The 140,437-nt window shown below is 34.8% G+C and overlaps 17 protein-coding genes, 1 long non-coding RNA gene, 1 other non-coding gene and 3 pseudogenes across 28 annotated transcripts; 11 read left to right on the top strand and 11 right to left on the bottom strand.

Moving 5' to 3' along the window:
• The first annotated feature begins 7,455 nt into the window (after positions 1–7,455).
• TRNAF-GAA (transfer RNA phenylalanine (anticodon GAA)) lies at positions 7,456–7,528 on the top strand. The gene has a single exon. It is a non-coding gene; the product is annotated as a tRNA-Phe (tRNA).
• A 557-nt stretch (positions 7,529–8,085) lies between these two features.
• LOC129891288 (serine/threonine-protein kinase D6PKL2-like) lies at positions 8,086–13,203 on the bottom strand. 4 transcript variants are annotated; one of them, XM_055966592.1, is made up of 4 exons: positions 13,015–13,203; positions 12,655–12,697; positions 11,183–12,253; positions 8,086–9,186 (listed from the first exon to the last, which is right to left on the bottom strand). In XM_055966592.1, exons 3-4 carry the CDS (start codon positions 12,118–12,120, stop codon positions 8,310–8,312), a joined length of 1,815 nt encoding a protein of 604 aa, XP_055822567.1. In that variant the 5' UTR covers positions 12,121–12,253; positions 12,655–12,697; positions 13,015–13,203; the 3' UTR covers positions 8,086–8,309. The 4 variants fall into 4 exon arrangements, with proteins under 4 accessions (XP_055822567.1, XP_055822568.1, XP_055822569.1 ...); XM_055966593.1 differs by lacking the exon at positions 12,655–12,697; XM_055966594.1 differs by lacking the exons at positions 12,655–12,697; positions 13,015–13,203 and adding an exon at positions 12,856–12,935.
• A 2,454-nt stretch (positions 13,204–15,657) lies between these two features.
• On the bottom strand, positions 15,658–18,731 carry LOC129893137 (uncharacterized; annotated as a pseudogene).
• Positions 18,732–19,447: 716 nt separating this feature from the next.
• LOC129893136 (pentatricopeptide repeat-containing protein At5g66520-like) lies at positions 19,448–21,507 on the bottom strand. The gene has a single exon (XM_055968631.1). The coding sequence runs from the start codon at positions 21,408–21,410 to the stop codon at positions 19,506–19,508; it is 1,905 nt and encodes a 634-aa protein (XP_055824606.1). The 5' UTR covers positions 21,411–21,507; the 3' UTR covers positions 19,448–19,505.
• Positions 21,508–22,141: 634 nt separating this feature from the next.
• Positions 22,142–25,195, bottom strand: LOC129893201 (uncharacterized). 3 transcript variants are annotated; one of them, XM_055968693.1, is made up of 3 exons: positions 25,087–25,195; positions 22,952–23,265; positions 22,142–22,387 (listed from the first exon to the last, which is right to left on the bottom strand). In XM_055968693.1, exons 2-3 carry the CDS (start codon positions 23,226–23,228, stop codon positions 22,308–22,310), a joined length of 357 nt encoding a protein of 118 aa, XP_055824668.1. In that variant the 5' UTR covers positions 23,229–23,265; positions 25,087–25,195; the 3' UTR covers positions 22,142–22,307. The 3 variants fall into 3 exon arrangements, with proteins under 3 accessions (XP_055824668.1, XP_055824667.1, XP_055824669.1); XM_055968692.1 differs by having other exon boundaries at positions 25,025–25,194; XM_055968694.1 differs by having other exon boundaries at positions 25,082–25,191.
• A 1,079-nt stretch (positions 25,196–26,274) lies between these two features.
• Positions 26,275–32,191, top strand: LOC129893317 (GBF-interacting protein 1-like). The gene is made up of 8 exons (XM_055968826.1): positions 26,275–26,528; positions 27,288–27,331; positions 27,477–27,603; positions 27,965–28,651; positions 29,094–29,394; positions 29,727–29,985; positions 30,899–31,369; positions 31,522–32,191. Exons 1-8 carry the CDS (start codon positions 26,363–26,365, stop codon positions 31,828–31,830), a joined length of 2,364 nt encoding a protein of 787 aa, XP_055824801.1. The 5' UTR covers positions 26,275–26,362; the 3' UTR covers positions 31,831–32,191.
• Positions 32,192–32,485: 294 nt separating this feature from the next.
• LOC129893381 (uncharacterized) lies at positions 32,486–35,647 on the bottom strand. The gene is made up of 6 exons (XM_055968896.1): positions 35,327–35,647; positions 34,523–34,957; positions 34,061–34,284; positions 33,775–33,921; positions 33,153–33,377; positions 32,486–33,060 (listed from the first exon to the last, which is right to left on the bottom strand). The coding sequence occupies exons 1-6, from the start codon at positions 35,588–35,590 to the stop codon at positions 32,799–32,801; spliced, it is 1,557 nt and encodes a 518-aa protein (XP_055824871.1). The 5' UTR covers positions 35,591–35,647; the 3' UTR covers positions 32,486–32,798.
• Positions 35,648–36,455: 808 nt separating this feature from the next.
• Positions 36,456–40,804, top strand: LOC129892322 (ABC transporter G family member 26). 3 transcript variants are annotated; one of them, XM_055967891.1, is made up of 10 exons: positions 36,456–36,735; positions 36,999–37,282; positions 37,420–37,575; positions 37,700–37,883; positions 38,231–38,509; positions 38,616–38,891; positions 38,964–39,022; positions 39,107–39,248; positions 39,337–39,444; positions 40,424–40,804. In XM_055967891.1, exons 1-10 carry the CDS (start codon positions 36,523–36,525, stop codon positions 40,691–40,693), a joined length of 1,971 nt encoding a protein of 656 aa, XP_055823866.1. In that variant the 5' UTR covers positions 36,456–36,522; the 3' UTR covers positions 40,694–40,804. The 3 variants fall into 3 exon arrangements, with proteins under 3 accessions (XP_055823866.1, XP_055823865.1, XP_055823867.1); XM_055967890.1 differs by having other exon boundaries at positions 38,964–39,248; XM_055967892.1 differs by lacking the exon at positions 36,456–36,735 and adding an exon at positions 36,765–36,889 and having other exon boundaries at positions 38,964–39,248.
• Positions 40,805–47,178: 6,374 nt separating this feature from the next.
• On the top strand, positions 47,179–50,851 carry LOC129892045 (uncharacterized). Its single transcript, XM_055967579.1, has 2 exons — positions 47,179–49,438; positions 50,480–50,851. The coding sequence occupies exons 1-2, from the start codon at positions 47,594–47,596 to the stop codon at positions 50,567–50,569; spliced, it is 1,935 nt and encodes a 644-aa protein (XP_055823554.1). The 5' UTR covers positions 47,179–47,593; the 3' UTR covers positions 50,570–50,851.
• Positions 50,852–51,259: 408 nt separating this feature from the next.
• On the bottom strand, positions 51,260–54,618 carry LOC129893394 (uncharacterized; annotated as a pseudogene).
• A 2,126-nt stretch (positions 54,619–56,744) lies between these two features.
• Positions 56,745–60,232, top strand: LOC129893461 (E3 ubiquitin-protein ligase At1g12760-like). The gene is made up of 3 exons (XM_055968998.1): positions 56,745–58,450; positions 58,565–58,916; positions 59,761–60,232. The coding sequence occupies exons 1-3, from the start codon at positions 57,969–57,971 to the stop codon at positions 59,905–59,907; spliced, it is 981 nt and encodes a 326-aa protein (XP_055824973.1). The 5' UTR covers positions 56,745–57,968; the 3' UTR covers positions 59,908–60,232.
• A 5,243-nt stretch (positions 60,233–65,475) lies between these two features.
• On the bottom strand, positions 65,476–67,641 carry LOC129892086 (uncharacterized). Its single transcript, XM_055967630.1, has one exon. The coding sequence runs from the start codon at positions 67,610–67,612 to the stop codon at positions 65,777–65,779; it is 1,836 nt and encodes a 611-aa protein (XP_055823605.1). The 5' UTR covers positions 67,613–67,641; the 3' UTR covers positions 65,476–65,776.
• A 121-nt stretch (positions 67,642–67,762) lies between these two features.
• Positions 67,763–71,754, top strand: LOC129891772 (pentatricopeptide repeat-containing protein At2g25580-like; annotated as a pseudogene).
• An 849-nt stretch (positions 71,755–72,603) lies between these two features.
• LOC129892004 (pentatricopeptide repeat-containing protein At2g18940, chloroplastic) lies at positions 72,604–77,308 on the bottom strand. Its single transcript, XM_055967523.1, has 2 exons — positions 76,137–77,308; positions 72,604–74,084 (listed from the first exon to the last, which is right to left on the bottom strand). Exons 1-2 carry the CDS (start codon positions 77,190–77,192, stop codon positions 73,032–73,034), a joined length of 2,109 nt encoding a protein of 702 aa, XP_055823498.1. The 5' UTR covers positions 77,193–77,308; the 3' UTR covers positions 72,604–73,031.
• A 10,919-nt stretch (positions 77,309–88,227) lies between these two features.
• On the top strand, positions 88,228–93,729 carry LOC129893124 (calcineurin B-like protein 3). Its single transcript, XM_055968618.1, has 10 exons — positions 88,228–88,362; positions 89,131–89,212; positions 89,315–89,448; positions 89,969–90,051; positions 90,186–90,245; positions 91,875–91,983; positions 92,070–92,122; positions 92,792–92,872; positions 93,245–93,357; positions 93,451–93,729. Exons 3-10 carry the CDS (start codon positions 89,346–89,348, stop codon positions 93,506–93,508), a joined length of 660 nt encoding a protein of 219 aa, XP_055824593.1. The 5' UTR covers positions 88,228–88,362; positions 89,131–89,212; positions 89,315–89,345; the 3' UTR covers positions 93,509–93,729.
• Positions 93,730–94,429: 700 nt separating this feature from the next.
• LOC129892354 (heat shock cognate protein 80) lies at positions 94,430–98,599 on the bottom strand. Its single transcript, XM_055967930.1, has 3 exons — positions 98,382–98,599; positions 96,558–96,699; positions 94,430–96,448 (listed from the first exon to the last, which is right to left on the bottom strand). Exons 1-3 carry the CDS (start codon positions 98,502–98,504, stop codon positions 94,614–94,616), a joined length of 2,100 nt encoding a protein of 699 aa, XP_055823905.1. The 5' UTR covers positions 98,505–98,599; the 3' UTR covers positions 94,430–94,613.
• A 1,324-nt stretch (positions 98,600–99,923) lies between these two features.
• Positions 99,924–103,774, top strand: LOC129893158 (protein transport protein SFT2-like). Its single transcript, XM_055968653.1, has 4 exons — positions 99,924–100,360; positions 102,768–103,035; positions 103,129–103,233; positions 103,412–103,774. Exons 1-4 carry the CDS (start codon positions 100,143–100,145, stop codon positions 103,520–103,522), a joined length of 702 nt encoding a protein of 233 aa, XP_055824628.1. The 5' UTR covers positions 99,924–100,142; the 3' UTR covers positions 103,523–103,774.
• A 7,535-nt stretch (positions 103,775–111,309) lies between these two features.
• On the top strand, positions 111,310–115,164 carry LOC129892632 (LRR receptor-like serine/threonine-protein kinase RGI3). Its single transcript, XM_055968215.1, has 2 exons — positions 111,310–114,268; positions 114,524–115,164. Exons 1-2 carry the CDS (start codon positions 111,469–111,471, stop codon positions 114,988–114,990), a joined length of 3,267 nt encoding a protein of 1,088 aa, XP_055824190.1. The 5' UTR covers positions 111,310–111,468; the 3' UTR covers positions 114,991–115,164.
• A 1,051-nt stretch (positions 115,165–116,215) lies between these two features.
• Positions 116,216–120,568, bottom strand: LOC129893232 (uncharacterized). The gene is made up of 6 exons (XM_055968732.1): positions 120,430–120,568; positions 118,638–118,921; positions 118,441–118,549; positions 118,005–118,097; positions 117,620–117,707; positions 116,216–117,050 (listed from the first exon to the last, which is right to left on the bottom strand). Exons 1-6 carry the CDS (start codon positions 120,492–120,494, stop codon positions 116,760–116,762), a joined length of 930 nt encoding a protein of 309 aa, XP_055824707.1. The 5' UTR covers positions 120,495–120,568; the 3' UTR covers positions 116,216–116,759.
• A 1,988-nt stretch (positions 120,569–122,556) lies between these two features.
• LOC129891376 (annexin D5-like) lies at positions 122,557–126,631 on the top strand. The gene is made up of 6 exons (XM_055966715.1): positions 122,557–122,701; positions 123,697–123,842; positions 124,250–124,468; positions 125,367–125,582; positions 125,655–125,744; positions 126,190–126,631. The coding sequence occupies exons 1-6, from the start codon at positions 122,626–122,628 to the stop codon at positions 126,391–126,393; spliced, it is 951 nt and encodes a 316-aa protein (XP_055822690.1). The 5' UTR covers positions 122,557–122,625; the 3' UTR covers positions 126,394–126,631.
• Positions 126,632–127,111: 480 nt separating this feature from the next.
• LOC129891375 (kinesin-like protein KIN-14F) lies at positions 127,112–135,695 on the bottom strand. The gene is made up of 18 exons (XM_055966714.1): positions 135,444–135,695; positions 134,820–135,010; positions 132,964–133,127; positions 132,469–132,609; positions 132,004–132,363; positions 131,386–131,454; positions 131,065–131,277; positions 130,847–130,928; positions 130,637–130,732; positions 130,384–130,563; positions 130,056–130,162; positions 129,753–129,931; positions 129,476–129,640; positions 129,144–129,397; positions 128,744–128,907; positions 128,488–128,655; positions 127,694–128,403; positions 127,112–127,618 (listed from the first exon to the last, which is right to left on the bottom strand). Exons 2-18 carry the CDS (start codon positions 134,989–134,991, stop codon positions 127,369–127,371), a joined length of 3,474 nt encoding a protein of 1,157 aa, XP_055822689.1. The 5' UTR covers positions 134,992–135,010; positions 135,444–135,695; the 3' UTR covers positions 127,112–127,368.
• LOC129891377 (uncharacterized) lies at positions 128,324–133,313 on the top strand. Of its 3 annotated transcripts, XR_008767191.1 has the most exons (7): positions 128,324–128,422; positions 128,506–128,694; positions 128,773–128,926; positions 129,472–129,596; positions 131,109–131,283; positions 131,355–132,620; positions 133,007–133,313. It is a non-coding gene; the product is annotated as an uncharacterized LOC129891377 (long non-coding RNA). The 3 variants fall into 3 exon arrangements; XR_008767190.1 differs by having other exon boundaries at positions 131,112–132,620; XR_008767189.1 differs by having other exon boundaries at positions 131,109–132,620.
• Positions 135,696–140,437: the final 4,742 nt, after the last annotated feature.

The raw sequence follows: 140,437 nt of genomic DNA, 5'->3' as shown, positions 1-140,437 counted from the left end.
ATTCATGTGAATCATGATTCGATGGTCTGACAAATCCCTGTATCATTTTTGAAGGTGATTTGATCGCATCAATTTGCTTGATAGGGAATGTTAACTTACTACTCTGCAACTCAGAGGGTGGGATCTTGACTTTGTTTGTCTTTGGGACATAGTGAGAAACAGGAATCATTTTCTTACTTGAAGATGCCTCACTTATCTTAGGTCCTTTACTCATATTTGAAAGCGTTTTATCCTTTTCAATCATGACCCTCGCATTAGCAGGTGCTACATCAACCCTTTTTGTGATATCAGCAGGTATCACGTTATCAACTTTAACTTCTTTTGAAATATGATTCTTTAAGTAGAATTTTGCATCAGCAAAGTGCGCCTCCGTCTCGGTGAAAGGTTCATCGTCAGCAACTACTTTCTTTTGAACCCCATCTTTAAAGTATTTGAAACATTGATGGTAGGTGGACGGTACTACTTTGTTCTCATGTATCCATGGTCTTCCTAACAAGATGTTATACGAGGTCTTTGAGTCAATAACATGCATCCATGCACTCGAACGCATATCCCCCATCATTATATCTAATTTGACAGCCCCAATGGCTCTCTGCCCCCCTTGGTTAAAACCTTGAATCATCAGACGACTTTCAGACAGTTCATTTATCGGTATTCCAAGTTCTTTCACAGTACGAATAGGGAGAATATTGACCCCAGATCCATCATCCACCATGATCCTATTTACTTTATGTCCACGCACAAAACCTACCATATATAAAGGACGATTATGTAACACTTCACCCAATAAAAGATCATCATTAGTGAATGTAAACTTTGCATCACAAGTGTCCACTTCTTCAGAGTGAGGCTTTATAGGGACTTCATGTGATTGAGGTAATGATGGTGATGAGCTTTCTACCATCGTCTCTTCTCTATCAATGTTACAACACGAGGCCTTGGTGTCACGATGAGAAATCTTTTCACGAAACCAACTTGGCAAGAATTCCTCTAATGTCACCGGAGGGCGTTGCTTTTGATAGTAATTTCCCTCGACTCTTGACTTCTTCACATTCTTCTTTACCCTTTGAGTTTTAGGGGTAGGTGGATGGCACCGCTTTGTTCTTATCTTTGCTCTAGTCACTTGCTTATTTGGTTCTCTTTGCAAGCTCATTTTACGACGTCTTCGTCGTGTCACTAAAATCCATCCTTCATCATCAGTATAAGCACCGCAAGATTGGTTTTCCTCTAGAGATTTATCTTCCCATATTACTTCATTCATCAAAGGAACAAGCGATGATACGTTAACATTTATTGGTTTGAAGTCACCAAATTTAATCATCTTTGATGGTGATGTGGCTAGGTCATCACCACTATCATGTATTTCGACAAAGTTGCAAAGAACTATGGGGTCAAGTGAACCAAAAGTGACAGAGACTTGATTTGAACTCTCCTTCTCATCTTCAAGCAATATCTTTCCTTCACGGGCCAAGTCCATAATCTTTTCTTTAAAGATAAAACACTTTTCAATAGGATGGCCCATCAAACGGTGATATTTGCAGTAATTTGGATCATTAGTCCTCCCAGCCTCATCTGGACGCTTCATTTCAGGTAGCTCAAATAGTTTTAACGCCAGAAGCTCTTCGAAAATTGCTGTAACATCTGAGTCCAAGAAAGGATACTCTTTTGCCTGCATTTCCTTCAAAGTCAGCTTTCTACCAGCGTTATTCTGAAAAGTTGTGGTCTTCATCCTTTGATTCTTGCTTAGATTTGTAGCCACTTTCAAAGGTACGGCATTAACACTCATCGACTTCTTGTTTCCAAACTTAGGTGCCGATTTTCCCCCTTTCTTTACCTCTATTTTGTCTTTTCCCTTGCGAGGCCCATAAATAATTGGTCCTTCAATCCCGCTTGCAGACATGCTCAACTCCATATCATGAGCGCGTGTGGATAGTTCCTCAAACGATTTGGGTTTAATACCTTGTAGGATATAACGAAGTCCCCAACGCATTCCTTGAATACACATTTCTATTCCGGAAGTTTCACTAAGCCTATCCTTACAATTGAGGCTTGCATTTCTCCATCGGTTGATGAACTCAATGACGGGTTCATCTTCCCATTGACGTGTATTTGTGAGTTCAACCATGCTCACAGTACGCCTTGTGCTATAGAAGCGATTAAGAAATTCATGCTCAAGTTGTTCCCAACTATCAATAGAGCCTGCCTCGAGATCCGTATACCAGTCAAAAGCATTTCCTTGTAAGGAGCGCACAAACTGCTTGACCAGATAATCTCCATATGTTCCAGCGTTATTGCAGGTTTCAACAAAATGGGCAATGTGTTGTTTTGGATTTCCCTTTCCATCAAATTGTTGAAATTTTGGAGGTTGATAACCTGCAGGCATCTTCAAAACATCGATTCTTAAAGTGTATGGCTTTGCATATGTGAATGATGACTTTGAAGACACGTCATACTTATCTTTGATAGTTCCCATAATAAAGTCCTTCAGTTGATGAATGGGAATTCCTCCTCAGGAGATACTTGCAGCTCATCCCCCAAATTTATTTGCTTTGTAACTGAATCTCCCTTTTCTTGTATCATCGGACGTTTTCCAGGTGCATGACTTGAGTCCCCCTCCATGACATTCTCAACTCTGTCCGTCAACTTGACAATTCGATTATCCTGATCTTGCACATATTTTGTTAGACCTTCAATTGCCTTCGTCAAACTCGCCAATTGTTCTTCAACAGTTGAGGTGTTAGTCATCATCGCTTGGATGGCTGTTATGGATGATGGAGCAAAGCATGGATTTTCCCTCAAACTGAAATTTGTCTGAAATAAGTTACGTGGAGTGACTGAGGCATATCTAGTGATCAAGACATCATCTTCATCTTGAATAGTGCAATTCCTCGTGTTAAAAGGACTAAGTCGAGCCAACGTCTTTTCAACAATATCAGCTATATTCTCTCCTTCTTCCAATTCATTCGAAAAGAATCTTGCCCCCTTTGAAGATGGAAGATCAAAAATAGGAACTGATGCGGACGGCACTTGAAGTGCTTGTTGTCCTAGCAAGTTTGCTCTGTTCCTAGTGATGGGTCCCAAACTTCCCATAGTAGCATCCAGTATGTTCTCCACCTCAGAGGAAAACTTGGAATCAGTAGCCTTAGCAATAATAATCCTGGAGTCAAACTTCTTAGATGCCATTTAAGTGTTCTTGAAGTTTGATGATCGATGTGAAGAGATGAGAGGTAGAGATGGTCCCACTGGGCGTGCCAAAATTTGTAAACAACAAATTTTCGAGCCGAGAAAAATAAATAATCAAGACCGGAAAATTGGAGTAACAAAGTGTAATATTTGATTTCAAAATATGATGCGGTTACAATCTCTATAATAATCCTCTGATTCTTCAAATAATATGAAACACGTTGAACTTGAATTTGATTTAGAGTCAAGGGCTTGAATAGCTTGATCTTGAATCTTCGTTTTCGAATTTGGATTTGAATTATTCGTCACGAACACTTGTATGGTTATGACGAACAGTAAAGATGAACAAGTAACTTGATCTTGATCTTCTTCTTCGTTCTTGATCTTGAACTTGAATTTGATTGCTTGAACTTTGTAGCTTTGTAGAGAATTTGCGGTCTTTGATCCACGAGCTCTCTTCTTGCTTCCTGTTCTTTCAAAAAAAAACCTCTCAGAATAATGAGGACCCCTATTTATAGTTGTAGGGAGTGGTATAAGGGTGTGATTTGATTGGTTGGTTTGAACTGACCAATCAGATTTCTTTGTTGAAGAGTTTTAATTTGATTGGTCAGAACATGTCACATGGACACGTGGCATTATTTTAGTGGCTCATTTAATTTGACTTAGATTGCCACATAACTCTGACATGTGGCATGATTTTAGTGGCTTATTTAATTTGACTTGGATTGCCACCTAACTTTGGCACATGACATAATTCTAGTGGCTTATTTAATTTGACTTGGATTGCCACCTAACTTTGGCACATGACATAATTCTAGTGGCTTATTTAATTTGACTTGGATTGCCACCTAACTTTGACATGTGGCATGATTTTGGGCCTCTAAGATGAGATGATATTGGGCTTAACAAAGTGGAGTCATCTTTATAGCCCAAATCAATGGATTTAGGTTTTTAATTAAATCCACATTTATTGGGCTTAAATAATCGACCAAATTTTATTAATCCAAAATATTTATTTGGACTAATATATCTTGAATTTAATATAAATTGAACCATTCTACAAATTTATATTTAATAAATTGTAAATGATTACATGATTCACACATGAATCTAATTGATAGGTTTATGTGAACTCATAAGTTTTTATTCAAACTCCGTGTATATATTATACTTCTATTGAATTGAATAACTTAATATTATCAGTATAAAAATACTTTATAAATTTTAAATCTTAAATTCATCTCTTTCATCCACACCTTATTGATCAATGCACATAATTGGAGCCAACAATAATTAATATGCAACAAATCTCACCATGCATAAACAATATTGTACATTTGTTAATCATGTAGTGTGAGTTGAAGTTGTAAGGCTGTCCAAACAATTGGAATATTTTTCTTTATGGTATATAATTATGAATAATATATAATTAATTGAAAATTAAAACAAAAAAAACAAAAAACTATGGATATATGAATTTTTGTCCTTTGGATGTGTTAATTATTATATTATGCACAGATACATAATATTTTATAATATGATTGTTACTTTAATTTCTCCAAATAGAAGATGCTTATGAATTACTATATGCTCCACGTTTTTAATATAGTAACATCATGAGGTGACATGTATTTGTAATGATCCATTCGATCGTTTTGAGTACTAGAACTTTTTATTTCATAAAAGACTTATTCCGTAAATTGTTAATGGGTATTTGGACTAGTCGATAACTACGGTTATTTAGTTGAGGGGTAAACTTAGATAACTTACTTAATTGGTGGGTTATAGTGTTAATTTATTTAATATCATATACCACTTTATCTATTAAGATAAGTTAATGAAATTTATCACTTAAATACATAAGGGTTTTAGAAAAGAAAAGAAAAGAAAAAGGAAGAAAAATTTACCTGCGCCGTGAGAGCACGCCGCATTCAGGTAAAGTTACAAATTGATGTTTCTATAACTATTTCTTTACTTAGTGATGGTCAAGTTATACATTAATGATAATATAAATATATGTTATATGTAAGGAAAAAAAATTAAAATCAGTTGATTGCAAGATTAGTGGTAGAATTGGTGACTGCATAATGATATAGGATATGGCATATAATCATTATCAATAGGGTACGGTTCTATGTGTTGTTTGCGTAGTTACAGTTATTGGACGTATTTTGTAGTTTCGATTTATCATATTCTACTCTAATATTTTAGCATATTGAGGTATGTAATTAAATAGTAGGTGTATTGTATTATATGAATACCATTAAGTTTATGTTATTTAGAGGAATTAAGACTTAACTCTAGGCTTGAGATTTTAAGAAATTGATTATAGAATTGAATGAGTTGTTGGGTCTAGGTTAAACATATAAATAATATTGGTGTCTACGAACTAGTTACTTATAAATATTATATATTTGATAGATTGGAAACGGTCTGAGGCATTGAAGAAAGGAAGGACATTGGTGGATTAACTTGCTTTACTTCGGTTCTTCGGTTGAGGTAGGTTATGATTTTATTCTATATCATAAGATAGACTCTTAATAGTGGTTGATAGTCATTGAGTAATGTGTGAAGTTTACTATGCATTTAATTGTTGTGGTTTGGATGATTGGTATGTTGTTGTGATTGGTCTGAAATCCCAAGACCGTGGAATCCATAATCTTGAACTTGCCCTATCAAAAATGGTGCCTTGAATAAAGAAGACTTGATGAAATATTGTTAATAAAGTGGAATGTGATAACAAAGAATGATAAATTAATTACATTTGGATCGGGTGTCACGTTAGGACACGATATTATTGGATCGGGTGTCACGTTCTGACACGGTATATTGGATCGGGTGTCACGAGCCGACACGATGTTAATGGATCGGGTGTCACACTCCGACATGGTAATATTAAAGTAAAACATATTAAAACGATTTAATACTACCAATCTCAAATAACTCATTTCCCAAAAGACCGTGGTGTGGAGGCTTGGATCCTCATGTATACTTTTGATATTGTTGATTGATTGTGTAATGGTTCATTGTGTTGTTACTTGATCTTGAGCTTGTTGGTTGCCAAATGTTAAGTGCTACGGTTGATTTTCCGCTATTACTTTATGCATATTGATTTCTATTTTGAGTCGGCCGATGATACTTACCCAGTACATGTTGTCCTGTACTGGCCCTTACTTGTATTTTTTTCCTTTGTTTATTTTGTGGAGTGCAGCGAGTGTTCCATCGACTTCGACTCGACCTCACCTCTAGTCAGTCTCCAGTTCATCAGATTGCACAGTGAGCTATCCTTCTAGCTCGTGATGGATCCTCTCGGTCACGACATAGTGTCCTTAGTTTTCGGACACGTTATGTTAATTGTTTATTCTGGTATTTGATATTTTCAGACTTAGTTTTAGAATTTAGATGTCCTTTATGTGATGACTTTTAGATTTTGGGAAACGTTAGGTAATAGATTTTAGTGGCTTTTGTTATGTCTTACTTTAATGAGGTTTGAGCTTCCGCATTATTATCGTGGTTTAAAAGTTAAATCGTTAATGTAAGTTAGGGTTTGTACCGTTGATTCTTCAACCTAGGAGGTTAAGTGTGGGTGTCCCTCATAACCCATTTTGGATCGTGACAGTATCAATCCAATTGCATTTGCATGGACACATTTTGGAAACAAAATTATTCATATTTTATTGTTTGATTGTGGAAACAATCACCAAAGAAAGATATAGAATCAATGCTCTTCCTCCATGAAGTCCCAATAACTCCACTCCCCAATAAAATAAAATAATAATCATCCTTTCGCATGATTATTAGTTCATAATGTATAATAATCACAAATTTGAATCTTAGAAGTATTTATTATTTCATCAACATTTTTATTAGAGTAGGTTGTCTCTAAATCAAACTTTTTGGGATGCAGATTTTTTGTGAACACGAAATGCTTTATACATTAAATTACTTTTTTTTTACCTATTAAAATAGGAAGTAGTAATTTAGAAAATAAGATGGTTATCTTCTATTATCTTCTATGACACATTGAAATTTAGTAATAGTTTATATAAGTCAAGATAGACTTCCTACGCCATTCTTTTTTGGGTATAAGTATTTTCTGGACCTTGAGTGAATACGAAATCTTTGTGGATCAAATTGAATGTTTACTTTATATTTGTCAGTGTAAGCTACTAACATCATGTTCCCTTGGGTGGTTATATGTTTTAGATCCTAGTATAAATGTTATTCTATGAGTATTTATAATTATTTTCTTTATAAGTTAAATATCAATATGCGGGGATAGCTCAGTTGGGAGAGCGTCAGACTGAAGATCTGAAGGTCACGTGTTCGATCCACGTTCACCGCACTAAATATTTTTTTAAAAAATTTTGCTCTCTTATTTTCGTTGTTGTTTTGTTTCAATAAGCAGGCAAAGTCTAGTTGGAATTAAAATTTGCCTCTTTAATCTAGAGCAATAATAAAATTATTTCCACATAATTTATAAGTCATGAATTCGAGTCACAGGATCAGTTATTGATACTTGCATCAGAATAGGCTATTTCGAGGTAGTTTTTTTGAATTTTACATAAACACAAGATACTTTGTATATTAGATTGTCATTTATAGTTCACAATCGATAGAGAAGGTGGATGGCTATTGAAATTTGAATTGAGTTATATCACGGTTCATATTGTGCATCTTGATTATTGGTTTATCTCCTCGAAAGCATGTGGGGGGAGAGTTTCAAACACTACAAGTCAAGAGGCTTATGATCTAGTGATATCGATAGATCTCTTACACGCTATAAGTGTTAATTTATGTCTCCCCTACTTGGTTTCTCCGTGTAGATAACTCGAATAAATACTTTAGATACAACTACCTCATACATGAAAAAGAATTGTGGAACCAAAAGAGAACAAAAAATCCAAATAAACTAACAAATTCACATCATCGATTGGTAGCATCAAACTTGTAGTGTTTTGCCATACAACAATTTTTTCAACTGTTCAATTACAACTCAAACAATAATATGATCATCAAACCTTCACATAACATCTTCCAATTGTTGTACAGCCTTCGTATGTTTCATTTAGTGAAGAGGAACAGCCAATCGGCTCGACGAAAAAAAAAAGATTTAAAATAATAGATTAAAAGAAATCAAATTCAAGATAGTTGTCTGAATTCTTCTGGTATGGAACAGTTCCAGCTACAGTTTTCTCACTGGTTGATGCTGCTGGTGGAACTGAAATTCTCTCGAATTCCACGGGCCTCGGGATCTCAGGAGGGCTCGCGCAACGAATCAAAGCCCAATTTACGCCTTCAAAGAAGGGATGCTGCTTGATTTCTGTGGCTCCTCTTTTGTATGCCAATCGATGTTGTGGCTCCTTCACGAGCAAGCCTCGGATAAGATCCCTTGCAGAGAAACTGACCACTGGAGATTCTGGAAATCGTAGGGGCTGACCAACAACGTTGAAAAGAGTTTGTCGATTTCCTAATCCCTTGAAAGGTGTTTTGCCAAATAGTAACTCGTATAGAAAGATACCAAACGTCCACCAGTCCACTGCACTCCCATGTCCTTCGCCTTTGATTATCTCGGGTGCTAAATACTCGTGAGTCCCGACAAATGACATTGACCGCGCTCCAGTAGGCTCAGCAATAAGCTCTGGTAATGGGCTAACTTGGTTACCTATTTCATTTTTAGTTTTCTTTTCTTTCTTTGACTTGCTGGAAAAGAGGCGAGGCCCGAAACATGTTGTAGGAACAGCACAAGATGGCTGAATACACGAGGGCTCAATGCATGCTGGCTGCACACAATAAGCTGAATTCTTGCGCAGCGGCTCACCTTCAAGAGATGATGATTTGACAAGCGTTGGACTGACAGCACAGCGAAGGGAGAGATCAAAATCAGACAGCATTATGTGTCCATCTTCTCTGACAAGCACATTTTCTGGCTTGAGATCACGGTAGACAATGCCAAGCATGTGGAGGTATTCCAGAGAAAGGAGCACTTCTGCTACGTAGAACCTATACAATACAACACAAACGAATTAATAAACTGCAGCCACGAACACAAACTTTTTGTTCATGAGTTTAAATTAAGCAAAGGCAGAAAGCAGAAATGAAAATCCTGGTAATTTCTTCCTGCTTACTTCATTGGAGTTTTAGCACTCACCAGAAGGCTTATATCTATTCAACTCAAGAGAAAAATACACAAATATTCCTGATACTTCATATATTCCGAAAACCTGCCACATCCCATTCAAATCATGTCAAGAAACATTTATGAATACTAATTTAAAACTTTCTTCATATGCACAGTATCTTAGACCCCTCCCACCAGCACAGCAAGGCTTGAACATATAAGAAGAAACCACCTAGTATTTTTGTTTCTGCTTGGTTTTGAACCGGAGACCACATAGTTCTCAACCCACTTCATTGAGCATTAGGACACACTCTTGGGTGCAAGGTGGGAAAATTTATTGCAAAGAAGAGAGAACTGCCAACAAAACTGAAGAGCTGGTTACGACTTTCATTATTCCAGTAACTTGGGAGACGGGAGCCGAAATCATCAAACAAAGAAGAGGCCAGAAAGGTAACCCCGCCCCCTCAAAAAAAAGAAGTTATTACTGAATGGTAGTGATTTAGTTCAATAGTGACAAAACTTCTTTGTGGATCATCTTTATCAATTTTCCTTTGTTTGGGTTACAACATTTTCTTTTCCTTTTATTCAAGGGGAGGGGAAGGCGAGACTTGCCTCAGATCTGGTTATTTAAATGCTTCTGTCTTTACTAACTAGCAGAATTTGACTTATGCACACATTGAGAATACAGTTGGATAGGTTATTATAAGAGTTTGTTAGATATATCAAATAAATAGTCGAACGGCCAGAAAGATTTTAAGATGTGATACACAATTGAAACTAATGTTTTTGATAAAGTAAATATTTCCATTACAACTATTAACTTCATCAAATAAAAAACTTCCATTACATTAAAGAGGTCAATGTTTTGCAAATGACTAAAAAGAAAGTAGGTCACAGGAATGAGTCAAAGTGAGCTTTGTCTGTCTTTCAATGCTCCAACACCAACCAACAAGTCAATAATGTTTCTTAAATATTTTAAATCAGGTGGATGACTACTAAAATGAAGGATACAAACAAACGACGACATACCCCAATTACAAGACCACACAACAAACAGTAATCTTAATGACTACAGAAATATGTTATGTGCCTGCAGGCACCAAAACCTTGATGTAAAATAAACAGCATTACCATGTGCAATCAAAATAGTGGTCACACTAACTTGCATCAAAATAGGAAATAAGTTGATGGACATGCAACAGGCAACAGAGAACAAAAACAGCTTCTTATAGATCCAGCACAGGAGAGGAATATAAACCAGTTCAAACATCCACTTGACTTAATAAGAAAAACACGAGTAAATGATACCTATGGAAAAAAAAACAACCAAGCAAATGATCCCAAAAGTAGCTCGAGCACACTCATTTTATGAATTTAAGATGTGGGATCTAAACAACTGAGCAAAGAAAAAAGTTTAGAATATCAAATAACCAGCTTTTTGAACAAACATATATCTAGATGAGGCCATCGTGCAATGAAAATGTCCAAAAGTAAATGATATAAGTGGTTAGTACATGCAATCCAACCGCTTTAGGGACTTGAAAGAATTCAATTCAATTTCTCTAGTCAACAACAAGATGAAGATATAACCCCCAAGAAATCATATGCCATTTAAAGACATTTATATCCTTTGATTGCTATTAGTCTATCTGTCGGATCAATTATTTTTTTATGAAGAAATAATGGATGGTGTTGGATTAATTATGTCTACAGCCATAACAAAAACATATCTAGACCTAACAGTTAAAAGATATAGCCAATGTCATAAATTGTGGAAATAATACTCAAGACTGAAAGCAACAAAAGATGCAACCTTTTTTTAAAAGAAAGCAGAGCACACTATCTTAACACGGTAAGGTCAGAGATCAAGTATCATACTTCACAGCTTGTTCTGAAAAATGCTTCCCTGGTTGTCTTTGTCTGAGTGTGTGCAGGTCTCCTCCTGGGCAGAACTCCATCACTAGACATGAAAACTTTTCTGTTTCAAAATGGCTATATAATGTTGGGAGAAATGGATGGTCCAGGGATTGCAATATCTCTCTTTCTGTCTGAGCACGAAGCAATTTCTTACGACTAGCTAACGACGCCTTATCCATAACTTTCATGGCAAAATAACACTTTGTTCCACACAACTCAGATAGATACACACTTCCAATATCACCACTTCCCAATTTCTTCAGCAACCGAAAGTGCCTCAAATCCAATGCCCCATCTTTACTCCGGATAGCTTGGATGGCTTCCCATCTTGAGTCATTAGCTTTATGAGGTTTGTTGACACTGCTGCTCAAGCTGCTAGAAGTACTCTCCTCACTTACGTCAGTTCCTGTGCTACCCCTACAGATGCTGCTCTTACCACTCTCAAGAAAATCTGCCCGATCGCTAATTTTGGCACTTCCGCTTGTTTTTGCAATACTGCTAGCCCCATCACTAACTTTGGCTGATGCTGAGCTGTCCTTGATAGAACTTTTCCTTTCCTGATCAGCTGTGCCTTGTGAGCCTTTTGCCTCAGCAGGCATAGAACCTACTCCGCTAGCTGAATGTTTTGAATTGCCCAAATACAAGCTTGAATTGAATTTATCAGCAAATGAGTTGGAAGATCCCTTAGGTTGACTACTTTGTGACTTTTGGCTGACTGTTGATTCTACCACAAGCTGTTTCGATACAACTTCTCGTTCTTTAGAAGTTGCAATCTCTAATTTGTTACTTTTCGAAACTTGGGAAGGTACAGACCTGCGTGAACTCCGTTCTTCTGTCTGATTTCCAGTTGTCTTGTTCAGCTTTTCGGCTGAACTCTTGGAAGAAGGTGTCGAAGCCATTTACACGAATATTGATACCTAAATGCACTATGCTCACCAAACCCATTACTCAGACTCCAAGTTCAAGTCATTAACCCCCTTCTCATTAGAAAAACACATCAACATAAGCAGCTCCATCAACAACAGAAAGTTCCTAAATTGAAACAAGAAAACCATAAAAACACAGCCCACCGCGCAATCACAGTCAAATGTTCCTAAATTGAAACAAGAAAATCATAAAAACATAGCCCAACGCGCAATCACAGTTAAAAGTTCCTAACTTGAAGCAATAGAACCATAAAACACAACCCATGTCACTATTTCAAGAGACAAAAAGAAACAGAACTTGAAATCATTGAGCAAGGCAAAAATGGAAAGAAAAAAAGATCTGAACACAAGAAGGGGTTGGCATGCTATAGCCACCCAGAGTCCACAAGGTCAAAAATCAACATTCATTTAGTAGGCTAATCCAACAAAAATTAAGCAGCAGGCAGCAAATCATTATTACTTGGTAACAATTAAAGGTCCAAGACACCTAATGTCTTAAACATTTACCTCAAAAAATGACCAAATTCCTTTTTTGCCAGGACACAAGAACCTAATAACAAGGCAAAACATTAAAATGCAGACATTAAAGAGCGCTCAAAGAGCCATCAAACACCACGTAGAAGAATATAAGAACAACCCCACATAGCTGGAAAAAAGAAACAGAAGAAGGGTCAATGAAAGCACACAGATCTTGTGTAAAAGACCCACCTTTTTTTTTCTTTTTTTCCCAAGAAAACCCTACCAAAGGAAAATCGTTAAACCCCAGAAAGACCCATATGCTAAAAACAAAGAAGGCCTAAAAAACCCACCCAGCAAATCACTGGACCAGTTCAAAAGTACTAAAAAAAGCAGCCTAAAAAATAGTACCTGAAGTCACAAAGATGAGAACTTTGAGGGTTTTTTTGTTCAGCAATAGACAGAAAAAAAGCAATCTTTATACTGTTAGATAAAGAAAAGATATAAAAGAGAGGGGGGGACCTAATTGTGAGGAGAGAAAAAGGTTTGGGAGTGAAGAAAATGAGTTGGGTTGGGTGATTCTTGACAATTGGGGCTAAATCTAATGTACCAAATTAGTAGTCTCTATTAACAAATTGAGAACATGGGGGGTCAAAGCTAAAGTAAAGCTTTTCACGTTCAATTATTTCATTGTATTTTGTCCCAAACACAAGTGTCTGAATCAACAAACATAAGGGCCACCACCCCTCTCCAACCTGTCTATCATGCTTTCTTTTATTGTGTTATTCCAATTAAAAAACACCAAAATTAGAGATCATGAATCTCCACAAAACTCTAATAACAAAGAGTTATTGGTATTATTACTACTATTTTTCTCATCTTTCCACATATTTTTTGAGTTCAGAGTCTATTAAAAATGATTTATTTCTGCCTTATAAAAATTGGAGTAAGATATGCATATATCAGATTCTACTTGTAAAATTATTCTAAGTTGGTTGCTGTTGTCATTTTTTTCCGTATCAACTACATATAAGGGGTTAATTCAGTGGTGAGCCATTGTGGTTGAATGCGAGTTAAATTTAGTGTTAGTCAGATTTTTAGTTTATGAAATTTGGACTGCATAAAGTTTTGCTTATTGAGTTCTGAATAGACTATCTATACATGTTTGATGAATTTTTAATAATAAAAAAAAATTAAACTTAAATTATACTGAACTTGTAACTACCATTATCGCTCTACCTAGTATTAAATTGATATGAAGTTATAGTAGGACCTTTCAAACGCACCATAATCTTTGCAAATAATTATAGCAAAATTAGGTAACAATTTTCTTAAACGAGTAGAGTTGGACTCTTTCGTGTTTAATTCCTTGTTCGAGTGAATAGACAAAACATAAATTGATAAAGTTTTCTTCAAGAAGTAGTGATGATCCCTTTTTGGTATTCACCATTTATTTATTTGGATGTTAAAACAAGACAAGTGTCAAGAAAATCTAAAATTGATCTTATCTCGAGGGGCTTTATAAATTTATAATTTGAGTAATGATAGATAATTTTCACCTAACGGGTTAGGTTAACTTACAACAAGTAGATAAATTTTCATAACTAGTCAAATTGACATGACAAGGTATATTCTTTTTATAATTATCAGTATATTCTACTTAAATTAGTATAATTTTATATCATACATATATTATCACGATTTTTTTTCTACACAATCCAACCTTGACTTTGCACTGACTCTCCGCTCCATATAACATCTCACCCCACGTGGTAGGGTGTTTTCCAGGCTAATTTTCATATTTTTTTTCCAACTCTTTTCATGCGCGCTTGGTCCACTAGCCACTAGCCACTAGCCACTAGCCACACCATATTGTGGTTCTTGGCTTGTGAAATGGTGCCTTTCACAGAGTTGTTAGCAGTCAAATCAATTATGGTCCAAATTAGGTGAAAAAATTAAGAAATGAGATCTAATTTTTGGTAGCAAATTTATAAGTGAAAATGATTTATTGTTGTGGATCATAGCAATTGTATTTATTATGTCACCTCATAACAGTCTGGATTCTGATCTAAAAGAGAACAAACAAATAAATATTTGTATATAAAATTAAGAAAGAAAAAAAAAGAGTCACGGGTTTACTCTTAATTTCCATGTGAAAGGGGAATAATGTCAAAATTTTCCTTTCTTCCTAATTTTTTTAAAAAGCAAATTATGTTATATTTAATCATTGAGTCTGGCCAATAATTAGATATACTGAAATGTACTTAGTATTAAAAAAGAAAAAAGAAAAAAAAGGTAGAACATAGCTAAAGAGTTGTAAATTGATGTTGGTTTGACTTCATTAAATTGTTACGACTAAAATATTACATATTTCAAGAAATTATCGATTTAGAATATATTATTTATTAAAATTTTAGTAATTTTTTTATACGAAATAGTTACAGAATCTCCTTACTCCATGATGTTTACATAAAGTTCATCTTTAAGAAAGTCCTCGAGAGGATTTACTTCGTGCTCTACTTGACTTTTGATGTTACATTATTTAAATTAGAAAACAAAATATTCCTATACTATGTATCAAAAACACTACTTATATTATCCATCCGCCATTGTTTAGTAGGTGGACGAATACTCTTATGATTAAGGTAATTGAAGGTCAATATTAAGAAGCGTGAGAAAATTTTAAAGGACAGATAATACGAACGAAAAAGAGCATGATTATTTGATATTATAGGTGGGCACCTGAATTTGAGGTACTCCACAACTATACAAGGGAGGACATAACGTGATTTGGTCAAATTGGTCTGACCTTTGCCACTTTCAAAGCCATTGTTTATTTGACCAATTGAGTAGTTAATTGAGGAATGGTGCATTCACTATTTAACATTACAAACACCTAGACATTGTTGACCACAACTATTTTTTTTTGCAACAAAGGATTTTTTATTTTTTTCAATAATTGACCAAATATTTCTAAAAAAGAAAACCTGCAAGATTTTAGAGTGGTTCAACAACAAATCTCATAAGTGGGATCAACGGATGATAGAGTAGGTAGAGAAGTTGATTCTACAAGATACTCGATAGAACAAACAGTGAAAAAGAGTCAAAGCGACAAACAAAAACAACAAGCTCAAATGAACTAATGAGTTTTCATATGCAAGATTGGCTACCCATAGTCCTTACAAGAACAAAAGTCATCTTTATAACAATGAAACTTATTACTATCGCGCACAACTAATTCTCACTTGACAATTTCTGATATTACTTTTGAAAGCAGCATGACAGTCTTCACAAATGCGAAGATTCTTCATTATTCTGATCGTCTTTCCTGGTTAGGTGTTCATTGAACCAAAAACAAGGGATAATTTTATCCAACAAAGGATGCATCTATGAAATTGCTACCCTAAAGAGATATGAATGGAAGTTGTTCTAGGCTATTTGTGATATCAGCTCCCAGTTTTGTTGAATCATCTGAAACCACCTTCGGCGTGATACCAGTACTGCAAACAACATGTAAGCTGAGAAAATGTGTATAAGAGATGGACTCAACGTGATACATATTCTGCAAATAAGCAAGAATGCAGAGATGGATCAAAAACTTTGCAGATAAGTCCTAAATGTTTGAATGTTTTATGGAACCATTCACATTTCCACAAGAATTTATCAGACTCATTCATATAAAAATATATCAAGTTTTTGGCAAAACCAAAGCCACCACAATGTCCAGTAACATCATAGATGCAAACCTCCATCAACAATCCGACAATAACAACACAGGGACCACCAACATCCCGAACCTAATCCTACATAGATGTATATCCAGCCACAGCTCCATCAGTTAAAGTTGTTTGACCTGGATTACACAATTTTACATCCAGTACAACCACTCAAGTAAAGACAAAAGACAGTGAGTAGTGCAGCTTCTGAAATCTTAAATTCTATCAAGATGAGCCAACTAATGATCTGAGTCCTAAATTCGATTAGCCATTGCAGCAACAAGGTTTCATTCCCCATGGAAAAACTATTTCTCGGATTCATCAACAAAGAAAAAAAGAATATTTAGATCCTAACCAAATTGCTGGAAAGGAAACATCCATTAAGAAGTTGAAAAAAGATAAATTGAGGAACAGGTTGCAACATGAAGCTTTGTAGCTGTGTCATTTCCATTGGTTCTTTCATTTCTTAGACATACGGACTTTCCAAGGTTCAACGTGCTATGACATGGCAATTTTTGTACCATAAACTACACAGCATAAATGGATCCATCATTTACCACGATGTCACTCAAGCAAATGGAAAGGAAACAATGAAACCTTACCAACTTTTAATGCTGATAAACATCAGGAAGTCGTAAACCCACACTTGCAACAGATTTGCCCAGCACTTTTGTCATCTCATTTGATCTATCCACTGCAATGTTGTAAGAAAATAACAAGTCCTACAAAAACAAAGAAAGTCACATTTGTAAGATGCAATTAATATCACAATTCAAGATAACAAGAACATAAGACCCAAAGAAACATGATTGGAGAGAGTTCACCGCGCAAAAATGTTATAGTTGAGAAAGGAAGACTTCCCATGACTCCCTTGAAATTGTTTCAACTTATGGTCAAGTCATAAAGATAAGACCACTGGTTACGGTTATACATTACGCTTATCAGAAAAAAACCTTTCGTAATATGATCGAATATACAACATTAATAATGACACAATAACAAAACCTTAATCTAACCAATTGGTATAGCCTCTATGTATCCCTTTTTATCCTTAACAAAATCCACATTGATTCCAAGAAATTACCGAGAATTTTCCTCCATATTATTTTCAGTCTACCTCATTCCTTCCACTCTCTCCTGATTACGATGACTTATAATCTTATCTGATATTGTGTGATTACACATACATCTAGACATCGACATTTTTGTGAGCTCTAATCTTTCAAGTGCATTAGACCTTAAACGCTGAACATTCAATCCCATAACATTAATGTCCTCACTACCTTCTGTGATACTTACAATTCACTCGGCTATACGCCTTAACTAAGTAAATTAAAACATTATTAACAGACTAGAGATTTCCTATTTATACTTCTGATGTCCAAATCTATCTAATTCTTTTAAAAAGCCTCTCAAACTAACTTTTAATTACTTTTTAACAAATGTTTTCATGTATTCTTCCATTAATAACACTACTTCCCCACTTTGTAGAACTACACTGGATATGTTGCTATATATTTTTCCATTACTAACACTATAATAAAGATCTATAATTAACTTTGTATAATTCATCTTAGTCAAGAAGCAAAAGCTCCCACTGTACATGGGATCTGGGGAAGAGTCAGACCACAAAGGTCTACTATGCAGTCTTACCCTCCATTTTTAAGAGGTTGTTTCCATACTCAAACCTTGACCTCCTAGTAACATGACAACAATTTTGCTAGTTACACTGAAGCTACCCTTCCAAATAAGATAAATGACACGACCAGGCGCTGAGCGGTTCATCTGAAGCCCCTTCAAAGAAAACTACACTATTTATACACGGTGGATATACAGTAGTGAAGCCCCTTTGGCTTCTTCATATTTTGAAACCCATTACAGAAAATACTAAATCCGCTACTGGACGCGACCACACCAAGTAGGTGGTTACATAAAATGAGACATTTCATAACAATCAAAACCAACATTGTACTTAAAATAACAAACTGATAGAATGCATCAGGTAAAAAGAAAAAGAGGGGCTACAACTTAACAAAAAATGGGGATAATTAATTAAAGAGATGAAGCTACCTTATGATAATGGATATTGTTGAGAAGGATAAGTTTGAGCAAGATTAATTCTTTGCTGAGTAAAAGAAGAGTCTTTGGGGTATTCAAGAATCAAGATTTCTGCTTTTCTTGAATTCTTCCCTGATGAAATCAGTGAAATGAACCTTGTGTTCTTCCTTTCCTATATGTTTTTTCACTGATTTAAGTAGATTTCTATACACTATTAGAGTACCTATTAGACCTTCAGAAGAACCCATTTCTGCAAAATACAATTGAACAGATATTGTGAAAAATCAAAACTTCGTAAATCGAATACTGGGGAAAATAAGAGGAAGAAATCATTGAATACATTTTAATGTAGTTTTCGAAGATTCAAAGACGGGGAGAAAATGACAAAAATGGTCTCCATGTTTGAGGATATGTTCAAAATAGTCCTTTTAAGTATGTATTTGAACAATCGTGGTCCTTTTTTAAGTTTATCTAAAAGTTAATAGTTTTAGTTTCCATCAAATATTTATCCAATTTTGTCTACTAAATTTGACGTGAACAATGAAAAAAAGAAGGAAATTAACGGGAACTCACATTTAGAGATGAAATTTTGTAGTTTCTGTTATTTTTTAAATTTATTTATAGAGTCTGGTGAAATTTTTGAGGTATAATTTCAACTGTTTCTAAAGAATTACCTCAAAAGGAACGCTAGCTATATGCTTAACACATCCAATTCTATCGAAGTTTTCTTGGAAATGATTTTCAATGCCGAAGCTTATGCTCTCTTTCTGTGTGGGATGATACCGAGGAGAGAGGGGAATGCATTGAGGCGGTGAGCAAGACAACTACATTTTGGCTTGTCTTTCTCTATCAGGCCCCATTCAGGGTTTTTGTCAAGTACCTCTCGCTTCTCAGAAAAGAAATCCATAAAGTCCTTGATAGGATTGACAGCATCCCCCTCAAAGCACAATTCAGAGACAGAATCTCGAATGACATATTTTAGGATTTGATTGGACTTTCTTGGTGTATATGGTTAAATCTTTTTTTTGCAATTGTTCCTGTGAAATCTAACAGAAACAGAGTTAGGGAAATATTTGAATCAAGAAACATATATTACAGTATACAAAAGGTGTCCAAGTGCAAGACGTGCTACCAATAGTCTTTACAAGAACAAAATCCATCTTTAAAACAATGAAACCTATTCCTATCACGCACAATTATCTCTCGCTTGATAATTTCTGATATTACTTTGAAAGCAGCATGACAATCTTCACAAACGCGAAGATTCTTCATTATTCTGATTGTCTCTCCTGGTTTTGTGTTCATCAAACTGAAAACAAGAGCCAATTTCTCACTATGGCGATACAAATGTTTTTCTTTCTCATTCTCTTCTATGTCTAGTAGAATCACTGAAGTATTTGGTACATATCCTTTGGACTTCATTTGTTCTAGCAGTTTGTTCCATCTTTTAAAGATCTCCTCAGCCTGAGGATGGTTATCATCTCCAGCCACAAATTCGTGTGTTGCTCCTGCTATAGTAATAGAACTCCAACCTGGACTTTTCTTTACTCCACGATCTTTCATCAACTTCCTCACCCTTGCTACATCTTCCCAACGCTTAGCTTCTGCATATATATTTGACATAATAATGTAATATCCATCGTTAAGAGGATCCAGTATACCTAAGTGCCTGATAGCTTCCTCAGCCATTTCCAAATCCTTTTGAAGTCTACATCCACCAAGAAACGAACCCCATACAACAGCATTCGGTTTTATAGGCATGCTCGTGATGAGCTCATATGCATCTTGAAGAAGTCCTGCTCGACTCAAGAGATCAACCATGCAACCATAATGCTCAATTTGGGGGGAAATGTTATAGTCTCTACTCATGCTGGTAAAAAAATTTCGCCCTTTGTTGATCAACCCCATATGGCTACAAGCGTGCAAGATTCCAAGAAACGTTACCTCATTAGGCTTCATTCCCATTTTGATCATCTCGTTAAAGAGTTCTAATGCTTCATCCGCCTGCCCATGGATAGCTAAACCCTGGATCATGGCTGACCATGATACAATTGTTCGTTCCTTCATTTCTTCGAAAACAGCTTTTGCAGCCTCTAAGCAGCCACACTTAATGTACATGTCAATCAGAGTGTTACAAATGTGAACATTTCTCCTGAACCCGCTCTTATTTGAATACTCATGGATCCTCTTGCCCAATTCAAGTGCACCCAAGTCAGCACAAGCTGCAAGAACAGCCACCACAGTCACTTCATTCGACCTCAAGCCGGTCTCTTCCATTTCTAGAAAAAGCCTAATAGCCTCTTTAGCCTTCCCGCAATGCACGAAACCAGTAATCATAGCAGTCCAAGACCTTAAATTTCTCTCAGGCATTTTCCCAAACAAGTCAAACGCCCCATCAACATCACCCTTTTTCGCTAATTGGGTAATCATTATATTCCAAGACACAACATCTCGTTGAGGCATTTTATCGAACAGAAGGAGGGAATCATCCATTGCTCCACACGTAGCATACAAATGAAGAAGTGCGTTTAGCAAAACTAAATTCGATTGAAACCCAAGTTTCTCTACATACGCATGAACAATTCTCCCACACGAAAGATCCCGTAAACCCACACAAGCCTTGAGAACAAAAGAGCAAGTGAAACAGTCAAGACTCACATTGTAACTACGCATTTGATGAAACAAGAAAATTGCATCAATTACAGAAGGACCTTCAGCAAGATTTCTCAAACAGCTATTCCATATAGAAACTTCTTGCTGGTCAAGAGAGTTGAAAATCTGTTGAGCGAAGGGGAAGTTGGGAGTAAGTGCACAAATGGAAGCGACCCGAGAAAGTGGGAGTAGTGAAAGAGGTTTATTGGTTTTGATGAGAAAGGCAACAGCTTGTTTGAGCTCGAATGGAGAGGTGAAATGGTGGACAAGGGTAGTATTGGGGATTTGTGAAGTGGGTGTTTGTACATTGTTGTTGTGATCAATGGAAGCTTTGAGTTTTGGGGAATAAAGTGGAGATGCCAAGCAAACAGAATGCAGCATTGCCTTAGCTTCAATGTTAGCTGCTAATGACGCATCAGCCTATATAGTTGTATTTTTTTTGTTGTTGATGTTGGTGTTTGGGGTACGCCGATTGTGGTGGTGGTGGTTGTGGGGGGGGGGGGGTCTCATTGGTGTTCCGGTACTTACATTGGGGTTCAACTAAATTCCGCATCATCATATATACTTCTTTTGTATATTCAATGTTGCCTGTATCCCAATCATATTTGTAATGATAAAAAATGACGGGATAACTCTTATCTGACGTGGATACTGATATTTTGTCCAAATCAGCATGATTGAGGGTCACACGTAGCTATAGAGATGTCTAAAATGCTTGTTTAATCGAGTTGAAGTATCTAAATGAAACTTCATGAAGTACAAGAGTCGGGATGATAAACCAAAATAGACACAAAAATCTCCAAGGTCATTCCGCCTAAATGGTTCACCAAATCTTATCCTATGTCCACATCTTATCCTATGATTGTTACTTTATATGTAAATCAAGTTTGAAATATCCACTCTCAAATTCGGAAGTTCTAAAGTATCAAACCATATAGTTTGCACATCGAAACATCAAGAACCACAAAACGTAAACTGCTTCCGGAAGTTGGTCCTTCATACTGTAGAAACTGATGTATTGAATACAACATTGGGGGAGGGGGGGGGTGCATACAAAAATTACATAATGAACCAAATTTCAATCGACACGCAAGGGACTAGGACAAAATAAATGTTGCAAACTCATCAAACTCGAACTCATTATGAAAACCAGTAATTACATTCAGAAGTTAATTGAAGTGCAAAGGACAAAATGCGTGTTAGAAATAAAAACTATCACAAAACTCATTACAGAAACTATTATAACTACATTCAGAGTTTACATGAAATGTGAAGACCTCAATAGTCAGGGATTGCAGTAAATCGATAACCTTGAGCACCTCTCCAAGAGTAATATGCAATCCGCGTCTCATAAAAACCTGCAAGTAATCATCGAGGTCAAAGTTGATCGTTGGAAGTTGCCTAATCAATTAATAAATGAAAAAGTGAATATGAACTTTAAATAGATAACTTATTACGCAACCAGAAGCGTAGTCAGTATTAGACTCAAGACTGTCTAAACAAAACGGGGCAAATATGACTTTAAGTAGAATCTATTGTCTATTGCAGAAGTTTACAACATGTAATGGACATCCCAAAAGATCAATCACATATGACCAGTTTCAAGTGCAGACCTACAATCACCTTGATATGTGCTTCTAGAGACTACGGAGAGGACAGATATGATAACAAGTAGCTCAACCATTTACTATCTCACCTATTTATTATGCTGCAAATTCAATGTAAGTTACCTTGTTAACACAAACTGGCAATCACGCTGTCAAATAAATGGTGCAGATGCAAAGTGATTCTGGATTTAATGAACTACTACACTCTCCTCGAGGATATCTTGAACAATTATTAATGAACTACTACATTATGGACAAAAATGTTGCAGTTTAAGCATCCAAAGCAATATAAACTGATGTATGTTTTTGACTTACCAGGGAGAAAAGTGAGGAATCCAAGTCCAAGGAGACCATAAGCCTGGGAACTCTCTCCTTCCATATGACCAGATAAGATGAAGTAGGATAGTAAGAGAAGCAGACATCCCAAAAAGAGCAGAAAAAGAGCAAGGGCAATGGATTTCCAGGGGATTCTATCTAACGATTTTGGTGAATAATCAAATCTAGGGTCAGCTCGCTTGCCAGAATTTCCATAATAGTCATCATCTTCATCCACAGCGAGACGACTGTAATTAATATTCCGCCTAGAAGCCATACAGTAGAATTCCCAGTCTTTGAATTGGAATAGATGTCTGCAAATTTCTTCAGATGGTCACTCTGAATAAGGCAGCTCAAACGAACACCAACCAAATATGAACACAAGGATTTGACTACCAGAATATATCATAAGTTGGCAAGGGTAGAGTTTAAAAATTATATACCATCTTTGGTCTAGAAGGAAAACTGCAAAGATTAGTTCGATAAACACATATAACAAAAAGGCGAAACACTACAACTACAGTCTACATTAAATACCTTCGGCGATCAGTATATCCCAAAGCTCAATAAACAAACCAAAATATTAAATGTCTTCGGCCAGACCCTCTTTCTGAAGCATCATCAAATTGAGGATTTAGTGAGACCTTTACATGGCTTCTACTTGGCGCTTATAATTTGAAAAGTAAATGAGATTATTAGAACTCATCGACCATTTTGTAAAGCTCTCCAGGTGGCAAATTCTTATAAATTTGCTACTCAAAGCACTAAATTATGCTGGTATCACACCAAATCTATCATAGACAGCCTGTTTCTGACTTGTATCATAAGGAAAACTTTTCAAATAACAAAGTCCTGATCTCCTTGCTTTTTTTTTGTGCAAATTGGCTGGAAAGGCAAAGACGGCCTTCTAACAGTGAAGAATTGCCCCTTATTAACTTTGAGGCACTGGTCAAGAGAAGACTTTTTTTCTTTAGAGAAAAAAAAGAAAAACGGTGTCAATGAGAAAAACATGTTCAAGAGAACATTTTTATTTGGTAAGATGTCTATCAAAATTAACGTGGTGAAATCATATGCCCTCCAGAGGAACTCTATATGTATAGTCGACTGTCTCAGTTGACACTATCGCTTTACCTATGTTTCGGAAGACTTTTTCCAAAAAATCAACAGCATTTGCATCCCCTTGACCCTATAGTGATAGAATTTTACTTAACAAAGAACAGAACCACAGGAGAGTCATCTTTGCTCAAGTGTGACTATAGACGACTGACTTTGGAAGCGGAACAGAACCTATTTCTGCTATTCCAGATTCTTGTTGAAAGTAGCAAAATCAAGGTTGATGATAAATTCAGCAAAGTTTCCATGTGTTCTACCTTTGCACAGTCTCGGTCGTGTGTGTTAATGTGTAGATCAAGGTAAGGGAAAGGTTTGCATTCATCCTATAATCGTGCTTCAAATTCTTCTTTTCTTTTAAGCTGAATCTCTATCAGAAACAACTTCTCTACCACATAAAGGTAGGGGCAATGTCTTCATACATCCTACCTTCCCCGGATCCCACTTGTGGAATTGCACCACCGGATATGTTGTAGTTGCTGTTTGGACTATCAAATGTTTCATAATTCTTAAATGGCTTTTTAATCAGGTCAATTCTTTGAGTGTTCTCTAAGGAACATCAAAATCAAACAATCAGAAATTCTAGATGTCATTTCTTTCTATCAAGTAAAAAACCAATCTTTTTCTATCCATAAAGGCCAAACCCAAGGGCGGCTCAACCCTAAAGCCACTAAATGCCCCAAAAATAAGGGCCTCCAAAGAAGCAAAAATCCCCCAAATTCAGTTCCCTCAAATAATAAAACATACCGAAGATGCACAAAAAGGAAATAAATTCGACGGATTAAACGAAGAACCAAAAGAACTGAGCAGACAAAAGATGAAGGAGATACATAATGACAGCGCGCGCATGTCGGACTCTTCAACATGTATGCGGCATCGAAAGAGCCCGGCGTAACTTAGATAATCATTCAAAAACACATAAATGAATAAAACATTCTGCTAATTCGAAAACTTCACACTAACCTTGAAGAGAAAGAAAACACAAATTCTTCAAACAAGGTGACCAGAATACCGACGGACCTTACCGGCGACGATTACAGTAGATCCGAGAAATCGCGCCCAATTTTGACTGGATACTGCAATTTCTCTTTGTTCCTTATAATTTTCCTGTCGTTTCTACTTTCTACTATATATAATTACTCAATTTCAAATTTATCTCAAATTTAATAATTTATCTATATAAAATTTATCGTAAATTATAGTACTACTAAATATGTATTCGTGTCTTGTTTGATTACTTAGTACTCCAAACATTCCTTGGATTGTTTGGGGTAAGGGATAATAAAATAGTTTTAAAATAAAAAAATAATTAGGGGAAAAATTTTGGTATTTTGTTTGATCGATAAGTTTGGATAACCTATTTCACTGTTTATATTACGGTGATGGAATAACTTATCTCACCTTATCTCATGATATCTAATATCAGAATAATTAATTATGGATAACTTGTTCCTAATCAAACAATCCCCATATCATGATGAAAATACGGTATAAATTAGGGATGTTTATTGAATGGTTCGGTTCGATTTTAAATATTATTGAGTTATCGATTTATAGATATGTTAAATTGTTGATATATCAGTTATTAATTATTGACGGTTCAATTATTGATTTACAATTCATTTTAAAATATCTAATTATTAAATATTTCTAGTATAAGTGTGTATTTTTAAATCAAACACTTACAAGTAGATTATCGAGAACATGAACTTAGATAGGAGGGTGAGAAGGACATATAATAGTGTTGTCGTGCTTAGAATGGTTGATGTTTGCCAGTGTACTAGTTGTATTATTATAGTTCTTATTTTTTTTTTTGATATTCATCATTATTTATTATTGTTTCCATTACTCTATTTTAATATGTTATGTATCGTGTTTCAATTATTTCACTATTTTGCTTTTTTCTGTCAGAATTTTCAATGTTTTTTTATGATTTGGTATATTTTCTTCTTTGTATCTGAAATTGCTACAACTAAGTCGAGGGTCTTTCGAAAATAATCTCTCTGCCTCCACAAAATTGCGATAAATTATGCATACATTCTATCTTCCCCAAATTCCACTTATAAAATTTCACTGAATATGTTATTGTTGTACTTAAAAGCATAGGCGGAGCTACTCTAAAAAAATCATTTATTTTGAGACGGAGAAAATAATATTTAAATATTATTATACATGAAGAAAAATATATTATCTTAAAGTGAGTTGCAATCATTTTTGTTCCTCTAAATGATTTCAATGTGCATGCTCCTATTTGGGTACATGTGAATCTAATTCCGTAATCTCTTCCTTCTCTTTGACACCATGAGCACCGGCGCTTCGAGAATTATAATTCCGATCAATGTTCGGAAAACGATCGACGATATAAAGGAGATCGCCGCCGGCAAGCACACCGATGAAGACATCTACGCAATGCTCAAGGAATGCAATATGGATCCCAATGAAACCGCTCAGAAGCTTTTATATCTCGGTATTTGTTATCTTTAGTCACCAATTTATATAATTATTTAGTTTGTTTAGCGATACTATACGATAAAAATTAAGTAACGTTATAATAGTAGCAAAGAAGTTTGATTTGATGTTTGTACGTTGACATCCATTTTGAATTGATGCTTTACGTTCACCGAATTTAGGTTTATAAGGATAAAAATAGGACTTTTTTTTTTTTTATATATTATAGCTATTGTGTTTAGGCCAGCTTGCAGGCAATTCGATTAATTTAATGAAATATTTTTCATCTCCCACCTACCAACAACAGGTAGGATTGTAGCAATATGTACTAGGTAACTTTGTCCACGGCTAGACAGGAAGAATCATTTTATGTTTTTGTGTCTAATTTTTTGAATATCTGGTCAATTTTGCGAATTGTGGTTTCACAGGTAGACTCTTGGTACTGCTGGAAGAATAAGAAGCAAATACTTCTAATTGCTTTTGTTTCTTCCCTTTTTGTGCTTTAGAGTAGGGTTCGTCTATGCTTAGAACTCTCCTGTCAGTGTATATTTATAAGGAAACTAAGAGTATATTTTGTTCTAACATTCTTGAAATTCCTTTTGGTTGTTGATTCCATATTTACCTCCATTACTCCATGGATGCCTATCTAGTTACGTAGTTTTGCAATTTCTGTGGCACATATTTTCTAAGTTTCATAATCCGTCATGAATTCATATAATTGCTGAGCCTATTACATTATTCTTTTCTTCACTTAAGCAAAAACTACCTAATTCTGCAGATACTTTTCATGAGGTCAAAAGGAAACGAGACAGAAAGAAAGCAGTAAGCATTTCTCTTAGTGATTATGTTGAGTCAAATAGGATTATTCAAGAGGACACACTAGTAATATGGGAATAGCCATTAGAGATTTTATAACAAAATTTCACTTAGCTTGATCATTCATTGTTCCACCATCTGTTTATCACAGAAAGGCAGCAGCCAAACTTCTGACGATTACAGGTGGATGTCAGGCATGCAAAGAAGGGCTAGGGATGGTCGTGAGATAATTTCTGCAAATTACATCACTGATAGTAAAAATGGGACTTCAACCCGGGGTAGGAGTTACTGTCATAATGTGGTCATGATCTTTATCGATTAACTCTCCTACTTTTCGATTATCCAGAATGCTGTGTATTTTGTTTTACCCTTTTGAGTCTTTGAGCATACAATTCAAGAATAATTGAGTAACTTTCATGAGCACAGAAAAGAGTCGTCCTCCTTTATAGTTGTATGCTGGCTGGTCCAGTCCTTCCTTCATGTGCAATATTTTGATATATGCAGAGTCTGTTATCACTTATACGACATGGCATCTGTTGGAATTTGGAAGAGTGTTTCATATATTTTGATAGAGGGAAATGTACTTTCTGTATATATGGCTTGCAGTGTGAACTTAACCCCTTTCTTTATTGTCAATAGATGCAAGTGGCAGAAGATACATTAAGAAAGAAAATGGAGTCAATAGTTCGAAGGGTAGAATTTCTAAGGCCTCCATGCCAGCTGCACGTAAAACAGAAGATGCTGATATACGTCCTAGCAAGGAATTTGCTGTTGAGGTTGCTGCAGATGATCGTAGTCATGTCAGTAGAGTTACTTCATTTGTTAATGTAAATAAGTTGGCAAAAGTTTCAACTGTACCTCCTAATTTAATAAATCATCATCTGAACTTGGATCCTGGCCCCACTCCTACCCCCACCCCCACCTTTGCACCTGGAACCAGATTTAAAGATAAAGTTTTCATATCGATACCTAATGAGCTTGTGAAAAGCACAACTTCAGCATCAGTTTCTGGTATCTACTCTTCTTCATCTGATCCTGTACTAGTGCCAGCCTTGAACCCACGAAATCTAGGAACAGTTGGTACAATAAAACGTGAGATAGGTAGCCAGCGCACTGCTACCGACTCCACTGTGTCTCCTGCGAATGAAGGAAGACTAGATGCTTGTCAAGATGCTCCCCAAAATACTCATGCAGTCATTAGAACTGTCAAGTACACAAATACAACAGGGCCAAAAGAATCCCGGGGAGTTTCAGTCACTGCTATACAACCAGTTGCAATTAATCATGAAAGTCAGCAGTCCAAACAAGTTAAAGGTCATTCAGGAGGTAGCATTTCGATTATATTGACTGTCCTTTATTTCATTTTTATCTTTTCTGAATCTGAATTTAAGGGGGATACAACCTCCTTCAATTAAGTAATGTGGATGGATTTCGTGTGTTTATTTAAGTTGCTCAATGTCAAAGGCCCGAGTATTATGTTAATGGGTTTTTTCAGATATACATGAGAGACATAGCTGGCTCTAGCTTACAAGTCCACTTCACTGCCATCAAGTCATTATGTGGATAACTGCTAACTGGCTTTATCGTCTGTTGAATCATTGAATTTGGTTTGGATTTCTAGAAAAACCAGAAATTAATAAGATAGCTATCGTGAGTTTACCCATTTGTTGCTTTTGAGGAGGAGAGAAAGGAAAACTAATGTGATTCAGACTTTCTTCTTTTACTTTTACTTTCTTGGTAATCTCACTTCATTATAATCTTGATGCAGAATTTCCATTTCAGGCAGCAGCTGTTGCAAAGGGAGACAATATACCATCAATTTCTAAACCAAATTCTTCCGGGGAACAAGCAGTTCCACAGCTTGACATGAAGTTAGAGAAGTTAAATGTCTCTGCCCGTTGTCAGTCTGTTATTTTTCCGAATCATCTACAAGTACCTGAATCTTTTAGGAGCGGATTGACTTTCGGTAGTTTGGATCCTCAATTGGATCCAAGCATAAGCTATGGCAAAGAGTCGATGCTTGTGGAGACTGTTCCAGCTAATGATAGTACTTCCATGGAACCTGGGAGGTAGGTAACAGAGTGGCATGTCATGCTTTTGTATTCATTTGTGATTTTGTATATCTAAATGTATCTCTACTGAAGCATTATTGCTGATTTTTTGTTGTCTGGGAGCTTCTCAATATATTTTTGCAATCATGTATAACGTTTTGATGGAGATTCCATGACCGATTGCCTCTGGACTGTCAAGTTTTCTTTTTATAATGGTAGCTTATAACACAAGGATGACCATGTCATTATGCTTATCCTGGTCTGGTCTGTAAGACAGTAACTGTTTATTGGGTAATCTTTTCTTTATATTTCATACTTGACCTCTCATCACCATATAAAACGAACTGCAGCTACCAAGATGCATCTTCAGCAGCTCAGAGAGGTGATTATCCTGACAATCTGCCGTCGCACCAACATGGATCTGAAAATATATCACCTTTTGAAGTATCTGGTGCTTCTCCTGTGCATGATCCATCAAAGCCGGAGAAATGTTCACCTTCTGCAGGCTCACAATTGCCACTTCTCCAGACTACTCCTGATTATAACTTGGGTTTTGTATCACCCATGCTAGGGCCACATCTTGTGTGTATTGAGGGACCAGAGCAGAAGGCATGTCATTGTGTCCCTAAAATATCTCTACTTCACATTTTTCATTTGAAAGTATTTTTATTTTTTTTGCCCTTGCACCAGTCTGTGCTGTCAACTGCCTCTTACATAAAACAATGCTAACTATGCAAATAATTTGAATGGGAAGATCTTGTAGTATTGGCAATTGAAGGATTAACTTAAGATAGGACAAATTTGACATAATTTCTTGGCTCACTTGTGGATTAGTTGCTTATTTGGTATTTCTTTCTACAATATCTGATCTGAACCGTGAAATACTCAAAGTAGACATCATCTACTGAGTGGTGGTGCTTCATTTGTGTTGGCCAACAGTTCACTAAAACTATATCATGTGTATGTCCAGGGTAAAACACTTAATCAGTGCTTTCCTTTATAACGAACAAAGAGATGGTTATGAACGTGACATTCTTAATGCATTAAGTTTCCATAAGCAGAATGATCATTGGCAAACCGGAGAGTTTTGAAACAAACCAGTCTTTCTGACCAATTACCTCTGTTAAAGCAGACAAGAACTGGCTTGCAAATAATTCTTTTTATTTCTCACTCCCCCAATTTCTTCTCCCCAAGGATCCCAACCAAGATACATGTATATATGGGGAACAATGTTGAACCTTACCATCTTTCTTTTGCTGGAGATTCTTGTGACATTACTTGTAGAAGAATGTTTGACTCTTCTTAAAGTTGAAGCTATTTGACATATCGAATTAACTTTTGTCTATTTGGTCCCTGTTGGCTCTTGTCAACTTTTTATTTCTGCAGTTCCTTTGAAGTTTTGAAATGTTCAATTATGTGCCTTATCTTCCTTCCCTACTCACATCACCCACTCTCTCGTCTCTTTTTTGTGTCTGTTATTTGTGGTCTGACTAAGTTTTTATAAATATATGGCCTGCTGCAGGGTGGGAATTCTCAAACTCCTTCAACATTGGGCTCTAATCATCCTGTGGCTCAACCCATGGGCCTTGGACAGAGTTCTGTCAGCGTTCCTCCACATTTGTTTCCTTTAGTCCGCCAACCATATCCTCCTAATTATATGCCGTATAACCCTTACATTCCCCACCTTTACATGCCACAGAGTGCCCACGAGTTTTTGGGCCCGAGTGGATTCCCTCAGCAACTTTCTGCTGCCAACTTTTATATGTCACCATCAGTTAGTGCTGCTGGTGTCAAATTACCACTTCCATCTCTATACAAACCAGCAGCTATTGCTGGAAACTTGAACCACTTTGGTGTCCCTACTGGCTACAGTTCGTATGGGTCCTCAACTATCTCATACAGTGGAACTCCAGCTCTAGTTTGTTCTGCTAGCAATGAAAATATCACTACACCCGATCTGAAAGAAAAGAATGTCTATTCCACGCAAAAGCAGGTTTGGTTTTTCTTCCTCGTTTTCCTTTTCTAACTAATCTCCTTTCTACTTTTGGTTGATTTGAATGTGGCATATTAGGTGAATCTATCATAAAGCATGTATCGGTTTCTGTCCAATTCTGATATTAGATATCACCTAATCTTTTCGTGCAGAATGAAGATTCCCATTACAGAAACTCTGCACTTGGACGTGATCAATCAATGCTTCAGACCAATTATTTTTACAACATCCCTCAGGATCAGCATGTTGCTGTTGTGCCAGCACATTCTTCCAATAGCTCTTTTCCTGGAATTAATGCATCTCAGACAATAGTTACACAATCTAATGTTCAACCCCTAGCCCAGCAACCTCAAACTGTTGCCAGATCAGGTGATTCTGGCCTTCCTACATCTGGTGCTTTTCAACAACCCCAAGCTAATATTCATTGGAATAACAAATTGCTGAATAGAGAAAACGTCTAAGATATCAATTGTTTCCATTGCCCCTCTAGCTTGTATATCAACTTTTGACAGCAAAAAGATACTATTACATCTTCAAAGGCTTGACATTTGCCCATTGGTCACCATAAAGATAACACTAGCTATTCCTCCTTTTCCTCTCCAAATTAATCATGGTTGTAATTATCCTTAAATGTGTTGATTTTTTTGTTCCAACAAAGTTTTAGTACAATATCCTATGATGTGTTACAATATCTTGCGTCCCCAAGGCTGGGCACGTTCGGATTCATTATCCACCAAGTTTGATTCCATTAGCTTTGAGGATTTCTTGGTAATCAAATAATGATGATAATAGATAAAGAACTTGTTTGGGGTAGCAGATTTGAACAAACTTTCGTACCAAGAAGGAAAAGAGAGAGACCAATGCAGCTTATTGCATGGTAGTCTGAAGTTGATTTTGTTGTGTTGTCATTATCTACAGTCTTTGATGTCAACTTTGATTTGAAAGTTGGTCATTTGCCATTTCTTTTGCTTCTTTTATGTTGAAGTAGGTGTAAGCTGACATTCCACCAAATAGCTACGATGGCAACACACATACTTTGCATACCATGAATCTGAACTTAACAGGACACATCCTCCAAGTAGTATATTACATCATTTTCAACAAATTTAATATTTCACCCAGGAAACCAAGTAAGAAAAAGATCCAAGAAACAAGGATCCCCCTGCATTTAAAAAATAACAGTGACTAAACACCCGAGTTTGCTTCAAGGCAAACAATTCCAATTATAGTAGTTGCGAGAACATGCAGATTTTAATGTGACAGATCGGAAATCCTGAGTACAACAAGAGCAAGTCTCAATATCATCAAGACATTGCAGCATATTGATAGGTAGATCAGTGTGTGTGTGTGTTACTAGAACATTACAGCATAAAATGAGACCAAAGAGTTCATAACATTCATCTTAAATAATCAATCAACTCCGACTGCTCTACCCTACACTTCGTGATGAGTCTTTGGACAATTTCTTTTCAAGAAGATCATTTTCCCTCCTGATGGTATCAAGATCTGCTTTCAGCTTGTCAATATCAACAGTTCGCGATGCCATAGTTGCAAGTTTGCCTTCATAATCAGTCACTTCTCGTCGGGTTCTATCCGTTGCAAGAAGATTTTCAGCTATTTGTTCAAAGCTGTCATGGATGTTAGTCAGTATCCTGTAAGCTTGTCGTCCCACTTGGTCCTTTTTCGCCTCCCTTGTAAAAACATCAGAAGATTTACATTTTAACAATCTACACTATCACTAAGATGTCAAACTCGTGGTCACCAGCATATCAAAAGATTTTACCTGAAAACCGTCTCATCCACCACTGCATGAGTTCGATTCAGCCGTTCTTGGACAGAGTTGCTCTCCAACTGAAGCTCCCTTGTTTCTTTTAATATTCTTTCTATGTCAACATCCTGCTTCCGGCTGTTTTTGGTGATCTCTTCAACACGCTGAATGTAGGTTCTCCTAAGTTGCAATTTGGGCTGCTTCTCAGCCTTGGCTGAGAGTACAATGAGTTCGTCCTCTCTGCAGAGTGATCGATAGCAAACATTCAGACAAAGCTACCAAGTTCATTCAATTTCTCTACATGCTTAGAAAAATGAGTTGCTCTGTAACCAAAACAACATTTTTCAAGGTATATGAACAAGGCTTTAAGTGGCATTAAAAGCTCTGATATACAAATAAACCCACACTACTTGACCTCTTTTCATAATGAGTAATGAAAATTATTAAATGTCAAAGAATCCAACCGATAAAAACCAACAATGCTGTATATTTAATTGGTTTACCAAGAATGCTGTATAGTAATTTAATCATGTCATGCCATTTTCTCATTAACTCTTCTATCAATTTGTTCTTAGTCCAACTATGTAATCTAATAAACTGACGGATATTCTGCATGACATAATTGAAGATGACATACCTTCTTTTCTTTTCAGCTAATATAAGCTCAAGTTTCAACTCAATCTCTTCCACCTTTTTATATTTTACGTATGCCTCTGGTTCTGTTGCTCTTAACTTCTCCTCCAGAGAATCCTTCTTCTGCTCAAGGGCCTTGCTTTTATCAATCCTGTAAGAGATTTCAACAAGGCTTTACAATTAATATTATCTAAGTTTCAATAGGAAAATTATAAAGTAAAAATGTTTAAAACATGGAAACATGAATGAGACTTGAGAATCCTCAATAAAGCAATAGATCATTATCCTACCAGTGACTCTTCATTTCAACAATTTTCCCCCTTTTCACTTCCAACTGATCGTTTAGCTGATTCATATAGAAGTCACTGGAATGTCTGTGATCAGAAGACATTTCCACTGCTGCTTTCAACAAATCAAGATTTTCCTTTAGTTTTTGTAATTCGATAGAACTTGAGACTGACTTCTCCACACGCATTTCCTTTTGATCTTGTGACGTTTCTGTCTTGCAGTTCATCTGCAATATGGTGCGAATTTAGAAGAAAAGACAACATATTGTATGCTTTCTGAAAGCCTAAATGCCTAACCGCAAAATCAAATAGTATCATTGTTTGTTCCCTACTTACATTATCTTCATATATGCTCTAATTGTAAATTATCAGCTTGTTTTACTTCATTGGACAGTTACCTCAAAGCCTAAAAGTACCACAATTCACTAAGTAAAGATGTGGTGCAATCCACTAACTATTAAGTACCTGAGGCAAATGCATGCATGGTGAAGTTAATTGCTGTCTATACTCAAAATTATGATCATCATCCCTCAAAGAACTCCTCTTCGCGCCCTCCACAACCAAATCTAGGACGTCTTGTTCACCACTTGATATCTTATTGCTAGAGTCAGCTCCACCTTCTATAGGTATATCAACACCATTATAAAACTCTTCCGTCTTATTCGGAATAAGATCAGATTCCTTTGACGCCTCTGGTGTTTGTGTCATCATCAACGGATCACCCTGTCTCTCCGAAAGCTCCTTACGTGGCAACAGTCCTGCATCATCAAGCCTTTCTTCTGGAGTCTTGAGGCCTCTTTTAGATTCTCCGACTACATCTTTTCGAGCTTCAACATCAGATAGCCTCCCAACCAAGAACCGAATCAACTCGTACAAGTCCTCTTCCGATGGGTAAAGGAACTGCCTAAGCAATAAACACAAATGCTTTCTCTAAGCACACACAAATCTAACAAACACATGAAGAAATCTAGAATTAATGCAAATCAATATCAATTAATTCCGCATTGAGCTGCATCATCTACTACAAACTCATATAATTTGACACAGAAAAAAAAAACCAGAACTTCAACAAAATAAAAAGTTAAAGATCAATCTGGAAGTAGAAAAGCAAAAAAGGAATCATATTCCATTTCATCTAAACTAATAGTAAGAAACTCGGTTTCGTTTGCGAAATCAGATCCGAAGCTTGCAGAACGCTGCAAAACAACGACGTATTCGGCATAGATCAAAAGAAGAAGAAGACAATGGAGAGGTGTATGTAAGTAAAACCTTGTGAAAGCTGATATCTCCGACGAAACCTAGGGATTTAAAAGCGGAGGCAAGCTCCGAGCAGAGCTTTGAGCGGTCGGCAACTGAATTCTCCGGCAAGGAAGCAGGAAACGAGGAGTTTTGGTGGTCAATGAGGTGCAATGACTGGGAGGAGATGGAGAATAACGTTGCCGGAGTGAGATCTTTCACCGATGAGACGCCGGGAGGAATCTTCACGCCGGAGCTGGCGATGGAGTTCAGTAGAATATCTTGCGATTCTTCCATTTTTCTCTGAAGATTTTGACAGGGCTTTAGATCCCTTTATTGTTTAAATTTGTTATATCTGTTATTTATTTAAATTCCATCATATACATTATTTCTCTTTCTCATTATTCATATATACTTACTTATTGTTGTTATTTATGTTATTATTATTATTTTATTTTTTAATAATCTTATTGGTTGTTTTATTAATCTAATAACTCAATATATTCACAAGGTAAAATTGGTGATAAATTTGGAGTCCAGATCAGCAATCACACATTTCGATTAATTCCACAGGATATCTTTCACTTTTCACCTGCAACAGATACAAATATTAGATAATTCTGATCATCACGATTAAAAGACAGATGAGAAGAAATACCTAATATTTTTTTTTTCAATTTTTATGAGTAAGTGTGTATAAATCTAATATATACATATAAGAATATTCAGACAATATGATACAATTAGTAACAACCATCCAAACAAGTTGGTAGAGCTAGAGGAAATAACTTATTTAGTACAATATTTACATATTCCCTTTCATTTGGCATCCTAAATATTATTGTTTTTATAATTGAAATAGTTTATTTTTTCCTACAATATTTACCTATCTATATTATTTCATGTAGAAATTCCCTTATCTTAATGATACAATATTTTGTTTTTAAGTTGTTTATATTTCATTCCTTAGAATTTTTCTGATAATTAATAATAATAATAATAACAACAGGTGAAGAGCAGCAAGGTTGTGCCAAAACTAGAAATTAACAACAAAAGTATATCTAGTAGGTTTCAACAGAAAGCATGTGTTTCAACAAGTTTCAAGATTTAGGCAAAATTCTAGTTTTGTTCCTCAACTTATCTAACCATATATAGTAGTCATGAACTTTTTTCAACACAATTAGACAAGATACAAATTAACTCAACTTTTTTTTCTTTTTCATGATACAATGGAGCATGAAGCACAAGATGAAATCGAGGACTTGTCGTTGTCCCCTCCCACTGTTGGCTCGATGCAGATTGCTGGAAGCAATGGTTTTGGCCATAACATAGAGTTCATGTCTCAGGCTTATCTTAGAAACAGAAGTTCCGAAATTGATATAGAAGTTGAACATGATACGTCTATAGCTCATATAGATCAACCTCTTTCCATATTCCTCAAGGTAATTCTTCTTCTTAACTCTCCTTCTTTGTTTTTTTTTAATCTACAGAGTTTCTTTTAGAAATGGAGTTCAAACAAGGCGCGACAGAATGAGCAAGTTGGTAGGAAAAAGATGTTAAACGTGGCAGGGCAGGACATGTCAAACTAGTGGCCTGGTGAAGGCTTCACCCACTCTGATCTGCCCCGCCCCATTTGGCATCACTAAATTTCATGATATATGCTCACGAGTCGTGGCTTCTGTAATGTGAATGGTTTTGTATGCAGTTTGCAAATGTGGAGTACAAAGTGAAGATTAACCAAGCGTTCTCCAACAATCCTGTCAAGGCAGTTGTCTCAAAGGTAGCTTCTCAGTTTGAACATGATAATTACAAACAAATACTCAAGGGTATAACGGGAAGCATTAGTCCGGGTGAAATTCTTGCCTTAATGGGACCTTCGGGCAGTGGAAAAACGACTTTGTTAAAGATATTGGGTGGAAGATTGCATGAAAATGTCAAAGGAACCGTCACTTACAATGACATTCCATATAATCCAGCTCTTAAACGAAGGTGGTACCTATCCATCAATAAAAAAAAATTGCCTCCTTTTATTTTGTTAGTCTTAAACCAAAGAGTAGACACAAGTTTTTCTTTCAGTGTACATGGATTTGTATTAACTTTAGTTTGCAATATGTGCTAATGTCTAGGGTGGGTTTCGTGACACAAGATGATGTGCTTTTTCCACAATTGACGGTTGAGGAAACTTTAGTTTTTGCTGCATTCTTAAGACTTCCAAGCAAGATGAGTCGGCGTCAGAAGTATGAAAGAGTAGAAGTGATTATTAAGGAATTAGGCCTTGAAAGGTACGTGTGTTACCCTTTCTGCCTTTCATAAACTTCGGTACTCACTAAAAGCAACTATCTAAAGCAGCCAAAAGAAAATTAACATGATCTTGCAACTGTTCACTCGTGAATTTCACTAGTGTAGATGTCGTCACACGAGAATAGGTGGAGGACTTGTTAAAGGTGTTTCCGGTGGAGAAAGAAAAAGAGCTAGCATAGGTCATGAAATCCTTGTTGATCCTTCTCTCCTCTTGCTCGATGAACCAACTTCAGGCCTTGATTCGACCTCTGCAAATAGACTACTTCAGGTCCTTCAAGAGCTTGCTAAGGTAAACACTTCAACCATATTTTCACTCTTTGCTATTCCCTCCGTTTCATGCTTTCCTTTGTAGTCCATTTCAAAAAGAATGTCAGTTTCTTTTCTTGCAACTCTTTAATTCTAACTTTCCACGTGACATGTTTAAGACCACAAGATTAACTGGCATTTTAATACATTATACGTATCTTTAGCTTAAGATCACAAGATTCAAAAGTCATACTTTTTTAAATTCTGTGTCAAGTCAAACCAGACAAAAAAATTGAAACGGAAGGAGTACATAGTTCCATCTTTTAAGATGGATTCATTCTCTCTACTTGGGCCCAAGTTGGCGAAATACTAATACATTTTGTTCATCAGATGGGAAAGACAATCATAACAACAATTCACCAGCCTTCAAGCAGGATTTTCCACATGTTTGAAAAAATTCTGTTGATAGCAGAAGGTTATCCAGTTTACTATGGTAAGGCCAGGGATTCGACGGAGTACTTCTCGTCTCTAGGTTTCATCCCGGAAATTGCCATGAATCCAGCAGAGTTCTTGCTGGATTTAGCAACGGGACAAGTAAATGATATCAGTGTTCCTGATGATCTGTATCCACCTCAATTGACAACCGAACGAGAGAAGATTGTCATCAGAGTATGATTCTCATTTCTACTTGTTCTGATTTTACGCCTTTCGTTTAGTTTACTTGAAAGCTCTTTATGGGACATACTTTCACAGAAATTGTGTCTATGAACATTAGTATCTGCAACACAAGTACAAAGTCCTGTTGGAATCGAAAGAGAATCATCAAGGGTCAAAAGCACCAGAGCATCTTCAAATGGCTGTTACAGTAAAGAAAGATTGGACTATATCTTGGTGGGAACAATTCAGGGTACTGTCAAAGCGAACGTACAGGGAGAGATGCAGAGACTATTTTGACAAGCTCCGGTTAGTTCAATCTATTGGAGTTGCATTACTGCTTGGGCTTCTTTGGTGGAAATCCTCAACTGCAACAGAAGCTCAACTCCGTGATCAGGCAAAATCCTAATTTTACATTTTTCTCTCCTTATAGTATTTTCAAGAAAGTTAATCTATACCTTCATTGCAGATTGGTTTAATGTTCTACATCTGTATCTTCTGGACTTCCTCATCAATTTTCGGTGCAGTGTATGTTTTCCCATTCGAGAAAATGTATTTGGTGAAGGAAAGGAAAGCAGACATGTATAGACTAAGTGTCTATTATATCTGCAGCACATTGTGTGACATGGTAGCACACGTTTTGTACCCGACGTTTTTCATGTGCATTGTGTATTTCATGGCTGGCTTCAAGAGGACTGTCCAATGCTTCTTTCTAACGTTGGCTGCAACTGTATTAATTGCGATAACCAGCCAGGTAAGTCCCTTTTTTTTTGCGAACCAAAAAAACTGTACTCATTTTTTGGAAAATATGAATGGACATGTTCTGTTTTTTTTGGTTATAGGGAGCTGGAGAGCTTTTTGGAGCTGCAGTTATGAGCATTAGAAGGGCAGGGATGGTTGCTTCACTGATATTGATGTTGTTTCTTCTCACTGGAGGTTACTATGTTCAGGTATCCAAATTAGAAAATAGCTATGTTGCTCGAACCCTTCAAAAATGTAGTTGCACCTGTGTCCGATTCTTCAAAATGCACTACTTTTGGAGCATCCAACACACACCAGTTGACATTTTTAAAGAGTCCGAACAATAGTACTTATAACATTTTCATTCATGCTCAGAAAAGTTGAAACCAAGAATCCTACTCAAGTTAAACTTGATGATACTTCTTTCCTCATATGTCAATAACAAATGAAGTCCAGCAAAGTGAAGCATCAACATTTTCCAAAACCATGTCTCCTTTGATAAATAGTTTTGCAAACAACTAGTAATAGCTACTACGTATTAAATTTGGTGAGTTCAACCTTTATTTCTTACCGTTGAATCCATTGTACTTTTGATACGTCTGTAATAGCTTGTGTCCCAAAAAAGAACGTGAACACCTAGGTTGAAAAGGATTTTCTTTCATTAACATACAATGAAGATGCATAGCTTCTCTGAATGTCCTTAGATATGAGGTTACGGAGAACACGAATTAGGGTAGAAGGTTAGTAGGTAGTAGAGTGTTGTCTCCTTTGCTAGTAGTTGTAGTATTTCTCTGGTAGCTTTTTGTCCTTCAATTTATGTTACTATTAACTATCTTTTGTACTTCGATTATCGCACTATTTTGTTGTTGTTACTGTTATTGTTTTCAGAATACTTATCATACTTTCTATAATATTTTGCCATGACTTCCATTTATTTCTTTTTCGATATGCTTTGATATGTTTTTCCTTGAGTCGAGGGTCTATCGGAAACAAACTCTCCGCCTTCGAAGGTAAGGGTAAGGTCCGCGTGCATTCTATCCTCCCTATACCCCACTTGTAGTATTACGCTAAGTATGTTGTTGTTGTATAATCAATCGAATGTTGGTTTCTTTCTGCATTTTGAATACCGTTAGTAAAAATTCTGACTTCGTCACTGACCGAGACTTACTCTTCTTTTTTTTTTTGCAGCATATACCAAAATTCATGAGGTGGCTAAAGTACTTATCATTCATGTACTATGGATTTAGGCTATTGTTGAAAGTGCAATATTCAGGAGATGATTTATATGATTGTGAAAGCAAAGGAGGTTGTAGAACTCTTCAAACTTCTCCTTCATTTGACACTGTTAGTTTAAATGGTGGATTAAAAGAAGTTTGGGTTTTATTAGCAATGGCTCTTGTTTATAGATTCTTAGCTTATATTTGCCTACGCAGAAAAATTAATAGTTGTAATCTTTGAAACTAAAAAAAAAATATTGCTGATTTTTATTTTTTTAATGTGGATGAAAAATGTGAAGGGATCACAAATGAGATTTAATTTCTAGTATTTAATTTATTTACGTTCACATGACTTTTTGGTATTGAATTGTCAACGTTTTGAAAAGTAATCATTTTGATTTTCTCAATCTTTTCTTGTGGGATGAAGCTAAAATAAATAAATAAATAAATAAAAGGATCTTGACTTCTTATTTCAATTACTAGTTCCTCCTCCCACGAAGAAAGGAGGTTCTCTTTATGGATATTAATAATATGTTAATTATATTTGTTAAGCGTAAACTTTTTTTAAAGATCATTTGATTTGAAGACAAGAAAATATAATCTCTATATATTTAACTAGAAGTCTCGAAACCAAAATTTAGAATACGGACTCATTTTTGTTATAGAGCATTTTATCCCTAATATGACTTCTTGGTGTTGATCCAAATTCAATCGAACATTAATAGAGTACTGAACATCGAGGGGGAAAGAGAAAAAATAAAAATTAAAGAGTGCATCTATAAAAACACTCTTTCATTTCTTAATCAAAAGTCTCACATTCAAATTATAGAATATGAAACATTGTTATTGAAAAATATTTTACTTTCTAATATGAAATGTCTCGATATTGATATAAACACATAACGTGAAGATTGATAATCAAGTAAAACGTTGAAGTATTGAGAGCTCAACAATATACATGTGGCAGCCAAAGGTTTCTCATTTTCATCTTTCAACTGTGAGTTGTATGTTGTAAGAAATTGAAGTTTCTTACTGCGCACCTTCTCTTATACTGCTATTTTCTGTCTATTTTGGGACTATTACTATCATGCAAGGAAAAAAATAGAAATTGCTTCATGGATTACCTAAGCTTTTTAAAAAAATCATGATGTTGATTATTGAAATTTCTTAAATTGCTACTGATTTAGGTGCTTCCTCACCAAATATGTCATTTAGTTGGCTAAGTCATACCTTGAAGGTCTTGTAAAATGTCGTCATTCTAAGATCAAATCCTTTTTATTGCAACCAATTTGATGATGCAACTATCAAGAAAGGAACATATGATATGAGAAAAGGAAGATACATCTATGAAGAATAAACAGGATGAAGAAAAGGTTATGCTGGAGAAAGTTGGAAAAAATTCCATATCTTGTTCCACTAACCAAATTGAGAAAGAACAATGAGCTTATTTGCATAGCGAAAAAGATTGACTGCCTCCATTATGTTGTTGCTAGCAAATGACACTATTTGGTAGATTTAGACAAGTAAAAACTAACTCTTTCCAACGATCGAGACCACAGAATAATCAAGTTCATAAGCAAGGCACAGGAACTAAGAGAGAAATCACTTCAGAAATTATATATAATAGTATTCAAGTACCCCAAGAACTATACTTCCTACAAAGTGCAAATTTTATTTTTATATTGACTACACTTTAAAATTAGCAAAATAGGGAGGAATATAATGCTAAAAATTAGTCTTCCCGCGAACTGATAAAATTCATTCACCAATATCAACAAACAAAAGGTACCAAGATAAAAGAAATATTCAACTCCTTGGATCTGAGATAAGGAGTTGATTTCTCATATGATCACTCGAATCAACTAATAGTTATTATTTTAAAAAGTCACCTTTTTTGTTGGACAAAATTGAAATTTTAAAAAATGTGGCTTTGTGAGATAATGACTACTCATTAGTTAAGTGACCATATGAGAAATTAACCAAAAAAAAAACAGACATCAGCAACTGTTTGCCGAAGCACAAATACCAATTTTATTATAGAAATATAACATTAAAAATCTAGTAGCAACACATATACCTAACCTCTACAACTCATGAATTAAGAATTCTCACAACAACAAGGTCTACTCGACACGAATTCCGCGTTAATGAAACTTTTCACAGGAATCTTTCACAAAATTTCCAATCTCATTCTAACTAAGGATTCTTGTGGTTCCGGAGGATCCAACTATAGGAGAACTAGGAACGGAGGGCTCCCCTCCCCCCTTCCGCCCGACTCTTTGGTCTTAAGAACGCTGGTATTGTAATTATATAGACTATGATTCCATACCAGAAATTTTTTAAAATTCCTTTTCGGTTTTGGAGTTCTCAACAACAAATACCTACCCCTCTATTAGAATAGAAGCTCATATCATTGGTCCCGATAAACCCCAATTTAATGCCTCGTCTCTCCCAATAATGCATATGCCTTCAACTCGTTCCGATGACTTAAGCCTCTTTCTTCTTCTTATAGGGTGTTTAAAGAGCGTGACTCTTTAGTTTAATTAAGTTCTAATTTGGAAAATGAAAAGGACCCATTTGATTCAATTCATGAATTAGCCCACAGGCTTCCGCTCTTCTTTCTCAAGCGTTGAACATAGCAATTTTAAAAAACTTTAGAAGTTCAATCGTATCTCAAATACTTCATCAAGAACAAAATTACAGCACAGTGCACTATAATATGCAAAAGGTTAAGAATGTAGATGTCAACCAAACTAAACTTTAAATTAATTTACTGAATTGCCTAAAAAAAAGTAACACATAGATGAAAATAAATGAAGATTACTCATCTCAGATAGAGCTTGAGAGGAATGAAATCTCAAGAGAAGCAGCAATGTTGAAGTCAATTTTTGTGTGGAGTTGAAGGGACTGCTATGAAAGTTTTAGATCAGAAAAAGGAGAAAAGTAGAAAAAGCAGTACATATTTCTATGGCAGTAGTACACGAGGCTAATTACTAGAAAATCAAAACTATTGAGAACATACCTTTAAAGTTGGGGCTTTGAAGCAAACATTTGATGATATGGAAAATCAGTTAAATTGTTTGCCAAAGTGTGATCAATTTGCGCACTAGGTTTCTAGTTTTAGGAGGTTCAAATCATTGGAAACGACATTTCTCAAATTATTCCCAACTCATTAGGCCCTTGGCTCATTTAAGTTGATAATATCATAATTGTGCTTCACCTAACATATGAAATCCAACCACTCCAACCTTTTTTGCTTCAGTTGTATGTTGATTTTCAAAAACATTATTCACAACTGCCCAAATTAATGGGTCATTTGTGCCATCGTAAGTAGGAAAATTCATCTTTGCATACTTTGCTACTGTCGAATATGAATTACCACTTGTTGGATGATTCTGATAGGCCAGTTGAATAGGCGTATTGCTTCTAGTAAATCTACCTGTCGTCGGGCTCGACTCAGTTCCATAGGTTGCAGATTTTATGAAGCCAATTCAGACCACATAGTTCAAATGACAGCAATTTATATCAATAATACTCATCGCTAATCAACTTAAGTAAGGAAACTAAGAAGAGAGCTCACTACATACACTGCAGTTTGTGAAAAATATTGTAGGAGTACAACCTATGGCTATGAGCAACAACTCTTTGTATTTTTACATACATTATCCAGAATGATGCATTATTGATAATACAACATAACACGCAGTGAAATACATATGTAGTTTCACTTCAACTCTATCAAGCATGAAATTTTCTCACCTTTTAATCTTTAAAAATATGCAAAATTCTCGATCAAAAATGGAATTTTAATGTCAAGCATAAATTATGATTAAAGATAGCATGATTCACATAAGTAATAACTTTCCGCGAACATCATAGTATGCTATATTAGCTCAAGTTCTGAAGCAGTCATCTTACAGGTCACATAGTGAAATATTTGTGGCTCTTTAATAACCATGTTCATCAGATTGTATTGTTCCAATATGATTGTGCCAAATCCATCTGCAATAATCAGAAATTTTACATGTGTTCATTGTGAAAGAAAACATCAACTAACATCGAAATAATTTACTAATCTGCATACATTTAGTGAGAAAGTCGAACAACTTAGACAATCCACAACAAAATTGATATTGGACTTAGCTTCTTCAAGATATATTGTACAAATTCTTTAGTTAAATCTGCATATAGATCTTCCACAAATATAATCAAATCTGAGCTATATATTATGACAGATATATACAGTTGTTGGATTTATATGAAGTCATTAAAATTAATGCAGTAAGAATTTTACCTCATTGCTCTCGGACAGTCAATAAGACGAAGTTGGAAAATGAAAGATCATATCCACCAATGCTATTTTTCAAATTACAACTGAAAACAAAGTCGATCATCTATTATAGCTTAATTCGAACTTGTCGTGAGATGAAAAATTATGGATGGAATGAAAGAAAAATCAAATATAAAATTATTAAATAAACAGAAACACGACTCACACCTATAAAAGAATGAACCTCATTTTCCTTTGCAGCTATCTAACATGCAAAATTGTTTTTTAATTGAGGCTGTTTTCTGCTTTTTTCGAATGAAAGGAAAAGGCTTGAGCATTTTAAAAGGCTACTGAAGAGATTGATGGACCATTGACACACACATAGTAAGAGTAATGTAGTGATACAGAGATGCAAAGAAACATTTTTCGGTATATATACTTATAGGCATCTTCATGTCATTCCCACTTACATACCCTTCAATTTAATAGACTTTTGACAAGCTCTCCACAGGGTTTTTTGAAACTCAAGTCTCTGCCAATGAACACTACAGACTTGACCTCAAAGTAATGATGATTGATGTGGCCGAACAAATTATAGCACAGTTATTAAAAGCTTCATTAAATTAAAAAATTCAAACTATTAAATCAATCACTAATTTTTCAAAAAATTATAGGTCAAATAAGCAAATCCAACCCAGATGGAAAATAATATAATAAGAGCTGACATCGAAAATAAATGACAGTGTTTTTATTGATCAATACAATGAAAGAAAACTTGTATAAGACATAGTGTTAGTGTGGACATTTTACCATTTAATTAAATTGTAATTTTAACAATTGTCCATTGATGAAATTTAATGTCATCTTTTTTTTCATTAGTGCATAAAAATACCTTTCATTATCATTTTTAGTTAGTGTAAGATTATGCATTCCATTATGTATTTTTAATCTAATTATCACTAATAAGTAGTGCACTAAATCATAATAGTGCACTAAATGATGATAATGATGACATTTCATTATTTTTTCATCTTTGTATGATTTTCTCTCCTATAAATAAAGAAGTCTTCTTTGTTTTGAAATGTAAGATAAGGGAATAAAACATTGAGTGTATTAAGTTTGTCAAAAAAAAGAGTTCTTATTAGTTGAAGGGAGGTGTTCTTTTTGTGGAGCTTTAAACTCAACTCTTGTCCAGAGTTTCTTGAGTTACATTTTTGTGATAAGGCTGTTATATCCCGAAGGGGAAAAGTCAAGAGGAATATTGCTGGACTGGTGAAAAGATTTGCTGCAGTGGACTTGAATCTCCTTATAGAGAGCGAGATATCCGCATCTCAGCTAAGAAAAGAATTTATTTTCTTCATTTTATTTTTCAATTGTAATTTGTAATCTTGTAATTTCATCAACACATAGTATAAGTGAACTTACCCATTTCTTGTTAGAAAGAGAAATAGATTATATGATAAAGCTCAGAGCTAATGAAAAAAATAGAAGCGTTTAAGATCACTGGGGAAGCACTTATCGGAGCCGAAAAGACAAAACAAACAGACGCAGAAACAGGTGAAAAGTACCACACCACCAAAAATTGACTATTTGTGGTCTTATCGAAATCTGATTTGGGAGAAATCAACTGATATATCCTTGGCTCGTAGGAATTAGAAGAGACACATAATTAACATAAAAATTCACCTATTTAATTAAAGGAAAAACCCATGAAACATGAATTCAGGGCATGCAACAAACTACAACGGAAGCATTAAATAAACAGTAAAATTACAACAAACTACAATGAAATTGAGTTTATTTCTCTTGAAATATTTAGCTAAATGAAAAGTTTCTTAGAATTTACCTTTAGGGGTTGTTTGTTTGTGGTATTAGTGTCATTGATCCCAACAACAAAAAAAATCATAAAATAATATTTAGCTTATCTTTAGTTTAATACCATGAAATTCAAAAATTTTCTTTATTTTCTCAAACTTAGTGTCAAGTCAAAATCAACAATAACATACCCACTGAAATCTCACAAAGTGGGGGTCGGAAGAAGTAGATATACGCAGGTCTTACCACTACTTCTTTGATATAGAAAGACCTTCTGCTAAAGCAAATCAAAGTAGTCGTTGAAAAAACGGATATTGGAGAGGAACGTGATAACTAATATTAAAACAGTGCAGGATATATATGCAAAAAACCGTAACAACAAGAAGAAGATGCAATCACCTAAACACAATAAACCACAAATGATACCATATACCAAAAGTCAAATACTACATGTGTCAAGTCAAAACAAGTCAAACAAATAAAAACGAAAGCAGTATTAAACAATTTAAAATGACAAAAATAACCTTATATGATGAATTGAACAAAGGGCAAAGCTGTCATTGTAAAGGAAACAGTAATGGTCAATGCGCTCAAAAACTAAGTGGTCCTCAAATCATTGAGATGTTTTGGTATCAGTTGAAGTTGTGGATACTAATAAAGGCATCATTCATATTGAATCCATGAAGCAGTAAACAATAAGTCCTCCAAAATAATTCCCATTAGAGAATTCACAAATCTTACAAATTCTTCTTGTGTCAGCGTAGTCCAAAAATACCCTCAACCCTGCAAATTCCCTTCAAACATCTTGTAAAACTTAAAAGGCACCATTAATGGTGAATCAAGAAAGTCAATCTTAATAATTTTCCCATTTTGAAGAACCACAGTCAAAAAGATTGAATCTTTGAGTTTTCTGAGGAAAAAAAACAATCTTTTGTTGAGTCAATCTTAAGAATTTTCCCATTTTGAAGAACCACAGTCATAAAGATTGAATCTTTGAGTTTTCTGAGGGGGAAAAAAACAATCTTTTGTTCTTCTGCTCTTGAGGGGCAGAGATTAATGGAGCTAATACCTTATTCAGACCCAAAATCTGAATCAAGCTGTGGTAATCCACCTTGGGAAGATATGTTTCGATCAGCTTCAATGAGGAAACCAGAAGAACCAAAACTCCAGAACCAGGTTCCTTCAGAGGCACAGTCAAGAAAGGAAAATGACCCAAATCAAGATTCAATGTCTGCTGACCCTCAGATGCGTTTAGCCCTTTATATAGCTATGGCTCATGCTGGTCTTGTATTCACATTTTTCATTATTTATGGAGTTGGTAAATTGCTTGAAGAGTATTTGAGGGCTATGTTATGGGCTGTACTTTGTTCAATTCCAATGAGGGGAATTCAACAAACCCTTGTTGCATTTTGGTCAGAACCTTTAAAGTTAGGTCTTACTGAGACCATTTTAGCTGTCCCTGCAGCTGTTTTCAGTGTGTTTCTTGGGACCCTTGTTGATATTAAAGAGAAGATTTTTAGGGTTGTTCTTAGGAGGCCTAAAGGTAACACTACGAGGCGTCATACGAGTGGATTTTTCGTGTTGTTGAGGTGGCTTGTGTCATTTTGGGTGTTTGTGATTGCTTATGAGCAGATTGGTGGGATGGGATCAGTTGCACTTCTTGCATTGGGATTTATGTTTGCTGCCAATAGTGTGGATTCAACTATGAATGCAGTAACATCTTTAAGAAGTCATAGCTTTCATAGGTTTGCTATAACTGCTTTCTTTACTAGAGGGATCTTGAAGAAGTTGAAAACGATTGTGGCGATTGGGTTGATTGTTGGATTGAGTGTGGGTTCGTTGGCAGGTATGATTTTCTTCTCATATAAGATCGGTATGGAGGGGAAAGATGCAGTTATTGCGTTGAAATCCCATGTAGAGGAGAGTAACTATGCTGAGAAAATTGGGGTTAAGCAATGGATGGATGAAAATGATGTCCCCGAGATGGTGGATAAGTATACCTCTCAAATGTATGAGACAGTATTTACCCAGATAGATAGCTATGCTATGCAATATAATATGACGGAGTTTGTTTCTGGGATAAAACATTTTGTAATAGTTCCTGCAAATAACACATTTAATCAATCCACAGCTTTGGCATCTCCCTCTCCCTACGCAGAGAAATTCTTAAGCCTGAAAAGGAGGGTTAAAGATCGTGAATGGGCACAAATATATACAGAAGTGGATGTGATGTTCAGGGAACTTCTGATCACTAGAGAAGACTTGGTTGAGAAGGCCAAAGGGTTCGCTCTCCAAGGAGTAAATGTAATTCAACGGATACTTGTTAGTAGCACATCTGTATTAGGTGGAAGCATGAAGGTCGTGTTCTTGATTGGAAATTCCATAGTGTCGGGTGCTGCTGGTCTTTTTAATTTTGTATCTCAGCTTATGGTATTCATTTGGGTACTTTATTATCTCATCACATCAGATTCTGGTGGCGTAACAGAACAGGTGATGTCTATGCTCCCTATGTCACATTCCGCAAGGAGGCAAAGTGTTGAGGTTCTTGACAAAGCTATTTCTGGGGTTCTTCTAGCAACTGCTGAGATTGCACTATTTCAGGGGTGTCTGACTTGGCTCTTGTTCAGATTATTCTCCATACATTTTTTGTACATGTCGACAATCCTCGCATTTCTTAGTCCTTTGTTTCCTATTTTCCCATCACTGTTTTCAACTATCCCAGCTGCTTTACAGCTGGTGCTTGAAGGTCGATATGTATTGGCCATCAGCTTATCAATTATACATCTCGTGCTTATGGACTATGGTACATCTGAAATTTTGGAGGATATCCCTGGCTATAACGCGTATCTCACTGGTCTCAGCATTATTGGGGGAATGGCATTGTTTCCTTCTGCATTTGAGGTAATCGCAAACATCACTCTCTCTTGAATTTCCATTATAACTTTCTTGCATTTTTTATGTTACCTGTCATGTTGTCTTTTTGTTGAGTATGAAGAACGAAGTGAACATGGAGAATTCGCAACTGCTATACATCAGCTATTAAGATATCCCCAATATTAGACAGAAAAATGTGAACTTTTCTAATCCTTCATTACCTATCATAAAGGGATAAATGATTGTCACGTGAAACAGCATATCCGGAAGGACGATAATTCTATTGGGGAAAGAAGCTATGAGTGCCTACCCTTTCAACCGTGTTCTTAACTCCCGATTATTGTCTAGATCATGATGGTCTTGGAACTAGACTCTCTTTCTTTCACTTGAGTTAGCGATCAAAAACACATCTGAACTATCACTTTTTTGTGAATTTCACACCTCAACTTTCAGTTGTTCCCTTTTTCTACTTGAACTATCACCATATATGTATTAAAACACAACTAATTAGGTCAATTATCAGTTGTTCCCTTTGTCGCCTTTTGCGCATGCATAAAGATTTCTCCTTGTTTTATATGTTACTCGATGACTTGAGCAGGACCTGAAGGATGAAAACACACCTAGGAGTGTTTTATAGTTCAGGTCTAGTTGGGGTGTGATCTTGTAAAAAAGTGATAGTTCAAGTATGTTTGTGACCATTATCTCTTTCACTTGAGATGATTTCATTACCATAGAAGTTTTGAGTAGTTTGATTATTACCTTTACAAAATTTATAGAACCAAAGTGATGATCCACTATAAAGAAAGATTTTCAAGGGAGAACTAGGGAAGTCGGATACATAGAGCTGGTATAGTTTTTTCATAAAGAAGGGAACTTTAGCTGTATAATCATGCTGGGCTCTGAAAGATTGTAATTTATGCCATTGTGTGGTCTATGATCTAAAGGGTTATGCTTTACATTTAAAGTTAATCCCAAATTCTATCTTGAGATTATTATCCTTATCCCATGTACCAAATGGCCCCTTAAAGGTTGTATCTTTGATATTAATTCTGTGTTTATGTCGCGCAGGGAGCAATAATGGGGCCACTGATAACTACTGTTGTGATCGCGATTAAAGATTTGTATGTTGAGTTTGTCTTGGAAGAACAGAAAGAATAAGTAGAAAAAATCTGTGTTTGCAATGCCTGAACCTTTGAAGACATTGAGGACCCCCGATTACTTTGTTTGATGGAAAAGCATTGCAAGATATAGTGAATTCTTTTTTCTCCCAGTCAACTGTTGTTTGTTTTCTACATGTGTTTGAGGATATTTTTTTTCTCAGAAAAAGCTGTTTATAGTGTGCAGAAGTTTGGTAAATTATTAAATTGGAGTATACAATTGTGTATTGTATCTTCTTTGTAAAATCTTGATCTTTTGAAGAGAATTAGAATTGTTTTGAGATCTCCTTTTCCTTCTTCTCTCAAGGATGCGACCCTTCCCTAAATTTTGCTTGAATGCAAAAAGCTTAGTGCACCGACCTTTTATTTTTTTTTAATCTTTAAATGTTATTACCAACAGCATTAACTATAAGAATCAACAAACCAAATAGGATTTAAAAATGTGAAATACAGCTTTTTCAGTTTTTGACATTTTCCCTTTTGTGACGTGGCTGTATCTCATTGGTCACTCTTGCTATGTTAGAGCCAGTAGCAATCAAGCATTAAACCAAGTTTAGAATTGTGAAAAATGTGTACAATTAACACAGTTTGAATATAAGTTAAGTGTTCAATAGGTACAACTCTTAGTTGACCTGTCCAATGTACTTGGCCTTTCCTTTTCTGCTAAACAGTTCAAATCGTAAAGAGGACATAATCGAAAACAGAAATGTATTTCCATAGCTAGTTTAAGAATGACAATATTACAGTGATGCTTGAATGTTATAACAACTAAAACAAAAACAATCCACTAGGACACTGATGTTTGTTGCTTGCTTTTTTTTCACATCAAAATCCTATTCTCATTTCATGTATTTGTGGAGAAACTTCCTATGAAAGTCATTTCGGATGGTGTCATTTATAAAGCACTTGGCTACCTTCAGTTCCCCGCGAGCCTGATTCTTGAAGACCACATCATCATCCCACCTAAAGAGAAAATAGATCAAAGACAAATGTGGTAAATTTTATGCAGAAGTAAAACTAAAGAATCTTAAAAGAAGCCATGTCTTAAGGGATTAACCTTCTCTTCACACTGAAAGACGCTAGCTGGTTTATAAGAGGGTTTCCCTTCAACAATTCTGCTTCCTTTGCTTTAAGCTCCTCCTCTTGCTCTTGTCATTCCTGCCAAAAACACAGACCTTTGAGTTCACAGTTGATTGTTGGTATTTAGATGAATATGAAGATTGGTACCTCTTCTCTCTCCGGCTCTGAATGGAAATTTTACACAGTTCTAGAAGCTATTCACATAGAGAAGAAATACCGCCAATTCTAATACTTACTAACCTCAGGAAATGCAGTTTAAGAAACAAGAAATTTGAAGGGCCCACATAACAAACTGGTAAAGGAACTATTGAGCATTTAGATTTAGTCATACATACTTTTCGAAGTTTCTCCTCTGCTTTCTCCTTCTTTATCTGTTCAAGCTCTGCCAGTAGAGCCTCTGTATCATCTTCATCACCATCATCATCCTCCTCACTAAAATCAGCGTAAAAAACTTATAAGTTTTTAAAGTAACAAAAGGATACAGTCTTAAGGCAAGCTACAGTACGGATGGAAACACATCAGCGATGAACTGGTAATATTAAGTACATGCATTCTGCAACAAATTTTGATTGTACAACAAAAAACAGATGCCCAACATCCCTTATTTATCAATGAAAACTATCAAGCATTCCAACGTTTGCACAAATAGGAGCTTACTAAAAGCATTTTTGTACAAATAGAGAACAAGTTACAAACCTCTCATCATCACTTTTGGTGTCGGCATCATCATCAGCATCAGCGCTGCATGGAACAATGCGGTCCTCAATCTCTCTTTTTGCACCTGCAGCAGAACATCATATAATAATGGAAACTTGATGAATGTCTTGTTTGGAAATCATAGACTAGTCTAATGAACAAATAGCACTCACCTTCTAAAAGCAGTTGACCACTCTCTCTACGATCTCTGTCATCCGCAACAATATATAGTACGAGTTAAGAGTCGAACAAAATCAGATAGGAATATAATATGCGTCCATACGTGTGTGCAGGAGGAAGGCAGTGAGGGAGAGAGGATGTCCACATTTCACATACCGTAGCTGTTGTCTTTTGAAGAAAAATGTCTCCTCTCACGGTCTTCCAACTCTTCCCGGAGGTTTCTCCTACGCAACTCATCCTGAGTGTCCTGTCCCTCCTTTCTGAATCATACACGACAATAGGAATAGAGATTGGAATCATGATACAATTTAGAGGACATCCAATTTAAGCAACTCGGGCAGAACCATTAATGGAAATAGAGAAATGTATTGTTTATATTATGCATGATAATGGTATCGAGTTCAATTCAGATTCATGATACAATGAAGAAGACAACCAGCTGATGTTACCTTAATGAAAAACCCATTGAGTTCAAAAATAAACTGTCCAAATTTCCATATGATAGGAAATATGACTAATGCAAGTTCATCAATCAGTTTGACAAATTACAGTATACATCATCCACCCTATTTCTAACGCAAATATATCAATTCAGCCCTCAAATCAATTTAGATCAGACCTGTTTCTACTTGTAAGTGACACGAACTAAACTCACTAAAAGTCTACAATAACCTATATACATACCATGAACTGCAATAAGTAGATAACACGGACATAGGATATCTTACACTATATACCATTTTCCAATAATAGCATTCGTGATAGATAAAGTTCCTTGACATGCTATCATTTTGATAAATTGATCCGTGTCATACTATTGACGCATAAATGCAGAACAACCTACATTTTACCCATACGGTGAAGACAATAAGAATGCATATATTTAGTCGTCTCATAAATGTGCAACGTCTCTCTCTTGAGAAGATTGACTTAACAGAACTTCTCGGTAGATGTGTCCTCTCTCTTTATTTAGTTGGGCTTTTGTAACCCTGTAGATTCCCCAGAATCCTTTTGGGACTTTGTTAGCTCTTTGTTTCTAAGATAGTGCATCTGTGATGTATCTAACAAGGTTGTCTTTTTGCATTTTACAGCTATGATGTAGCCTTTACTTCTACTTGTATATTTTGCATCATCTTGATGCCTTTTATAAATGAACAATTACTTCATCCAAAGAAAATAATGACTTCCCGGTTAATTCTATGGGGAAACCACATCTGTTTGGAAGCTACAACTATAGGAGGAGATGATAAATATAACCAGTGGAACTGCCTACCATATTATCATTATCAGCTACAATTATATTCAACATAACCTTCCAATTGGGCTTAGTTCCGCTTTAGCATAAGCCACTTCACTTCACCTAAATGCAAAATAAGATCATAAATCTACAGACTCAATAACCGAAAAGCTATGCAGGTTTGAAGCCAGATAAATTCAGCCATAAAAAGTCCCATCTTTTGCACTTTCGCAAGTCATCGATGTCCCTAACAATAATAAAGGCTCTAACAGTCTAAAATAAATCAATGTTATCCTCCTTTTTCTTCTAAATAACACTCTAGCTATGTCTCTGCATTGGTTTCATCACTAGAATATCTCAATATATATTCACATGTATTGACAAAAAAAAGAGAGGAGAGGAGAAAATAACCAGGGCTTTAGAGTAGTGTGAGCTGCAATGTCTCTTGAAGAATACTTCTGAGATGGACAAAAAATTCGAGTTCCACATTGTTCATTCCCACCTTTAGCTGGTGCCCATGTAGGTCTAGCTGCAGTTGTCATACTTGTAAATTTCTACAATAAAAAAGTAACTTCTTTACTCAGAAATCAAAAATTTCTTCCCTGAATGTAAAACATTAACAATCAAACTAGTTAATAAAAAACCCCAGAAAACAACAATTCATTTTGAGCCCTAAATTCGAAATTCGAAAAAAATAGGATTATCAATTACCTTAACAAGTGATGAGAATCACCGGCGCAATCGGAGAGATGATCGGAGTTGAGAGGTTCGGGTTTGTTTTCGACCCGATTCACAGCGGAGGGAGAAAGGAAGAAGACGGATAAATTTGTCGTTTGTGGACGACGCACCGCCTATGCGCTTGGGCCAAATAATAAGCGCAGTCAAATATTTCACCATTTATAACACAACAACAACAAATTTATAACAGGCGGGTCAAAATCATCTGTTATTAAATTTATTTTTAAATTTTATTTTATTTTATTTTATTTTTCTAATTCTATCTGAATCGACTTACTTATCCATATAGTTTGCATGAATTGACTAAATTTGATCGAGTGATTCAACTTTATGGCAAAAGGTCATTTAAGCGTACAAATGTAGGTTATTAGCCTGTTTGATTGACTTATTTTTAAGTAGCTTATAAGTTGAAAATTGTCTATAAGTTTAAAAAAAAAATAGGTGCAGGCCAATATTTTTTTTTGACTTATAAGCTATTTTCAACTTATAAACTGCTTAAACTAAATTCATCCAAATAAATTCAACTATTTATTGGGGTTAATTTTAAGCACAAAATGATTATAAGTTGGTCAATCAAACACTCAAAAAAACTAAAAACAGCTTATAAGTCAATTCAAACAGCCTCTATGACAGAAAGGTAAAAAAATTGAAATCGTTGCTGATTATATTTTTATTTCATTAGGAATAAATTTGATGATTAACTGATACAAATTAAAGATCAATTAATTTAAAAGTTAACACATACAATTTTATGATCGTATATTTGTATACCTCAGTAGTTGGATAAGTGAAGTATTTGATAAATAATATTACTCCATTAAATTGAAAAAATATCTAAATAGAGACCCACAATTCAAGATTTTTATGATTTGTCTTTGTTCTTTGTCACAATTAGTTGGACAAGCTATGTAACACTGACAATCCATCTTCATTGATGCCAATGACACCAGGCCTTGGTGCTACGTACGGATTCGATCGTATTTAATAATTTTAATTTTAATTTTTCTACATATTACAAATTTAATATATATATATATAAAGATCCAAAAGTCTTAATCAAAAGTATAGTAATATTTGTACAAAATCAAAGGCACCAGCCCTGACAGTGGCTGACCACTAATATTAAACCACACGTTCTCTTGGTACGTTGGCAGGGAGAAGCAAAGAGAGTCGTGTTCGTAGAATTTAACTGGTTCATCTGAACTTTGTATTTTTTTAACGTAAAATATATATATAAATAATATAATTTATTTTTGAAAATATTAAATACGAGATTTATAATTTTAAATGTGTGCTAAATTCATGATTAAAACAGATAAAATGATTTCTTGTATTTGTGGGTAATTTCGAAGTAATCATTCATATATATTTCTACTTAGTTTTGATCTTTCAAATTTGTTAAAAGTGATCTTTTTTATTTTTGTCGAATATTTTTGATAATTTATGTTTGTTAGATGTAACGAGAATATTAAAAGGTAATTCAATTATAAATATCATACAAGTCACATCCAATTCTATAAATCACAATAAAATAAAACCCTAGACACCAAAATAATAGAAGTTGCAGCTCAAAAACCTACACCAACCTCTAACAAAATTAGTGATCTCGATTTTAATTTGTTCATCTTATTTTATTATTATTATTATTATTTATTTAATAGTATTTAATGTTCTTATATACATTGCATACAGATTTAGCTTCAGATTAACGGACAACAACCATTTTGTCATTTCCTTCATTTCTTGACCATGTTTCAAAATCTTAAAAACTGAACCCATTAAATTCAATAGGTGTTTAGTAACTTTTCTTCAAATAGTATATTTATATTAAAAAGTTTACTAAATACGTATAAATATTAAATTTAAAATTTAATTATTAACATTTAAAATAATCATGATAAAATTCAAAACTTATATAGTTAAAATTCAGATTCCGCTTCCGAGCCCACCCGCGAAACAACACAACACACAATGACTAAAGTTGCTTGTGTTGCTGGTTTTTGATTAGGTGGCCAACTGCTATCCTCAGCAACCGATTAACTACTGTACCAGCCACTATTTCAAAAAATTTAATTACTTATATATTTAATTAATAATAATATATTATCTTAACATTTATATCAAAAAATTGGATTGACTCAAAGTTACATCATAAAAAAAAAAAAAAAAAAAAAAAAAGAGTAATGTGCATTTCAAGAACCCCACACTTGCTTTCATCTTTCATACTTCGCTTCTTCTCAAATAAACCAAAAAAAAAAAGCCAAAATCTTCTGAAGAAGTTAGGCCAACGGTTATACTTCTTTAAAAAAATCACTTGAAATCAAAGCAAAAAAAAAGGGACTTTGTTTGATTCTTGGTCACCATCTTGAAACCAATCTTTACCCTCCTTATATCATGTTTATCATGTTTGTTCAACTCCATTAACCTATTTTTCTCTTCTTGTTTTTTTCCTTTTTAACTCCCACTTTCATTTCTCTTGTTATGTATTCTGAATTCTTATCTTGTGTACTTTCTTAAAGGGGGGAACTTTTTTGTTGCATGACTTTGTATGCACTGAATCACTCTTTTGGTTTCAGTACTGATGAGCCACACGAGCTGGTTAGATAGATACGTGGGGTAGAAAGATTGTAGTACACTCTTTGATTGATCCACTCTTTTTTGTATCGACTGAATCACTCTTTTAGTGTTAGTGGTGGTGAGTCACACGAGCTGGTTAGATACGTGGGACAGAAGGCTCATAGTACCCCGTTTGATTGATCCATTTTTTTTCTTTGCTTTGGTAGTAAATCATTCCTCTGTTCTCTATTCTAATTCACCTTGTTTACTTTCTTAAAGGTGGGAACTTTTTTGTTGAAATTTTGCATCAAATTAGTTATCAGCAAAACCATCTTTAAAGATTGAAACTTGAGTTAATGAAATAGGTTGAATGGTTCGCGAGTGCACCTTTGTGTCGACTTAATCACTCTTTTGGTGAATTGTGAACTACGTGAGCTGGTTAGATACGTGTGGGGCAGAGGACTCGTAATACGCCCTTTTCTTCATTTAAAAGGTGGGAACTTTTATCTGTTAAGATTCTTGAAATTTGGCATGCAAAAACCTTTTTTTAAAAAGATTGAAACTTGGGTTATGAAATAGGTTCAGCTAGGGAAATTTTGCTTATATTTGTAAGGGCATCTCTGTATCGACTAAATCACTCTTTTGGTCTAGTCGATGCAAATAGTGAACCATACCAGCTGATTAGATACGTGGAGAAAAGGGATCGTAGTACCCCTTTTGATTGATCCATCCTTTTCTTCGCCTCAGTAGCAAATCGTCACCAAAAGGGGCAGGCTTGCACGCCTAATTCGAAGGTATTATTACTTATGTTATGTAAGTGATGATATGTTACTACAAAGTTGAAAGTTCTTAGAAATTTCTCCCTATTGACAAAATCTGGTGTCATCAAAATCTGGTGTCATCATTTCGAATCATGAGTAGCCGTTACTTTATTACAACAGACTCATTGTGTAATTCTAGGATTGTTGTTCCAGAAAGAATGGATCTTGATGTAAGAAGGACACCCCCTTCTTCTTCGTCTTCGTCTTCATTCTTGATAAGAATGGCAATTAGAATATCAAGATCAAGATGCTTCAGTTTCTTGAGAAGAGTGTTTCACTATCAAAATGGTTCAAGATCAGAACTTGGCTCAAATCCTTTCAATTCTGTGACTTGGATGATTATGGAGTGTATAGCTTTAAGTGTTCAAATAACTGTTACAACATATACATTGGCTGTTACAAAAAAGGAAAGGCCTGTTTGGCCAATGAGGATTTGGGTATTTGGATATGCTTTTGGTTGTGTCATTAGTTTGATTCTGCTTTTTTGGAGATACTGGGCATTATATGTTGGACAAACAGATGATTCTGCTGCAAATTCTGATATTGAGCAACAAATAAGCCATGACGAATCAAGGTAACTTATATACACTAACAATATAAAAATTTTACTATGTAACATATTGTTACGGTTAACTTGCTTAGTTGCTTTGTTTTAGGTGATCTGATAGTGTAAAAATTCTTTTTTCAGGGTGTTACCATCTCGGATGGAGAGATGCAGGACATGGATAGAGCTATTCTTTGGCATATGGTTTGTGATGGGGAATGTTTGGGTATTTGATTCAAGATTTGGATCATTTCATAATGCCCCTAAACTTCATGTCCTATGCATATCACTTCTAGCTTGGAATGCTGTCACATACTCTTTTCCCTTCATATTATTTGTGTTGTTATGCTGTTGTGTGCCAATTTTGAGTAGCTTTCTTGGCTACAATATGAACATGGGATCAGTAGATAGAGGTGCATCTGATGAACAACTCTCCAATTTGCCTAGCTGGAAGTACAAAGAAATTGGAAATAAAGAGGAAATTACAAGTTCTGATGTAAGTGATCTTTTTGATTACAAAATACTCCCCCGGTTTCGATTTGTTTGTCTTGTTGTCCGTTTAAAAAAGAATGTCTCTTTTCTGGTTTTGACAATTGTTTAATTTCAACTTTCCACATAACATATTTAAGACCGCAAATTTAAAAGACATTTTGGTATATTCAATATATTTTAAATTTAAGACCACGAAAATCAAAATTCAAAAGTCTTTTTTACTTATTTAAATTTTATGTAAAGTCAAAATCAGACAATAAATTAAAATGGAGAAAGATAGTAAAGAAAATCCGATCATTTTCTCAAATTTACTTTGAAATGCTCAAAAAATACAAATGGACGGAGGTCGAATTTTTGCTCAGAAAATATAAATGACATAAGAGTGAAAAATAACCACATTGTAAAGGTTAGTTGGTTCTCATCCTTCAAAGACTGCTCGACTAGGAGTATAATAAGAGCATACGTCGACAAAAGGATCATCCTAGGATGATCAATCTAGTGGCAATTGAGAACGAATTAAATCCCTTCTATTTTTCTATTTTTCTGACTAACTCCTACGAAATCAGAGTCGAATTAAAAATATCAGTCAGTCACAACCACTGATAAAAGATTTCTTGAAGTTTGACTATCCATAATTATAAAACGAAAAAGGATGATCTGACGCCAAATATTTGACCTTCTAATCATTTGTATTTTGTTAGCAATTCACATACAATTTAGTTACTTTAATCTATTACTTTATTGTTATAGTTGGTAAGATTATCAAAATAGTTTCGTGACTTTATTGGAACAGTAAATAAAGTTCAGTAACTATACCTAAAATTAACCCCAAGTTTGTGGCATGACAGGAATGTTGTATTTGTTTGGCCAAGTACAAAGACAAAGAAGAAATCAGACAGTTGCCTTGTTCTCATATATTCCATCTCAATTGTGTTGATCAATGGCTCAAAATTATCTCTTGTTGTCCTCTATGTAAACAAGAATTAGAGAGGTAATCCGTGGACAGAGTCACTAGATATCTATGTTGGTGGTAGGTAACAAGTATCGTCGTACAAATTGATCCGGACATTACGATTATTTAAAAAAGAGAGAGAGGGCTCTTGATAGTACATTTATTTTTTACATCCACATCCAAATTTTCCTTGTTTATCCTTTCCTTTTTTTCTTTTTTCCTTTTTAGTTTTTAATTTCTTAAGGAAAAAGTCAACATGAATTGTATGTAACATATAGCTACTAGAGTGAGCAAAAGTTATTGTAAATTATAGTTCACCAGTGACTATGTAATATGTATGTTGCTATTTAAGTAAGCTTTTGAAAGAATTTATGAAGTGTTGATGATTTCGTAATTTAAACAAGTAAATATGTGTCAATTTTGTAACAACGAGGACATAATTGACCTCAATTTTAAACCATGAACCTTTTCCCAATAACAAAGTGATCACTTATTAGTCGCTTTATTCTCAAGATTGGAACAATAATAAGATTACAAATCATGTCACTTGTTGATGAATGATGAAAAATGAAGTGTTTTGACCATTTTTGCAAAATATATTACACAAAATATTGTTGGACCAATACTTTAATAGTTGGGAACTTATGTAAATATACAATATTAAAAAAATATTTATCATTTATAGCAATACAAAAAATAATTTCATTGAACACTTATAATACATTTATAATACATATTGCAGACAACTATTTATAAAATATATATAATACAAGTTTTATAGATGAATAATACATTTATCACATATTTTAATAGACTTATAATACATTATGTTAGTTTCTTACTACACAAACATAATATATATTTTAAAATACTTATAATATATTTATATTGTATGCATAATTCACTTTTAATATAAGTATAGATTTATTATAATATTGTTATATATTGCTATAAATGGTAATAAATAAAAAATATCATTAAAATCAGTAATTAATTTTTAAAAAGCACTCACTCAAATAATTTTTCCTTAATAGTTACTCTGGCCGACCTCCTTACCATGAACGAATGGGCTTTTTCCATTACAACTCCCTCGGGCCCATCTTATTTTTTGTACTTCCATGGCAAAATTCATATATAGTCACAATTTCATATCCAAATTTATTACGCATTATGAATCTGAATTAGTCAAATTAATTTAAATGTATAATGATTCGGAAAATAAAAATTTTCTTTTTCTGAAAATAGAAAAAAAAATACATCTAATCAATAAGTTTTTTGTCTCAAATGGTTAAAAAAGAAAAAACATTATACCAAGTCTATCTTATTTTTTCGGGTTTCTCAAATTTTTGGAGTTTTTCTGGTAAAACATTCATATCGACATATAACTAACTTGTGCCTCAAATATTTCTTTAGTCCTACCAAAATATAACTATCTAAGGTATTTTTTTTTAAAAATAATGTGAGATGAATGACAACACAATAAAATATTCAACAAAATATAATAATAAAATCTTATAAAATAATAATGCAAATTAATATGTCATACTGAAAATGATCATAATTTAAAAGTACTAAATCATGCTAATATAAGGCTAATAAGTATTGATTACATGACTAAACATTAAAGAAAAACTAAAATTAGGTTGTATATTTTAATTATCTAAACCAATATAAACTAAAGAACAATATTCAACATTATTGTCATTTCTAGTTTTAAATAAAATTTTTTGTTAGCATTAGTATTGATTTCTTTATTAGAGTTAGTAATGTCTATGGACTATCACCTTCATTGGACCACTCAAAATTCTAAGTTTCAAACTTTAAATAATATGTTAAAAGATAAAAACTACGAAAAAGTATAAGAAATATTTATAAAAATTATATAAAAGTTAATACTTTTATGTATAAAATAAATTTTAAAAATTATATATATAATATTTGATTGGTTTGATCTCGGGTCGATTTTTTTTAGTTTAAACCAAACCAACTCAATTATAGTCAAGTTTTTTCTTCCAATACCAAACCAAATCAAATCAAATCACTAGTCATTTTTTTCCAATTTGACTCAATTTGTGATTTGATTCAATTTTCGGTTCGATTTTGTACACCCTAATTTTAGAAAGGCATAATACATAAATATGTCCTTTAACTTGGTTTTATTTCACATTTATGCCCTCTAACTTTGGGTGTGTACAAGTAGACACTTAAACTTGTATAAAATTGAACAAGTAGCCACATGTCCTACGTGACACAATACATGTAAGACGCCACGTAGGACACAAAATTGTCATGTATGACGAATGTGTCTTATTTGTTTATGTTTTGGATAGTTAAAGTGTCTACTTTTGCACTAAAAAAGTTAGAGATCATAGTTACCAGCTGAAGCCAAGTTAAGGATCATATGCATGTATTATGCCTTTTAGAAATCCTCAGTTGATTTTTAGGATACAGATACCATAATAAAAAGATATTCTTTTTCCTCTTCACTTAGTTTTTCAATTTTGGGGCTGGTAGATTTCTTTTTCCTCTCTCTTCAAGCATATTCTTTCCTTCATCATTGCTATACACCATTGTTTCTTTGATAGAAAAAACGATACTTCTCACATAATTTTATACAACGTTTCTCTATCTTAAATTTCGTTTTACACCATTGTTCAATTTGTTAGATGGAATGATACATTGAATACTTTTTTTATGATTTTTTTAAAAAAATATTTTGATTTATGAAGTTTGTTGAGTAATTAATTCTTTTATTAATTTATATTTTGAAAATATATAAAATTATTATTGACTTGAATATATATAGAAAATGGTGTACATTGTGGGATATAGTTAATGTATATCTGTTTCACCATAAAAATGACCTACATCAACAATTGCTCTATTGTATACTATAAACTATTGGGAAAACTATATAATTAACGGGAAAAAGGCTTAAAATGCTCTCAAACTATTGGAAATGGTATAAAATGTCCTTCATCCATCTATTAGGCCTAAGATGACCTTGACATCCACCTTTAGATCAAAAAATGACATTTTCTTTAACGGAAAAGGGCATTTTGGGCCTAATAGATGGATGAAGGGCATTTTTATACCATTTTTAATAGTTTGAGAGCATTTTAGGCCCTTTTGATAGAATTTTAATTAAATAATTTGAATAATTTTTTTAAACATGTGGCGGTCATCTATTGGTTATAATTTAATTATTTAAAATTAATTATAAATCAAAATTTATTTAACAGAATTTTAATTAAATAATTTGAATAATTTTTTTAAACACTGGCGGCCATCTATTGGTTAGTATCCACAGAAATGATCAGATTAAAAAAATGCCCACCAACAAATTAACTAATTAATTAATTAAAAATAAAATAAAATAAATAAATAGATAAATACAAATAATAATAATAATAAAAATGATATAAATTTTATAAGACAAAAATAATAACGATAGCAAAGTAATGTGATAATTAAAGGAAATAACAACACAACTATAGTGACACGCCTAGACCTACGACCAACCCTAAACCGACACAAGTCAAGACACCATCCTATCCCTACTAGCCTTCTACCCTAGTCCGCGACCTTCACCCTTTCTATCTAAGGTCATGTCCTCGGTGATATGGAGTAGAGCCATATCTTGTCTAATCAACTCTCCATAAAACTTTTTCGATCTACCTCTTCCCTTTTGTATAACCCCAAAATCCAACCGCTCGTACCTCCAAACTGGGGTGTCGAAACCCCTCCTCTTCACCTGCCCAAACTATCTCAGTCTCGCTTCTCTCATCTTGTCTGCCACATAGGTCATTCCCACCTTCTCCCGAATAACCTCATTTCTATTCTTATCACTTCTAATGTGTCCATCTAAGCATCCCCATCTCTGCAATATGCATCTTCTGAACATGAGAGTTCTTTACTGGTCAGCACTCCACTCCGTATAACAACATCGATCTAACCACCATTTTGTAGAACTTACCTTTAAGTTTAAGTGGTACATTTTTATCACACAGGACTCTAGAGATAAGCCTCCATTTCATCTATGTTGCCCCAATGCGATGCGTGACATCCTCGTCGATGTCCCCACTGCTTAGGATGATGGATCCAAGATATTTAAAGCTTTCTTTCTTGGAGATGGGTTGAGTGGCAAGCTTCACTTTTATGCCCTCTTTGTCCATCGCAATACTGAATTTGCACTCCAAGTATTCAGTTTTGGTCCTGCTCAATCTGAACCCTTTGGACTCTAGAGTTTGTCTCCAAACCTCCAATCTATCATTAACTCTGTCTCGAGTCTCATCAATCAAAACTATGTTATCCGTAAATAACATACACCATGGCACCTCTTCCTTAATAGACCGTGCCAGCTCATCCATCACCAAGGCAAAAAGAAAGGGACTCAATACAGATCCCTTATGTAGTCCCATCTCAATAGAAAAATGCTCTGATTCACCTCCCAGCGTCCTAATCCGATTCTTGGCTCCATCATATATGTCCTTTATCGCCCTAATATACATCTTTGGGACACCTTTGGCCTCCAAACACCTCCAGAGAACATCTCTCAGAACTTTGTCTTAAGCTTTTTCAAGATTAATGAACACCATATGAAGATCTCTTTTTCTGTCTCTAAATTTCTCCACCAGTCTCCGCATAAGATAGATTTCTTCAGTAGTCGACCGCTCTGGCATGAATCCAAACTAATTCCCTGAGATTGACACTCCTCTCCTCACCCTCATCTCCACAACTCTCTCCCATATCTTCATAGTGTGGCTTAGCAATTTGATACCCCTATAATTATTACAGTTTTGGATATCACTCTTGTTTCTGTACAATGGAACCATAGTACTCATCCTCCAAAAATCGTCCACATTTATTAATGAAAATATAGGGAATGACCAAAATAACCTTCATTAAAACTGAAAACTGAGACTGCATGGAGGACCCACCACGGTCCGTGAACTTCACCAAGGCCTGTGGTGATGTCTGTGCTCAATGCCTTGAACTTGGGGAAAAAGGAAATCTGCAGGAACTCCTTCACGGAGATCATGACGGTCTGTGAAGGTCACCACGGCCCGTGGTGGGGGTTGTGGTGAGGAACCTGACAGGGGGGTCTACAGAGGTGTTCACCACGGAACCCACTATGGTCCGTGAAGGGTAATACGACCCGTGGTAGTTGGGACGTTGTCCCTACCTTGGAGTGGAATCTGAGGGTCTCAGGGGAGGGGTCACCACGGAGGGCACCACGGCCCATGCTCCCTATCGTGGACCTTTCTTGCAGGGTCGGAGACTCTAAACTTCCACCACGGTGGCACATCACGAACCGTGGTGATGAATACGGCCCGTGATGACCTTCGTGGTCATCACGTGGTGCCAAAAGCTGCATTTTTCTTGAAATTCATCTTTTGATCCTCTACTTTGGACTTTCTCACTTCATCGGGCTTACAGTATGAATATGTATTTTAATCTTGTGGTATCAAAATATGTGAAAAATTAAAATTAAGGAATTGCAAAAAAAAAAAAAGGCAAGAGATATTTTTTAAACAGACTAAAGAAAAAAGTAAGACAAATAAATTGAGATATATTAAATACTAATACTTATCTGCGCTTTTGTCTTCTATGTAAGTTGCATATGTTTAAGGTATATTTTGTCTTCTATTTATTTGCATTACTTTTTAAGATTCCAGAACTGGTGTTGTTTAGATAGATGTTTAATTACTCAACTTGAATGAAATATCATTGCCCTTTGGATATATTCTTTTGCTCTTTATTTGTTCTCTTTGTGACATAAAATCTGCTGAAGTAGATCAAACAGTCATATTTCATGGATCACTCGCATATTATTACATTTTTCTTGACACACAAACTATTATTAAATATGTATACCTTGCAAGAAAAACTGTAGTAGAACATTTATCTTGTTATTTTTTCTTATCATTGCAGCCAAAGCGACAACCATGCCGCCGAGGTTTATCTGGATCAGAATCACTTGATTCAAGGAAAAGGCCTCTGAGACATCTTCTTTTGATTGTTCTAGCAGGTGTAAAGCTGAATTCTGCCTTGTGTGCATCAAATAGTCTTGTTGAATGTACAGGTTCTGAAGGCACACGTGGGATCGACATACGTACACCTGGATTTCTTTCTGTAATGGAACTGTTATATGAAATAGAGTTATTGATGCCCTGTACATTGCAATTTACGTATGCAGCTACCGTTTGATCATCGATAGACTGTTCATCTTTTGATCTTCTTCCCTCCCCATCTGTGGTTGCATCAGCGCTTTCGTCAGGGTTGATTTTGTATCCTCTATGAATGTAGATTCGCCCTCCTTTTGTGGATGAGTCAGACCCAAGTTGCATAGATGCTCCTCGATTATCACCTGCAAGAGTGATCACATTCACTGGTGTTTTTCCTGCAGTTTCTTGCTTGCCACCTCCAACTGCTACTCTATTAAGAACCTTTGAGATGTTATCTTTGATCTCTTTGTGTAGGGGAATATGTGGCTCACTGTAAACTGCAGTTTTCTGACTAGAACCAGTGGATATAATTTTGTTCCTCGTCTGAGATGCACTCGCTCTCGTTTGTCTTCCCTTAGAAACAGGGTTCACCAAACTGTGATCTTTAGTAGCCTCTTCTTGCTTCACCATATATGCTTGTTTTTGTTGAACTTGTTCTCCAGCACCATAGTCCTTACCTATTGCCTCGTGATCCATTTCCTTGATTTCCTGAATGTTGCTAGCCGACTCTTTGAGCAACTTAGATTCACCACTAATACTGGAAGAACGTGATTTCTCGGATGGCCCTTCTGTAGTGCCTGTCATGGTGGATTTCAGCACTGATACTTCTGTAGGTTGCATTGTCTTGTCTGTGAAACTTACTTTTGCTTCAGAGACAGCATCTGACATGGTTACTTCCTTAGTTTGGAGCTTCATTTGTTCTGTTGGTTCTTTCTTATCCAGAATGGTGGACTGTGCTTGTGGGGATTTGGAAGAAGGCCCTGAGATCTCTTGCAGTGATTTGGGTGGCGATGATGGCAGAGTAGCTGCCTGATTCTTTTCTTGCATTTGAGTTTTTACAACAGATGGAGAGTCCGAAGACTCTTGGCTTGCTTTAGTTGAAAGGACCTGGGGAGCCTTGCGTGCTGGGGAGGATGTTGAAGTCGTAGCTGGTGATTGAGGAGTTAAGCGAGATGAAGACAGAGATTGAGACAATCGGGACTTGGTTGATGTATCTGACGGTGAAGCTAGTGGAGATAAGATGCGAGACTTATTAGTTGCTTGATGTGATGATGAGGATTGAGACTCGTTCCTGGATGCCCTATTCTTGGGAGAAGGAGCTGTCCCTGCAGGCCTAAATGGTGGCTTCTGACTAATCTTTGGTGTGGTGGGGTTACTAGTAGTAGTTTGAGACTTAGGCCGAGCTGGAGAATTTGTGGAGGTAGAGTTCATATTAGAGGGTTGAAAAGGGATTTGGGTTTCACCAGTCAGGCTCGTGCTTGTAGCAATAGGGCGAGGTGGAGAAATGCTGGTGTTTGGGTGCTGATTGCTCTTGGTTCCAGCTTGAGTTGGTGAAGTTGGAATTCCAGGGGTGGTGTTTTTCGTTGGGTCGGGTGGCTTGTTACTAGTTGGGGTTTCATCTGTGGACAGATTGGTCGTGCTGGTGGCCGGAAGAAGGGTTGTGCTGGCAATGGGTCGAGTAGATGGTTCATCTTGAGACCAGGGAAGGCGAAAGAGAAACGATGACCTCCGTATTGCCATTTGACAAGAATGTTGTTTATGTAAAAATTGATATTTATTACTTTGATCCGCAACGAGGCTAGACATTAATATAAATAGGTTGCCTTTTGATACCTTGGAACATTTGGCAGATTACTTGGCTTCTTTTCCCTTGTTTTGGGGAAGTTCATGATGGAAGTTGCTTTCTTTAAGAGTGTACTTTTGCCCATTATCCAACTCTTTTAACTTCTATAAAGAATTCTAACGTTTACTCCTTCAAGCAAACACATTTAAGGGTCTTTGGTTTGAATGATATGATGGGATAAGCTGTGCTTGAATTATTTTTTATTGACTAGTTGGTTGTATTTAAAATAATATGTATTGTATAAATTTTAAGAACATGTTGTTTGTTTACAAAAAATACCTTTCACTTTTTTAGTTTTTTATATTTTCTTTGTAAGCTTTAGTTCTTCATTTTTAAAAATAATTTTTTTATCATATTTAGCTTAATTTTTTTGTACGTGCATTCCCATGATGGTACCGTATGTATTTAAAAGTAAAACATTCATATTATTTAGTCTAAAAATAGAACTTTCATTTTAAATTTATTAAAGTAAAAGAGAATTTACTATTTATATCAATTCATTTAAGCACATATCACTCTTAAATTGTAAAACACTAAAGTTTTCAATTTAGTTGATATATATAATATAAGCTTTCAAGTGACTAAAAAATATATAATTAAAAATATGTAATTTAGTAGTAGAGAAATTAAAACATAAATAAATATAAGAATTAGTCAAATAAATTAATTAAAAAAATTATATTTGTACAGTCTAATCTTTTAATGAAAAAAAATATAAAGAATTTTCAAAAAAATAATGAGTAAATGTTAATATACATGACATTAAAAATAATGTGAATATATATGAATGTGAAAAGTGATATATAAAAAGGGTATAAAGGGATATTTTCGTCATTTTCTCTATTTTATTCCGGAATAAGTTATCGCGGGATTACTATACCACCCAAGAGGAGGGATAACTTATCTCGGTACTAATTATTAATCCCGGAATAAGTTATCCCAGACTTGCCGACCAAACGGCAAATTAAGTGACTATAATTTAATCCCGAAACTATTTGATGCTATCCTTCGTACCAAAAGATCTATCTACAATAGGGTGTACCATATTTCCTCGTCAAAGATTATACAAGAGGCAGAGAAAAAGGAACAGAAAAAAGAAAATAAGAAAGAGATGCCTAAATTAGTTAAGTTCAGCTGTATGCTATCAGGCGCCAAGCTATTTAAGCAAACAATACCCCCAAGAATCTAACTCATACAGATCAACCAAGGGAGAACATTCTTAAGTAGTACATATTGTGGGCGTTTGTCCATGAAAAAAAGAAAAGAAATCACTTTGTTTGGAATTTTAGTTGAAGTTGTAACTTTTTGCAAAGAATAATTAGAATTCAAATGTACTTTTTCTAAATATGATTTAGAGCCCGTTTGGATGGGCTTAAAAAGTAACTTTTATGTATGAAGTGCTTTTAGAACTTTAAAGTGCTGAAAGTTATTTTTATAAATAAGCAGTTGAGTGTTTGGATAAAAGTGCTTAAATGAGGAAAATTATGTGAATTTTAGGGTTGAAAGAATAAAAAGGATAGTTTGAGAATTTAGTTAAAATATAAGGGATATAAAAGTAATTTCCATGGTCAAAGAAAATGACTTTAAGCACTTAGAAAAAAAAAGTTAGGAATCCTAACTTTTCATTTTTGACTGACTTTAAGAACTTTCTGGCTTAAAGTTAGCATTAGGCAAACACATCAAAAAACTGATCAACTTAAAGTCAATCCAAACGGGCTCTTATACTCCTAATTTCTAAAAATTTGCAAAATCACCCAATTTGAGTAATTTACCTAAACCGTACGATCAAATCAACTTTAAAAAAGTAATATCTCAATATAGATAGTCACACAATATCATAAATTAAATCTTATATACGAGCAACTACATAATATTACAAATATTTTTTTCATTTTATTTGAAATTTTCAAAGTTGAAATTGAAAATGAAGTTTTGTTTATTTATAATTTTTGAAAATGAAATTTGATAGTTTGAATGTACTTTTCCTTTAAAAAATAAAATATACGTCAAATAGGATAAGATTTGGAAAAGAAATATATAGTGAAAGTGAAAAATATAGAAATGATAGTGGTGTTAGCATGGTGAAAATTTGTCAAATTTGCTGCATAGATTCAGGTTTGAGGGAGGTTTAGACGCTCAGCCGAGTCAAAATGAAGTATATGGGCAGTATCAACAGAATTTAAATGGTTATTATGGTGGAAACAGTGAAATGTCACAGCAGAATTTTATTGCAATTACACTAGAAACATAGGAGTGCCTCAGCAAAACCTTCCCAATTATGACCCTAGAAATGTAAGACATGTTCAATCTGAAACGTATCCACAAAATGCAAGTGGGTATAACATGGAAAGGCATTCGAATTCAAGTGGCTCAAGGGAGATGATGGGGCGATATCAGCAAAACTTAACCCTTCTAGTACCGGACATCAAGCTTCTTATCAATCTCAGAAGGCCATCAAGAAATGACAAGTTCAACACCTGTTGAACAGTCGATTGATTCTGCTGATAGCAGCAGTAAAAAAGGTTCAGCTGATGACCTCGATGACTTCTGTAAACAAGGCAACATAAAGGAGGCCGTAGAAGTTTTGCATTTGTTGGAGTAGCAATATATCACTGTCAATTTGTCTCGATATGTTATGTTGATGGATGTGTGTAGTGAGGATAAATCCTTTGAGGATGCTAAATCAATTCATGAGCACCTTGTGAGATCTCATCTTCATCTTGACATCAAAAGATACAATAAGATTCTTGAAATGTATGGAAAATGTGACTCCATGAATGATGCCTTCTTGGTGTTTCAAAAAATGCTTCAAACGTAATCTGACTTCTTGGGACACAATGATTACATGGCTTGGTAAGAATGGTCTTGGAGAAGATGCAATAGAATTGTTTGGGGAATTCAAGAAAACTAGGATGAAACCTGATGGCCAAATATTTCTGAGTGTTTTCCATGCTTGTTGGTGATATAGTTGAGGGCATGTTGCACTTTGAATCAATGAGTACGGATTATGGCATTGTTCTCTCTATGGAACAATATGTGAGATTGATAGATATGTTGGGAAGTACAGGGTATCTTGATGAAGCTATAGAGTTCATTGAAAGGATTCCTATATAGCCAAGAATTGAAGGGAAACCATGATGAATCTCTGTGGAATTCATGGGAACTTGGAGCTTGGGGATCCTTGTGCTGAGATTGTTGAGCTCCTAGACCCATATCGTTTGGATGAACAGTCAAAGGCAGGTTTTGTTGGCTGTAAAAGTATCAGACGTCGCTAAGGAGAAAGAGTAGAAGAAATCTGCTCAAAGTCTTCTTGAGGCTAGAAGCAAAGTTCATGAATCGGGCAGGAGATAGTCCCAATCATGAGAAGATATATGCATTGTGCTTAGGGGTCTACAGCAGCTAATGAAGGAGAACGGTTATATACCAAGACTTAAGTTTGTGTTACATGATGTAGACCAAGAAACTAAAGAGGACGCTTTAATGGCTCACAGCGAGAGATTGGCTTTTGCTCAAGGTCTTACGAATAGCTCTGCACGATCACCAATCCGGATTATAAAAAATCTGTGTGTCTGTGGTGATTGCCATAAAGCATTGAAGATTGCTTCAAAGCTTGTTGGACGGGGAAATTATCATGTGAGATGCTAAGAGATTTCATCATTTAAAAGATGGATTGTGCTCGTGTTGGGATTATTGGTGAAGATTCACCCTTCAGCTTTAGCACAGAAAAGACTCGAGAGTGTAGAGCAAAGCTATCATTCATGGCAGATGAGATTTTTTCCACTTAATCAGCTGTGAGCATCACAGAGGTCAAAGATGGGCAAGTACCATATTTGCTGCCACTGGCCTCTTGACTTGGTTAGTGCTGGTAAAGTATCGACATACATAAGTTGTCCAGAAAGGATACAAAGGTAAGAGTGCAATAGCAGATACTGGAGTCATTGTTCTAAAGATCGTGAAGGACAGGTAACCAAGTTTCTTGACTCATCGAGAAACATAAAGAGCTTCTATACTCTTTCACCCCGGAAAAACACCAAACGAAGAAAACCCATCTTCTCAAACCAGATTAGCTAGACAGTAGTAATTGTCAGGGACGATTGTCCATGAATAGGAGTTGTTTTGTAGGTCTGAAGGTACTAGCTGTTTCACATTCTGGAGTATAGAGATTAATAGGATAGGATCCTTAGGGTTCAAAATATTTTCATTCGAGTACTTCCATTCTTTTTATGGAACAGTAATATTAGTAACATGGCTGTTTGGCTATTGTAAAAAAATAAAAAGAGAGGAGTTTGGGGTGTTTTCAGATTCCAAATACACCTTCATATTGGAGTTGAAAACTTCATGGTCAAAGACAAATTTTCAAATAAAGAAAACAATTTCTAGAAAATAATAAATAATTCTCATGGCCAATGGTCCATAATGTTTCATCAGCAGGTACCAGAAACTACCAGTGCATTGGCAGTTGAAACTACTTTCACACACATGCCATTTATAAACATCCACTGCAGCATAAATTGTACTAAGCACCAAACAAATTTTCATTTTACTGTACCAAGTGAAAATACCTAAACCATTTCTTACAGGCACGGCAATAAAACATCCATTACTGCCAGTAAAGCAGCTAATCATCTGGATCATCATATCAGCTATACTCAAGATTTATTATTGACAGCATTACATTAATATGTAATGTGCCTTAAGAATAGTCCAGGAATCAGTGATAGCAATTCACCTGCCCCCTATCACCACATCTCACCCCGCAAAAAGATCTACAGCAACAAGATGCAAGCTCCTGAGCAAATGGTTAGATCACACCATGAAAAGCTAAAGCACCACTAAGTATTGTAGCCTAAAAGAAATATATTTTTACTAAAAGCTAACGCAGTTTTAGTGGACAAGCAAATAATTTTATCAGTCCTTTTAATGTTCATTTCAAAGTAAAACGAAATCATGTGGCAATTCAACTCCCAGGAGTAACAAGGCTATGCAAAAGGGGGCTCAAAAAATGAAAGATCCGCAAACATCATAACAACCACAATTGATGCATCTCACAATGGAGAAGACATTTATAAGTCAACTTGATTGGCTATTCTGTATCGACGAACTACTACAAGTCAGAACGCATGGGCTGCATGGTCGTAAATTACTCAGGAACAGTAATCAACTTGCTGCTTTAAATTTATGGAGACAACTCATGGTGATTCCTAGATCACAATGAGGCCATTGATTCTTATAGGCTTCAGAACACTAAAACGCACTTTCATGAGCCAACTCCCAAGATAGATAGCACTAACTTACCATGTATGCAAACGATCAACATTATCTTACAGATGGTCTCCTGCGAAGAAAAGTTTGAGACGCCATGAGTGTTACTTGAAGTTGCTCAGATACTGTAAATCCCCGAGCTTCCATCAATCCTTGGAACTTTTGAGCATCTTGTACAAATCCACCAGCTATAAGTGACCATATAATCCTCTCGAAATCTTCTGGTCCCAACTGCTTCTGTTTTGCCTCCAAAACTCCAAGAGATTGAAGAGTCTTTTTCTCAACATTAGCTCTTGCATACATGTCACATAGGCTAATATGAACCTTAAATGGAGGAGCCTCACCCTGCTCAGCAATTTTATCCAAGACCTGTTCAGCTTCATCAATTAGTTGCATTTTACCCAACCAATCCACCAAAACTGAATAAGTAGCCACCCCAGGCTCAAAGCCATCTTTTTCAAGATCCATTAAAAGATTTAAGGCTTTATCCAGCAGGTTCTTCTTCTCATAAGCTGCTATCATGCTAGCAGTGCATCTATCATCTGGCTTGTGCCCAAGTTTAATCATGTAATCAAAATTCTGTCTTGCCTGATCAGGGTCACCAGCTTTTCCAAATGCCTCAACAAGTAAAGTACATGACTCGAAAGTGGGCTGAAATCCTGAAAATTGCATTGTAGTTGCTATTCTTTGGGCTCCATTAGCATCACCATGCTGAGAAAATGACCTTAGGAGGGCCATATAGATCTCCCTAGAGGGTTTGATGTTTCTTAACTCCATTTCCTTCATCAATGATTCACCTTTCTTTGGGTCACCAGCATTTACATAGGCTAGGATCATGGAATTGTAAATCCCCATGTCTGGTAGGAATCCTTGAGTTCTCAAGCTCTCAAATGCAGATTTTGCTCGATCCAGATCACCTGCTTTGCTGTACATGTGAACCATGGTAGTTGATGTGAGAATATCAGGTACAATTCCATTTTCACTCATCTTTTTGATAATTCTCTTGGCATCTTCTAGCCGATTATCCCTAGCATGGGCATCAATGAGTTTTGAGTAGTCACGTATGTTTGTTTGGAAGGACTCTTCACCAAGCACGTGTTCTGCAATCTAACATGTTTACTAAATGTCAGAGTTAGCTAATACTTAACAACTTAAATTCAAATTTTCTTATATAGGTAGAAAAATTCAGATTTGTCACAATATTTGGTTACTGAACAGAACATTTAGATTGCAGCACTGCACTGTTTAAGTTCCTCCCATGATGAAAGGGAAACAAGAGAAACAATTAGATTGCAGCACTAAACAGTGCATAAGATGGCATGTCTACAGATACTTCTAATCTCAAGATAATATGTCCAACGTGTAATTAAAACTTATCATTCCAAGAAAAAAAGAAGGATAATTTGTCCAACATGTGAGGATAACAACCCAAACAAAACTAGAAGAAACCTAATCTGCTTATAGATTCCTATACTTATATAAATTATCAGTAAGAAGAACGAGCATTCAAAAACAAGTTATATTAAGAATATTAACTTAAAGTCTCCCAGCTTTTGCAGGGTCATTCAGATTTGTTCCGTGGAGCACAGTTGACAATGGGACGAATGAAAGTTAAAACAAGAACATACCCAATGAATCCCACTAAATGGGGTCTAGAGAGGCTAGAGTGTACACAGACTTACCACTACTTCATGGAGGTAGAGAGGTCGTTTCCGAAAGACCCTCGGCTCAAGTGCATCAAACTCAAGTAAATGAAGAAGAAAACAATGAAGAAAGCATAACAATTAATACAAAAACAATATCAGCCGCAAAATAGTGTGGTAATCGAAACAAAATACACAACATATGATGATAGATTACACTCTACCCCTGCTAACCTTCTACCCTAATATGCGACCTTCACTCCTTCCAATCTAAAGTCATGTCCTCAGTAATGTATTACTTCTATTTCCAGTCTATGCGCTTATCACATAGGCATCAATTATGGATCTTTTACATGAATAAACAAAAACCACGGATTTCTCACATTAATCAAATTTATAAGTTGCATGAGTAGAACAAGCTTAGACAATTATCAATATCCAACGCACATTATCTTCACAGTGTGGTTGGAGACGCATAAATTAGGAAAGGGCAGGAGATGTAGTTGGATCGGCTGAGCTTTTTAGATTCAGCTCTTATAGCTCACATTTGCAATTAAAAAGATTGTTTTCTCTCATGTGATCTTTGTGCATATCTGGTGCGACATATATGGGCTGGGCATACACATGTATATATATACCTTTTGTAGAAGTTGTTCATGCATTGTATTCATACTCCTCAGCCACTTATATATAAACAATAGAATAGAAAAAATGAAAGTCTGACTAACATAATCTCACATATAGTTAATGTATTGACTAATTGTAAGACTTTAACAATGAAATAAACCCAAACTCTTCCATGGACATTTCATCAAACAGTTTACATACAACATAACCACAAGCTCAACTGAACAAATACACTTCTTACCATTATCCAACTTTAGAATAATCAAGAATCAATTTTTACTACATATATCAAGTAATAGACACAAAACAATAAAACCCAAATTTCCATTTCCATTTTTTTACCATTAAAAGTAACAAATACACCTCTGGGTTCCATTGAAATCCAACTTTTGAATAATCAATAATCAATTTTTCCTATATATATCAACAAATAGACTTAAAACAATGAAAATCCAAATTTCTAATTCCATTTTTTTACCATTAAAAGTTCATTGTATCAGCTAAACAAACACACTTCTGGGTACCATTGAAATCCGACTATTTGAATAATCAAGAACTGATTTTTCCTACATAAAAACAATAAAAAACCAAATTTCCATTTCTATTTTTGTACCATTAACTAAACAACTACAGTTCTGCGGTACCATTGAAATCCAACTATTTGAATAATCAAGAGCTGATTTTTCCTACATATATCAAGAAATAGACACAAAACCATAAAACCCAATTTACAATTTTCATTTTTTTTACCGCTAAAAGTTCATTATGAAAAAGGAAAATCAGAAGAAAAACTTACATCAGGGTTTCGCCGGACGAATGAAAGTTAAAAAGCAATAGTAATTCGAAGTCATACTAATAAGAAAACACTTAAAAGTGGAGAAGGAATTACCTTCAAATATAGACTAGGATTTCGGTTCTTCAATCTATCAAGCAAATTTATCCAGTCTACCCTGCTAGGTTGGAGAAGTTGTACCCATTCTGCTATAAGTGGAGAATAATCATCTTCCTCCTGCGAAGAAAGTATTTTTTCAGTAACAATTTTGCACTTGCCATCTATTTGTTTTGGTTCTTGAGGCCATATGATTTTCTCAGCCTCGTGAATCTTATCAGCCACTTGAGACCATTTAGAATCGGACAAATCAAGTCCATAAATTTTGTAGTTAATTTTCCCATGCCTTTTTGGAAGAGCCACAAGTTTAGGGTCCTCAACGGGGCTGTCCTGCTCCACGGCCCCAATACAATATGAGCTACCTTGTTGAGCTTTTTGTTCTTCTTCCTTAAAACGTTCAAGACTCTGATAAAACTCACTCTCCTCCATCTTCTCACGTGCCCATTTGAACCTATACTCCCTAAGCATGTCTCCACGTATACCCACTTCACCGGCAAACCTACACATCTCCTTAACTTGCTCATCTTGAAGAAAGTTCTTCATTTTCTCCTTCCTTTTTGCTTTCTCCATATCTTCCAACACCACATTGCTCACCTCCCACACTGTCTTCCACAAATCCTCACTAAAATCCCCAGAAGGTGAGGAGGACCCTCCAACTATCTGATCGAAACCACCTTTTTCCAGCTCGGAAACAACCTTGCCAACAATAAACAACAGCATCCCATCAATTGTTTTCTTCTCAAAATCTGGATATACTTCCATGAGTTTTCCACGCATTATCCAAGTAAATCTTGACAAGAACTCATTCATTGTGGCGTCATCCTCTGACTCACTTATCATTTCTTCAGCTGTATCGGTGTGAATGAATCTTTTACCACCCCAACATTCAATTTTTCGAATTGCAGCGTTGTGAATGGGGAAAAATCCACATTTCGGCGGAACGGAGGATGTAGCGATTGGGGGTCTCGGATGAAAATGGGGGTACTGACATATAATTTGCGTACCTTTGAGTTTTGACAATTTCTCCATTGTTCGCTTGCTCATTAGCTGCTTCATATTCAGATCTCACTGACCAAACAAATTAGGGTTTATCAATTGCAGCTATTTAATAAATCTTTGTTCGCCGAAGTTGCTCCTCTTTTCCCTTTTTTTTTTGGGATCAAATGTATATATTTCTCATTTTTATTCAGTTAGGTCCAAAATAGTGACCAACAATTACTAACTATATTTAAACTAGGTAATTAGCTTGGGCTTCCCACTATCATTATTAATGATCTCATTAAACTTGCAAATCTGAATATTAAAATCAACAAAAAATTAAAAAATAATAATAATAATTAAAAAAAATTATCTAAGTGGTGAATACACGAAACAGAAATTTCTCTCTCTCTAACGATAACATATCGCCTCACTGTTCATCACCTCCAACGGTAACTTTGTCTGAAGTCTGCCGGAATGGCTTTACCGCCGCCGATATAGCTCCCCATACCACCGGACCGCACCGAGATCACTGTAGCACTGTCCGAAGAGCAAACCGCCTGGGCACACAAGATCATATCTCTCGAGCAATCTGTTTGTATTCGAGTTAAATCAAACATTGAAGGTGAATTGCCAGTTCTTAATCTCAGTAGCTTCTACCATTCCATCTGTGAGAACACAGCAGGAGGCGCTTGGGAGATTTGCGACTGAGTCGCTAGAAATTCGAGCTCAAATTTGAACTATTTCCGATGACATCAATTTGAATGAGAATGTCACGACCCAATTTCTCATGTTGTGATGGTACCTACTATCAACCCATCGTAGGTAAGCCGAACCCACAGTCTGGAACCATAGGCAACGGACCATCACATGCGGAAGAAAAGAAACATACAATACTAATATTAATAACAAAAAAAGAGAATGAGAACAATATAATAAGATAACATCCAAGACCTGGTATTAGTCGGTAGTCGAGCCACTAGATCAAATAAGGAAGTACAAAAGTAGTTGTATTGATAACATTTTAGAAACATAATTGCATGTTTTAGATTGAATGAAGGACAAGGTTACACTAAGGTGTGTGTAGTGATTGCAGGATCCTTGGAGACAAGTCAGTGCTAGGAAGAACTTGATGGAAAGAAGAAGCAAGCGAAAAATGAAAGAAGCAGCCCTATCGCACTGCTGGCACACCGCGTCAGGCATAAACTACAGAGATAAAGCTGAGACGCACTACTGGCGCACCGCGCCAGAGCGTAAACTAATGAGATGCATTCATGGCACACTGCTACCGCGTCACTCTAGGAGAGAAACTACTGAAGGCGCTTTACAATGCGTTACTGGCGCGCCGCCCCAACATGGCCCCGAAATTCTAATTTTTCTCAATTAAGTCCGGATTAACTTAGGATTCAAGGGTTATTTTAAAAACCCTATAAATAGAACCCTAAGGCTGAGGAGAGACAGTTCATACAACTTTTGAAAGAACAATAATACAAGGGTACATGCACTTTAGGTTTCTCTTTTCTTCTCTTTTCTTTTAAAGATTAAAGTGTATGAACTAATGCATGGCGTATTTCGATTGAACATGAGTGCCTAAGCGCTCTTAATCTGGGGCTGTAGCTACCAAGTTATGACATAATACGATATACTCTTTTGTCGATGATGAGTTGTTAATTACAGTTACTCCTGCATTTTCATTTTAACTATTATAATGTTTGGCCAGCATTAGAATACATGTGTTGTCTATCTTGAATTCGGAAGAAGACAAAGAGATAAAATAAAGAATGTAGGGAACGTGTTTATGCTAGGGTAACTTAGGGTGATTCGTATGCAGGATGCAAGTGACACATACCTGTATACCGTATTTGGTTAATAAATAGGACGATAGATTAATGCATTTTTATTGATTTATATTTATCCCTGTTGAACGATGTAGTTAAGCTGTCGATAAAGATAGATAATTTGAGGTCGGAAGACCATGATTATATTATTAACCCTATAAATCAGTAGTTAAACACCTCATCTGAGACTAAAGTGGAAAATATTATTTTTGACTTCATTCTATGCTACAGCCCTAAATTTTTCATAACTTGACTCTCTGCGCAACTCTTGTAGTAATAGTAATTTTTCTTACAACAAAAGATTTAGTGATAGTAATATCTTAGTTTCTCACAGCACACATAATCGGTATGGTCCTTTAAACAGAAATAAGTGGTCTTCATAAAGTCTCTATGGGTTTGATATCAATCTCAAAAGAGCTACTATGTTACTTGTTAGATCATGCACATTTGCGTGTGCGTCTGAATGCAATAAGTTTTTGGTGCCGTTGCCGGAGACTTTAAATTAGGCAATTTGATTTTCTTTGAAGTTTCTATATTAATTGAGCTAGTGTTGACAACTTGATCTTACTTGTGCATTTTTTCAGGTGACTGAGGCATTACACTTGACAGAGACAAGGAGCTTGTAGAGCCATTATCTGAGCTTGAACGATTCTTCCATCGAAAAAAGCAAAGAGCAGCCTCTCAACACCCAATACAGAAACTCAATCTAGAGAATAATCACGGTTTGCCATGGGATGGTTTTCCCAAGGAGATACCGCCAGAAGAGATATCTGTAGAGATAGCATCAAGGATAGTACGAGATGTGGCAGTCCCACTCATAGCAAATGTCACCTCCAGTATTCAAAAACTGTCAGTTGGAGTTCAATTTGAGCTGAACAGAATATGGTGCAAATTTTGCACACGAACGGACAGTTTACAGAGCTGTCTCCCCCACTATCATCAGGCAAAGTAGGTGTTGGTTCATACCTTTATTGAGGGGTTGGAACCCAACACCAAAATTCTCCTTAATTCGGCTGCAGGTGGACAAACGCTAGAGAAAACTTATGATGAGCTATATACACTATTGAATCGCATATCTCAAGGAGATCCTGAGTGGAATGGAGGGAATTCTAGGCCCGTAGTGCAGAAACAAGCATGGATATTGGAAGTAGATGTCATGACAGCCTTGACTGCATGGATTGCATAAATACAGAATATGATGTCCACACATTTTAGCAATCAGGCACTGGGACAGCAGCAGGCGGTAGTGAATATGGTTCAATAACAACGATTCTTCTATCAAAAAAAGCGAAGAGCGACCTCTCAATACCCAATACAGAAAATCAATTTAGAGAATAATCACGGTTTGCCATGGGATGGTTTTCCCGAGGAGATACCGCCAGAAGAGATACTTGTGGAGATGACATCAAGGATAGTGCGAGATGTGGCAGTCCCACTCATAGCAATGTCACCTCTAGTATTCAGAAACTGTCAGTTGGAGTTCAATTTGAGTTGAACAGAATATGGTACAACTTTTGCACACGAACGGGCATTTACAGGGCTACCTCCCCACCACCACCACCATCACCACCATCATCAGGCGAAGCAGGTGTTGGTTCATACCTTTATTGAGGGGGTTGGAACCCAACACCAAAATTCTCCTTAATTTGACTACAAGTGGACAAGCGCTAAAGAAAACTTATGATGAGCTATATACACTATTGAATCGCATATCTCACGGAGATCCTGAGTGGAATGGAGGGAATTCTAGGCCCGTGGTGCAGAAACAAGCATGGATATTGATAGTAGATGCCATGACAACCTTGACTGCATGGATTGCATAAAATACAGAATATGATGTCCACACATTTTAGCAATCAGGCACTAGGACAACAGCAGGCGGTAGTGAATATGGTTCAATAACAACAAATGTGGTGTGAGGTTTGCAGAAGTAGTGAACGTTCAGTAGATTATTTTGGAGCTAATTTAGAGTCTGTGAACTTTATGGGTAATGCACCAAGAGGAGGAGTTAACCTGAACTATGGAAATACTTACAACCTAAATTGGAGAAACCACCCGAACTTCTCATGAGTGAAAATCAGCATCAAGAGTAGGCCCAATTCAAACCACAAGGAGGTAGGCAACAACACAATAATAAAGGCCAGGGTAAATAGAGCTCAGGGAAATCAAGAAACTTGAGCATAGAGGATATGATGAAACAAATCATGAATAACCAGGCTAAGTTAGTTGTAGTGGTTCGTCAAAATCAGTTAGCTACTCAGAATCTCAAAAAATAGCTTGGGCAGTTGGCAAATGCACAGAACTCTCACCAGCAAGGAGGTTTGTCAAGTAACACTGATCCAAACCCCAAATAGGTAAACACAGTAAGTACCTATAGTGGTCGGAAACTATGTGAGGTAAATTTTATTTTTGGAATAAAAATTACTAGAACATGTGATGGAATTTTCCTTGACCAGTCACATTATGTTGAGAAAAAATTGAAAAAATATAACTTTTTTGATTGCAAGCATGTTTTAACTCATTTTGATTCAAGTGTACACTTGTTTCCTGTTCAAAGTAAAAATGATGGGATAAATCAAAAGGAGTATGCTAGTGTAATTGGAAGTTTGAGATATATGACTATTGCACTAGGCCTGATATTGCATATGCAGTAGGAGTACTTAGCAGGTTTACAAGCAAGCCAGGTAATGAACATTGGCATGCTATAACAAGAGTTATGAGATATTTAATTGAAATAAAAACTTGTGATTTGTTCTATAAAAAATATCCTGTTGTACTTGAAGGCTTTTCTGATGCAGATTGGAACACTTTAGAAGGTGATTCCTGTTCCACCACTGGTTATATTTTTACATTGGGTGGTGGTACTATTTGTTGGAATTAAAAAAATAAACTATAATTGCTAACTCTACCATGGAGGCTGAACTAATTGCTTAAGCTTCAGCTAGTGAGGAAGCGAATTGGTTAAGAGATTTATTATTTCAAATAACTTATTTTGAAAAACCAATTCCTTCAATTTTAATTCATTGTGATAGCACCGCAGAAATTGGTAGAGTTCAAAATCGTTATTATAATGGTAAATTTAGACCTATAAGGAGGAAACACAGTAATGTAAGATCGTATTTGACAAGTGATACCATTAATGTTGATTATGTCAAGTCTTGTAAAAATTTTGTAGATCCTCTTACTAAAGCCTTAACAAGAGAAAGGGTCTGGAGCACATCGAGCGGGATGGGATTGAAGCCTATAAATCCATGAGTCATATATGAGGAAACTCAACCTGGAGACTAGAGATCCTATAACCAGGTTCAATGGGAAAAATGAATCATATGATGACTTGTTGTGAAAAAATGCAACTATTTTTTATTTCCTCCTTATGATGTGAGTGTATTGTTTCCTGTAGTGAATTGTGGAGGTTGAGTTTAAAAAACTCTTAATAAAAATCTGTAGCCTGTATGGATGGAGTGTTAAACTTACAGGAGCACTCTCGACAGATTTCACCTATGTGAGTGTGAAAGTAGGCCGCTTCCTATGAGAATTGGGCTAATTCTCAAAAAGCACTCATAAAACTGGGATAGCACAAGGCTGAAATGTGCTGGCTTATAAAGCTCATGACAACACCTTGATTACTATGTGTGAGCAGTAATATTTTATGTCCCTTAAGCAGTCATAGTTCAAGTCTGAGACGACTACAACTCTGGAGTAAATGTTATTGTTTCACTAAGTGGAGGTTCAATGTAGAGCGCACCTTCATTATGTATAGTAGTCTTCCTTCAACTGATAGAATCTCTTATATAATATTAAAATGAGTGGGGGATTTTTAATGTGGCATTTTAATATTTTATTAAATTGCAATTTTAGCAATTGTTCATTGATGACATTTAATGTTATCTTTATTCTATTTTTCTTTAGTGCATAAAAATTTCTTATAAGACACCTTATTGTATCGGGGTTGAGTTGGCTAACTTAGTAGGTTAGCCGACTTATGAACCACCATAGGATTGGAGGTTAGGTTTATGTCCCCTTCCTTATATTTTTTGTTTGTTATCTATAATAAGGTTTTTGCTGTCATGTGACCAGGAGGTCACGGGTTCAAGCCTTGGAAATAGCCTCTGACAGAAATGCAAGGTAAGGCTGCGTACAATAGACCCTTGTGGTCGGGCCCTTCCCCGGACCCTGCGCATAGCGGGAGCTTAAGTGCACCGGGCTGCCCTTTTTTATCTATAATAAGGTTTGGGGTTGTGCGGCTCAACCCCTGGTCGCCGCGAGGGTGGGAACCTCCAGGCAAGGCCCGTTAGTTAGTGTATCCATTTCATTATGTATTTTTTAACCTAATTATCACTAATAAGTGGTGCACTAATTCATAATGATGATAATGATCACTAATAAGTGGTGCACTAAATCATAATGATGAAATTCTATTATTTTTTCATCTTTTGATTGATTTCCTCTCCTATAAATAGAGAGGTCTGCTTTGTTTTGAAAAGTAAGAAAATATGGAATGCATTAAGTTTGTCAAAAAAATAGAGTTCTTATTAGTTGAAGGAAGATGTTCTTATTTGTGGAGCTTTAAACTCAACTCTTGTCCAGAGTTTGTTGAGTTACATTTTGTGATATGACTATTGTAAATTATAGTTCACCAGTGACCATGTATGTTGCTATTTAAGTAAGCTTTTGAAAGAATTTATGAAATGTCTATGATTTCGTAATTTAAACGTGTTAATTTTGTAACAACGAGGACATAATTGACCTCAATTTTAAACCATGAACCTTTTTCCAATAACAAAGTGATCACTGTTAAATTATGGTAGATGTTTCTTTAATGTGTGTCTTTTTCCCAAGTGGGGGTAAATTGCCCACTTGGCTTTTAACCCTTATCTCTGGCTATAAATATAGTCATTTTTCTGTAATGATAGACACATAGATATAGCAATACTTTCTCCTCTCCATTTCTCTTAATCTCTCTTGCTCTTATTTTCTCCTTATTAAATTATTGATTTACTATTATTTTACAACACGTTATCAGCACGACGCTCCAATTATTTTTAGAAGATAATAAAAAAGGTAAGAATTTTTTTTAAAATGTCGAATATTTTTAAACTTAAATTTGTTGCCCTTGATATTTCAGGAAAAAGCTACTCATCATGGACACTAGACGCCGAAATTCATCTTGAATCGATGGGTCTGGCAGACACCATCAAAGATGACAACACGACATCTAATCAAGACCGTGCCAAAGTCATGATCTTTCTCCGCCACCATCTTGACGAGGGCTAAAATTATAATATCTCACATTAAAAGATCCCCTTAAATTGTGAAAAAATTGAAAAGAAAGATATGACCACCTGAAGTTGATCATGCTTCCACAAGCACGTCATGATTGTATTTGGACATGAGCCAAATATAGCTCATTTAAGAATTTTTGATTGTGTAATATATATGTCTATAGCACCACCACAACGTACAAAAATGGGCTCTTCACGACGGTTGGGCATCTATGTTGGGTTTGACTCACCCTCCATAATTCGATACCTTGAACCATTGACTGGAGACTTATTCACTGCTCAATTTGCAGATTGTCGGTTTGATGAAACAACTTTTCCGCCATTAGGGGGAGAGAAAAAGGAACTCGAAAAAGAAATTGCGTGAAAAGTTTCATCATTATCTCATTTTGATCCACGTACCCGCACATGTGAGCAAGAGGTCCAGAAGATCATCCAATTACATAAAATATCAAATCAAATGCCAGATGCATTTACTGATTTGAAACGGAGAACCAAGTCACATATCCCTGCATTGAATGTGCATATCCGAATTGATGTCCCCAAAGGACCATCAAATAGTATCATAGCTTCTGAATCCCCAACACGCCTGAAGCGTGGTAGACCATTGGGTTCAAAGGATAAAAATCCTAGAAAGAGAAGCGTGAGGAATAATAAAGATGATACTATACAAGAACCTCCTGAAGAAGGTCAAGATTTAAGTAATCCTTATATTCCTAAAGAAATCAGTGAACTCGAGACTCGAGACTAGAGTAAATGAAGAACTTTCAATAAGTTCTACCGGTGATGAGATAAATTTAGATCAATCAAAAATCATAGTGGATAATATTTTTGCATATAATTTTGCACTTAACCTCATGCAAGATAGTGAAAGTCTTGAGCCTAAATCCGTCGAAGAATATCGACGTAGATGTGATTGGCCAGAATGGCAAAAAACAATTCAATCAGAATTAGACTCACTTGCTAAATGTGAGGTTTTTGGACCTGTATTCCAAATCCCTGAAGGTGTAAAACCAGTTGGCTATAAATGAGTTTTTGTGTAAAAATAAAATGAGAGAAATGAAATTATAAGATACAAGGCACGTCTTGTTGTACAAGGATTCTCTCAAAGATCCGGGGTCAACTATGAAGAAACATATTCACCTATTTTGGATGAAATAACTTTTTGATATCTCATCAGTTTAGTTGTACATAAAAATTTTGAAATATATCTAATGGATGTAGTTACAGCTTGCCTTTATGGTTCACTTGATAATGAAATTTATATGAAAATCCCAAAAGGATTAAAATTGCCTGAAGCATGTACTAAGTCTCAGGAGATGTACTTAATGAAACTGCAAAGATCATTATATGGTCTAAAACAATCAGGGCGTATGTGGTATAATCGCTTCAGTGGGTACTTGATAAATGAAGGCTATATAAATAATTTGTCCATGTATTTTTATTAAGAAAATGAAATCAGAGTTTGTTATACTCGTTGTTTATGTTCATGACATAAATCTCATTGGAATCTCTGAAGAGGTTCAAAAGTCAATTGAATATCTAAAGAAAGAATTTGAGATGAAAGACCTTGGAAAGACAAAACTTTGTCTAAGTCTGCAAATTGAACATTTAACAGATGGGGTCTTTGTCCATCAATCTACCTAAATTGAGAAAATCTTAAAATGATTTTACATGGACAAAGCACATTCATTAAGTACTCCAATAGTTGTTCGATCACTTGAAGTGGAAAAAGATCCATTTTGACCTCCAGAAGAGAATGAGAAATTTCTTGGTCCTGAAGTACCATATCTCAGTGCAATTGGTGCACTTATGTATCTTGCCAATGCACCAGGCCTAATATAACATTTTCTGTTAATTTGCTAGCATTGGAACGGTATCAAGCATATTTTGCGATACCTAAAGGGTACTATTGATATGAGTCTGTTTTATACTAACAAATATTGTGTAGACCGTATTGGTTATGCAGATGCAGGTTATTTGTCAGATCCATATAAAGCTCGATCTCAAACAGGCTATCTATTTACACACGGAGGAACTGCTATATCATGACGATCTATAAAGCAGTCTATTGTTGCTACTTCTTCAAATCATGCTGAAATAATAGCAATTCATGAAGCAAGTAGAGAATGTGTGTGGTTGAGATCGATGATACAGTCCATAAAGAAAGATGCGTCCAGGAAAATGATGCCAAAGTACCCACAATTATATTCGAAGACAATGTCATGTGCATAGCTCAATTGAAAGGTGACTTCATCAAAATAGACAGAACGAAACATATTTCACCAAAATTATTCTTCACACATAATCTACAGAAGAATGGTGATATAGATGTACAACAAGTTCGTTCAAGTGATAATCTTGCAGATTTATTCACGAATGCATTATCAACATCAACTTTTGAGAAGTTAAGATTTAAGATTGAAATGCGTAGTCTCCAAAACATCAAATGAAGCTTTCAGCAGGGGGAGTAAAATATGTGCTGCACTCTTTTTCCCTTAACCAAGATTTTGTCCCACTGAATTTTCCTGGTAAGGTTTTTAACGAGGCAACATTCAAGGTGTATTACCAGATGTGTGTACTCTTTTTCTTCACTAGGTTTTTTCCCACTGAGTTTTTCCTAGTAAGGTTTTAACGAGGCATAACATCTATGGTGTTCAGAATAACTCTATATATATTTGTTCTTTTATTAGAATTATTTTTTTGTAGACATCCAAAGGAGAGTGTTAAATTATGGTGGATGTCTCTTTAATGGGTGTCTTTTTTCCGAGTGGGGCCCACTCAAAGTGGGCTTATCTCTGGGCTATAAATATAGCCATTTCTCTGTAATGATAGACACACAGATATAACAATACTTTCTCCTCTCTATTTCTCTTAATCTCTCTTGCTCTTCTTTTCTCCTTATTAAATTATTGATTTAGTCTTATTTTACGACAATCACTTATTAGTCGCTTTATTCTCAAGATTAGAACACTAATAAGATTACAAATCATGTCACTTATTGATGAATGATGACAAATGAAGTGTTTTGACCAGTTTTGCAAAATATAATACACAAAATATTGTTGGACCAATTCTTTAATAGTTACTCTGGCCGACCTCCTTACCATGAACGAATGGGCTTTTTCCATTACAATTCCCTCGGGGCCATCTTATTTTTTGTACTTCCATGGCAAAATTCATATATAGTCACAATTTCATATTCAATATATATTACGCAGAATCTGAATTAGTCAAATCAATTTAAATGTATAATGATTCGAGAAATAAGATTTTCCTTTTCTTAAAACAGAAAAAAAAATACATCTAATCAATAAATTTTTTGAGTTTCAAATGGTTAAAAAAGAAAAAACATTATACCAAGTCTATCTCATTTGCAATACAATGGAACTAAATGTTTTTTTAAAAAATATATATATGCACTCGATACTTAAAAATAATAATTAATCCTAATATTATAAGTATTATTTTACACTCGAGCATAGTTTTATCGACCGAACAAAATAATTCCTACTTGTATTAGAAACTTTCACGACCCCCCCCCCCCCACGATATAACTTTGTTGATGAATTACAACAGCAATAACATATTCAATATAATCTCATAAGTGAATTTTGAAGAGAGCAGTGTGTACGCGACCTTGCTTCTATCTTATGAAAATAGAAAAGCTATTTTCAATAGATCCTCTATTTAAATAAAGTATATCAATATTAAGTATTGAAAGAAAATATAATAAAATAAATAATATAATAATCGAAACCAAAAAAAAGGCAATAAGTAATAATGAAATGGATGAATACAATAGTGTATGAGTGATAAATTGATTAATTTTATTAGTTTAGGTTAAAGATTTTCATCGATATTACAAGACTGTAAATACTAAATATTTGACATTAATATGTATTCGACAGCTGGCAAACATGGGTGGGCCTAATATCAGACATTTGGGGCACCATCAGAGACCCATAAATATAATTTAGTTTGCGACAAGGACACAACTTATTGCAAATTACAAATAGCCATAAAATAGAAAAGGTTAAGGGACTTCTTCTTCATTCTGCCTTTTTTCCCTCAAAAATTCCTCTGTAATTCTGCAATCATCTGAAATTAAATATCCATTTATCCATAAACGTAAGTATTTTCTTGTTTCCCTTTTTGATTTTGATTCTCATGTTGTTATTTTTTTTTTTTTGCAATTATTAGATCTGTTTGTTAACCAAATCAAACTGTTTGATTGATTAGTTTAAATTCTTGATCCAATTGAATATCCTTGTGATATATAAGTGCGTTTTTTGTGTAATTTGATATGGGGTTTCTCTAATTTTGTTGTATATTTAAGTAAAGTTTCGAAATTTAAGCTAAATATGAGTTTAGATACAAAAAGTTTCAATTTTTAAAGAATTCAATTCCGATCATTCAATGAGCCCTGCAGAAGGGAATGTGATATAGGCGCAAACAGATTAGTCAAGTTGTTTTTTTGCAAGTTCTCACTTATGAACCTAATAAAAGAATGATCTTTTGGTGTTGTGTTATCTTTGGGGTTAGTATCATTGTTTAGTTTGCACATTAATGTTGAACATGAAATCTGTGAACTATAAGTCGATTCGGGGAATGGGGGACTGGGTTTAGAGTACAATTAGTTACAGAAGAAGAAAAAAGTTGCAACTCTTTAATATTTGTTCGGATGATGCAACCAGTGAGGTTGAAGACACAAATTAAGTTATGGTGATAAATTGGTGTTATTTAAACTGCATGAGAAGAGGATAATCAATAATGAGATTTACGTTGAAAGATTTGACTTTGCTGACGGAATTAGAGGGCGTCTTATAGAGCTTCTTTTACCAGTTTCAATAGATATTTATGGAACTTAATTGTGTATTCATGTGTTTGACCTGGCAGATATATAGCTGCATATAGATAGATTTCGGAACCTTTCAGTATTTTGGGTTCATACATAGACATAACAGAGAATGGTCAAAAGGTTAGTTTTGTTTTGTTCCTGTCAAAAAGATGTTTCTCGGGTACAAATGACCCCAATTAAAATGAATTTTTGACTCCGTCCTCTGCCATTCTTGTTGAACAGATATGGAGTGTTTTGACGCCAGGACATTAAAATGCTTCAGTGCTTAAGTTCTTACCTTTCGAGGTGTTGTGATCTTGATTTTAGGCAATCAGGGGGCCTCGACGATCCTGAGATCCTTGCACGAGAGACAGTTTGTATGTTACTTGGACATTTTGTTATATTTTTCTAGAAACATAGAATGCTAATGATAATGGAAAATAACAAAAGCAAAGTCTAACTAGTTCTGAGAGCTTTTCTTAATGGATCTATTCTGATGATTTGTACCTACATTTTAAAGCTTATCACGGCTCTATGAAAATGGATAGCATATGCTCCTTTTGACCCAATTTATAAGACACTTCCTGTATTGGGATGTTCCAAAATGTTTGATACCATTCCCTTCCAATGGAATTTCCACAAAGAATTTACGGTTATTACGTTGTTTAGATTGTAATACATTGATGTTCTAACATCTGAGACTAAGCATCCATTCAAAAACCATCAGGAATACTAATTTGATCTATAATCAGAATTTGTTATGTTATTGTTGTAAATCATTTGAAACTACTATCTTGATATCATATATCCGAACCCATAGATTTTTAGTGTAAACGTGGCTTTTGCACTAGTAGAATTACTATAACTGAGCCTACATAATCTTCTTTCTCGTTGCAGTTAGCGTCAGCGAGATTGAAGCTCTTTACGAGCTCTTTAAGAAGATTAGCAGTGCAGTGATTGATGATGGTCTAATCAACAAGGTTTGTGTCATATGGTTTCCTAAGAACAATCTAGGAAAAGAACTATCTATGTGGTCTCTTCCTGTCATGGATGCTTAATTTGTCTTAATCTTCAACTGTTCTTTTGAATTTTGAATTTGTATCTCATCTTGCAGGAAGAGTTTCAATTGGCACTTTTCAAGACAAATAAAAAAGAAAGCTTGTTTGCTGACCGGGTACGTTCTCCTTAACTGCTATTAGATCTTCAAATGTAATCCCAACTTAATTGAATTTGAAAAGAGTCCGTTACTCGCTGAAAATTAGATCACTATCCGTAGCTTATCATTGCCGTACAGCTGAAGCTGTTTTCGTCTAACAGATCGGCTAAGTTGCTCTTCCTCTTTAATTAAGTGAACCATAAATAGATTTGGTGTTCATAAAGCCTTTCAAGTTATTACAGAGGAGAATATTTAAGTAAGGGAACATGATAGAGGAAGTACACCCATGCTTATTGTACTCCCTTCACGTGCAGCGCGTAGTGGCATTTTTAAAGAGTGCTTCTTCAATGAAGTTTTTGTTCTGGCTGTCAAAGTGCATACAAAAATTTCAATTATTGTCAAATATGATGAGTTATAGAAATGTGATTTGGTTGGGCCAAGCAAGATTAGCTTTAAATATGATTTAAAAGGAAAGCGACATGGCTTTACAAAAGTATTCAGTTTTAAAAGTATAATAATTGAAGTTTTGTGAAGGGAGTAGGAAGGAAACGAAGTTTAAGAATTCCTAAAGTCTCATGTGAATGAGTATATCTAAGTTACCAATTTCAGTTTTATCCTTTAAAATTCTGTTTTTACCTTATATCCTTTAATATTGGATGTCCAATTAAATGGTAGTATTAGTATAGCTCTTCTACTCTTCATTTGCAAAAAATTTGGATAGAGTTACTCGGTACCTGTGGTGGTGGTGATGGTATGTAACATGATACTTAATGGAATAGTTGAAGTGCGCACAAGTTGGTTCAAACACTATTGATATATAAAAGAAGTTCAAAGCATATTTATAGTTCACTTGAATGTAAGAGAAATTGCTTTGAGTTGAACATGTAAGTAGTACATTATTTGTATTACTAGATCATACGTGAACAATTGTATTAAGGATATTTTACTCATTTTTCCTACAAACTAATTCAAAATGAAGCAACTCTGTGATTTTACAGTAAAAAAATTAAGATGTCATTGTAAAGGCTGCGAAACTAGCTTATCCAATTTTTTGGACAAAATTGGTGGCGCTAATGAATGACATTTGGAATCCCATAAATATGGACTAGCATTTGATGGCGTATTACTTAGGGATATGTTATTGAGGCAAGTGGAATTGAAATTCTTTTATAGTTTGAGACAGTTCAAGTTCAAACAGAATAGGCAGGTCATCAATCACTTTAGAATCTACTAGATCGTAAAGAAGTTGAAGAGTGAGAAGCAGATAATAAGTAAGATCTATATAATGATGAAGTTTCGTATATCTCAATCAATCATGTGGATGAATAGGATTATTTATTAATATGGTCCAATTGTAATTTCATGAACGTCTTTATATTAATATAGTCCAATTCTGATTCATGAACGTCTTTAGGACTTGTGGATTTTGAGTAATTTTTGTAGATTATGCTTGTTTTATGTATTCTTATTGCATTTCTTTTTTTTTTCTTTTTTCTCTTCCCTATAAAATGTGCTTAGCTTCTAGTTTATCGCCGAAGTTCCACGAACCTTGTCACATTTAACATTTCTATTATTGGTCTGAAAGGTTGAGAAGACACACCATATGGAATCATCTTTATTTCCCCTCTCTGACCTATCTAATTGCAGGTGTTTGACTTGTTTGACACGAAACACAACGGAATCTTGGGCTTTGAGGAATTTGCTCGTGCACTCTCCGTTTTCCATCCAAATGCACCTATTGATGATAAGATTGAGTGTATGTTTTTATCTTTGCATTAATTGAGTTACGACCATTAATTTTAATTGGTCTCGACTGCTTCTAATGGTTTACTACTATTGCAGTTTCTTTTCAGCTATATGATCTCAAGCAACAAGGTTTTATTGAGAGACAAGAGGTAATTATAAACCTCACTAAGTGAAGTGATTAACTGTCCCCAATCTTGAAAGGCATTATTGAAGTAGTTGAATGGCTTCTTGAGGCAAGGCAAGACATTAAACGGTCTGTGTCCATGTGGACAAAGCTCCACCAAGGGGTTTGCCTTTAGGGCCTTTAGGCTGACAAATGTACCTTTTCACAGGCATCTTCTGGGTTTTGCATTGGGGGACTCAATTTTCTGGTCCTTTTTGCGCCATATTTCGGGATAATTTGGTGCCCATTTAATGTAGCTCTTTTAATTATATGATTAGAGAAGTAAGTGTGTGACCAAAGCCCAATTTTGAGGTCAGCAGATTGCCATCATCTTCCTGCCCCAATCCTTTTTTTTCAACACAACTTCACTTTCAATCTGATTTACTTTTCTATTTTACCATTTTTTATGTTTTTTCTAAAACTTTCGACATCTGTTCCTTTTACAGTTTACTCATTAAGGCATAGCCTTTACCTAACATTTAGTCTTCTCAAGTACCTGTCGCCATAATATGTTGAATGGTTCATATTCTGTTGTCCTACTTTACAATGCTCTAGTTTTAGTTGCTCTAATTATGAAACCTCATTTAGTTTTATTAACCAACATTAATTGTTTGTGTGCTTTTGATATGATAAAAGACGTACCTTCTGAGTGCAGGTAAAACAAATGGTGGTTGCTACTCTTGCTGAGTCCGGTATGAACCTTTCAGACGATGTAATAGAGAGCATAATTGACAAGGTGCTTCGTCAACCTACAAAGTACTTATTTTTGCATATTGTATTAGTCATACATAATACCTCTTTCTTCTGCCTATCTATCTATGTTGCTAAGTTTATGATTGTTTAGAATTTACCATGGACCTAAGGGAAAGTCTACGCTCTCAATCCCCCGAGGGTACCATAATCTTATAGCATTTTTTCTTATTTTATTGATCTGGTGCTACTGCTCAGAATTTTGTATGTCTAATCATCACGAGTCTAATTTTGTGTCAAAATTAAGGAACCAGATGCATTTAAATGTCGTGTAGGCTTGATGCTGACAGTGGTTCAAATCTCTACGTGGCTGACGGAACCTTTTTAATGACTAGCTAATGTCTTCCTATTTTACCAGACTTTTGAAGAAGCCGATACCAAGCACGATGGAAAGATTGATAAGGAGGAATGGAGAAATTTAGTGTTGCGACATCCTTCACTTTTGAAGAATATGACCCTCCAATATCTTAAGTAAGTAACACATGGAATAGTAACATGTTTATGTAGTTGTTATTTTTTCATAGTATTTATTCATTTGCTCAAATATCTTCCTCCTTTAATCAGGGACATTACTACTACGTTTCCGAGCTTTGTCTTTCATTCAAGGGTTGAGGACACCTGATTTGGAATTGAGAAGTGGGGTTGTTTACAAAAGTAATATATTACTTTTCTTTTGTTTTCTGGGAATTGCAGTTGGCTGATTCCATGGATATATAACATTATGTTTTCTCGTTTCATTTTCTCCATGTTAAATTCGACATCTTCAGGATTTATCATTCTTTTTTGAATAGTTGTTTTGTGATTTATTTCTATGAATTGATGTCGAGTTTCCATTGAGTGACACCATAATTTTGCATTTAAAAGTAAACAAAACATTGTTTTACCAAAGAGCAAAGATAAACCATCTTGGTCATACTAAATGAAGTTATTTCATGCAGATGATGACTCTCTCGTGAATGGCTGTTGAATTATTATTCCTCTTCCATTCTCTATACTCAAAAGCGTTTCAACATTTACCCTATTGGAATGACAACAATGTTAAGAACAAAAAGATTAAGTTTTGTGTAAGAATAATATATATACCAGCTATCTGAACCAAAAAGAATGAATGTGTGGTAATTCAATTTTCTAATGAGTTTTAACCGATAACCCACTATAATTATTAAATTACAAATATATCCTTAGGAACATAAAGTCACTTGATCATAGGATTTAGTATCATTTCTCCCTTCTCAGTCTTGCTAATATTTGTTCTGAAAGATGGATTGTACAGTGTAATTGATTGGAAGGATTGTTTGTCTCCCCTAAAAACGCTCATTTGTTGGGAAGCTGCTAACAATCCTTCCAGTAAAATGATCAAAACTGCAGAGACTAAAACCACTATCGTCCATTTTTAGAATCCACTATGCATCACATCTTACGAAGCACAGTAAACGGCTTCAACCAATTACTTGGTCCGGGATTGAAAGGGGAGCAAATTGAGTGACCAATTATAGTTGTCCCCTTAATGATGCAAGTAAAATATTTCACAGAAAACAAAAGCTGGGCAAGAAAAGAACTATATTAACTAGGAATGTCAAAATAAAAAGAGAATTATAACCTAACATGGAACACTACCATTCTAAAAGAACGGCATTAAGACCCTATCACATATTGTTCTGATGGGGTAAAACAAAAACTAGAAAATAGTAAGGGAACCCATAGAATATCAACCATTAATAATGAACTTAATCAACCTCCTCCATCTTGCTGCCCTCAGCATCATCTTCAGGATCCTCCAATGCTGGCATGTCAGCATCCCCATCTCCGCTTTCCTCATCAATGCTCAAACCAAGTTTCAGCATCCTGTGAATTCGGTTGCCAAAGGTGTTTGGCTCCTCAAGGCTGAAACCCGAGGTGAGAAGGGCAGTCTCAAAAAGCAAGAGAACCAAGTCCTTCACAGACTTGTCATTCTTGTCTGCATCAGCCCTCTTCCTCAGCTCATCCATAATGGAGTTCTCTGGGTTGATCTCCATGGTCTTCTTGCTAGACATGTATCCAGCCATGCTGGAGTCCCTAAGTGCCTGTGCCTTCATGATTCTCTCCATGTTAGCAGTCCAGCCATACTCTCCGGTGACCAAGCAGCAGGGAGAGTCCACAACACGGTCAGAAACAATAACCTTTTCAACTTTGTCTCCTAGTACATCCTTTATGACCTTGCACAGTCCCTCAAATTTTTCCTTTAGTTCTTCCTGCTTTTTCTTCTCATCTTCACTCTCATCGAGCTTGAGGCCTTCCTTGGTAGCAGAAACAAGTTTTTTTCCCTCAAATTCCTTCAGCTGACCAATTGAATACTCATCAATGGCATCAACCATGTAAAGTACCTCATAGCCCTTCTTCTTCAGTTTCTCCAGGAAGGGAGAGTTCTCAACAGCCTTCTTGCTCTCACCAGTAATGTAGTAAATATCATTCTGGCCCTCCTTCATTCTTGTTACATAATCCTTCAAGCTGGTCATCTCATCACCACTCTTGGTGGAGTGGTACCTCAGCAGTTCAGCAAACTTTGACCTGTTCTGAGAATCCTCATGGATTCCAAGCTTGAGGTTCTTAGAGAAGGCCTCATAGAACTTGTTATAGTCCTCCTTGTTCTCAGCAATTTCAAAGAAAAGCTCAACACACTTCTTTACCAAATTCTTGCGAATAACCTTTAGGATCTTGTTCTGCTGCAATGTCTCTCTGGAGATGTTGAGAGGAAGATCCTCGGAATCCACAATACCCTTCACAAAGCTCAAGTATTCAGGAATCAACTCCTCACAGTTATCCATGATAAACACACGACGAACATACAGCTTAATATTGTTGGGCTTCTTCTTTGTGTCAAAAAGGTCAAAAGGAGCCCTTTTTGGAACAAAAAGAACTGCCTTGAACTCCAACTGTCCCTCAACAGAGAAGTGCTTCACAGCCAGATGCTCCTCCCAATCATTAGTCAAGCTCTTGTAGAAAGCAGCATACTCTTCCTTTGTGATCTCCTCTGGCTTTCTCATCCAAATGGGCTTCTGCTTGTTCACCAATGACCACTCATTAGAAACTTCTTTAACCTTCTTCTTTTTCTTCTCTTCCTTCTCCTTTTCCTCATCAACCTCCTCTACCTTTCCTTCCTCGTCTTTCTTCTCCTCTTCCTCCTCATCATCAGAAATTTCCTTCTCTATGGTCTTCTCAACCCACAGAGAAATAGGGTAGCTAATGAACTCAGAGTGCTTTTTAATCAGGTCCTTGAGCCTACGTTCTTCAAGGTATTCAAGCTGATCCTCCTTGAGATAAAGGACCATTTTTGTACCCCTACCAAGGTTCTCACCAGATGTATCCCTGGTAACAGTGAAAGAGCCACCAGCTTGAGACTCCCAGACATATTGCTCATCATCGTTGTGCTTTGAGGTCACAACAACCTTCTCAGCTACCAAGTAAGCAGAGTAGAAACCAACACCAAATTGACCAATCATGCTAACATCAGCACCAGCTGCAAGAGCTTCCATAAACTCCTTAGTTCCTGACCTTGCAATTGTACCCAGGTTATTCACCAGATCTGCAAATAACACAAAGAAGATCAGCGCATAGAAATGCAACATTAAGAACAGATAATATGGATGAAAAACTCTGGTTGAGCATCTAGCTTCCAACATGTGCCTACTTACCAGCCTTTGTCATACCAATACCACTATCAATGATAGTGAGAGAATTGTTGGTCTTGTCCGGGATAATATGGATGAAGAGCTCTGGTTGAGCATCAAGCTTGCTCTTGTCAGTTAAACTCTCAAAACGGATCTTGTCCAGAGCCTAAAAGTATAATCCCAAAATACAAATAAATATCAGATATGGCATACAATTACCAAGTAAGAACAAACATTTCATATCCTATGATATGAAGACTTCAACAAGTAACATACCGATCTAATAGTTGATCGGGCAAACAAAATTCAGATCCCTGTATTAAGGAGCTGCTCCATTCTATAGAAATGTTCTAAGAGCTGCCTCTATAAATAAGCAAACTAAGATTCAATCCAAAACTAGTTAACAGTCCAGTTGTATGGATCATGTATATCCATTCTGCTCCAAAAAATACCTTAACAACACTCAACATTAATCACAAAAGCTCCATCACAAAATTCTTCAACAAAAAAGTTATAAACAAGTCCCTCTACAAGCTATTCATTACTAAACCTCAGAAGCTGACTAGCGCTAATTTACTTCAATCAATTATCTACAAATCACATACTAACACTGTCATGACATCTTCATTGTATATATAACATTTAGACAACATCTAAACTAGAGCTTTAGAAGACACAAACCAAACAAGTTTTGCACTACCTAGTCTAAACAAAAATAGGACAAATGGAAAATTACATATAGCTCCCTCTTATTAGCTAATATTATGAAGACAAAGCAGAACATTGAATTGTCCAGCTTTCAGAATTAAGAACATTGACATGTAAATGGACATCAAAACATGTAAAGGTTGCCTGATATATGAACTGTATGATATGATATAACTACTCTAAATTAGTCAAATTTAAACGTCTGCATACGTGATTGCCAACAGTAAATTATCTACAAAACCATATACTAACACTGATGATATCTATGTTCAGCCTACAGATCTTGAAGACATAAACCACAAACCAAGTAAATTTACATCACCTAGTCTAGGGAGATACAGGACAAACTTATAAAAAGGAAAAGAAAGGAACTCTCTCCTATCTGCTAAGTTTTAAGATGACAAAACAGAGCAAGGAACTGAATGATCCAGTTTTCAGAATTAAAAAGACTATCAGGTGCTTCTAAACTGACACCAATCCAAGCAATGATATACGACTGATAAATGAACTGTATCACATAACTACTCTAAAATAATCAAATTTCAAAATCACAGAGGGCTATGAAACTACAGTATCCCAGATGATCACAACAAGCTATACATGAAAAATACAGATAAAAAAACTCAGACTGCTCTAAAATAATCATATTAAAAATCAGAGAGAGCCATAGCACTACAGTATCCTATATCACCTTAAGCTATCCACGAACACAATACAAATAGAAAACACTCCAAATGAAACTCAACTGCTCTAAAATAATCAAATTTCAAAATCACAGAGGGCGATGGCACTACAATATCTTAGAAAAAACACAGGCTGCTCTATAATAATCACATTTCAAAATCACAGAGAGCGATGGCTATACAATATCCTAGACGATCAAGTTAGCTATCAACGAAAACAGTAAAAATCCTCGGATTGCTCTTGAATAATCATATTTCAAAATCACAGAGATCAATGACTCTACAGTACAGTAGAAGATAACATTAAGCTATCCACGAAGACAAAAAATAAAAAGCTCAGATTGCTCTAAAATAATCAAATTTCAAAACCACAAAGAGCAATGAAACTACAGTATCCTAGACGATGGCTTTCAAAGAGAATACAGAAGGAAAAAAAACTCAACAGTCGTAGACTTACATCGGACGAATTGCTGATGAGTTCACGGAGAAAGATCTCCTTGTTGCTGTAGAAAGTGTTGATAATAAGACTAAGAAGCTGATTGATCTCAGCCTGGAAAGCAAACGTCTCTGTGTCCGCCATTTTTTGTAGATCTAAGAACTGTTTCTACTACGAAGAAAAATATCAAGCGAAGTGAAACACAAAGGGACTCAAAAGCAAGAGGAGGTTTATGGGAAGTTTTTAGCGACATTATATAGCAGTCTATTTAGGGTTTCTAGATCCTTCTATGGGTATTATTATTTTTAATTTTTTTGCTAATAATTGGAGTTGGAGGGACGTACTTTAAAGTTTTAGTCACACCTTTGCATTTTCTTATCCAACATAACCCAATTTGGGCAATTATATATTCTTCTTTTCGATTTTTTATTTTAGTTTTGACATTATTTTTCTATTTTATTAAAATATGGATTCGTAACAAATAGAATTTTTTTTTACTAAAATTAGTTTGATTTTTAAAATTTTAAAGTCGAAATATTTAATTGAGGATGTTTTTATCTTATCTTTGATAATAGGATGAAGAGTTAGATATGCAACTTTTGTATATATATTTTCTTAAAGCCCTTCCACACTTAATGCCAACTTATGTGATGATGAAAAATAGTAAAATACAAAGTAAAATCAACAAGTGTTTATATGATGAAGGTTATATATTAGAAATGAGAAACTTACGTGAAGATTTGAGCTTATTTTAACTTATAAGCACTTTATGTATAAGTACTTTAATTTAGTTTTCTTTTTTGCTTTTTATTTGATGTTCGGAGTTTGTATTGGAGCCTTAACTGAATTTAGATCACACATCGCAGGATTCATTTGAGGGTGGAGTTTTCAACAAGATTTTCTTCATACTCAGTACTCAAATAAAAAACATCTAATTAATGGTGAAACATTTCCATCACTGCACCACAACTCATCATATTGATAATTTAATAGTGTTAAACAAAAGCGCACATGCATATATATAAGAGTTAAAAAGTGTTTATAAGTCAACATGTTTAGATTACAAACTTAACTAAATACCATTTATATCAGTAATTGATATGAGAAAATAGAGATATTTTGGAGGAAAATTCATAAATATACAATTACCTAATTTACATTGTAAAAATATAACCCAAACTTACATTACAATTTCTTAGCTCAAAACACAATCTAGTATACAATAATATATGTTTGATATACAATAATATATATGTCACGATCCAATTTCTTATGTCATAATGACACCTACTATAATCCACCAGTAGGTAAGTCAACCCGTCATCTCGAAACTTCAAGTAATGGGTTTGAGGACAGAAACTAAATAAGATTGACGAATTATAAAAATAAGCAGAAAGAATAAGCGGAAGAAATAAAATATAATTGGAAAGAATTACTATAGGTAAAATACCATGTTAAACTATATAGGGTCGAATTGATCAATTTCCACATCTACTGTGGATTTAAAAAAATAAATGAAAAAGTGAAAAGTTTACATAGGATAATAACAAGACACTGATATATTGCTTAAGGACCAAGGTTGAAAATTAGAAAAAATAAATAAGGAACTGGAAACCGGAGAATATTGAAGTTGCAACGGGAATATGAGTTGGCGGTAGGTGGAAAAGTAACAAGCAATTGTGTCTCCGGCGGGGCTCCGTTTGGATCCGATTTATATTTCTACATATTCCTCATTTACTACAACACTGCGGCAGTAGTCGACTCGCCGGACAGAGATTCACAATGCAGAAGTGGTTTTCAGCGGGCAGCGGCGTCGGCGATGATCGTTATGTTGAGCAACATCAAGCTTCTTCTTCAACTCCTTCTTTACTGGCTGATTGGAATTCGTATGCATCCGCAAAATCATCGGAAGAGAGCTCCAGCACTGCGTTCATAGGCAGCTTCGATCTCGAATCCGCTGTTCGTTCCGCTAACGACACCGTTTCTGGCACTTTTAACGTGTAAGTTCCTCATCGTGCAATTTCATTTTTCTCTGTAATTCTTCCTATGAAGAAAATGATAGTTAATTCACTAATACTACTCCAATTTTGGCTCTCGAGCTGAGGATGAAAGCTGATAACGGGTACCTGTAGCCGAAACGTTCTGTAGTACTCGTAATTCTCACTGATCCTGTTGAAAATGTTCTGAAATCGACAATATAATTTGGATTTGGTAGTTGATGCGACAAACCTATTGAGATGCTTTATAGATTATGAAAATGGTCATTGGATCTAACCAACTCCAAAATTTAGTTCATCAGGTGTGTCGAAGGCCATATTCCCATTATGTCAGCCAGTGAAACCTCTTAACGTTATCTAACTCCTCTTTGTTTTCATGAGATTTTTTTTGCTAATTACTTGTATCCACCTAGTCAAACACAATTTATAATCTGTTGGATCAGAGTCCGAGATAGTGATGAATTCAACAAATAAGCCTTATAATGACTAACAAAAACAATAGTTAGATGAAGAATTTATGTGGTTTGGTGTGATGGTGATATGAGTTGAGTTTAAATAAGCAATGAGGATTCATATAACTGACCCAACTTGTTTGAGACTGAGGCATAATTGTTGTTGTTGGTCAATGCTACTTAGTCCACTTGTAGAAGAGTAATTCCATGATACCAACAGGTATACAAAACATTAGATATAAAACTCTAATTGGACTCCTCCTAAAATAGTCTTTCTCATATTTTATTTTGTTGTTCTGCACTCTATCACGATGTTTAATGTTTAGTATCTGATCCTTGACCTTGACTATGAGTCTTCGCAACATTTCTGTATCTTTTGAGATGATAACTCCGAAAGATAGGTTGTTCGAAAGAGGCATTGCTTCATGGATTTTTCTCAATAGTGTTTGACAAGTTAGACCGGAAAAATTAGACGTTTGAAACTATAGAATTATATTTGTTGCTCACTTCCCAGAAAAGGATCGAAAAGAGTTATTTTTTAACGTAATGGCTAGTACTAAATCTAACCTCAGTACCTAACTAAGAAAGACTAAACTAGCAGCTAAACAAGGTATTGTTTTGCCAACGTTGCTAAATAGCTAAGTTGCACGGACTCTTCACTTTTGATACTGCACCCGTGTCAGATTCTCCAAAAATACACTACTTTTGGATAATCCGACACGCACCCATTGACATTTTTGAAGAGTCCGAGCAACATAGCTAAATAGTGAGTTGCACGAGCAAGGTACAAACTTTTCTTGATTCTTATGTCCGGAGATGAGCCTAGACCTGAGTATTGATATAGAAATTAATGTTATAACTTATATGACACTGATTCCCATTGTTGATGGATGGTCTGATAGTGTTTAGCAATGATAAAAACATAAAGGTGTGCAAGCGAATACTTTAGTTTGTTTTGATGTGCTTTTGGAATTTCTGGGCTCTCAGAGTACCAAGACCTGAGTATTGATATAGAAATTATCATTTAGATGTCCAAATGATAATTGTGTGGGTAGTCCTTTCCTCTAGAAATTTCTCCTTCCTACAAATTATATCGTAAAGTTGTAAATTCAGCTTAAAGTTGGCGGGATCCATCATTCAGGATAGTGCTTGGCCTACTTCTGGGTCTGCCGAGGATAAGGAGAGAAAGCGAGAGCCAATTGAATTTAATCCCATGCAAAACAGAACCTTTAAGCTGATTAATATTTCATGTTGATGGAGCCATTTGCTGGGAGATCGTAAATTTGTGCGTGTTATGAGCCTTATGAGACTGAATCTGATTTCTTAAAAACAAAAAGAGTTTTATGAAACAGAGAGCTGATTTACAAACAGCAGAATTCCCAGTTTCACTCCAAATTGCATAGTGAATGGCAAGAGTGAGATAACATAGAGGTACCCACAGAGATCTGTAGTTAGCTGACTAGTACCTATCACTGGAGAAAGAATCATCTTTTGGTGCAGGTTGGAGTCTTTTGTCGTAACTAATTATCATAATCGTTGTCCATGTTGTGAAACGTAGTTCTTCTGTAACAAAGTAAGATGACACTATAGGTATTGAAAACACAAAACAATGTGGTTAGCTGGTTGGGTCTTATCACAGGAGAAAGAATTCTCTTCCTGCACAGCTTGGAGTCTTTAGCTGGTTGGGTCTTATCAGAGGAGTGCTCTATGGTTGCTTGGTAGACTTCCAATCTTGTTTCTTCATTCCTTGTTGTATTGTGATACCCATATTTAGCATCGTTTGTAGTTTAACTTATTTCAGACAAATGAAATTCACCGATTGGACAGAGGCTGTGGACATACAGTGAAATGTTATGCGGCAGTTGTATTTCTTCCCTGCTTTTTCGAATGAGTTGACATTTTGAGTTCTTTGAGTAATGTGTTGATAAGAGAATAGTGGTTTGTTGATCCTTATTCAGGGTTTCTAAAGGAGTGAGGGACATTCCAGGGAACTTGCAGTCCGCCACTAGCAACATTCCTTCTGGGAAAGCCCTCATGTATTTTGGTCTATTCATGGCGACCGGAGTCTTCTTCATTTTCATGGCATTCACGTTATTCCTTCCAGTGATAGTATTGGTGCCTCAGAAATTTGCCATTTGCTTTACTCTTGGATGCTCCTTTATCATTGGGTCATTCTTCGCACTCAAGGGCCCAAAGACTCAGTTTGCTCATATGTTCTCAATGGAGGTATTTCTTGTTCCCTTTATTAGTTGTCTATGGTGCTCTGTGTCTAGTGCTTGTTGTCCTCTAAATCCTTCTTTGCCCCATCATTTGTACCAGAGGCTTCCTTTTACACTAGGATTCATGGGTAGCATGATTGGCACACTCTACGTTTCCATGGCACTTCATAGCTATATCCTTTCGGTGCTCTTCTCTGTGCTTCAGGTACTTGCGCTTTCAGTGTTCTTTTTCTTCCTTTGTTGTTTCCATTTCTTCTTTCACTTTGTCTGTCACATGATTTATTCTTGTTCCTGTTTAGTGTTTCTTACTTCCAGTTTTCAGCTAAGTTAAAAGCAATTATCGTTATTTATATCTTAAAGTTGACACTTCCCTGTCATTTTAGGTTATGGCATTAGCATACTACGCAATATCTTACTTTCCCGGTGGCTCTGCTGGCTTAAAATTTCTGTCGTCTTCTATGATTTCTTCAGTGTTGAAATGCTTTGGCAGATGAAGGCTTGTAACACATCTGTGTCAAATTTCTGTAGCTTTTACGCTTTATATGTTTCTATACGATTGTTTATTAGCACACATTCTGTAGTTGTAGACCTATATTGTGAAGCAATGGTGGACAATTTTGACAAATTTAGTTCAGTTTCTCCTTTGAAGCCTCACCAGATTTGTGCTAGGCTCACTACTCGTTTTCTATAGATTGTATTGTATGACTAACAATTTATATACAAGAATCCTCAATTGTTCTTGATGATTGTCAAGGTGGAGAAAAAAGAAATCTCGTAAACCTCTTAATTATTTTTTTGTTGGGAAAGTTTTGCAAGACAGAAATATTACTAAAGAGTTTTATCTTTATTCAAATATAAGTAATAATTTGTTCTTTTTGCGTTTAAATTCATGTTCGAGCTTTAAATCAAAGTTTGGGGACAAATTGTCCTATCCAGCTCGTAAGCAGAGTAGCAAACGGATTCGCTACATAGAATTGCACGTTTTGCTCTTTATCAATCGAACTTATCCCTATACTAATAAGTTTACATAACTTTTGGGATATTTTGATGATAAGAAAATATAATCACCAAATTGTTCTGCAAATATTAGGAAATTTTCTCTCTGACGCACATATTTGAAATACTCCAATCTTTTTAAAGACTTCTGATATAAAGCATGATTCTTTCAATGCGTACCTAACGTTCCAATTGCGGTGACTTCAACGTAAAAATCAATTTAAATTGACATGAATCGCATTAGAAATTTCTATCATTGTGTGTGGAAATTTTCAATTAGAGTCCACGCCGTAGTTGGGCTTAGCATTTTGCAAATCAATACTCGGCCTAGTTCGCATCGTTTTAATGAGATACCCTCTCAAGTCGAGTTGACGACAAAAGGAGCGGCGAAAACATGTCAAGGAATATAGCTTCTTTCAAATATTTATAATTTGGATTCAAACAATGTAATTAGACTCTCATGTCGATCTAATTGAAACCTCAATCTTTATCTGCTAGGTGTAGAAGTTTTGAATTCTTTCTGGATAGGTTATTTTATTTCTGTTACTATAAAATTTATAAATATAGTAGTTAATGGTAAATTTAATGTATTATCTTTTTGGTAATGAGAAATTTTAAAAAGACTGGATGGACTTTTGCTTTCAACTTCACTTATGATTTCTATTTAGCAACTTTGATCAAAAGGAGTACTCCATAATCATTTTCAGTATGCCCTTGGTCAATGTGAGCCAAATACCTTTGTGACATCTGGTTTTTGTTTCTTATAATGGATATTTGGGTCAGCTTATGCATGCATATCTTAGTAAATTTTATGAAATGTCTGTCACCTTTACTAACAAGTAACAACAATATGAATAACTCTGCCACCAAATCTAAGATAGATGAAAAAATCATCTAGTAATTTTTGTCTTTACTGATATTTGAACCTAAAATCTTATGAATCTCAATTCACTTCAGTGTTTCACGCCTTTTTTCTTTTCCTTTTCTTTTTTCTTTTTTGTTGTGTGTGGCACACAAACTTTGACTCATCAAAATATCATCATCACAATTAAATATTAGTAGTTAGGTCTCTAGGTAAAGGTTAGGAGCTTAATAAACTAATTAAACTCTAATGGAGGAGGTCACACTCCACAATTAAACTCTAATGGAAGAGGTCACACTCCACATTTAGACCCATTTATGTGTTTGTTATAACTTATAATATTAGCCAACTAAGCCCGAAATTAAGGAAAGATAATGACAAGAGAATTGCAATTTGGAGACAATGATTTGACATTTAAAAGTGACCTTGATTAGACAAGTCTAATCTTTGATTTATCAATTAATTATAATAGATTAATGTGGTGATCAAAATAAAGCTAACACGTACTATCGACAAATTGCAAAAGTTAAATGGGTCAATATCATTTTGGTGTGGCATTTAGCTAATAGAAAAAAAAAAACATGATATAGACAAAAGATTGCTGAAATTCAGTTGCTTATTCAATGAATGCTGTTAATCTCAAATATTTACTTTGATGATTATGACATGCAATCACAAAATTATTAAGCTTGATTATCTTGTTTTTATTTAAGAGATTTTTTATGATTATATATGCATGTGACCTATAATATTTACTGGCCGGTATTCATACACACACCATGCTAAAAGTATTTTGATTTATTATAATCAATGATGGATTCATAATTTTTACTCAGGCATGGACGGAGCTACTTAAGGCAAAGGATGGTCTCGTGCACATTCTTTATCGGAAAATAATGTGGTATATAATTAAATGTTAATTATTATGAGTGCATATCTAATTTTATACATTCTTAACATAATTGAGAAAAAAATTTGCACAATATTCACTAAATTCCTAGCTCCCGCCATTACAATCAAGGGTTCGAAAAATAAAATACAGAAATAATACAGTCATTAAAAATCAAACCTTGAATTTTAGGGTGCATTTTGAATATCCTAGAGCTAGCCTTTTGTATGTTGTATTGATAGTTAAAAATAAATAAAAAATGTTACATATAAGGAATACTAAATATTCTTAATGATATAAGATTTTTCCAAAAAATTATATAGACATGACTTAAACGGAACATATCATATTATCTTAAGACCATTTTTGAATGATTATAGCCTAACTATACAAAATTAAAAGAGTAAATAGTATTAAAAAATCATTATATATAACTTAAATGTATCTAACAGTAATTATTATCCAACTTTTTCACTAGTTCCAAAATGGAGAATATGGTTAAATTATTTTGTGGGCTTACAGCATGGCCCACCTACTATCCAATCAACTTTTTGTAGTGTCATAATCTTGCTCACACGAGTGGGCTAAGACCAGAAAGCCCATACATCAAGGTGTCATTTCACTTTATATATTTAGGAAATATTACTAGAAAAACCACTTTTTAATAAATAATTATTGATTTTAGCGATACTTTTTATTTATTATCATTTATAGCAATATATAATATTATTATAATATATTTACTATGTATTAAAAGTGAATTATGCATGCAATATAAATGTATTATAAGTATTTTAAAATATATTATACTTGTTTGTTTGGTAAGAAATTGACACAATGTATTATAAGTGTATTAAAGTATGTGATAAATTAAGTATCCATGTATAAAACTTGTATTATATGAGTTTTATAAATTATTTTCGCTAATATGTATTAAAGTTGTATTATAATTGTATTATAAGTGTTCACTGAAAAAAAATATTATTGCTATAAATAGTAAATATTTTCTTAATGTTGTACATTTATGTAAATTTCCCTTATATTTATATCTCACAAAAATAAGTGGTGGTGGGGGGGGGGTTAAGTATTTCAATAACATTGAATTGATGAATTTACATAATGTACATTATAATTCTGATCTAAATTAATCTTCGTATTATATCTACTTGAGCTTTAACGTGCAATTTTTTAAATCTCATTGCGATTTTTAAAGAACACTTTTTGCACTCGTATTACAAAAATGGTTCTTATTATTATATTACTCCATGGCATTATATAATTTTGTTCGCATTGATTTCATACGTAAAATACCATAATGCTAAGTTTTGTAACAATAAGTTCAAATGAAATCTAGCAAACTATATATAAACATATACCATCATTATATTCTTCATAGATATATTCTTTTTGCATAATAAAGTTAAGAAATTTTCTATGAATTATTATATGTTTTATTCAACTTAGAAACAATGGAAGACAAATAATTTGGAACTTAATTTTATCCCAAAAAAGACAAAAATAAAATGCTCAAATATTCCAAAAGAAAAATAAAATGGAGGTGGATGGGTTATGGGAGGAACATGGGGCACGTTCTTGAAAGTCACATATATATAGTTGGTGGCATTGGTAGCATATGATATAATATAATAATTATTAACTCTTTGAAAATTCGTTTAATTTGAATACGTAATAGAAAGTCTTATTTTGGCGCAAGACGTTCTTTAGTATCAAAGACTATTTTATATTTAAAATTTAAATTTGAGATTTTTGATTAAAAAATAAAATAATATTTACTATTCTAGTCACAACATTTATGGGATCTTGTTTTTGTTTATTAAATTTTCCTTATTTAGGATAAAACCAATATTTGTCCATGATTGGTAATGTGGGATTTTAATTAGTTATATAAATTACAAAATCCAATCATGTCATGTTCTCATGTGACTACCAATTTTAATAGATCAATGTCATGTGCCATGCATTTTGCTAAGATCTATATCATTGCTCACGTGATCACATTTTTTACATAGTGGATATATTGAATCTTTTTTTTTAAAAAAAAATATATTAAATCTTAAGATCTTCAAGAAATAACCCAAATTGCAAATTACAATTCAATAAATAAATAAATCTGCAGAATGTGAGAATGAATTAAGGTGCCGTTTTCTTCTTCTTCTTTCTTTCTTTCTAGTTTTAGAGGAAACAATAAAAGTTTATTATATCGAACATGTGGCAGCTCCAATTAAAATGCGTCATGTGTCTAATACTTGAACGATATGCCTATTTTATTTTCTTTTTTACAAATTCATTGTAAATAAGTAGGAAAAGAAAACAATTTTCTTATTCTAAGGCTATTACTAAATGAATCTAGTAAATACCATATTCTCAATGCTCTCAAACATAAATGCTACAACATTGAAAATGAGTACTAACTTTTAATTAATTCATTGATAGTTACACAATAGACAATTTATTTTTTCCAACTGAATAGCAGTAATTGTCAGACATCTTTTTACTCAAAGAGAATGACTATTCACTATATTGCTAAGTAACAAATATGACTTTTTATTACTACATTAAAATCAACAAGCACTTTCTCAAAAGTTACTTCTTTTCAGACTTGAAAAGAAAAGGTAATGAAGATTCCATTATCATATGCACAACTATTTTCATACCATTTTTAGAGTTTTGCTTCTTTTTCACTTCTTTTTATGTGTCATAAATCACTTTGAATTAGGTTCTCCCCCCCTCCCCCCCCCCCCAATATTTATAGAAGAAATGTTAAATGATTTGAATAGTTATTAAGCTAGTGTAGAGCAAAGATACATGTTACGTAGAATGAATGAGCATGCGACTCATAAACAACGACTTGGTTAAGAGAATCAAATCGAAAAGAAAAATGAATCCTCATGCGTAGGGCTTATTATTATTTTCTATGGACATAAATTTGTGTGATTTTGTTTATAATCTTTACGAAACTTGAGTGAAGCTAAAAAAAGGTTCGAATCGATTGATATTATATGTATGAATGAAATTTTTCTCGATTCAAAACCTAGATTGTTGGTTCTCGAACCCATCCTTCACTTTACTAGGCTATACCACTAACTATTGATGAAGAAAAATTAAAATGAATTAATAACATTTTTTTTAAGTGAGGAACCCGTGATCAAATTATGCTAAATGTAAAAACAAAAGGATTGAGATCTAATCTACAATTTATGTATTTTTGTAAAAAGAAAGCAATTAAAAAATATTAAGTTGTTGTACTTTTGTCTCTCCCATTAAAGGGCAGTACTCTTTTTCTTTTTCTTTATAAGTATTATTTTAAGACAAGATTAATATTCTTCCCGACAACATGACCTCAAACTTTTGCAGTTTAATTAAATTAATTAAAGCTTAATTATTTTTTAAAAAATCTGCATGTTCTCATCACTATTAGAAGAGATCTCCATCTTAATGCTAATATTATAAGTATAATGATTGTCTTAGTAATACATTATATTATATTATAGTATATTATTTATTCATATGCACTTATTCTTCTACTACCTCCTAAGAATTATAGATCCAGGACCCTAAGCTTTAAATTAACAATCTCCTTTGTCACTATATTTTTGTATTTAACTCTTTGTTTAATTTTGGGTGAGAAAGATTAGCAAGGAAATTTTTTGTTAATCCCTTGTGATTAGTTATTTTATGAAAATTATCCATTATTTGTTTTGGCAAAAAAGGTTTAAGTTTACTTTTCTATTATACAAAATATTTGATTTTTACCTTTGTTTATACTTTATAGAACTATCCTTGTACTTCTTGCTCTATATTGTGCATTGTGTTTAGATTATTTCGCTATTATTATTACTTTATTCTTGTAGACTTTACACTATTCTCTTAATTATCAACTATGTTTTTTATTGTCTTTTTCTTCATTTGTGCGGGTTTGATGCACTTGAGCCGAGGATTTTTCGGAAACAATCTCTCTGCCCTCGAGATAGTAATAAAATCTGCGTACATTCTATCCTCTCCAGACCCCACCTAATGGGTTACACTGAGTATGTTGTTGTTGTTATACTTTATAATTATTCATGCCTTTATCGTTAACAAATCGTTTTGTACTTTCTTTTTTACTTAAATCGAGCCCCAACATGGACTTGGTCGAATCCACGTGTCAAAATGTTTAATGAAAATTTTTCAAAGTTATATAATTTTTTTAACCATGGTTAAGATTACCGTTGGTCATACTTTATTACCAGACAATTTGTTAAAGATAAAGGTAAATTAAGATATTTCATAAAATAAGAGGGCATTCTCGACATTTTCCCTTTTATTAATTTCTATCCTTTTCTTCATTTTTCAGTTTGATTTTAAAAGTCTCTCGATATCTATGTTAATGTGAGATAATAGATGTTTGGTGAAATAGTCGAGCCGTACCCAAATATTTGCTTATGTCCTCTACTTCATCACAAAGTCATTACTAGCCATTAGTCTTATAAGTAACTAACATGTGGCTGACTCATACTATTGTACATGAGATGATGGACTATTTCTGCACCTTCTTTTAATTAAAACCATTTGAAAGAATATGCTCTACTTCACAACTTTGAAGACCAAGAAATATTTATCAGAATAACACCCCTCTCCCCCCAACCTATTACCCTGACCCCTACCCCAAACAAAAAAATAAAAATAAAAAATCTTTATGAATTGTACCTAGTAATTATATACACAACAAGAATTGGAGGAACTGGTCCTCATAAAGAGTTATTATTTGTATTGGTGCTGGCCTCATAGCTATCAAGAATCCTCATTTCAAAATCAGACATTAACTATACAACTAAAAAGAAAGGGAAATGATAATTACACATTTAAAACCAGCATTAATTTGTTCCCCTTTAGGCAATACAGTTCAAACTTACGTTGCTCAGAATTTTTTAAAATATTGAAGGGTACGTAACATAACGGAATTCTTCAAAAATAGTGTATGTATAGGTGATATAATACATACCCCGCCAGAGGGGCACAACATGTTCGATACTAAAATTCACTTCAAATAATCACGTCTCTACTAGACAACGTGTGAAATGACCAAGAGAAGGATCTTTTTAGATATATGGTCTAAGTCAAGAGTAAAGTACTCACAAAAAAGATACTTTTTCCGTCTCAATTTATATGAGGTAGTTTGTCTTGATACGAAATTTAAGAAAATTAGAAAGACTTTTGAAATTTGCGATCTAAATATAAATTATTTTATTAGGATAAAATGAATATTTTAAAGTTAAATTATTGAAACTAACTAAAAGAAAAATAAATCACGTAAATTAAAATTAGAAAAATAACATTTAAAAAAAATCCGAATAACGTAGATTAAAGACTAACAAAAGAAACAAAGAGAACAATACTAAAACCAAGCAAGTTTTTGAAAAAGAAACCAAAGAAAGATAAAAAGATGGTATTGATATAAACATTAATAAATGAATAAATAAAGCCAAATGAAGCCATCTGCATCATCTACTCTGAATTAACAACCATCACCAAAGTGCAATAATAATAATAATAGAAAAATTGAAAGTGCTCTTGGATCCAGATCTTCTTCTGTTTTTCCTCTATAAACAAAACATGGGGTTCACCCCTTTACAATCCCAAAGTACTCAACTTTCTCTCTTCTTCTTCTTCTTTCCTCTTAGCAGCAGCAAGCAATGTCTGCTCCTTCAAGAAATCCTTATCTTCTTCTTTTACTTTTCTCCTTAAACACTCTTTTCCTCTCTTCTTGTTATTCAATTGATGTACAAAGTCAAACACTTCTTGCATGGAAAAAAACATTAAACATGAGTTCCAATGATGTTTTAACAACATGGGATTCCTTAGATAAAAGTCCTTGTAACTGGTTTGGCATAAACTGCAATTCCAATGGTCATGTTGTTAGTATAAATCTAAAATCAGTTGATTTACAAGGGTCATTGCCTTCAAATTTTCAGCCACTCAAATTCTTGAACACTCTTGTTCTTTCATCTGTTAATCTTAGTGGTCCAATCCCAAAAGAGTTTGGAGATTATCTTGAACTTAAGTTCATTGATATAAGTGATAATTCAATCACTGGTGTCATTCCACATGAACTTTGTCAGCTTCAAAAGCTTCAAACTTTATCTCTTAGTTCAAATTTTCTTGAAGGTGATATTCCATCAGACATTGGGAATTTGTCCAATCTCAAGAAGTTCTTGATTTATGACAATCAACTTAGTGGTGAAATTCCAAAGGGTATTGGAAAGTTGAGTAATCTTGAGGAATTTAGAGCTGGAGGGAATCAAAATCTTAAAGGGGAACTCCCTTTTGAGATTGGAAACTGCTTCAACTTGGTTTTTTTAGGCCTTGCTGAAACAAGCATTTCAGGGAATTTGCCGGTGTCAATTGGAAACCTGAAAATGATTCAGACAATTGCAATTTATACAGCTCTTTTGTCTGGACCAATTCCAGAAGAGATTGGGAATTGTAGTGAACTACAGAACTTGTACTTGTATCAGAATTCGATCTCCGGTTCGATTCCTAGGAGTATAGGGGAGCTCAGGAAGCTCCAAAGTTTGTTGCTTTGGCAGAATAGTATAGTTGGTGTGATTCCAAATGAGCTTGGGAATTGTAAGGATATCACAGTTATTGACTTATCTGAGAATCTCTTAACAGGCAGTATTCCTACAAGCTTTGGTGGACTTTCAAATCTTGAAGTGTTGCAGTTGAGTGTCAATAAGTTATCAGGTACAATACCTACTGAAATATCAAATTGTACTAAATTGTCTCATTTGGAAGTTGACAACAATGGTATATCAGGGGAGATTCCTAATGAAATAGGAAACTTAAAGAGCTTGACTTTATTCTTTGCTTGGCAAAATAATTTGACAGGTGAAATTCCTGTTTCATTATCTAACTGTGAGAATCTTCAGGCTCTAGACCTTTCTTACAATAATCTTTTTGGTTCCATACCAAAAGAAATCTTTGGTTTGAAAAATCTAACAAAGTTGTTGCTTCTTTCCAATGATTTGTCTGGTTTTATACCAACTGATGTTGGAAACTGCACAAATTTGTATAGATTTAGAGTGAATAACAATAGGCTAGGGGGTACTGTTCCATCAGAAATAGGAAACTTAAGAAGTTTGAATTTCCTTGACATGAGTGGCAATCACTTTATGGGAGAAATTCCTTCATCAATATCAGGATGTCAAAATCTTGAGTTTCTTGATCTCCATTCGAACGCGGTCACTGGTTCTTTGCCAGAGAAACTGCCTGGGAGTCTACAGTATGTGGACATTTCAGACAACAGGCTTACGGGTTCGTTAAGTCCAAGTGTTGGTTCTTTAACAGAATTAACAAAATTGAATCTTGGGAAGAATCAACTTTCTGGTAGAATTCCAGCTGAGATAGTTTCTTGCAGTAAGCTTCAGCTGTTAGATCTCGGGTACAATGGTTTATCAGGCGAAATACCTAAAGAGTTGGGTCAAATACCATCTCTTGAAATCTCTCTTAACCTTAGCTGTAACCAATTGACAGGAGTGATTCCAAGTGAGTTTTCTGGTCTTAGCAAACTAGGAAACCTTGATCTTTCCCACAACAAACTCTCGGGAAATTTAGACGTTCTCACAAACCTTCAAAACCTTGTTTCACTCAACATATCATTCAATGACTTCTATGGAAAACTTCCCAATACTCCATTCTTTCATAAACTTCCTTTGAGTGATCTTACTGGAAACCAAGCTCTTTACATTTCTGGAGGGGACGTGATTCAAACAGGGCCTGCTGGACATGCCAAATCCACCATGAAGCTTGCTATGTCAATCCTTGTTAGTATAAGTGCTGTGCTGGTTCTGCTAGCCATTTGCACGTTGATCAGGATGCGAATGGCGGCCAAGTATGAACCAGAAGTTGATACTTGGGAAATGACACTTTACCAGAAGTTGGATTTTTCGATAGATGATATTGTTCATAATCTAACATCAGCTAATGTCATTGGCACTGGGAGCTCTGGGGTTGTATACAGAATAATGACCGAAAATGGGGCGACTTTAGCAGTCAAGAAAATGTGGTCATCAGAGGAATCAGGAGCATTTGGTTCAGAAATTCAAACCCTTGGTTCAATCCGGCACAAGAATATAGTACGCCTCCTCGGTTGGGCTTCAAACCAGAACATGAAACTTCTGTTCTATGACTACCTTCCCAATGGGAGTTTGAGCTCATTGCTCCATGGTGTTGGCAAAGGAGCAGCAGAATGGGAGAACAGATTTGATGTAGTCCTTGGAGTAGCTCATGCTCTTGCATACTTGCATCATGACTGTGTACCCCCTATAATGCATGGAGATGTCAAAGCAATGAATGTATTGTTAGGTCCTAGAATGGAGCCTTACCTGGCCGATTTCGGGCTGGCAAGGATTGTCAACAGTGATGTTGATGCAAATTTGTTAAAGGAGAGCCAAAGGCCTCATCTTGCTGGTTCCTATGGATATATGGCTCCAGGTAATTATTTTTACTTGCATTTTTACTCATTATCTCAGATTGCTGATAGAGAACGTAAAACTAGTCAGTTTGTGATGAATTCTCACAATACAAAAGATATCGTTGTTGTAGTACTCATTATCTCAGCTAGCTGAAATCGAACATAAGACTAGTCAATTTATGATGAATCCTCACAATACAAAAGATACTCATTATCTCAGCTTAATTAGTTGCATCAACTTTTCTTGAATTGACAGACTTATTATGTGTCCACAGAACATGCTTCGATGCAACGGATCACAGAAAAGAGTGATGTATACAGCTTTGGTGTGGTCCTCTTGGAGGTACTAACAGGAAGGCATCCATTGGACCCAACATTGCCCAGGGGTGCACACTTAGTACAATGGGTACGCAATCACCTACAAAGCAAGTGCGATCCAAATGACATTCTTGATCCAAAGCTTAGAGGCAGGGCTGACCCTGAGATGCATGAAATGATGCAAACTTTAGCTGTTTCATTCCTGTGTGTGAGCACAAAAGCTGATGATCGTCCGATGATGAGGGATGTTGTAGCCATGCTCAAGGAAATTCGGAATGTTGATCCTGTTGTGTCCGAATCCGACTTGTTGAAGAAAAATGCAAGTGTAACAGCTCTACCAAAATCACCTGGCACCAAGAATGTGGATTCCCAAATATCTTGTAGCTGCTCTTTTGTATTTTCTGATAACTCTATCTCCAAATAAGGCATCAACATAGTGAACAAATTTGTGAATATAGCATGTTTTATTAGCATTATGAGTTAGATCAGGCTATAGATTTTAAGGAAAATCATTTTCATTCCTAAATCATGTATCCTGTAAAGGGAGTTCTTAATTTAGCATTAGCATTATAGAGTGAAAAGATCACACTGTTCATCATTATCTGAAATTGGTAGACTTTTTACATACCAATTAGTATTCTATACTTACCAACTTTGTTAGCCAATGAGGCATGCTAATATAAATGGAAATTCAAATGACTGCTCACTTAAGAGAATTTGCTTTGGAAGAAGCTTCTACCGTTTGAGAATTGATCAAAAAAAGAATGTACTTCAAACGATATGTCCTTGGGCACGACCACACGTAAGATAGAAATCACACTTGGAAAGTTGCCAATGACTAACCACTCTATTTTCATGGCGCTTCAAATTTCAGGACATTGTTACAAAGTTTCACTCGTGAAATTTGTAACTCTACCATAATGACTATTTCTCAAAGACTCAGACTAAAATATAGCTAGTGGGCACTATTTCTATGTTATTTTCTCATCAGCGTAAGCCTTAGTAAGCGAGTTGATAAAAAGTAATAGATTTTTGATTAAATAATTATGCGCATGCTGGCCTAGACACCATATTTATTAAAAGTACTTTGAGGGTTAAGAAATTGTGGAGACATGTGGGAAGTGATTCAATCATTGGTTGGGTTGGGTGTGGGGGGAGGGGGGGCGGTCTTGGAATTATGTAGCTAGAATTTATTGAATGCAAATAAAGATTCCCAATTGTCTTGCAAGAAATAGTCAAGCTACCAACTATGAGTTGGCCCCATCACATGACCATGTGATTTATGAGAGAAGCTTTTATAAGCAATTAGTAGGCTAGTGGGTTGGGGATGAATGTCACATAACTTAGATTTCAATTTGGAATTTACCCCCATAATGTGGGATTTTATGTAAAACCATGATACCATTTGCTTGAAAACTGTTTCATATAGCCAGATCTAGAGTCTGAGTCCTTGGTATGAAAATATCTTGATAGGGAGCTATTACCTTTTTATGGATCTTGAATTTATCCAAGGGAAAATAATGAGTAAATAAATACCACAACCAAACATGCAGAATGGACAGAATAACTCAAATCAAGGATGACTACAAAAAGAAACTATTTGAAAATTTATTATTGTCTATTAATATATGAAAAATAAGCAGAAAACATAAAGTTAAATTTTTCGATAATCAAGAAATCCCGAGGACTGGTGGCACATAGTTAGAAACTCAACAGATAATGAACACACCCCTCTACTCTTCTTCACTTATATATCAAGTTTGTCTATGAAAGGATTTAAACTTGTGACGTATGTCTAATCCACACATCACGCACTGCACTCTTACCGCTAGACCTAAACCCGGGGTAAAACATAGAGTTGAAAATGGAAGCATTCTTTTTTACAATCTGGTTAATGTGGCACAACATATACAAGTACTCCCAGTGAAACTGTTCATTTCCTGATACAACAAAGACTTCAGGGCTCTTGAATTCTGCAAGGTGAAGTTATTACTCACACAACGCGCCTTCTGTGTTGATCTCAACACTTCAAACTATTTTTGAGATGGGAAAAATAGACCGATTAACCGATCCAGTTTCTTGTACTTCTACTAAGGGCCATTTTACAGTAGTAACCGTAGCTCTTGTCTACCACATCCAGCTATGGCAACATCAAACAGATCATCATAATCTCCTTCGCTGAGTAAAGGGGCTCTATTGAGGATAGCTGGATTCTAACTTCTTGAGTATGAAACTAACCACACTCCAATCAAAGCCACGGTACTGAAGCCAACGAATAATCCTTGCTTTACGTTTTTCTCTAGGCACACCCTGCCCTTTAAGCCACTGTTTAGATGACTGGACAAACAATTGATCCAGAGAAGGTTTTGATATAGCATGCCCTGATTCTCTTGATTCTTGCTCCTCATCAGCTTCGTCATTCTTGAAGACCATTTTTATGGCATTGTCTGCATCCACTTCGCTTACGCCCTTCTTGATCAAGGCCTAATACAAAAAACAACAAGGCCATTCAATGGGGTTCTAACAAAAGCAAAATAAAACCAAAGTTAACAAAACGCAGGGCAGAAGAAATGAATAAGAGTGTAACTACTCAAGAAAACGAATAAAGCACCAGATGGTTGGAATACAACAATGCCTCAGTCACAAACAAGTTGGAGTCAGCTACCAGATGGTTGGAATAGCAAAATAAAACGACTACTTCCATAATTGCGCTCCACTATGATGTCAACATTTTTTATTTCTTTTTGTCAAGTATTCAACTTAGGATGCAGCAAGAAACATATACGCTCTCATATGCTCCTAATGAATGGGCACAAACCAGGGGAAAAGGAAAATTCAGATTATCCAGGGGAATTTCAGCTAGTGATTTAGCTACTACTATACATCACTAGCCTGATGAAAACCAAGTTTGGAAGAGAAAAAAAAAGGAAAAGAGAAATAGTAGGTGAGAATCATATTATTAACCATACAACCAATTGACTCTATACAAAAGAATAAAAAAAGTAGGCTCAAAATATCAATCAGTGAAGCAGTTACCAAAGAGGAAAATTTACTTGCTTAATTCGTCGCGGACCCCAACTTGAGGAAGACCATCTGGACCGAGAAAACATTTCAGCATACAGACTGTCATTGATTAAACCCCTAGAGTAACACACAGAACAAATCCAGATGAGGCCAATTATGGTGAAATTAAGATGGATCAATGAAATACAAATTCATAAATGACACAAAACCTATCGCACTATGTTCTTCAATTTTCCCTTTAGCATGTTTAAGTGTAGCACGTCACTCTAGATAACAATAGAAACATGTAGGTGAACAAGTAACAAATGAGCACCAATAGCCAAAATGAAACTGAGACTTGAAATAACATTTCTGTGTTATCGAAGACATGGTTGACAACTATGATGGAAACATCCAGATTCCAGTTTGGTTTACCTGGTATGGAAATCTGTTATTACAGCATTAACAATATTGAGTGTAAACTTTCTTCCCAGGAGTTTCTTCTTCAGCTCTACAGCCGTAAGTGCTCTGCACAGTACAAAAGCATGCATCAAAAGTGGCTCTCTTTGCATCAGTCTAAGGGCCTCTTTTCTTAGTTTTAGTGGTTGGAAAGTTAATTCACGTGCATCAACAAAGGTCTTAACAGTTTCATCGTTCACACATCTTTTTCTAAGTGAAATCAACGCTCACACAACTCTATGAGGTATGCCCGTATATAATTAAGGAGATGCATGTTTTATTTATCCATCTGGTATAAAACTCAGCCTTCAACCTTCAGGTTGCAAATAAGATCAGTGCAATGAGCTAGTAATAGTTGACAGCAAATAAATAACGACCAGATAGAGAGAGACGAGACATTTAACATTCTAACCTTGAAGCAAGTAATCGAACTGCGATTGTTTCAGCATCTTGCCTAGCTTTATCAGTTTCAGCTATACCATGTTCAAGTACAAAATCTTCATCAACTTCATCTTCCTTCCCTGAAATTCCATATTCAGCCTCTTATTTTAATTTGAGTTTCCACTACAGGTAAAAAAACAACAGAGATGTGGATGAACTCAACCATACCCAATTCGACCTCATCATCTAGGCTGGTTATAAGCTTTTGTTTATGATTTTGAGACTTGGAATGAAAAGGTATATCTCCATACTTCGACCCACCACCGACAGAAAATTCAGTTTCCTGAATATTCCCGTTTAAGAAAGTGTGTTTTTCTATGTCCAAAAAGTGCTTCTTTGGCAAAGCAGTTTCTGACTCTTGGCATTCATTAGATCTCTTGGGAATGTGCCTGACTGGAGAAATGCTATAATCTCTGCCTCGGGAGCAGCTTACGGCACTGAACTTCTGCACCCTAATAATCATATATTCATATCATACTAAAACAAACCATTTTTTTTTTGGAGTAACATACATATAAAGCCAACCATAGTTATATGCTCATTTCAATAAACTGCGTATGAACTGTAATATTTTCATGGCCATATTTACCCTAAATATCAAACCTTTGCTAAGCCAAACCATTAGACGCAAGTACCAATTTCAAGAATTTTGAGAACAAACTGCTTAGATATTTTCTATGTCCAGGTTTGCACTATAAATTTAAAATTTGCTTAACAAATCCACGTAATACAAGTACTCATTTTGAGAAGTTGAAGAATGAACTGCCCAAATCTTTTCTATGGTCAAATTAACAGATCCACGTAACACAAGTAACCATTTCAAGAATTTTGAAAATAAACAGCTGTAATCTTTTAGTTAAATGGTCATGTTTGTCTTAAAAATCAAACCTTTTCTTAACAAATTCACATAACACAAGAATCTAATTTGGAGAATGAACTGTAATAATCTTTTCAATGGTCACATCTGGCCTAAAAATCAAACCTTTTCTTCAAAAATCCACTCACACAAGTACCTATTTCAAGAATATAGAGAATGAGCTGTTGTTATCTCTTCCTAAGTTCATGTTTGTCCTAAAGATCAAACCTTTTCTTAAAAAAACCACGTAACACAAGTACCCATTTCGATAATTTAGACAATGAACTGTGATATTATTTTTTATGACAACATTTGGCCTAAAAAAAATCAAACCTTTTCTTCACTAAGTCCACACACAAAGTACCCATTTCAAGAATTTGGAGAATGAACTGCTGTAATCTCTTCCTATGATCATCAAAGATCAAACCTTAGCTTAAAACTCAACATAAGACAAGTACCCATTTTCGATATTTTGGAGATTGAACTGGAATAATCGTTTCGATGGTCACATTTGTCCTAAAAATCAAACCTTTACTTCACTAAATCCACACACACAAGTACCCGTTTCAAGAATTTGGAGAATGAACTGCTGTAATCTCTTCCTATGGTCATATTTGTCCTAAAGATCAAACCTTTCCTTAAAAACCCAGCAAAATACAAGTACCCATTTTCGACAATTTGGATAATAAACTGCTGTCATCTTTTCTATGGTAATTTTTGCCATAAAAAATTAAACCTTTTCTTCACTAAATCCACTCACACAAGTACCCATTTCAAGAATTTGGAGAACTAGCTACTGTAATCTCTTCCTATGGTCATATTTGTCCTAAAGATCAAACCTTTGCTTAAAAACCCAACATAACACAAGTACCCATTTTCGATAATTTGGACAATAAACAGGTGTTATCTTTTCTATGGTCATTTTTGCCACAAAAATTAAATCTTTTCTTAACCAACCCATTTTACAGAATCACAGAAGCACTTGAAAGGAATGTCAGCTTATAAAAATACTATACTATACATCAACAGAGCTCTAGCAAACATAGTTGCAGCTGCTAGTATAAATAATTTAATGTAAACCCACAAGTGAGGGAAATAGCTAACCAGGGGATGACAATGGCTCGACAATGAAGCTGGATTGAAGCTTTTACTATGAAAGAAACTGCCATGTTTTGTTTCCCAGAGTTAGGGCTTGGTACATTTTTATTTGGCAAAAGTGCCAAAAATTAATCTTGAATATATGCATTTACTTTGCTTTTTGGCACAAATATATGTCTAATTTTCAGGAAAATATTAGTGGATTAATATACACAAAAAATTTAAAATCTTAAATTTTTATTTTGTGGTATAGAAATTCTAAAAATAAAAAGAAGTTAGTGAAAATGCAGTGGGTGTTGATATCAGTCATGTGAGGCTCGACTTGGCTAAGTTTACGAGCTAACCGAGGTGGTCGCTAATTTGTAGAAAATCAGGAGATTAACTAACACACATGAAAAATATTTAAAATTTTGAATTTCTATTTTGGTAGACCAAAATATTGAAAAAAGAGATATTATTAATGAAAATGCAATGAATTTTAGAACAGAATCAATCGAGTAACTTTCAAAAAATCAATGAATTAACACAAAAGAAAAATATTTAAAATCTTGAATTCTTATTTCACGAAATGTTAAAAAAAGAAGTAGACAACTATTTACTTGTCACCTGTTTTGTGGGGTCTGGTCTGTTAAATTTGGGGGCCAACAAAGTTGGTTGACTAAAATTTGAAAAATCGAGGATTTACACACATGAAAAATGCTTAAAATCTTAAATTCTTATTTTGTGATATGAAAATGCTGAAAAGAAACGTCATTAATGAAAATGCAATGAGTTTTGGTTATCAGGCCTATGAGGTCCGGCCTGACCAAGTATAGGAGCCAATGGAGTTGATCGAATATTTTTCAAAAATCAATGGACGGATAACACGAAAAATGCTTAAATTTTTTAATAAGATGTTTTGTCATTATAGAACACGGAATTCTCTGGAAGCAATGATAAATAAATACAAATAGAAAAGGAAAGGGAGGAAATACAAAAAAAAAAAAAAAGAGAAAAGTCATATAAAGTTATATACAAATCACTTCCCCTTTTTGTATTTTCTTAATTGAATTTCAGTTGATTAGGAAGAAGTTCTTTAAAACCTTTGTCTTCTTTAAAATATCCTGAACAGTTTCTATAGGTTGAGCCCCTTTTTCAAGGAAATATAAAATAGCAGGAACATTTAAATAAGTTAGATTCTTTTGTGACACCAAAACGCTAAAGTAGAGACATCATTCATGAAAATGTAAAGACTTCTGATCCCCAATGAAGTCGATCGACTAATATCTGAAAATTCAATAAACTTTACACACACGAAAAACACTTAAAAATCTTGAATTTATAGTTTGTAATACTGAAACAATAAAAAGGAGACGACATTGATGAAATACAACGAGTACTGGTCATCAGACCTATGAGACTCGACATGTCCAAGTTTGGAGAGCAACAGAATCGATCGACTAAATTACAAAAAAATAATAAACTAACACATAAAAATACTTAAAATCTTGAATTATTATTTTGTGATATCAAAACACTCTAAAAAGAAACGACATTAATAAAAAAAGCAATGAATACTGAGGCCAGACCAGTAAGTTTAGGAGTCAACGGTGTCGGTCGACAAATTTCCAAAAAGTTAATATAGAGCCCGTTTGGATTGGCCTCTTTTTAGCTTTTGGACGTGTTTGTCTAATGCTGACTTTAAGCCATAAAGTTCTTAAAGTCAGTCAGAAATGAAAAGTTAGGATTCCTAACTTTTTTTTCCAAAGTGCTTAAAGTCATTTTCTTTGACCATGGAAATTACTTTTATATCCTTTATATTTTAACTAAATTCTTAAACTATCTTTTTTATTCTTTTAACTCTAAAATTCACATCATAAGCACTTTTATCCAAACACTCAACTGCTTATTTATAAAAATAACTTTCACCACTTCTAAGTTCTAAAAAAACTTTATAAATAAAAGTTACTTTTTTTAAGCTCATCCAAACGGGCTCATACTCACACACACTGATAAAAGACTAAAAATTTTGAAATCAATGAAAATGCAAAGTATTTGTCAAAAACTGGACATCCACTAATTTTTAGTGACGTTTTTGGTCCTTATCTACACTAATCAAAAGCTTGTTGACTAATTTGAACAATGGCGTTTACTTTCTCACATCTTTGATTATTTATTTTTTCTTATTTAGAAAGTACCACAAAGAGAGACAGAGAGAGAGAAATGGCAAGCTTGAGTGTTCCTCCAGTTTTAACTTCACCTCGTGATGATGCCATACAACTTCACAAAGCTTTTAAGGGTAAAAACTTAGCCTTTATATTTGATTTGCTTAATTTGTGGTTTTCCTTTCTTTCTCTAAAATGTAATTTGAATTGTTTTTTGAGGATGAGTTGTTACTTAAACTTTAAGCATGACAAAACAAGGTAGATCATAAGGCCCATTTGGTCAAAAGATACTCACTCTATATCAATTTGTTTGTCTGGTTTTGAATTTTGTGATCTTCTAACTAAAGATATGTAAAAATGTACCCAAGTGCTTTTTAATCTTGTTATCTTAATCATGTTTGACACATGGAAAGTTGAAATTAATGAGTTCCAAAAAATGGAAAAAGGTATTTTTTTTTAAATGAACTAAAAAAAAGAAAAGACAAACAAATTGAAATAGAGTAAATAAAAGAGTTTAATAAGAGAGAAAGACAGTCTCAAAAATGTTGACGGGTGCATGTCGTATCCTCCAAAAGTAGTGCACTTTTTGAAGGATTCGACATGGGTGCGGCAATATTTTAGGAGAGTTCGAGCAAAGTGTAATCCCACGAGTAGAGTCTGGGAAGGGTGATGCCTACGCAGTCTTACCCCTTACCTTGTGAGGTTAGAGAAGTTGTTTTCGAAAAACCTTCATATCAAAATTAGTAAGAAAAGAAAATATAGTAGTGAAGAAACCATATAAATAGCCTCTTTTTGATGTTGAATGAATCTAGCAAGTGAAACATTGGTTGCAAGCTTTATTGTTTCATATAGACAACCTCAACCTGTTTGGGTCTGAAGCATAGTTGTTGTTGTTGTTCAGTCATGCGGATTCTGAAGTTCTGTATCACATAGATTACTTTGAACAGTCAAATTATCAGACAGGAAACACAAAACAGCTACATTTTGCTTCCAAAATTGCTAGTGAACTATGGTTTAGAGGACATATAAATGTCATCATCCCGTTTGGATTTAGTTCCAAAATTAGAATGATAGTGTATTTCTATTCTGCAGATGACCTTTGAGTGAATTAATTGTTTGTGTTATGCAGGATTCGGATTTGATAAAGAAGCAGTCATTAACATCATTGCCCATCGTGATGCAACTCAGCGTGCTCTAATTCAACAGGAATACAGAAGTATGTATTCTGAAGAGCTCAACAAACGCTTATCCAAAGAGCTTAGCGGTAATCTTGAGGTATTGATCAAGAGTAGAAATTTCCGAATAATTTTGATAACTCAATAACTTGCCACTAGTATTTCTTCCTCCGTTTCAATTTATTTGTCTGGTTTTGATTTGGCTCGAAGTTTAAGAAAGTAAAGAAGACTTTTTAATCTTATGGTCTTAAATTAAAGATATGTAGAATATACCAAAATGTCATTTAATTTTGTAGTCCGAAACATGTCATGTGGAAATTTAGAATTGAAGACATGCTAAAAAAGGAAAGAGGCATTCTTTTTTAAACGGATTAAAAAGGAAAGTAGTGCAAACAAATTGAAACCGAGGGAGTATTAAACAAGAAGTGGAATTGGCAGAATTTGTGATGCCTCATTTGTTATGTTTTCTGTTTCATTATCTTCTTTATCTTTTTTTAATGATTCCAGAAAGCAGTCTTGCTATGGATGTATGATCCGGCAGGACGAGATGCTACAATAGTAAGGACGGCTTTGAGTGGTGACGTTATTGATCCAAGAGCTGCCACTGAAGTGATATGCTCACGGACTCCTTCTCAAATACAATATTTCAAACAACTTTACCATTCCATGTTTGGTTTCAGCCTTGAACATTATATTGAGTTCGCGACATATGATGATCACAAAAAGGTAGTCGTCCTCTGCATTTGTGTACACAAAAATACCAAGCATGTGAATTTAGAAAATACCAGACACTTTGTATTACCTAAAAGATCATAGCACGCATAGGAACAGCTTTTAAATAAATGAGTAACAATAGTTTCGTGGATTTGATGAGAGCTTTGAATGCTTTTCATCGGAATGGGGATATGGCGAGAAGTTCCAATGTTACTTTCATTGCACTAATACCAAAAATGAAAGGGGGATTAGAATTAAAACATTACCTGACATTCATTATAATTGGCAGTGTATATAAGATTGTGGCTAAGTTGTTAGTGGAAATAATAAAGAAAATAATCCGTCAAAATGACTTTGTATGAAAGAGAACATAATTGATCCAGTGTGTGTTCGGTACGAAGGAAACTGTTTTCTAGGAAAATAAGGGAATAGTTTTTTACTTATTTTCTTGTGTTCGGTAAGTAAGCAAAAAATATCATATTTAAAAGCATTTGTATATAATTTAGACAAATACTATGGAAGGTGGGAGTGGGGAGGTGGGGTGTGGGATGGTGGGGATGAGGGCTATGGGGGGTGGGGGTGAAGATGAGATGTGTTGGAGGGTGTGGAGGACATAATCAATGTAGAATGTCACTAGAACTTGTTTTCCGTATCTTCATTAGGGAAGTTATTTTCCTCATTTTTAAGGAGTTTGTTTTCCTAGAGAAAATATTTTCCAAAATATTTGATCAACCGAACATGGAGAAATTGGAAAACATGTTCTGCTTCATACCGAACACACCCGCAGTCTTCATAGCAAATGTGTTCTTCCTCTTGTATTGTCTCTAAATTTTAAACAAGTAATCATACATATTGCTTAGATCTTATGAAAGAAGATTACAATTAATTTATTTTCTCTTAATCACTACAGTTGCTTGTAGCATATGTAAGCACAATGCGCTACGAAGGGCCAGAAGTTGACAGAGCTTCGGTGGAACATGATGCTAAAGCTCTTTACAAAGCTGGGGAGAAGAAATTGGGAACTAATGAGAATACTTTTATACGGATTTTTTCTGAAAGTAGCAGAGTGCATTTGGCTGCTGTTAGCACTGTGTATCACAGCATGTACGGCAACTCGTTGAAAAAGGTAAGCTGACTTCATTTAGCAAACCTATATAGATTTCCAGTTTAGTTTACTAACAGACAGCAACTGTTACAGGCTGTAAAAAGTGAAACCTCTGGACTCTTTGAGTTTGCTCTCTTGACTATTTTGCAGTGTGCTGAGAATCCAGCAAAATACTTTGCGAAGGTACATTGTTACATTTATTAAAATTCTTATCAAGTCATGGAGACGATAACCATTTTGCCTACATTAAGGATATTTTTGAACTCATGCTTCTGTAAGCTCTTTTTTTCCCGTGAATGCTATTATCCCCTTCCAAATTTTCTTTTCCTTCAAGAAGACTTATTTCATCTTGTGTATCGTCCAGATGCATCGCCTCTATATTACCATGATATATGTTCTTCCTTCATATAGCATGTTTCGTCCTACTCTGGATACTTGTTATTCTTTTTGGCTCTATATCTCAACTTGGATGTGAAACTGAAACTTCTAAAGATGTTTATGTTTGATCATTTTTGTCTTAAATTTAGTAAGCCATTATTTTCTGCTTATCTCTTGCATGAAATGTATTGTATAAGCTCTCGATGGTTCTGTTTATCTACACCTTACATATGTTTATTAATGGATGCAGGAGTTGCACAAAACAATGAAGGGATTGGGGACGGATGATACAACTCTCATTAGGATACTAGTCACGCGAACTGAGATCGATATGCAGTATATAAAAGCAGAATACCAGAAGAAGCATAAGAAATCTCTGAACGATGCAGTGCATTCGGAGACTTCTGGTGATTATCGGACCTTTCTTCTATCTCTTCTAGGGACTGCTCACTAATGAAGAGTCTGTCAGCACCATAAGCATGAAGTTTAAATGTTAGTATGCCATAAAACAAGTGTGAATTTGCCCTATGTTAATTTTACTCTTTTCAATTGTTGAGTTTGTTTTTATTCTGAACAGTGTCTGTTCATGACCATATGTTTATTATATTCAATTGGTGATTTTGGTTTGATTCTGAACAGTGTTTGTACATGACCATATGTTAATGAATACTCAATTGCTGAGTTTGGTTTGATCTTGTCTCTTAAAGTTGTTCAAATGTAATTGACATAAATAATTTGTGTTTTTTTTCCACAAAAACAAGATTATTTTTAACTTTTGAGGGGATACCAGCATCACTTTGGCATGGAAAATCAATTATCAAACGCTGAAGAGTTATATAGAAGGTATCAAAATTAAATAGACAATAAATGGAACAGAAAAGACTTCTCTGCACCCAATGTTTACTCCAAGTAAATGAATGCAAGACATGCCTTGTTTATAAACTTTTATCACTTAACCATGATATGTGTTCTCACTTTAATTTGCGACTCTTTTCGGTAAATTGCTGGATTTGACTTCTAGACAGATGAATCATATTTCATCATTCCTGAGGACTAATATCCTAGTTGACAGTCATTTAGTTAGTCATGGTAACCTATGGATGAGATATGCCATCTAAATCTTTCAATTCTCTTATATCTTCACAAAAGCCTTTGATCTTTCATTCCATATATCAAAGCAAATTACAACTTTTTTTTACATATATTTTAAAGTTTTTATCAGTTTGTATATAAATAAACTGCGATATATATCACTTCAAATGAAGTTTGAAGATACATTACTGGTTGAAGTCCTCAATGACATCTTCAACCATCTCAAGTTTTTTGAAATAGTATGAGGGGCATGCTCCAAAATGCATGAAGTGGCTGTACAAGAACTACCAAATTAGTTGATCCAAATGATGAGTAGTATATAAATATCGAACTTCTCTCAGGCCAAAAACATAAATTTTCCGCGTGGTGTTGATCTGCTTCTTCTCAATTCTGGAGCCAATGAGTTGCTCACTTCCTTTGAATTCCGAGCAATTCTATTGGCATTCGAAGGTTTATCTTCTGGTTTCCTGAATTCAGGATTGAATGAATTGTTGTTTACCTCAGCATTTCGAAGCATGTTATTGCCACTTGATGGTCTGTCTTCATATTTTCCAGCAAGAAATGCTTCAACTGTTTGTGATATTTCTCTGTTTGAAATCAATCAGTTAATACAAAAAATAGTTGTTATATAGTATGTTAATTCTCAAAGAAGTAGGCTATACCGTTCAACATTTTGGGAGTTCCTTGATAAACTTCTTGGAAGATTTCCATTACCAAACCTTATGGTTCCACTTATATTGGATCCAACAAATCCATTCTCATTTTCAGACTCAGAAACGTCGCTTCTCTGAGCTTCGTCAATCATTCCACCATGACATCCATCAGAAAGTAAGGTCACTGAAACATCTGATTTAATCTGTATTTTAGTTGATAACTGATGCTTGGTTTTGATCTTGTTCTCGTTTTTACTTTTTCTGATTGCACCTTGTCGTACATTAAGCACTTGCTTAAACTGCTCCTCGTCATGTTCTGGAATTTTCCTGTTGCTCATCTTCTGGAGGCTATATAGAACATCAGAGATATTTTCCTGCCTGGATTGCTCTCGTGAACTCTGATATCCTCTCGTTTTATCTGAAGAGACAATAGCCGGTATATTGCTACCAGATTTATTGATAGTGACAGGAGCTCTAGCAGGAAAAGGCAGTTTCATTACTGGTTGATTCTCAAGTGTTTCAGGCTTGTTTCTGCTTCTGACATGAGCACCTCTATCTGTTGATATTGATCTTCTAACAGGTGGCGATGGTGATCTCCTCATGGAGGAGGCTGCTGATTTTTCCTCTGTCAGCAAGGGCATTTTTGGCATGAAATCCTTGTCCGTGAACTTCGAGGGAAACTGAGACCTCCTTTGTTTACCTGATGAACAGCTTCTTACCTATCTCACCACAACAGAAGTAATTAACAGTTGCAAGTATTATATGTGAATATGATGTTTTACTTAGATTTCTGACTCATTTACCTCTCTAATGTCATCTAGAGGACGCTGATTTGCTTCCGTTTTCAAGCTACCATTACCAATGTGTCTCATCGTTCGTAGAGGTGATGCTTGCCCTCGAACATTTACACCACTTTTTAGGAGTTCAAGTTCAGCTTCCTTCTTCTCCAACACTTGCTTAAGGTTTGAGATCTAAATAAACCATAAAAAACACAAAGACATCAATTACAGGTACAGGAAATAGTTTGGTATTTTCAACCAGTGATTAAGAAGTTCAGACCTCTTCTTTCATGTCTCGGATTTCTCCAGTTTCTTTGTTAGAACGAGCTGCGCCAAGATCTATGGAGGCAACCCTCTCAGCAAATTTGAGGGTGCTAACTGTTTCTCCAAATGCATCTGCCTCTGGATTTATGTGCATGAACATCAATGTCTTTGCCTGACCACCTGTAAGGGAGTACGGAAGGTAAAAATGTTATATAAGCCTCATTGAACATCATAAACCAAAGACTGCTTAATAGTTACTTTTCAGGATTTTCGGTCTTTTTCAGCAGGATCATGCATGGTTGTACAAGCCTAGCTAGTTCGACATAAGAATACTATCATTATTGGATGGTAAAATTATTGCATTAACGAATTAAACTCACTATTGACAAAATGACCAAAAAGTGATCACTGTCTACCTAATGAGTCTTGTAATACTTGGGTAAGCTTGCTATTTCTATAAGGAATATGTGAGCTCTTTTGTGCAAGAGCAGAGATAACATCTCCTAATGCTGACAAAGATCTGTTTATATGTTGCGCCTCCTTCAGTCTCTCGCCAACAGCTTCAGATTTATCTACTCTCTCACTTCCAGCTAAATCCACAAGGTGAAGGCAGCCCTTTAATGTAGATCCAGATACCACCTCTTTTCCTCGAACATGAACTGTCAGAATACTGCAAAAGTAGGAAGAATTACAGAAGAAATAAATCATGCGACAGTTCATAATGTTCATCTACTTATGTAACAGGTACCTGTGAGACCTGCTGCTCCGCTCATTTAAAGCAGTAGCACCAACAGCACGGTTCTTTTGCCCGATTCTCATCAAATCAACAACATCTTGAGTGCATGTAACTGGAATCAGACTAGCATCAGGTACGTTGAGGCCATTCAGTTGAGAATTATTTCGTATATCCAATGTGTGGAATGTTAAGGTTAGACAACTAAATCCGAATTGTTAACATGTCTAAGTGATGCAGTTCAGGTGAGCATGTTCCTATTTAATTCATCATATATCTATGTAAAGGATATCGCCTGTTAGCTCTGTCAATGACTAAGAGATCTCGCACTTGTTCATTATATATCTCGATCATTTGGACTCCCACTTCATATTCTATCATGTCCTGTCTTTCTTTTGTAGTGCTGAATAAATCACGCAAAGCACGATAATTTACACCCCATGTCTCCTCCGTGGTCAAGTCTGGACCACTCTGGAAGCATGAAATATATGCATTTGTAAGATATCAAAATGCAACATACTGTTATCAATATTTGAAGTAACGCAAAATTCAATCCCATAAAACAAATGATAGCACTTATATCACTTAAAATTACCATGGTGTATGTCTTGCCTGAGCCAGTCTGTCCATACGCAAAGATACAAACATTAAAACCATCAAGGACGGACCTAACCAACGGCTGAGTGTCCACGTATATTTGTTCTGAAAATACAAGAAGAAAGATATTGATTAAGAGAATACTCCACAAACACAATCTTGTGATAAAGAAAATCTTTTAACTCATTGTTCAAGCAAATCAAGTAAATGATAGAATTCTCAGATATTATGCACAAGTGGTCATATAGTAAAGAGAAAGAAATGTGCTACTTATTATAAATAAAAAAGAGAGAAGGTGCTAGAGCGAGGCGAGAAAGAAGACATACGCTGAGTTACTTTAGTTCCAAAGACCTTGTTGAAAGTGAAAATCTTCCTAGCATCTTTACCCTGCTTATGAGGATTGACAATCATGATATCTCCATTTTCTCCGATATAATCTACTGTGGACTGCATATCAGGTTGTCCTGATAGGAAGGGCCTAACTCTACAATATACCCTTATTGTCCCTGGTGAAGAAGAAAAAATTAATTTCCATGTCAAACATTTAAAATGAAAACATGAGAATTTCAAGAAACATACCTCTTAGGTCTTGGACTTGATTGTAAAGCAAGCGATTTTCTTCCAAAACTTTGTGATAAGAAGAGGAGGCCATCTCAAGGCCCTTAATATGGTGCACTGAGGAAAATCACTTTCAGATTCAAATACAGTAAAAAGATTATAGAAGTTGATAGATGGAACAGAAGTTCCATTCATTTTTTGTACATAGAAGGACATTAGTATGGTACTAACCAAGCCTTCTAAATTCTTCTTCCCATCCTGACTTATACTTTTGAACATCCAGCTTGGTCTCTCTGCAAAAGATTTTGAGTTCCTGAACCATAAATTAAAGAGACAAGAATCAGTCGTTTCCTTGTTAGTCTACATTGTTTATTTGTTTTCCATACTATTTTCTACCAACAAATTGTTATCCATAATTCAGTCAACTTGTTGTAGTCAAATTATCATACCTCTAACTCCTTTTGTTGAACATCAACTATTTCTTCGTTGGCAGCAGTGAAACCATTATTACTCCAGCTGTTTTCACGTTTCCCACCACAAATGCAGTCACTGGAGACCAAACTAGTTCTGTGCCGCAAATAATTTGATATGGCTTCGAGAACTTCTGATCTTGATAAAGGACTGCACTCATCCGCCAATATTTTCTTCAGAAAAAGTCTGAGCTGCAGGTGTCAAAGTAACTGTCAATCTACCACATTCGTTGACAAACTTTAATCGTATTAACATTGGTATTACACAGGAAAATGCCTATGTAAAGTTGCTGTTATTACCTGATTGCTTTGAGAAACCAGCAATCCAGAGAAGTTCTTGACTACTTTCCTCAACACAGCATCAATTACCTGAAAATGTTCATCCTTAGTCCACTAGAAGGAATGACACTTGAAATTTGTCTAACATGAGATGCCTGAAAACTAGAAGACACCTACAATTGTGAGTGACATAAGTGAAGAAATAAGTAGCTTTGATATCAGTGTCAAACTTTTAAGTAGAAAGGGCAAAAATTGTCAGAGTGGTGATGTGTTAAGAAGATATGGTGATAAGGCAGGATAGCCAACAATGTCCTGATAATTATAGAGACCTTCAGGCAAGTTTTTGAACCATTCAATGCAACTTCTTCCTCTACATTCTGAATATATGGTAATCGGCAAAGTTACACTTGCTTCATGTATTCATTTATTTTATCATTTCGATGAGTTACACTTGCTTCATGTATTCATTTATTTTATCATTTCGATGCTTTGCCACATATCCATTATTAACGAGCCATAAATAAAATGTATGTACCAACTACTTGATTGCTGATAGACTTCACATAAGTTGTATCAATCTAACAAGCTATGACTTCTATAAGGACGTCCTATTTTTAGAAAAACTACAGTCTTACCTACCATTGAATTCAAAGGGAAGTCCACAACTCCATCCCTCTCCATAAGATAAGCCTGTAGAAGCCCAAGGCCAAAGCGATCAAAGAGGAACGTCAGTATATTGGAAGCATTTGATTCTTCAAGCGAGACTTCGCCAGATAAATGGAGAAATTCCAACAGCTGGTCGAATTGTGATGACTCGGAGTCATCCACTGACTCATCTGCACTGTCACTACCACCAAACGAGGACAGTGATCCTTTGGGACAGGACGTGATCCTGACAGTTCCCCCATACTTCCAAACTCCAATTCCTCCAGCTTGTTTCCATTCATAATATCCTTTTAGGCACAAAATGCAGTCTACAACCTTGTTTGATGAACCACCCTACAAGTTCAAAACCTTTGTTCAATACAATGTACCTTGGTTAAAAAAATGTGAAACATACTTGCATATAGTCTGAGCCAACGTGAAAAAACTGATTAATCTAACCTTTTCAAGATCAGATGCTTCGCATGTTAAAAGCTGCATTTTTCCAACAGCTACAAGAAAATTCCTCATGTTCTCGAAATATTGAATAGCAGATTGGGCTGCACATTCTGAGGACATATCGACCACTGAATTCACAACCACCTATATCTCAGGTATCAACAGATGGTTAGTTACTATGTTTAAAGTTACTAATCCCATATTTTATTGACGAGTTTATGTTTTGTGCATTGACAGTATAAAAATTTGTACACAATTAGGTAAAGTTGACTTACAAAAACATGTAACTTTACATATCAAACATGATCTAATAACTATAGAGTATAACCTGCTATAACCGGTTGAATTTCACTGATATTGTATAATAAGAATCACAACGTCAGCGTATATTACTTAAAATCTTTATGGCAATTAGCTGAAGTTATGTTTTCGGTGACCTGATATCGTATAATCTAGTTTATACTGGCAAAGATATAGAAGCTAAACTCTACTAAGTACCTTGTGAACAGCACCAGGATTGACTTTGTTGAGAACATTGCAGAGAATGAGGCCATTGCGAAGAGCACAACGGAATTCTTCTTCGCTTGGTTCTTTTGGGAGCACCTCCGATGCACCGGAGTCCATCTGCCTTAGCCATTCCGCCGCCTGGTACCTCCTTGCAGCTGCAAGTAATTAATTCCTAATTTTAGTTTGAAAATTTTAGAAGCAAATTAGTAGTGTCATATATGTCTTAATTTCCCCATGCATGGTGTTCCTCCTTTAGTAATTTGTGTAACTATTTTATATTATTAGTGATTCGGTTACTATATTATCTGTTATTGCTACTGTTAGTCTTCTTTATGTTTAGCATGGCTTCTGGGAATAATCTCTATTTTCACAAGGTAGGGACAATGTTGTATACACACACGACCGTCCTCAGACTCCACATGTGGAATTACACTGTTGTTGTATTAGTAATATTATTGTTTTCTTATACCTCTATTCCATTTCAGGGGAATTAACATATCCCTTTATTAGTTATTCTTTACGTGACTCGAAATCCCAACCTATATAGAGGTGCTTAAAACTTTAACAAAGCACTATCTGGGCTAATGAGGCTCCTGCAAATGGGCTTATAGACAGGCAATAATGTATAAGACATAGCCCTACTTAAAGCCCAAATCTTTTTTTCTTATACATTTGCTTTCATGTCCATTTTTTCCTACATAAAAGTAGAGGCTCCTGAACTAGACCAGCCTTGAGGTCCCATTCCTTCGGTCCAGTGAAAGACAGTGACAAAATCAGGATTTGAGACGAGATTTCAAAAAACATTAATAAGGTACAAATATTAAGGCACAAGAAACAAATGCCAAAACATATGATTCCGCAAGAGGAAGATGTAGCCTTGAAGTAATGGTTTCACGTGAACTTAATAATTTTTGTGTGATTTTAAATTTTAGATCCAATCTCTGAAAACTGTTCTTAGGTTAATTAATTGGAAAAGAAAAGGTTCATAGCAACTCAAAGAGACGAGTATGAGTGCATTTTGTCCCACATGTACATAAAGTAGAGTTATATTATTTGGATCCAATCTTTACCCCAAGTCGCGTAGCATAAGGTTGGTAATGCACTTTGGTGTAATTAATGATTTTCAACTTCTTTAAGCGTCATTCAAGTAAAGAACTTAATTTATTATCCTAATTAGTTTTCAAAATTTGTTAATTTAACTTTCTTTGGGCAAAAAGTATAATAATGGGGGTGGACCATATTGGCTACTAGATACTTTTTAAGTGATAGTCATATACTCAAAGTTCCCAACAACTCCACAACATCATGATGTGAGGGACATTCTTTTATTTCTTTCATTATTTCCTCTTTTTCATCTTAAATTTAAATTCTTGGTGCAACAACACCACTAGCACCCTTAGAATCATCTTAGTTTTTGTTCGTTTCTATAATTATAGTGGCCTTATCAGTTTATATGTACATCGATTAATTATTTTTTTTATAGGAGTCTCATCGTCAAAGCTAGGTAAGCGGATTCAACTGAATCTCCAGAAAATTATTACGTATCATACTAAAAAATATTTTTTTATTACATTATAAATGATTGAATTGTCTTGAGATAAGGGAATATTCGAATATAGTAGTAAACGACGATTAAAAAATTACTTGTGATCAAAGTTCAAATCTTAGTATGACATTTTAGGACTAGTAATTTTTTAAATCTACTAGTTTGAAATTCTAATTTCGCCACTAAATTCTAAGTAACGGTCAATAAAGTGGGAGGACTATTATGGGAGACCAAAATTCTCATATGTCCTCCCAGAGTAACGTGTCCGGACACTATGGTTATAAAAATAAAATTAACGTACCTGCTTCTTCAGCTTTTCTTTGAGCTAAATCACGATCGTTGAACATCTCCTCAGTGTAAGAAACTTCATTACTACTTGAATTATAACCCAAATTTCCCTTCAATCCTCTTAAATTCTTCACTGGACTGTTAAACAATGAATTGCTCTGATTTTGATTACTCTCTTGAGGCATCTTCAATCTCCCCAATAAACTTTAACAAAAAACAGGAAATAATAAGTGACGGCGACAGTATTTTCACTAAGAATTTCAAAATATGAAAAAATAAACATATAAATAAGTCAAAGTATTCAACATCTAAAAAAAAATAATCGCGTATAAACAGGGTAATTTTCTTTAGAAGAAGGTTTAAAAGTTCATGCATATTAGCAAGTACATGAATCATAAATCACATTTATTACTATGAATGATTACGAATGAAACAGAGCACATTATTATTTACTAAGTAAGAAAGTAAAAATTACTAAGTAAGAAGTAAAAATGTGGAGTATAGCAGAAATCAAAGACTGAGCTATGATTTTGAGTTTACGGATTCTGAATTCTAGAAAATATATCATTTTCTACTTGAATTCTGCCAAACTCGCAGATATGTTATAAAAATGAGAAAAATTGTAGATTCAGTGTACCTGTCAAAGAGTTAAGAATTAGTGATCATCGGCGCCGGTGCCGGAGAAAGTAATTAAGTGAACTGCAACGGATTGTGGAAAGTGAAAGAACAATGAAGAAGAAGATTAATTAAAAGCCATTAAAGGATTGTTGATTTTTGGATCTGAACCGCTAAATGGAAGATTAACAAGCTTCTCGTGTTTGGTAATTAAGGATTCAAAAATAAATAGAGGGAGAGAGTTTTTATTTAATGCAAGGGACACAGAGAGAGAGAGACTCTGTTTTTTCAATAAGATTTTAAGGGAAATCAAAACATTCTCTTTATTGGAGTCTATTTTTAACGGGAAGTTCACGGTAGTTGAAGAAACTAACTTATTTTTTTGCGTAAATAATATTCAATATGCGTGAAAGAGTCGTTTATAGAATGTCGATGACTATTTTTTATTTAATAAGTAAAAAAGAGAGGAAAATAAGGTTTACGAATTATATAAGGCCGATGATTACATAAGAAAGCTCGAACAAATTTCCTTTAATGGTTATTGACTAAATAACTATCCCAAAAAAGGGACTATTAACGAAATTCTTTGGAGTGAAGGGGAATGGACTGTTAAGGGATTTAACGGCTTTTGACGGCGACGGGTAAAGTTCCACGTGGCGAGCTAAAGAGCAATTCAGGTGGGTTCCACTTTGGGACCCATAGAACGTTGGACTGGGCGGCAAGATCTAGCCCAAACAGATGATATTTTCACTTTTTCCTTTTAAGCCCTTGGACTATATTTCTTAATTCCTTATAAAATAAAATATATAGTAATATTAATAAAATAGAATAAGGTACAACGTTAATATTTAGATGAGAAGAAATCCTTACGCCCATTTGATAGTAGACATGAAATTTAGAAACAACCATCGACTTTAATCTCAAAAAATCAAACTCCGTAAACAACTTAAATTTTTCGTGACTGTCTAAGTAATAGTAGTGACATTCTTTTGGGAGGAGAGTGAATTAGACATTGTTTATCAAGAGATTTTTTTATTTTTGGGGGGTTATCTAATGAGATAGGTATTAAAAGAATATCATATGATGTAGATAAATAAAACATAAAAAATCTTTGTATGCTCATTTATTTTTATTCACATTATAAAAAATATTCATAGAAGATCATTTTTATTTTAATGATGTGACTATTATAATTTGTATACTAGTTGATAATATTAATATCGAGGAAATAAAAGAATTATGTTTTTTATTTTATTTTTTATTCGATTTGAGCTTGACCAATTTAAATTTGTGTCGAAAAGTTATATTTTAGATGGTAAAATATCATCCCCCGACTGAGGATTACTGAAGATCTATTCGGAATGCGGGTCATTCAAGTAAAAAAAAAAGGAGAGGACAAAAACTAGTTGTGTTTAATAGTAGATTCTCTCAACAAATATATATAAATTAAATTAATGGAGAGGAATCACATAATTATCTTATATTAAGTACCACAGTATGCTTAAACAAGAAAAGACAAAGTAGTTGCTATTTTCAAAGTGAGGGTGCATAAATAAACCAACCAATAAAATTACAACTTATAAATTCTTGAAACCAGTGCAGATTTAGCTTTTAAAAAAAAAATTATACAACAAAAGACAAAAATTCATATGTATGATATATACTACTTGGATAACGTATAATGCTATTATTATTAGTATGTCTGTGTGTGTTTATGAATATTTATTCAACTTGTTTTTCACATTTATTTTATTTGTTATGATGATAATTAATAATATAAGTTGAGATTAAATAAAAATATGAAGAATATTTATATAATCGATCGCAACTTGTTGATGAGGCGGGAAATGTTACTTGTTAAATGTTGGGGTTTGGGGCATATTTAAAAAGAAAAAAAGAAGAGGGAATATATATAGAACAAAGTCCGTTAATTAGTATGAAAAATGAACGTTACGTTGGATACCTTCTATTTGAATGATTTAAAGAGGCAAAAGTTTATCATGTCACCTTTTACTGTATGCCATTGGACCACTTTTAAGAATATATTAATCTTAATAATCTAAAAATAATCTTCTTAATTTTGTTCTTTTTACTTAGTCACTCTTGTCTCCTTTTTAATTACAATTAGTGTTACTACATACTGTACTAATTATTACTGGCCTCACTTTTGGTAAAACATTGAACCAACAAGAGTGATGGACATGCATAATTAATTTGTATTAATGGTGTGTTTTCCAAAATAATTATAAAACCTTAAGTCCAACGAACAAATACCTCTCCAATAGAAGGGTACAAAGGAGTTAAAAGAGAATCAATATGGGTTTTGGTGGAATGGTTCGAGATCTCTTCATTTTTAATTAAAGGTATGTAATTGTTGAAAGAATATGCCCATACGTAGGAACGAGTTCTGCAATAATACACAAATATGAATTTAATTGAATTCTAACGCTGATATCAAATCCCCAAAAAGAAAAAGAATTAGAGAGAGGAGGCATGCACCATTATGTGTGATCAAAAGATCTCTTGATCATGCTTAATTATTATGAGGCCCGTTGACTATTAATTGGTTTAATTTCTTAGAATGAAAAAGTTGAATTTCTACATTTGATGTTGCATGTCATATATATCAAAGCTTACACACTAGCTATAGATCATACAAGGTGTAGATTGTTTCTTATTAAAGGGTGATTTCGTTTTATATAGGACTCAAATCTGACACTTCTAATTGAGAACAAATTATTTACTATAATATCATAAAAATAGAGGATCGAATATTGATCACATAATAGTCATGAGAAATTTTATAACAACATAGGGCACACAAGATGTTGATATAGTAGTGAATATTGGGCCGTTAAAGTTCTATATATTCAAAATAGATGAATGGTGTCAAGATGTAAACGCTAATTAATTAGATGAATGTGCGGTCAACAAATTTATCTAAGATTAAAAATTATCATATTTGTCAAAGTAGCACACATTGAGAAAAAAACAAGAGAATGTCTCTTGAGATGGCCGATTTGGTCATGTCATGTATTGACCTACAAGTACACCGTTTCGTATGTGGTAAACTGTGATAATTACATGAAGGTATTAAAATAAAACGCGATAAAACTTAAAATCACATAAAACAAAGGTGTTTCAAAAGACGTACAATTATTTTTGTTGTTGCGGTAATAATATTAGTTGAGCTTAAATGGAATAAAATAGACATTTAGAATTAATATATCCGAATCAAACTTGCTTAAAACTGAGTTGTTGTTAGCACACTTAGTACGGGGATACAAGAAACTTGCAACAACAACGATAAAAAAAAATAGTATTTTTCTTTGAGGAAACTAATTAGGATGTGTTCTGTATGGAAAGTTGGTTAAAATTTTTTTTAAAATATTTACTCTAGAAAAACAAGTTTCATAAAAATGACGAAAATGACTTTCGATCCCTAGTGCAAATAGCATAGAGACAACAAGTTCCACTTAATTTTAGCATTTCATATTGAATGTGTCCTCTCTATCCTCCAACATACCTCACCTTCACGCCCCGCAACCTGTATCCCCACCACCCCTAACTCACCAAAACTCTCATAATGTTTGTCTAGATTATATATAAATAGGAGTAACACTTTTTATTTATGTACCAAAATGTACCGAACATGTAAATCCTAAATCATTCTTGTTAGCCGACAATTTCAATGGCTAAAATTGTTCATTAATATCTTTATTTACCTAGTTGACTAATTTTAAGGTGAGTCCGCAATTGTGGGGTAATTTGTGGGATTGTATATATATCTCTTTGATTTATTGCATGAAAGTTGAAGAAAGGAATAATTTCTTTCACTTTTGGACTTTTAGGTGGGGAAAAGATGATCATTCTTCTTCTTCTTTTTTTAACCCCAACAGGCAATGGGCAATTATGACTATGCACTCTTAATTAATTTTCACTATTACTTTTTGACAAAAAAGAAAAAGAATAAGAAGAAAGATGATCATATGTTGGCATGATACTTCCAAATGATTCCTAGGGACCCACCCCTAACTATTTCTAATACTTTCGAGAGGGAGTTACTATAGTCAGTGCAGTAAATTTTATAAAATTTTGTGTTTACATGCTTGTTAAATTGATAAGAAATAAATATTGAGATTAAATCAACTTCAAAACTGGCTTAAGAGGTATAAAGAGGCCACTTTTTCCTTCCACAACTGATATGGACCCCCATCACGCACATAATTTGCACTTCTTTCAACAATCTAAAATCCTTTCTTCATTTACAAACACCGCTGGGGAATTCACACGAAAGGGAACGAGGAATTCTCAACGAAAAAAGTGCTCTCTGGATTATGAACAATATAAAACAAAGATCAACATCGACTAAATCAAGATATGGGCTATGATAAATAAGGGACTTCGATCAGACATAACTTAAGCATAAAATCCATTTAAACAGACAAAGATTGTTCATGATCGAGCGCATATAGAGTGGCTATTTTTCCCTCGGTTAAAGGCGAAGATTGTTCAAGATCGAGTGCATATTAAAGTGGCTATCTTAATAAGTGCTTGTACATTATATTTTTAAAAAAATTGTGAATATTAAATTTTAATTCCCAAAAAAGGGATGAAAAAGAATAATTTCCTTTTCTAGTTGCGTAAACTAAAAGTTACTCTTACCAAATGTATGGCCCATCAATATTTTCATAGATGGACCAAATTTATGGCCCATCAATATTGTCAGTGCTACTTCCATAAAAACATATGGGCTTTTTGATTAATGGACCAAATTTATGGCCCACTACAATCAGGATGACAACATTAGCTATGTGATATATTGCTAATCTATTTGTCAATTATATAGCACATTACCAAATATATAGCACCATAAGATTGTAGTTGATTGGTAGGTATTTCATACTTTATCAGAAGTTTTGAGTTCGAACCTTAAAATTTTCGACAAGAATTAAGATTAATCGGGCCCAAAGTAGGTAACTAATACGGAGTAAAAATAATAATTCTGCATATACT

Source organism: Solanum dulcamara, chromosome 6 (genome assembly GCF_947179165.1).
Source record: "Solanum dulcamara chromosome 6, daSolDulc1.2, whole genome shotgun sequence".
NCBI lineage: Eukaryota > Viridiplantae > Streptophyta > Magnoliopsida > Solanales > Solanaceae > Solanum > Solanum dulcamara.
Note: the sequence above shows the minus strand (reverse complement) of the source record. Positions and strands in the feature narration are given on the sequence as shown.

Excerpts from the sequence above, each read along its gene's own strand:
- LOC129891288 (XM_055966592.1), bottom strand. The coding sequence starts at position 12,120 with ATGGCTTCGACACCTTCTTCCAAGAGTTCAGCCGAAAAGCTGAACAAG. Across the intron at positions 9,187-11,182 it reads TTTTCAGAACAAGCTGTGAA|GTTCTACGTAGCAGAAGTGC; the intron begins GTATGATACTTG and ends TGTATTGTATAG.
- LOC129893136 (XM_055968631.1), bottom strand. The coding sequence starts at position 21,410 with ATGCTGCATTCTGTTTGCTTGGCATCTCCACTTTATTCCCCAAAACTC.
- LOC129893201 (XM_055968693.1), bottom strand. The coding sequence starts at position 23,228 with ATGGCTTCTAGGCGGAATATTAATTACAGTCGTCTCGCTGTGGATGAA. Across the intron at positions 22,388-22,951 it reads ATTCCTCACTTTTCTCCCTG|GTTTTTATGAGACGCGGATT; the intron begins GTAAGTCAAAAA and ends GATTACTTGCAG.
- LOC129893317 (XM_055968826.1), top strand. The coding sequence starts at position 26,363 with ATGAGCACCGGCGCTTCGAGAATTATAATTCCGATCAATGTTCGGAAA. Across the intron at positions 27,604-27,964 it reads AAATGGGACTTCAACCCGGG|ATGCAAGTGGCAGAAGATAC; the intron begins GTAGGAGTTACT and ends TATTGTCAATAG. Across the intron at positions 28,652-29,093 it reads AGTTAAAGGTCATTCAGGAG|AATTTCCATTTCAGGCAGCA; the intron begins GTAGCATTTCGA and ends ATCTTGATGCAG.
- LOC129893381 (XM_055968896.1), bottom strand. The coding sequence starts at position 35,590 with ATGGAAGAATCGCAAGATATTCTACTGAACTCCATCGCCAGCTCCGGC. Across the intron at positions 34,958-35,326 it reads GAGATATCAGCTTTCACAAG|TTCCTTTACCCATCGGAAGA; the intron begins GTTTTACTTACA and ends TTGCTTAGGCAG. Across the intron at positions 33,922-34,060 it reads GTTGAAATGAAGAGTCACTG|GATTGATAAAAGCAAGGCCC; the intron begins GTAGGATAATGA and ends AATCTCTTACAG.
- LOC129892322 (XM_055967890.1), top strand. The coding sequence starts at position 36,523 with ATGGAGCATGAAGCACAAGATGAAATCGAGGACTTGTCGTTGTCCCCT. Across the intron at positions 36,736-36,998 it reads CTCTTTCCATATTCCTCAAG|TTTGCAAATGTGGAGTACAA; the intron begins GTAATTCTTCTT and ends TTTTGTATGCAG. Across the intron at positions 38,510-38,615 it reads GAGAGAAGATTGTCATCAGA|TATCTGCAACACAAGTACAA; the intron begins GTATGATTCTCA and ends TATGAACATTAG.
- LOC129892045 (XM_055967579.1), top strand. The coding sequence starts at position 47,594 with ATGGAGCTAATACCTTATTCAGACCCAAAATCTGAATCAAGCTGTGGT. Across the intron at positions 49,439-50,479 it reads TGTTTCCTTCTGCATTTGAG|GGAGCAATAATGGGGCCACT; the intron begins GTAATCGCAAAC and ends TATGTCGCGCAG.
- LOC129893461 (XM_055968998.1), top strand. The coding sequence starts at position 57,969 with ATGAGTAGCCGTTACTTTATTACAACAGACTCATTGTGTAATTCTAGG. Across the intron at positions 58,451-58,564 it reads ATAAGCCATGACGAATCAAG|GGTGTTACCATCTCGGATGG; the intron begins GTAACTTATATA and ends TTCTTTTTTCAG. Across the intron at positions 58,917-59,760 it reads AGGAAATTACAAGTTCTGAT|GAATGTTGTATTTGTTTGGC; the intron begins GTAAGTGATCTT and ends GTGGCATGACAG.
- LOC129892086 (XM_055967630.1), bottom strand. The coding sequence starts at position 67,612 with ATGGCAATACGGAGGTCATCGTTTCTCTTTCGCCTTCCCTGGTCTCAA.
- LOC129892004 (XM_055967523.1), bottom strand. The coding sequence starts at position 77,192 with ATGAAGCAGCTAATGAGCAAGCGAACAATGGAGAAATTGTCAAAACTC. Across the intron at positions 74,085-76,136 it reads ATCCTAGTCTATATTTGAAG|ATTGCAGAACACGTGCTTGG; the intron begins GTAATTCCTTCT and ends TAAACATGTTAG.
- LOC129893124 (XM_055968618.1), top strand. The coding sequence starts at position 89,346 with ATGCTTCAGTGCTTAAGTTCTTACCTTTCGAGGTGTTGTGATCTTGAT. Across the intron at positions 90,246-91,874 it reads AAAGCTTGTTTGCTGACCGG|GTGTTTGACTTGTTTGACAC; the intron begins GTACGTTCTCCT and ends ATCTAATTGCAG. Across the intron at positions 92,873-93,244 it reads TAGAGAGCATAATTGACAAG|ACTTTTGAAGAAGCCGATAC; the intron begins GTGCTTCGTCAA and ends CTATTTTACCAG.
- LOC129892354 (XM_055967930.1), bottom strand. The coding sequence starts at position 98,504 with ATGGCGGACACAGAGACGTTTGCTTTCCAGGCTGAGATCAATCAGCTT. Across the intron at positions 96,700-98,381 it reads TCATCAGCAATTCGTCCGAT|GCTCTGGACAAGATCCGTTT; the intron begins GTAAGTCTACGA and ends TTATACTTTTAG. Across the intron at positions 96,449-96,557 it reads TATTGGTATGACAAAGGCTG|ATCTGGTGAATAACCTGGGT; the intron begins GTAAGTAGGCAC and ends TGTTATTTGCAG.
- LOC129893158 (XM_055968653.1), top strand. The coding sequence starts at position 100,143 with ATGCAGAAGTGGTTTTCAGCGGGCAGCGGCGTCGGCGATGATCGTTAT. Across the intron at positions 100,361-102,767 it reads GTTTCTGGCACTTTTAACGT|GGTTTCTAAAGGAGTGAGGG; the intron begins GTAAGTTCCTCA and ends ATCCTTATTCAG. Across the intron at positions 103,234-103,411 it reads TGCTCTTCTCTGTGCTTCAG|GTTATGGCATTAGCATACTA; the intron begins GTACTTGCGCTT and ends CTGTCATTTTAG.
- LOC129892632 (XM_055968215.1), top strand. The coding sequence starts at position 111,469 with ATGTCTGCTCCTTCAAGAAATCCTTATCTTCTTCTTTTACTTTTCTCC. Across the intron at positions 114,269-114,523 it reads CTATGGATATATGGCTCCAG|AACATGCTTCGATGCAACGG; the intron begins GTAATTATTTTT and ends ATGTGTCCACAG.
- LOC129893232 (XM_055968732.1), bottom strand. The coding sequence starts at position 120,494 with ATGGCAGTTTCTTTCATAGTAAAAGCTTCAATCCAGCTTCATTGTCGA. Across the intron at positions 118,922-120,429 it reads CGAGCCATTGTCATCCCCTG|GGTGCAGAAGTTCAGTGCCG; the intron begins GTTAGCTATTTC and ends TATGATTATTAG. Across the intron at positions 117,708-118,004 it reads ATAACAGATTTCCATACCAG|GGGTTTAATCAATGACAGTC; the intron begins GTAAACCAAACT and ends GTGTTACTCTAG.
- LOC129891376 (XM_055966715.1), top strand. The coding sequence starts at position 122,626 with ATGGCAAGCTTGAGTGTTCCTCCAGTTTTAACTTCACCTCGTGATGAT. Across the intron at positions 123,843-124,249 it reads AGCTTAGCGGTAATCTTGAG|AAAGCAGTCTTGCTATGGAT; the intron begins GTATTGATCAAG and ends TAATGATTCCAG. Across the intron at positions 125,583-125,654 it reads ACGGCAACTCGTTGAAAAAG|GCTGTAAAAAGTGAAACCTC; the intron begins GTAAGCTGACTT and ends CAACTGTTACAG.
- LOC129891375 (XM_055966714.1), bottom strand. The coding sequence starts at position 134,991 with ATGCCTCAAGAGAGTAATCAAAATCAGAGCAATTCATTGTTTAACAGT. Across the intron at positions 132,364-132,468 it reads AAGCATCTGATCTTGAAAAG|GGTGGTTCATCAAACAAGGT; the intron begins GTTAGATTAATC and ends TTGAACTTGTAG. Across the intron at positions 131,278-131,385 it reads TGGTTTCTCAAAGCAATCAG|CTCAGACTTTTTCTGAAGAA; the intron begins GTAATAACAGCA and ends TGACACCTGCAG.